This window comes from Fringilla coelebs (assembly GCF_963513975.1).
Source record: "Fringilla coelebs genome assembly, chromosome: 3".
Classification (NCBI taxonomy): domain Eukaryota; kingdom Metazoa; phylum Chordata; class Aves; order Passeriformes; family Fringillidae; genus Fringilla; species Fringilla coelebs.
Genome location: NC_140030.1, coordinates 34,981,212 through 35,125,390, shown reverse-complemented (window position 1 = coordinate 35,125,390; position 144,179 = coordinate 34,981,212). Strand labels below are relative to the sequence as shown.

The window sequence follows — 144,179 nt, the reverse complement described above, 5'->3', positions numbered from 1 at the left end:
CTGGGCTGCTTTCCAGTCAAAACATTTTGTGCCTGTTTGATCACATCACCAGCCAAAAAGCTTAATGACAAGAAAAAAATCTGACTGCCATTTTAACATCAGCATTAAGGCTGGGATAATTCCTAATGCAAGCAGCCAGACCATGAGCATTGCTGCCTCCAAAAAACATTTCCACTTTATTTTAGATGCTTAGCCTGGTGAACATCACTTTAGGAATGTATTATAAAATTTATGACCTGCAACGAGTCTTTCAAGTATTAGAACAATATAAGTAAAACTTAAAAGATCCAGTTCAGACATTTTTAACAAATTGTATCATATCTAGAGTAGCAAGTTGAAGTAATGGCAAATGACTATTTGTTGCTGAGCTACTCACACATTATCAGTAATAACAGATCTATTCAAAACTCCAAACAATATCTGAGGCTTTTAGAAGTATGACAATTAATCCTAAATTACATCTGAAAAATCCTCAAAGTGCCTAAGGTTTTGAGACCCAGTCCTGGGGAAAACACGCAACTCTGCTTATCTCAGCAGAACTTTGAAAAGTGTCCCTTCACTTAACTGCACTATAGATACCAAATTATGACTGCTCTCAACTACAGTCCTCTGAAATAACTTGTGACCTATGGGCAACAACTGACAACCAGATCCTTTTCTAACTTCAAGTCCAATAAACTGACGAGGGGCACTGAAGAGATGACAGTTCAGTTAAGCATAGCTAGTCACTATCAGATAGCAATTTTAGCCTTTTTAAAGGGTACAATTAAGATATTTTTCTTGAATGTATTAATGCCACAACTACAAGTCTTGAGTCTTAGGAGAAAGAAATATCCATTCAACACAACAGGAAGACAAAAACAGTCCTAGATGTCACACAAAACAACACCTACATGTACTAATGACAGCATCTAGAAGGGGAGTAGCTGCTCTGCTGCTTTTTTCTCTCAAATACTATTAGGCTGCAGATTACTGCCTCATAATAACTCATTTTTAAGAATGGAGTGTAAAAAACCACACTGATGGAAATAACCTCACTTAATACTAGTGCAACCTGTCAAATATTTTTAGATATTTCTGTGGTCCCGACCCTGTGCTGTCATGTTTTTATCTTCAGATTGTATCACAACAAAGGATGCCTGACATCAGTCAAATGGTCACATGGGAAGTTGTGTGGGAGTGGGAGATCAAGACTCCATGGCTCTGTTTTGAGTTCTCAGCTGAGTACTAAGCTTGTGAAAACCTTTCTTTATAGCACTTTAATGAAAATACAAAATATTTTGCAGAAATGCATGAAGTCATGTAAAATTATTATTTTTTTATTATTTGATGTAAATTTTATATTTTACCAAAGGTACTTTTCTTCTTTGTTTACAAAGCCAGAAATGTATCTGGATCACTTGCAAGTCAAATAAGAGACATCACATGAAAAGGAAAATTTTTCAATGACCGATTACCTGAGTTACAGTGCAATATTTAATTTCAGACAGTACTGCTCTTTGGATTTTTACAGTAAGAAATAATAAGCTTTATCGAGTCAAAACCTTAATCAGAGCTTGTTGCAAATTTCAGAATTCTCATGAACCAATAACATGAAACACCTGACATTATGTATACTATACTTTTTTGCTTGCCTCTACAATAAATTAATACCCTGGATGACTTAAATATTAGCAAAAATATTTACAAAAAGAAGATAAAACACAGTATAAAACTTCTTTTCCAAGATACGCTTCTTCCAAGAAACAGCTTGGTACCAAGAGTGAAATTTCAAGTCTTACAAAATTGTTTCTCACTTATTTAAATTCATGAAGATAAATAAATTAAATTGAATTATACAAACAAACATTGATATCCTCCTATGGGTTTATGCAGTAAAAGCATGTATCTCTTCTTGGGAGTATCCAAGGTCCTTCAGATACCTGCAAGTCAGAAATCAAGTTGGCAATATTAATATTTGGAACTCAAAAGCCACCATAGACACAGATGAAGCATACCTTTAGCACTACTTCCTTGTTTTTATTCAGACATGCACATTGAACTTTATCTCTGCAAATACCTTTAGAAAACAATCAATGTCCAGGAGCTCAGATATACCTCATAAACTTTTTGGGTAATGAAAACAATTTCTAAAAAGAAATACAGATATCATCTGAATTATCTCAGATTTCTCAAGAGGCAGCGTAATTATTGGCCAATACATGTTGACTTCAGCAGGACTGCAGAAATGCAAATGACATCATATTGGTTCAACATTTTGAAGCTGGGCTTCAATAAATTTCAAGAGAAATTTAGAGGACCTTTTATCTTAAAACATGCATAAAAAACAAGAAAATATTAGGTACAGACACAAATAAATGCATTAATTTAAAAGTAATTGAGAAAAATGCTTCTGATAGAACAACTGCTTTGAACTTCTGTATCTTAATTTATCAAGCTAACACCAAAAAAGAAAACTTATTTCCTATTATTACAACTTTTCTATGAATGTCAAATTAAAAGCAGCATTTAAAACCTTGAGGAAAAAAGGTCACTGTAAAAGAGTTGCTTTTAGAAAGTTCTGGACAACGTACTAAGTAAACTCATGAAACTTATATGTTGCTGATACTTTCTTAGCTACACATAAATATAAATATGCTCCTCAAGTATGGTGCAAGGTGTTTAATTCCTTTTTTTGTTTGTTTTAATTTTGAAAATTTTCCTACAAAGCAGATAAGATAAGGCCATTTTTTAAAGACTACCAAATCAGAAACACTACTGGTGATTAGGTGATCAAATTCTAAAAAATTCTCACTTTCCAGTTCACTATTTAAAATACTCACTGTACTCCTTGTTCTGTAAAAGGTGCTGGACCACAGATGCAGATAAGCACTTTGGAATCTCTTCTGCTTCTTTTCACAAACTCAGAGAGAAGAGATGAAGAAATCTTCCCCTGTTTACCTACCCAGTCTTTTGACGGTTGTGAAAGAATGAATTGAACCTCAAACCTGGTAAGCAGAAGAATATTTCATAAATATTACCTCTGATTAGAAATCTGCTACACAAAATGCTAGTGACCAAGACATTGATGTTTCCTATCATTATCTTCCTGTTCTGCTCAGCTCCCCACTGCAGTATCAGATCTCACAGATATTTAGTCATCCCTACTGATCAAGTCAGTCACATCACGTCCAATATTGCGTATTTATTTAACCAAATCTTTCAATGTTAAAAAATTCCAGCTTTCTATTTCACCCTACAAAAAATCCTAGCTATGAAGCTGGGCACCAATTAAGATACTTAAGCACAGATTTTACTGCTCCATTAGCACTTTTACACAAATATTAGTGTAGCTCAATACACAAGCAGTGAGATAAGAATGCTTGGCCAAACTCATAAAAATGTCAGTACAATTTCAGTAATGAGAAAATACTCGTTACTGAATGCTGGTTCCAAAAACTCACTAACACAATAGCAACTGAGTACAAACCAAGCACTTCTGTATCTGAGGCTCCTATGGAAAGGGAGAGCAGGCTTTTACTGTAAATTTGCACAATGTCTAGACTACAAAGCTTTGAATGTGCCAGACATCACTAGGGTACAAAGTAGTATTGATTTTTCACTTCAATGTTGTGAAGGAACAAGTGGTTTCTACTGAGGAAGAATTCAACTAAGAATTAACCATAAACAAAACATATTTTTATCACATAACATCTAAGCAGTGACAATTTATCTTGTTGTAACAGCAAGAGAACTGAAATTAAAGGGTAACCTGATAATCCTGTGTCTCCTGACAGAACTATGGTGTGATGAATTAATTTAACATTACATGTGCATTACTTGCATTTTAATCTGCAATTACATAGTAATTGAGGGCAAAATGTAACAGTTATTAAGAAAAAATTAAAGTAATGAGCCTATTTAAACTTTTAATTTCTACATAAACATTTTCATAACCAGTGACACCAAAAAGATTTTTAGAAGACTTTTCTAAATTCAGAATGTTTCTCCTGGGGTACATTCTTGTTCTCTCTTCTGTGCTCCTTTTTGCATAACTGTATTTTCTATTGTTTAGGCTAAGGCAAATTTTTTTCTGCATCAAAAAGTTTCTCAGTTCTAAAAATCATCTAATCTAACATATCATCTCCAATAACCATCTACTAAACACTGTAAATCAAATCCCTGGCTTCCCATGGGACCTACAGAACATAACATTGCCTCTGCTATGCATCTGTGGGCAATGGATCTCCTTCCACTCCCTAGGTCTCATCACGTTCTTAGCTAACAGCTTACAGAATCAGAATCTGTCCTTGTGCCAAAGCTGCACAGTTAGTCTAAGACCAGGACTCCTTCTGTACACAGAGATGTTACAAGCTGTTCTCCACAAGACTTTTAATTACCTTTCATCTTTAAGAGCTAATTGCTCTAGCTGGTTTCTCCAGAGTATGTCATCCTCAGTTTTGTTGAAGAAGATCAGCTTCACTGTCCTTAAAAAAACAAAACAAAAATTAAAATTAACTGCAGATTGTTTCTGTAAAGAATCAGAACTTGATGCATCATACAGAAACCTTTTAGTTATATTTTTGTTTCCTCCAGAGGCATTTTAAGTCAAAATGGGGCACACTCAACAAGCTTTGAAAAACTTGCCTGGTTTAGACAGAACAGCCCCAAATCAGCTATGCTCCATCTTTAAATACTAAAATCATCTCATTCAGAAACTAGAATGTGCCAGAACCTTTACATGCTTCCCAGGACCCACTTTTCTGAAAACATGGAAAATAATGCCCACTAGTGCTCTAAATGTGGCATGGTGCACCACAGCATTGAGTGTTACTCAGGTGGGGGAAAGTCAATAAAAAGTGCATAGGAAAGCTATGCATTTTGTTCATGAGCTCAAAAGTAGAAACTGATTCTTTGGAGAATGATGTTTTGAGACACCCTACCCCCAGGGTAGACAAAGGTATTTGCTGCTGTTTGCTCAGTACTCAGCACTATAAAGAACACAAAGTTACAAACTTGGAATAAACTGGTCACAGTCTTGCTGGAAATAAGGGAGAACACAACTAAAATGAAGAACTGGAAATTCAGATATTAATCCCCACCAGTAAAGAAAGCTGGTTGACAGAATGATCACAAAAATTTAGATAACAAGTAAGAAGTTTCATCGGCCCTTTGTAAGGAAAGAGAGCAAATCTAACATACTGGAAAGTACTTCAAATTATTTTAGTACATTTCAATGAACTAAAAACAGTGATATGAAAGGTCATATGGAAGACTGCTCAGAAAGAGGACTTGGAGACCCTTAAAGGATTTTAACATGGAAGAAGAAGAGGAGATGGAAAGTTAAATTACCTTCTGAACAAGACTGATGATGAAAGTGGGACACTATATTAAAAGTAAATATGAGAACAGAGGGGTAATTTAGGAATGAAAGGGTGGAGACAGATACAATGATCAAGGAGAATCAAGAACAGATCACCAGCATCCTATACTTGAGAAGAGCATTAGCCCCCTACCTAGTGTTTAGTGCCTTTGCACTTCAGTCTTCTTTAAGAAATATACCCACGTGACTGCAGTTATACACAACCAGTAAAAGGAGCAAAACATCCTCATCTGAAAAAGCAAAGAGGACTAATATTCTTTTATAGTTAATACTTTGGCCAAATATAATTTGGCCTGTAAGAGAGGAAACAAGGCTGCAGAAAAAGCATCATGACTTGATGCACAAAAGGATAGTGCAGCTATGAAAGGAACAAATTGTTTTGCCCATTCACAGTAGGCAAGAAATAGACTTACAAGATAATAGGCAGACTTTGTCTAGACAGTAAGAATGAAAATCCAATTATCTAAGCCCATTATAGCAAATGCTGCCCAGGAAAGCTGAAGATTCGCAGCATTCACAGTGCAGCCCCAGAGGTTCAGCACCACTAACCTAGCACTCCAGACAGAGGTTACTTTGGCACCCTCAGGAGACAAGTCTGTCATTGTACTGATTATTCCTCAGATTTCTGCAATTTGTGTCCTAGCATATACAATCCAAGCTCATGGCTAGTTACTCTGCAAAGTAAGATCATTCTATGGAAATCATATTTATACTTATCATATATATATACACACATATGTATACAGATAAACATATATACTTAAGACAGTCTGGTAGTACTTTCCCTAGTACTTTCCCAAAAAATGAATTGAGGGTTACAGAGCAAATATAAGGCCAAGAAACCAAATTGCCTAGAAAAGTCAGAAAAACAAAGTCTTAAAGGGTCTACATATAAATAGAACCTGTCTCAGTTCAAGTCACTCCAGCACCTAACCAGCCTCCACAGCAAGAAGGAAAAAACCATTTACTTTGACTAGTAAGGAAACAGATGCTGCTGCACCCTAAACTAACACTGAGTTCCCATATGAAATTGTGCTTCAAAGAGCTAAAAATGTGTTCCCAAGCACTTTGTCAGATGATAGACTCATCCTTTGGCTTCACAAAGCCAGTCAGCCACTTTTTATCTGCTCCTGACAATACAGGACATTTTGGAAGAACCAAACAGTACAGTCTCTCTGCTCACAAAACAGGATTATATGTAACTACTGAAATAAAACAATCTAAGAATAGTGCCTGGATTTAGGGTTTTTTTTTTAGAAACAAACTTTTGCAGTCTATGTCATCCTTTGTAGCTTTAGTATGAAGATCAGTGTACAATTAATCTCTCTGCGTATCAAAAGCAGAAGTGCTAGTTCTGCAAGATATAACAACCTGTTCCCTTGACCAAGAACAAGTAATGCTTTCTTCTGTAGATTTTACAGAGTACAGAATGCATATGCAATACACATCTTTTCATTAATTCGAATATACTTAATGCTGTACTTACATAAGTGACATATAAATCTTCTGTGAAAACTGGAACTCATCTGGGAACAACGTGTTACTGCTGTTTAGCATAGTGAAAGCCACTAGCTAACTATTCTAATGGATCAGAGAGAAGCCATAAGTAAACAGTTGCAGTCCTCCTCAGTCCAAAAACCAATATCTACATTGCAATAGTTCCAAACTAAAAAAAGACACTCAAATATGAAGCTAATAAAAAAAAAACCCTCCTCAAAGTTTCTACTCAGTGAGCTCATTTGTACCACAACTAAAATTCAAAATGCAAATCAGTCCATTACATTGTTGGTAGCCAATAAGCAAATAAGTGGAAGTTGCCTCAGCCTCTGACACTCTTCCCTAAAGCATACCAGTTTTTGGTGTAAGTTGAAGAAAAATGCTTTCATACCGTTTTATTTAATTAACTTTTTTATTAACACTTAAGCTTGTGTGTCAGGAAGTCCACATACCTCAGACAGCTAACTTCAGTCAGAGCAAAATTCAACAGCTTAACCATTGGTGTGAAACCTGTGCCTCCTGCCAATAAAAGGAGATCTTCTGAAGTTTGAACTTGCGACTTCTTGAAGTTGCCTTCAGGATTGCTGACAGAAATATAGTCTCCTTTATTAAAAAAATTAAAAAGTAAACATTAATTTGATGAAAACAGGCTAATTAGCATTCTGATTTTTTAAAGGCCATTTCATATTGCCTTCATATTTGTGATATTAGGGTTTCTTTCAGAAAATATTATACGCTTCACATAAGGATCATTCTTGTTAAAAGAAGAGATGTACAAATAAAATGCTTTGACTCGATGAATTTTACACAATGAGAACACGAACATTTTCGAAGTCAGTATTAAAAATCTCCCTCTGTATCTGAAATGGAAAAGGAAGTGCATCCTAAGTCCCATAAAACAGACCTCCTTTCTTTCTGCAAAAGTACAAGAAGTTGTTCTCAGAGCATATGACATCAAAGCCATCAACTACAATGTGTGATACAGCTCACATACATCACTTAGGAGAGAGCTTTCTGTACTGGACAGCTCCTGTTTACAATGAGGACAAGCCTTTACACTCAGGGAATGGAGAGTAAGACTTAAAAGAAGTTTTAAGTAAGTCCTGATTAAGCAGGTAAACAATCTGAGGATCACAATACTCAGACAGTGAATCTTTAAAAATAATGCAATTCTTGCAAAACCAAACACAACCCCCTAGCAAATACTTACCAATTTGTAGGTGGTCAAGTGCCTGTGTGAACAGTCCATGGGAATAAATTTTAATCATTAAATATATATGCACACCATCATGGCAAGGTGGTTCTTGGAAATCCAGTGGCAAAAAAGGCAACACAGGCGTGTATGGTTTTACTACCTCTGTCCCTAGAGAGCAGAGAGAAATACTACTAAAATAATATGAAAAGTACTCTACATACAGATACTACAAACAATTACCAAAATAAGTCAAGAGTAGATAAATGTAACCTGTATATACCATAAAAATAAAACCATCCCATGCTTTTACACAAGTTATTACTTTCCACTGCACCAGTTTTTATTACAGAATTGAAAGCCTTCTACTTCCAATTAAAAATTTGAGTATGTTAATTCCATGCTGCTTAGCAATTCAGGACACAGGATGAAAAGATCTTGAGTCATCCCCAAAGAATATGAAAATCTAAACATTTTCATTAATTTTCAAGTACCACAGCTTGATTTATTTTAAATTGAAACAGCAGATTTTTAATACTGCACAAATATATTTTGCAGTATCATTTCAAAAAGCTATTGTATAATGACAGTAATATCTCAAGACCTGGACACTACTAAAGAATTAGGAAGGGAGGAGTAGGAGAAGGTCAAAACAGTTCTCAATTAATGGATGTTTAAAAATTCTTCTGAGAAGTCTCTATCATGTATACTGCAATCTAAGTGCAGTGACCAGTATAACTATTAATATGCAAATTTCAAGAAGTACCCTTTAAAATAGTAAATTGACATTTTGTTTTCTAAGCTTTCATAAAATTTTGAAGAATTGTACATTAAAGAAAAGCATGTGATTTTCAAGACACATTCCTCTTATAACCTCACATTATTGTTAATATTACACAACTGGAGCGTAAAGCAGTGTTACCATGACTACTATAAATCCCTCAGAAGAAAAAAAAACCCAAAAAATTGCAACAGCACCTTCCTCATTTCAAAAAAGCTGCAAAGTAAAAGGAAGTGACTAATGATACATATACATACACTACGTACATATACAATAACCTTCCCACACTTCAAATATGAACAGCACTGCTTTGGCTTTTTTTGAAGGGAGAGTTGGCAGTAAAGACAATAAGGTCACCAGTAAATGCCAGCCATCTCAATAATTAGCTTGCCATTAATATTAATCCAGTCAGTTCATTATTAAGTACTGATTGTGATTGTGGAAGCAGAGACTTGCTAACAACAATCAGAGAGTTAGTGGCCATGGACTCGGCATTTTCCCAACACTAGGTAAAGGATTTATGCAACTATATCCATTACTACATTCTCAATTTTTCTCACCTGCAATAACGTGCTTGAGGTAAACATGTTGTCCAGTGGGAACATGGAGATGTGTTCCCTTAGGCAACATTAGGCAGAAGAGTTTGGTGTCATGGGTAACTTCTGTCTTAGAAACCAACTTGCATTTTCTGTAGAACAGTCCTAAAAGCATTTTATTTGTTAGTTAAATCTCAATCTGTCATTCTGCTATTATATATCTTTCAATAAGAGAGACAAATGTGTGTATTTCACTACACACTTACAAAAAGACAATAAATAGATGCTTCTTTTATGATTACTTATAATAATTTTTATTATATTGGACTAAGGACTCATTTATAACATTATTTTAAGAGCCTCTGAGTTATTGACTGGGAATAAGTAGAGAAGCACCAAAAACTATCAGAACCATTTGTACCACACTGCACCTGCACTGAGTTCCCCATACAAGTACAGCATGGGTACACACCTAAGCAGACCAAAAGCAGCTGGTGAGATGCAAATGAAACAGAAGCCAGCACAGCACCCCACCCCTCAGCAACAGACTGCCCACAGCCACCCAGCAGGCTGAGGGAAGTGACTCTGCACCTCTGTTCTGTTCTTGTGAGACCTCACCTGGGGTACCCTGTTCAGCTCTAGGGGCCCCAGCATAAGAAGGATGTGGACCTGCTGGAGCAAGTCCAGAAAAGGGTCACAAAGATGAACAGAGGGCTGGAGCATCCCTCCTGTGAAGACACACTGAGAGAGTTGAGGTTGTTCAACCTGGAGAAAGCTCCAGGGCTTATAGTAGCCTCCAGTAAAAAAGGTGATAATGAGTTATTTTTTCTCCTCTACCTTTAGGAGAACATTTTTCAGCCAGGCCTTTGTTTCAGCACTGAAGTCTTTTAGCTCCAACCTGGAATATCAGTGTGATCACAGCACCACACTGCCTAAACAGGTTTGTAACTCAAGGGAACTTTCATGGGCTATTAGGTACTATATAAGGAAGCTCTGCAAAGAATTAAAAACAAAAAAAAAAAGAAAGAGAGAGCTAACAAGCAACAAAATCCCATGAGAAGCATTATCTAAACTTCATGCATCCAAAACAAGCCAAATAATTAAAGAAAAAAAAAAAGGCAGAGAGAAGAGGCCACTTTCCTACAATAATCCCACCATGTCATTTGCCATTTTTAATGTAGAATTTGTGACTAGTCCCAGTGGATACTTTTATGTAAAGCCTCTCAAAATTTGGCAGGTTCATGTATGAGAATACTTGAACATGACACCCTTCTAACAACACTTTCTACATTGGACCAATTTCAGTGATGCAACAGGGATTTTTCCCCTTTTTTTCCATGGTATTGAAAAACACTCACGTTGCTCACATGAACAGCTGAGCTACTCATGAACAGGATAAGATGCAAAGGAAATTCCAACCAGCCATCACCATGAGGATGGTCTGGTCTAGCACTGGGGCAGCTGCTCAGAGGGAATCTGTCCTTGGAGGACAGACTTTGAATACCTTGGAGGTATTCAAACCTTGACTGAACAGCTTTGAGCAGGAGGTTAGATCAGATGACTTCCAGAACTCCCCTACAACTAAGTCAGTTCACAGCTGCATTTTTCTGCATACACTGGTTTTCTTAAATTATTCAAACAGCTACTAGTCAGTTATCCACTACAAATGCCTGCAGAAACACAACGTAAAGCTGCTGACATGGAATAAATATTTCTTTATTAAGATCTTCTCACATCTTTCATCTAACATCCTACAAACCCCTTATTTTGAATGAACAAACATTTCAGATGAATCAAAAGAATGCCTGAAGCCCTGAAAAAGTGGAAGTCAGTAATTCTACTTGATACCAATCTTGAAGTAAAACAAAACATCAGCATCTCTCCAGCTACATAAATATTATGAAAAGTTTGTGGAAATTTGTTTTCTATCCTTCTTTTGAAAAACAATACACAATAAGATTGCAAAGTACAGTATGCCAAGATTACTGTCAATCATAAATAAATATGATAATAAAGTACAGTATGCCAAGATTACTGTCAATTCTGCAGACTTAAGAATTGCTTAAAAGGATGTGTGAGGTTGGTAATGTAACCCTTACCACTCATCAGCTAATACTCTTACACATATTTGGGCATGGAGAAAGAAGTTAAAAAACTGATTCATCAACTGATTCACGGTTCCCTGACAATTTTTTCACCTTTCCTACCTGACTAATTCCAGCCTTTTCCTCATAAATAACCTTTATCTCCCTCTTTTTAATTGCCACACTTTTGTCCTGATTCATTCAATGTAACTTTTGAAAACTTTCTAAGTAAACCTCTAGTTAAGACTGTAGTCTTCGCTACTTTAACTAAAATTAGTTCATTATCAGTCATTCCTATAGAATCTGAGGCCACAAGCAAAAACAACTGTCAAAGCAGAAAAGCCTTTCAATAAAAGGAGCTAGCCCCTAGTAGCAAGCTAAAGCCAAACAGTTGGTTTTGTCAACCCACAAAGCCATGTTTCTGTCAGATTCCAAAGATTTATAATTTGCTACTATAGAGAGGCAAAAGGTACTGTTCTCTCACCATGATGTCAGTGTCAAGCATCAAATTCTAATTTTTCAAAGTGACCAAAAGAGTTAGTGAGCAGGTTAGGTTGGATTAAACATATTGCAGACATCAAGTGGCAGAACTGCAGCTCCTGATCTAGGAGAAGCAGCCCAGCAGCCCCTCACAAAAAAAAATACAATCATGGGCTACAGACATCACTCTCTAAACTCATCTTCCACCTTTGCTGGATTCAAGAACTATGGTACCTTGATTTATAGGCATACAAATACCTTGATTTATAGGCATACAAGTTTTAGTAACAAAGTTGCTGTACAGATAATGATAGCTTTTGGAGAGTATCATCCTTCTGCATACTGCACGTTCTTCCTTGTCATGAAAGGGAGTTTGAGAATTTTTCTTAAATAATGTTTTTTGCTTTTCTTCAATGATAAAACTTCAGTGACAATTCTTATTTCTTAGTTACTAGTCATAATCCTAGTGATGCTGCAGTGGCAACATTAGCCTGTTGTCTTGGGAAAAAAACAAATAGCTCCACTATATTTCCATCTCAGGTAGAGGAATTCCACCCCGTTCCCAGCACGCATTTACCACCCAAACATGCCCACCAACCAGCTGAATGTTAATCCTCATTTTGTTCAGGTTTCTTGGTTATGGAGCCTCAAGTACTACTACTACTGCCAACATAATAGAGATTAGACCACACAGCTAAAGGAAGGTGGCTTCCTACCACTTCCTGCAGCAGACCAGTCTTAGGAGTTAAGACAACCACAAACCCTCACTGCTGACCATCAAATCATCAGTACCTTCAAATGCTTCAGTTAATTACTAGATTTCACAAGCTATCTCATATTAGTCAAGAAGGCCAGCTGTGCTCATCCTAGATGGCGTCTCTCCTCTCCCAGAGGATAAACTTCCCACTGAATCAACACCTTCTAAACTTTCCCTGGTTACACAGCACCCGGTCACAGCGTCAGTCTTGCTGATACACAGTAAGTGCTGCAGCAGCACTCTGCTCCCTTCTGGTACTTCCAACCAAAAAACCTCTATGATCTTCCACCTGATCTGTACAAAAACCACTGCACAAAACAAGGAAACTGCATCCCACTTCAGCCCCCAGAGGCAGCAGCACCTTGTTTCTTTACTGAACATCTGCCAATAGTTGCACACTCTTTAAAACAGCAGAACTTAGTAATTAGATAACTTTCCAAAACAGGAGTCTCAGTAAAAGTTTAGAATCATTTTCAGAAGGAAGAAGCAGTTTATTCTCCATGGGAAAAAACAGACACACACCCAAATCATCCCTACTAACATGTAATTTTTTAATTGCATATGGCTACTGCATTTATGTGCATGCTCCCTCATGAGTGGGCTTCCACACCTTACTTCCCAGAAAAAGCACCAACAAGAAAATCACATCTTAATACCTGCAGGAAAACCTGCACTCTTATTACTGTGCTGTATGATATTTTGGTTGGTTGGAAGGGGTCAGGTTTTAGGGGTTTGGTTTTTTTGTTTGTTTGTTTTAATGAGAAAGCTGTATCTTAATTTTTATACTGCATTTAAATTTCACAGGATGCCAGCCCTATCACCATAAGCTTTTGTTTACCCTTTTAATGACCAGTTTCATAATAGCTACCCAAAAGTAATGTCACACACTCCCCTACACTGACAATCTAATTATACTGAATTGTGTTTTCTATGCAATACTGTGGGTTAGAAATAATTATTTCTCCAGAAAACGAAGCACTTAATCCTTCTTAAAGAGTAGAAGCAGTATTGAATATTCTTCCAAATCTCCTGACCATCCTAAGACACACTGCAATTGACTGAAATTGAAGTAATTTTGAAAAAAAACAAAAATCCACTTCAACAATTCTGTTTATTCCTTCCAGTTAACTAAAATACACTGGCCAAAATGTTAGTATAAACTCAGTAGGAATTTGAGACTACAAAGCCAATTTTTCTGGGAGTATGACTCTCCCAGCCTATGGAGAAAAAAGTAGGGTCTTATGTTAATTGTTTATTAATATAATAAATCTATCATAGGCTTCCAGTACCATCTTTGCATTATGTTGTTTTTCCTGAAGAAGACTTTTATCACTTTTTTGTAGAATTTAGACATGTCTGCTTCAAAAATAAATATTATATAACTTTATAAAGTATAGATGTTTCTGCACATGTAGTGGTCACACACCTATCCTTCACAAACTCATTCATGAATGCTGTCATACCAAAAAGTAATAAATACAAAGTAATAAAGATATAAAATCAAGTAAACTTTTCAAGTGTCAATTTTGACTGGTTTTCAGTCCTTCTTCCTGTGCTCTGAATACAGTGGAAGCATTTTAACTGGTCGATACATACAGAAATACTAAAAAACTCAAAGACAAGAAAATCCTAATTAATTAAATACCATTGCTCTCATAAGTACTCACTATTCACAGCCTTGCCAGCAAACTGGAATCATTTTGGGTAAAATGATTACTTATATTAGAAAGCACAAGTTACCAAAAGAACTAGTAATACACAAAAATTGAATAAAATAAACTACCAAAAAAAAGTGTAACAAGATAATGTTATCTAGAAAGCATTGGTTATTAATGCTCAATATGTATTTTGTCAATTGCATCTAACCTTCCTCATTTGCAAAGGATCTATAAAGCCACTAGATCCTATATCTCTTATTCTTTTAGATTATCTTCTCTTTCTGTTTTCTATAATCACAAAAAGTGATGAGGGAGTAAATGACCAAGACAGTGGACAACACATTAGAGAAGGCTTTAACCCCTTAGATACAGAGGATTATATTGAAAAATCTAATTTTAACGTGAATGACTCAACAGTTTCTAAAACTCTCAAAAGGAGAATTACATTCCACATAAGCTAAAGGTAGCTAGAGAGATGAGCTTTTCTTCAGTCTTCCTTTTTGTACCACAGTAATCTCTCAACTTTAAAGGCCCACATATCATAACTGAGGGCCGGTAAGAGGTGTACAACACGGTGAACAACATTTCATTAGCTCTTAAAAATGCACAGCTTTGCTTTCACACAGAATAAAGCAGACTATAATCCAACAGACAATTTTTAAGCATTATCAGATAGAAGACCAAGAGGGCTTTTGAGAAACTAAGCAACCTCAATAACATCAGGAGTGTGGTTATATTACACAATGTAATTGTGCAGAAATTTTTAATCTAGCTGAAAAAAACCCAAACCCATACTGATCACTGTACTGATACTTTGGTGCTGCAGCAAGTTCATACTATTCTGTTACCACAAAATGAATCCATATGTAACATTTACTCTTCTTGTAGACACAGCTTATTCAGAGCTGGCTTTAGTACCTACACATGACTTAAGTCCCTTATTTAATCTGAGCTCAAGTTACAAAGATGCAGTGTACAGGAACAACCTTGCAGCACTTACAGATGTTACTGTATCTACAGTAACAATGGCAAGTGAAGGTTTTTGATACTTCACTCCAGTTACTCCCATAATGATTGACACATGTCCATGCACGCTCTCCTCAGGGTCTACTGAGGTTTTCATATGGACAGAGAGGTCACTAAGCACACAGGTAACCATGAGATGGAACAACACTCAGGCAGTATTCCCCTTCTAACCTTCAACTCCACTGTGGGACAAAACAAACTAACTAAAGCAAAACAAAAACCCTCCTCCAAGTCAAACCCTTTCTAGGAAAATTCCTCGATAGCTTTCAAGATCAGACAAATTGTGAAAAAAGTGAAGGTACAGCAACAGAAAAAGAAATTCCTGGAAAAAACAAATATAACTGACAAGCTCCAAGTGTAAGTTGGCCATAAACTTGCTTACCTCTGTCTGTGCGTTTGATAAAAGTATTATGACCCTCACAGGGCTGTCCCAGCATTTTCCAATGAACGTTATCCTTTTTATTTAAGACAATCTCTACTTTCCCTACTTTTTCAGCAATATTTACTAAAAGAGAAAAGATTTCATATTGTTACTTTTAGTTACACTTTGTACAAAAAAATATTTCACATGTAAACTATAATGAAAATCAGAACAATTACTCATTTCTCAAGATACATGTAATTAATTCTTTAAATTAGAATATAAAATTAAAGGTACTTCCAGTTATCTCTCTGTAATGTTTTAGAGTGCAGTTAAAACAAGCACTAGCTGGATATGCATAATTAATACACATTATTTGCTTAACAGATTGTGGAACCAGGACAGCTTCACAGACCATCTGGTCAAGAAAAGTGCTCATGAACCCAGCGTGCTCATGTATTGGAAATTGTTAGTTACCATTACTTACTACTTTCTTTTCAAGGCCATTTGAATAAACAATTGAATCCAAGAAAGTCTCAGTCTAAGCAAAGAACAGTTTACAAATACACAACAGAACTAACTTCTAGCTCTTTTAGCCTTCAGTCACACTCAGAGGGATCAGAGCACTATCAGTTTATTACTTTCACAGGCCCAAATGCCACAATTAAGAAAAAATATTTAATGTTATGGCTTGGTTTGACTGACTCTGTCAGGACCTGGTGGCAAGTAAAACTGTGAAGTATCTGATGAGTCTAAAAAATAAAGTGAAACTCCACATTCTGATATCAGAATCATAGAATATCATGATTTGGAAGAGACCCACAAGGATCATGGAAGTTCAGCTCCTGACTGGACTATCCTAGAAGAGATACAGAAGTGCTGCAAGAGACAGAAATTACCAGCCACATCTTCTGAAACTGCATGATCCAAGTCTGAAATAAACACAAACAAACTCTGTGTTAAGCAATAAGAAAATTCTATTCCAACCATCATATATATACAAAGTATAAGTAAGTCTAGGAATATTGAGTGAATTAATAATACTAAAAAGTTATGCATGTTTATTTGGCCTTTAAATTTGACTTACTTCTACAAGCCTCGTGCATGAAGGCATTATTTTTCCCATTACTTTTAACAATGGCTCATGCAAAGCTACAATCTGCAATTACTGCACTTGCCCTTCTGAATGAGGGCTTTTTAATAATTAGAAAAAACACACTTGAAGAAAACTTTACACAACTTTAAAATTAATTTCTTACTGCATTTTAGTCCATTTGTAAGAAATTTAGTACACACTAAAAAAAATGAAAATGTGAGTTGATAAACAATGTCATTCCTTTACATCAAGGCCCTTTAACCATTTCTAATGAAAAAGGAATAAAATACTAATTGGTGCATGTAAAATCCTAATGGTGTGATGAGAAGGTTTTAATACAGTAGAATGAAAATTCAATACTTTCAACTGCAAAATTACAGTACCTACCAACTTCTACAAGATATGAGTGGTCACCCATGATGATTTCTCCCCTTAATTGTTTGTCTTGACAGTCAACTATCACCAAGTCTGCATTCATGTCCTTTTGGCCAAGGGGAAAAAAAACAAAAAAATTTTTATAAAGTTCTGTCAGAATTCAAGCTAGATCCCAACTGGATCTTATAATTCTTCCTTCATGAAATATACTTACCTTCTGCTTAGTGTATATGACAATCGTGATCAAACTATCTGTTTGGAACCAGTCGTAACTATAAACCAAAAAATACAATAAAGGAAAAAATATTTACTTTCTTTGAGCATGTCAAAACATTTAACCCCAAGCCTTCAAACAGAGCTTGTTTAACAAATTTACAAGCCAAATATATTACTTACTACTTTTGAAGACAAAGTTCAAAGTCAGTAATTCTGACAAAACTACTAAAATAACTATCTAATTATGTATTCTGATTTTCACTGTAGCAAAAATTGCATGGCATTAGTTTTACTTAGAAAGCACATGTATTCTCTTTGTAGTATATGAACCTTGCTTATGGATGATTAAAATCTTAAGTCCAGACAAAAGCATTAAATAGGCAGGGTGGCTTCCAAGAGTTTAAGATTTGATGCACATACCACAAAACCACAATTCCCTTCACCTCCACAAATCAGGTTTTTGCATTCATTTCTATGTTCCCAAGTCCAAACCTTGTAACAAATCCAGTGTAAAGCGAAAAAAGAAAAGAAAGCCTTCAATCGCTAATTATTTCCATGGCCTTACACTTGCCAGGAAGTAACTTCCATCTACTCCTGGACCAGAAAAACAGGGACAAAGGGAGGAGAAAACACTCCTGACAGCCAACACATCTTAGGCTGCACATGCCAGAATATGCCAGATGCACATGGGAAGAAAGGCAGCAAGGTTTGGAGAGCACTTCAGAAAAGAAACCTCATTCCAATTACAAGCCCCAGTATTTTATGACTGCATGTAACTAGCCCAGAGAACACACACTCCCAGGGGATTTTGATGCCAAGTGAGAAACTGGACCTTGAGGACCAAAGGTATCATGGAGTAAAATGATGCATCAGTGACATCAGCAAGCACATCACAGTGAGCTTTCAGGGCCTGCTTTGCTTTACATACTGTAGAAACTTGAATGCAGCTATCAATCTCAATATATCCCAGCTTGAAATTATGCCCCTTTTCAAGGCACAGCAAGTATTTATGGACAAATTCGTTTAAGTCAAGAAAGTAATCAGTCCAATTGGAATCACTTTCCATGAGTTTTCCCCAGAAACAAAGGTGAGGAGCCTGCAAATATATGCCATACATTTGTATACAATTAAGGCAGCACAAGATTTAGGAATCAACAAAACAAGCAAAGAACCATCATCTGCCCATATGACCTCTGGCAAGTTGTTTCAAACCTGAACTTCAACTTTCCTACTTATATAAGGATGTATATATGATGATTATATTAATTTAACTGAAATTTCAAGAGCTACACATGGAAGAACTTGCCTTGTATTTACTAAGAATTACACAGAATTCTTAAATAAAGTGTTCAACAGACAATGGCAGGCAAAGGCTTACCTGGGACTTAAATCTTTAGCAGAAGAAGCCAGTACTTTCTTCTCAGGAAGCACACCTGCAAAGAGCAGAGAGTCATTATAATATTTGCTGGGATGCTTGTTTAATAGAAATAATAGGCATGTTTGGGGTTTGTGGTTTCCGTTTTTTTAATTGAATGTTGTAAGTGTTCTTGAACAATATTTGGTTGCTTTATTTCCACAGGTAGCTAAACTATATACATTTTGTATTTAGTTCTTATTCAGCACTTTCTCTTGGAGAGCAGGGTTCTAGAACATGGAGGCCTACTCCAGAACTTAAGAGTTCCATACTCCACAGTACCTGTGTTGTACTCGATTTCATCTGTTATTAGTTTATGTTTTTCCACTTTGTGATAGCGAAGCACAAAAAGACAAAAAGGTTATCTGAATGACTTTCCTTTAACAGAGCTATTTGTTTATACAATTCAGAATAAATTCAATTTGATATGTCTGATCTAACCTAATTCGCTAGTAAAATTTCATGTCAGTCAATTAAGCAAAGATAGCAGCTCAAATCTTTCTACACAGAACTCTGCTAGGAATTTTCGCAGAATTCAGACATTCTCTTTTAACTATTTAACTGCATGAAACAGTCTGAAACAGCCCTTGCTGGGAAGCAACAGCTGACCAGTCTTTCAAAATGTCAGTTGTACTAATCTCTGGCAGAATAGAAATTGAACATATTTGGCAAAAACTTGAGGACAGAGACAGTAAAAGCAACTGCAATCCTGCATCAGTTTTAACACAAAGAAGCTAAATTGAATGATGATGGAGGAAGCTACAGACTGAACAGCTGGTGAGTGCTGGTTTCAAGCCCATTCAAAGGCAAACCTTGCAAACCTGAAATGGCTATGCATAAAATAATTAGCACATGAATTCTCAGTTACCCAGACTATTATCTTCTAAATGCCAGTAAGTTCTCTAGTATGACTAAAAGCTTAAACATCTAATTGAGTGTCTCCAACACGTGGGAAGCAGATAAAAACAAAAAGAGCAAGATTGGTCTAACCCAATCTGTCAAAACTATTTGATCATCTAGAATTAACCCAAAGCAATTAAAACTCAGTCAAATTACTCATTCTTTGATCCTTAATTACTCCTAAGTACACAACAGCTGCAGCTGCCAAGGAAGCTAAATGTCAGAGCAGTCAGATCACTGCAAAAGAAAACCAATCACCTAATGATAAAAGCCTTCTCAAAAGCTAAGCCTTTCTTGAAGACACACATATGAATTGCTGGGTCTCCAGGGACAACAGGAATCCATGGTCATACATACTCTTATTTGCTTTTGCAGGTCCAGAGAAATATATGAACAGCCACAATAAAAAAGAACATTCTGGCAAGCCAAGTTATTTATGAATTATTTTGAAATACTGTAAAATGCTACATGAAAACAGTGATTCATGCTGCAATAAAAAGACAATGATTCAGGTGATCAGTGAACCAATTAAGCAAAGTGCTCTATTAGTCATGGTGATCACAAATAAAGAAAAGCTGTGGGTGAAGCCAAAGCCTGATGGCAGGCATGAAATGAAGAGTTTAACATGACCAGATGAACAGCACATCACAGGACTGCTTTGCACAATCCTATGGGACAGCAAGGCTAGTGATAAAGGTTCTCACACCATCTTCACAACCACATTGGAAAGAGCTGGGTTTGGTCCGTGGATTGCATTACAGACAGAAAGTGAGTAGAACTGCCAGTCACAAAAGGTGTGATCAGCAAACCAAATCCAGCTGGAGCCTAGCTACTGTTACCACTCCCTAGGGAACAGGGAATGCTGATATTCACACAGTCACTAGCAACCTACAGGGCACACATTCTCCCAGTCAGAGCAATAACAAATCATGCAAACAGGTAAAACATGGAAGGTTAAGGTTATTAAGGGATGCAGAGAGTCTGGAGAAATGGGCTGACAAAAACTTCATGAAGCTCAGAAGGAAATGCAAAATTTTGCACTTTGAAAGAAAACAAACAGATCTGGCAAAACAAGTGGAAGACCTGACTGGATAGAAAAGACTTGGGCAGAAAATGTTCCTGGCATTTCAGACAGAATGACATTGCTTGTCCATCTCATACCTCCCTTATCTACACTATTCTACTGCAGTCTTATAATACTTTCAAACACAGAATTCACAATACTTGGGTAGGATTTTGCCTTTTGAAATTTCCACAGATCACTACAGCCTGACTACTGGATTCAAATGCAAAGAAAGAGAAGTGGGGATAAATACTGCTCATTCATTGATATTCACAAAAGTTTGAGATTCACTCCCAACTTTGCTCCAGGTGAGAACTTACCATTAAGCTGTTTCTTGTCTTCAGACACAGCAGAAGAAATCTCTGCAAGCATTAATAAAAAACAAGCACAACAGTTAAGAAGCTACAGTACTTCCCCACATCATGCTAAATTAGCCAAAATAAGGATCTCCAAGTAAACTTTCCAAAAGTCTCAACAGAACGACCAGGATGCTTCAGACATCAAGAAGCAACAAATAAATGCAGCACTGATTACCATTCCAAAAGAGTATGTCTAATTAAAAAATTGCTACATTACAAGCACCAAAAGCTGCACAGCTCTAAAGGACAGGAAATGCAGGAACTCTGACACTTCAAAAAAAACCATCACAGATTATCTTGTGGAATTATAAACTTCATAGCTAAGAAGCTCACTGAATCTGTTAAGAATTCCAATGATATCTGTCTCACAACATCACATAGCAGACTGCAAATCTGACCAATCGAATCCTTAGAAATATGAACCCAATCCTTGGCAGGAACATAGGAAAAAGGAAATTTTTCTATAAGCTTCTTCTGCCAAATGATTTTATTTTCAAGCTATTATCTGAGTTTTTCATTTATTCTACAGTATGCTACAACTATTTCGAACCAACCAACTCTAGCAGAATATAAAAAAAGGAAAGACCAAGCAGGTGAATTACACAGCATTGATTCATTTATACGGTGCTCAACTTGATGGGAAAGGCACTACACCTCTCAGCCACAGGTCCTTCCATTCACAGTACATCTGTGGGGAAAACAAACCTCTGGATATACCTGGGCCCCTTTCTGCCCTTCTCTACACTGCACATCTCAGAATGTCCTTATATGAGAGGCCCAATTTATATTCTCTCTTAGAGGAGCCAAGTTTGGGAAGTAGGAGAAACAAATCTGTTCTTCCTGCTCCCTTTTATGAAAATCAAAATGGGACTATTTCTTCCCTGTTCTTCCATATCCTTCCCAGTGCTCTGCATCACACCTGCCAGTGTTAGAGAAAAAATGCAAGAGAGAAGTTAAGAAAGGCTCATAGAGCAAACCACCAACCACACAGTATTCCAAAATTACTTGAGAGCTCTTCAAGAACAACCTTCAGCAGAGGCTTTCATGTTGTGCCATTCTAACATAAAAAGAAAATACTCCACACATTTTTAGCTGAGGTAAAAAGAAAATATTTGACAAATTTTTGGTTGAGGTAACATTTGTCTGCATATTCTGTTATACACCACTTTATGGTTTCTGCCAGGATGGGCAAGTTGTTCAAAAAACTTCTTTCTAATGAAAGGTAATTCTCATTTCACTGCATTTTAACACACTGCACAAAAATCAGCACTGCAATTTTAAGGATGACATGAGATACATCAAAGGCAGAACCCCACCTCTCTTCCTCGGATGACATCACAGTTCTCAGTCTAATCTTGTTGAATTAATAATAATACAACATGCATTCTGACCCCCCAGTAACCACTAAAGTAACATAGGAATTATGTTACTACAGACTAATCAGTGTCTCTGGAAACAACAGCAGTATTAAAATATTTCAGACTCTGCTAATGTTTACAGCTGAGCACCTTGAAGGGACAGCAAGCAGTTTCATGCTGAGGGAAATTCTGAAATCATCTTTTACATACCTAGGTATGGCACTGGCCTTCTCAGCAAGTATAAAGACTACATGTTTCAGTGCAAAGATCCACTGTAACACTACAGAAGGGACACTTCAGAATTTCCTATTAGTCACTACCAAAGCATGAAGCAGCATTCCCAAAGTACAAGTTGACAAAACATCAACTATTACCAGCATTTTCAAAAGACTCTTCTTCCTCAAAAATCCCAACCTAGAGTGTACAAGGACAAACTTCAGCTTCCTTAAGCAGTTCAGTAAGCAAATCATTGTACCATCTCCCAAGAAGCCACCACAACACAGGAAAAATACCCGAAGGTAAAGAACCACAGATCTTCCAGCTATGCCCTAACAAACCTACACTTGCCTTCCTTGCTGTGTACTGAGATTGCACCAAATAACAAATACCAACGTTTGTCCTACTGCTGAACACTCATTCTCTGTCACAAAAAGAAAGCAATATAATCCATAATTTGAAGTCCTTTCTTCCTTCTATACTTGTGGCACCCATTTAATCCTCTATTCAAAAATAGGCACCTTAACTTAGTCATTTATTCTTCTATTCTGAAATGCAAACTTTGCAGAATATGGTCTTCTTGAAAGATAAAAGACTAGAATTATTGCTGGCTAATAATAAGTAAGGCAATCACTTTTTGATAATTCAAAGGAGGAGGATATATAACCTCCCAGGAATCAAAGTAAACCTTGAGAATCTTACAGTGAAGGATTTCAGCAAGTCCAGTGCTAGAATGTTCCAGAGAAGGGCCAGAAAGCTGGTGAACAGTCTAGAGGGTAAACCCTGTGAGGAGTGGCTGAGGGAGCTGGGGTTGCTTAGCCTGGAGAAGATGATGCTGAGGGGGGACCTTACTGCTCTCTACAGGTCCCTGAAAGGAGGGTGTAGCCAGGTGGGGGTCGACCTCCTGGCCGCACCAGGGGAGGTTCTGGGTGGAGATCAGGAAGAACTTCCCTGGAAGAGCTGTCAAGTATTGTATCAGGCTGCCCACGGAGGTGGTGGAGTCACCACCCCTCAGAGTGTTCAAGAAATAACTGGATACAGCACTTAGCCATGGCCTAGCTGACAAGGTGGTGGCTGTTCAAAAAATGGACTCGATCTTGGAGGTCTTCTCCAAATTAAATGACTGTCATTCTGTTATCAGTTTGATTCTTTGTTAACAAGATTAAGTTTTTTCACGTCTGAAATGGCTAAAAGCAACACAGGCAACAGAACTGGTTTTATATAGCTGACAACCTTTATCCTGCAAATTTTACTACACCAAAATAGACAGTCCTATTAACAAACAAAGCAGAAAAAGGGAACAGCAGAAAATGGAATGCCAGAGCCAGCAGGGGTAAAGATGTGTTTGTTTTACTGACTGGCTGTGACAAGAACTCCTTCCAGCTGCAGAAAAGTTTGATTAATAAAATCAACAAAATGCATGTTTACTTTTAAACTTCTAACTCAGTTGACAGGGTAGCAGTAATGTCTCTGTAATGCCTCAATTCAGTGAGGCAGCTATGCTGCTGAGGTTTCTCCATACTTTGCAGCACTTACTTAAAAGTTCCACACTAGAATTAGCTACCTAGCATCATGGAGATGTAAAATACTATCCCACTTCACACAAAGACCAAACTCAACCTAACTGCTAAGACAATGTTATCTAAGCATTAAGCAAGCATGCAGTGCACTTCTTCAGGAGCTGAAGAGAGACACAATATCTGAAATTGTGAAGTAAACTATGCCACAGAATTGGAGAAAAATAGTTGTGATCATTAATCCTTTCATGTTTTCACTGCAGTTTAGCTAAGGGTCAATACTGAGTAACAGTGTCTGCTTCCCAGGTATAGGAAATTGTGGCTGTCACCTACAAACCGAAAAACAGACAGAAGATTAAAGTTTCTGGAAATCATCATCTGCATTCTAAGACTATGCTACATTTCTTCCTCTCCTGGCTCAGAGGAGTCTATTGTATCAGCAAAATTTTCTCAAGGTAAATTCAAACTAAAGGACCCCTGGAAAAAAATAATTCAAACTAAAGGACCCCTGGAAAAAATAATTGCCCACAAAATGTATTCAAATAACACATATGTAACTTGCCAAATGTATGTAAGGGGTTGAAATCACCAGATTGAAAATACTGACTTTTATTTCAATACGATGGCTGCCTTTGACAGTTTGCCCTCTGGGATCAGAAGAAAAAAGAAAGATGGCAGGACAGTAAAAGGTCTTTTCTATATACACAAACATACAACACACATGCGCAGCTGTTTTCTAATGACTACAAACAAAAGAAGAAACATAGCAGTACATTACTAAAAGTCTTCAACTATACAACAATTTTATCCTCAGTTATCTGATGTAAAAAAATTAATATATGCAAAAGCCTTCAACTCTAAGCAAGAATAGAGATTCTTCTCATAAATATGAGGTGATTTAGAATTTCTCATAATTTTCAGAAAATTTTGGAATAAAGCATAATAGACAATATTTCATTCTTAAAACAACTCACCTTTTGGAGCAGCAACGGGCTTGACAGCCATTCTCCCAACAAGACATTCCCGCAGCATTGATTCATAATTGACCCAACGATGAACCTACATTAACAAAATATTTTTTCATAAAATTTGGAATTCTTACTATGTTATTCTATGCACTGAAATAGAAAAGTTAATTTTTGTCCATTGACTAATATAATTCATTTAGCAGATTATTTTTTAAACACATTAGAAGTCACTATTACATCAGTCAGTACTTATTTTTACTTTTATTACAGATATCATGGCATTAGGTGAAACAATAGGATTATGAAAAAAGTAACAATAGTTTAATTTACCCATTTATGCTTTGCAATATCTGAACATCATAACCTTAAGCTACAGAATATATTTCAGAACAGCAATTTTTTATGATGCATGCTACACAACTAACAGAACAAAGACCTTGTCATTACCACAATGTTTATTAGTTCGTGTTTAGACAAGTAAAGGGAAAAGGGATGAAGGAAACAAACATAAAGAATAATAGTTAAGACAAACAAACACCTCCTACCAAGCTGGTGTATTTCTGTTTGCTTCTGTCTTACTATCACTGAATCATTTGGAAATTCCCTATTTAAGAAAGTAAAATAAAGTGAAGAAAAAGCAGTATCTTTACAGACCAGAACTGGAGAACTTGTAGAGGAAATGGATGGCAGAAAAGCGAATTCTGATAGGGCATCCAGGATAACATCACAAGAAGAGAAAAGGAAACAAAGTGTTGCATGACAAATTTGAATGGTATCTAGATTTAAAAATAAAAACTTTCAACTGGACTAGCTAAGGAGATGAGATATAGAGTCCCATCAATAAGTTGTAGTTTCCTCATATACAGGTAACAGAAAGAAATGAAGGATTATGAATGACATTTAATTTTTCCAGAAATTTGGGGAACACTAGCAATCTACCAAGCTCTTAAAAAAAACCACTATATGACAGACACAGAATGCTAAAGCAGAGGGGAAAACAAACACCTCCAGTAACAGAAAAGTCATCAGCCAGAAACAATAAAAGTGAAAAGCATATTTTCAGGATCTAACCCTGCTTCCATTCCCATGACAAAAAATTAAAAAGTTGCAAGCATATATCTGAATTTAGCTACAGGGGCTTCCCCAAATACTCCTGATATCAAGACTTCTGTTTTCAAGGACATCATATAATGACCCAGCAACATAATTCCAAGCCCCACCTTGATACTGGGTACTTGATACTACAGATTTCTTGAAATCAAAGAATTATGCCCAAAACCAACACTTCACTTGTGAAAGGACAACCAAGGATAAACTCAACAAAGCTAAAACATTATCCATCTTTATTTACAATGTTAAAAATATTTGCCAATGAAGGCATAACATACTCTGATGCATGACATGTAAAGAGGTAACATACTTCCTTTCCAAAACAGAGATTTCTTTTCTGCTCTTTTGCAGTTTCTCAGATAAACCTAGTGAGTAATGGAGACCCACAGAATATCTGTTTCTAAAAAATAACAACTCAGTGAATCACATTTTACAACACCAAGTTTGCAGTTCCTTGCAGAAAGCACACCCATGCTGCAGAACCTTTATTTTCTGAGTATTTTCAAATCATTTAAAGAAATAGTAAACAAATAAGAGACCAACTGGCATCCTGTGAATTGTTCACCAGTTAAAATTATAGAAGCTCCAGCATTTTTTCTAATAATGCAGCTGCCAACTAAACAGACAAAGAATTCTACAAGCTTTTTTCAAAAAGTGAAAGGTCATAGAAAAATAGGACTCTCCAACAATAGTAGTCATTGAAGCAATTTATTAGGAAGGTGGTATCTCAAATTGTTGCTAGCTTTATTGCTATTTCTCCTAAAAAAAGAAGTCTAATTGAAGAATAATTCTAACAACATAAAGTGACATTTTCATTACTGTCATTTGATACAAAGTTTAAACTACATGTCTCTTCCAGCACATGAAAGTGTCATTCTAAACAGTGACCTGCTGCCTTTCCTTAGGACTGAAAAAGTTCAAATCACCATTTCCACTGAAATGCCCTAAAAATAATCCAAAACATGCATTTTTCAAGTACGGTGAGCAAATGTCAATTGCTGCAAGTTGTTCTCACCTGATCAAAGAGATCTGTACCATCAGTTCCTGCTGCTTTCATTAGTTCATCTTCACCACCTGGATGGTATTCCATGTATGGCGTGACATTATATACAAATCCTGAAGAAAACAGAACATAAAAGCATAAGAGCAGCATTTCCACAACCACTCCTGTCTCCAAAAATAATGGAAAGGTTAGCACAAATTAAAGAGTGAACTAGCAAACAGTAGGCATAATTGGAACAGACAGTAGGACTTCACAAAAACAGAAACATAAGTGACACAATTGTATACAGCACAAGAGGTGTCTTAATACATAGAGGTGCCAATCCTACAGTGCCACACCACTTGCCTTGGGTTAAGACTTCAACCTAGAAATTGAATACGATGTATCCTAGCTAGAGGGTAAAAGTACCACAAGCAGGTTTAAAAAGAGACAAAATTAAACCAGCTAGCGCACAAAATGGTTTGCACTTTCCGTTCCAATTAAGTGATCCCTGAAGCGTTACAGTTCTTCCAGTACCACCCATCACCATCGTGGAATGAAATGCCTACAGGAATGAACTCTCACACACAAGGAAATACAGCAACAAAACTTCCATTCTTCAGATTCACAATATAAGAAACTTAAGACAGCTCGTGCTCATTAAAGGCTTACAACTCTGGTTCTATCTCTCCCAGTAAAAGGGCTCAGCATTGTTTCTACACTTCCAGCAACATCAAACAATGTTTCTTCACATGTCTGAAATGATGAAGGCTAATTATTGTTGCTAGGCAACTGGGTTATTGGGGCCTGAAGAATGCAGCTATTAAAAAAAAAATTACTACAGACATATTGCTGTTAACGTGATAATTGCATCCCTACCTGCCTGAATATTTGACGATATTTAACATTATCAAATCAGGAAGCTACCAAAAACAGAACTGTGCCAGCGCTTGCAGAAAAAGCTTTGAAGGCATTAGGAAGTGTACATTAATTACTTCAGAAGGAAAGAAAGGCGTTCAGCACCGAGCCTGGGGCAGACATACTTGGAGCAATCCTAGTTGGCAAGAACAACCATCCCAGCCAACAACAAAGACCCAGTCAATAACAAAGGATGGATCTTTGCATGCTTTACAGATCTGCTCTTCTGATGGCTGTATTCACTGTGCCATCTTGTGTGCAGCAGTGACTATTGCACACAATAAATTATAAGGTTCTGCATAGCCATGGCCTCCTGAATATTTCTATAATTTACCATCAAACTTGCTGGAGCAAAAGAAATATATCATTTATACATCCTTCATGTATTTTTTAACTCCTCTGAACCCCACTTTATGTACAAATTTGTGCCCTATATGACAGCTTTCTTTGATCACACTGGGGTTTTGAACCAATTTAGTTCCTGTTCTTCTTTTACTTCACATTGCTCTCATGGGTTTCTGCTCTTTCTTTTAGAGACACAGTCTAATTACCAATGCAGAGACTTAATTTAGCTTTTCCATAATTATATTCTTTTACTTCCTGTCCACATATGAGGGCTACTGTGATTTTCAATTATGATGCTTTTTTCACTAGACATCTGAGAACACAGAAAAGGCAGACCTGGAAAAATTTAAGATCCAGAGGCAACTTGATGGAGTTCTTGTAAAAACCAGCCTCAGAGATGCAGTAAAGATAAGATGAGATTAAAAGGAAAACAGAAGTATTTTTAGGAAGTAATTCTGCCTGCAGTAGATGTTCCTTTATCAGAATGAAAAATGAACAGATGAATATAGCAAAGAAGGTTTCTTTAGCTCTCCTCCCAGTGTAGTTTTAGTAGCACATGCAACTGCAGCACAGGGAATTAACAATCCTATTGTTTTGCTCAAAGGCCAGTACTGAATAACATTTTACCTTTACTTTCACTCTCATCCCCTGTAACACCCAAGAATAATACAATCACCACCCCACACAGAAATTATTAAATTTCTTTTGCTGAAGTTCAGACATGACATTTTATTAAATATCAATGCTGTTCCTTATCAGATCAATGTTATCACTAAGAGATTAAGAAGATCAGAGAAGCTAATGGTACATTTTTGTAGAAAGAGTGGTTCTATCTCCTAACAAATTTACAGTGATATTACCGGATCTTAGCCTCTAAATGATTAAACTGCAGAGCAAATGTTTTACTCCTTTCTGTAGGACAATTAGGAACTTCATTTGCAACTCTGAAAATACTCTTCTAGCCTAGCCACAGCTATTGCTCCAGACCACCTTCATACACTGCTAAATGTATCACATATGATGCAACTTCTGAGCTAAAATGTCATTAAAATAATAACAGAAATAGAATTGCATAGTTACCATAGGCATCTGTCATTGTAGTCAGAGATTACATCTGCTCTGTGTGGCAACTGTCACTTGCATTATAAGTTTTATGAAATTGTATGTGTGCTTTCACAATTATTTCCTAAAGATCATTCTCCAGGTTTAAGTAGTATTTTTAATATTTATATGGTTTTGGCTGCTTTAAAGCAATCCTTAAAAATAGTCAACTGCTCAAAATTATAAACTGTCTAAGTTTGAAAAGTGTACATGTCAGCAGTTTCAAAGCCCTATTTTCTTGCTAAGTCCTTTCCACTTGACACATTACCTAAAATCTTGTATTTTTTTATTTTCATAGGCAGCTATAAAATAGGTATAAAATATGCCAATTTGGAAGATTTACTCTGAAAGGCTTGAAAGCAAGGAAAATATTTGTAACACAAAATCTCTTGCTTGAAGTTATGCCAAAGTATGTCAAGATTACACCTGGCCTAAACACAGGAGGTGCATAGTTCCTCTTGGAGTGTGGCTTTTGTTCTTGTTTTTTGAGTTTTGTTGCTTCTTCTTTAAGTACAGAAAAGAGAAGCCAGGCAAAAAACACAGAAGAAACATCACAGCAACCTACCTCTTATACATATCCAGCAGTCCTCCTTTTTGTTGTGTTTAGAGAGCTCATCTTCAGTAACTTCCACCAGCCTCCCTTTCAAACCAGTCAAGTCCTTCCCACTTTTAGTTAACCGAATCCAATCCATAAGACTCCTTCCTGGTTTTAAAGGTACCTGGAAAATAACAAAGATACAAACAACTTCAACCCCTAAAGGAAGAAAAAGCCATTCTAAGAATGCACTTTTCTAAGCCCCATAGGAAGGCTCAGACAAAAACAAAAGAGAAATAACCCAACTCATGTTATTCACTGATATTTGGGAGCCCTACTCAGTACTAAGGGTGCTTAAGCGAGTGTTCTGGGTAGCGATACAGAAATTACTGGACAGCAACAAACATTCAGATGACTCTTCCCAAAGCAAGCTGAAGACACCAAGTCTGCCTGTGGTGGCAAATCATTTGAGATATGGTCTGGAAAACTATGAGCAATAAAGAAAGGAAATTTAAAAATCATAGTCAGGTAAGACAAGTTTCTCCTTCACAGTATTCATTAAGACTTTTCACAAGCCCTACAGCAACTGGAAGCCTGACTCAGAGACAGGTGGGACAGAAGTCAAGTAGCTTTCCAGAGAAGTATTGCCATGGCCTGCCTGTCCTGAAAGGCAGAACAAGATCTTCAGGGTATCTAACACCTTCCTTTTCAATAGCACCTAGTGAGTAATGGAGACCCACAGAACGTCTGTTTCTAAAAAATACCAACTCAGCAAATCACATTTTACAACACCACGTTTGCAATTCCTTGCAGAAAGCACACCCATGCTGCAGAACCTTTATTTTCTGAGCATTTTAAAAGCATTTAAAGAAATAGTAAACAAGTAAGACCACAGTTTGGGAACCCTTTTGATCCAAGCTTTAACAACAGGAAACAGGGTTAAAAAACTGCGGTCTTACAAAACCACAGGAAAAACAAAAGCAAAAACATTAAACCGTACATAAACTAACATTTCTTAATGCTACTTTAGTCCAAGTCTACTTTCCAAGAAAGGTCTCTAGATAACAAGTGTTCTCAAAACGCCTCCAAAGATGAAGATCCAACACATAAAGCATGAACTGCACGCAGTAATTCCAAGGTGAAAGTCTCCATCTCTGCACAGCCGGGGCAGGAAGCGCCGGAAGCGTTATCACCGCCGCCCTCTCAAACGAGAAGTACCAAGTGCTTCCCAGCGGCGCAGCCGGGCCGGGCTCTCGCCCGAGACCCTGCCGCGGCCCCGGGAGCAGCCCTGCCCCAGCTGCAGCCGGGAACCGACCGGCAACCACCGCAGCTCGGCCGGGCGGGGCCGGGCCGGGCCGGGCCGGGCCGGGCAGCCGCCGCAGCGGGAAAAACGCGGGCCCCTTCACCTCCCCCCAAGCGACCAACAGCGGCAGAGCCGCCCGTACCTTGCTGCGGGCACCCGCTGCCGCTCGCTGCTGGGAGCCGGGCGCGGGGAAGGCCGACGGCGGCACGTTCAGCATCGTACCGAGCCGGGCCGCGGCCGGGCCCCGGCGGGCGGGCGGGCGGAGCGCTGGGGCACAGCGCGCAGGCTCCGCCGCGGCGGGCGGGGCCGCGGCCCGGCCGGGAGCGGGGCTGGCGGCTTCGGCTCGGGGGCGGTGCGGGGGAGACCGGCCGGGACCGGACATGCCTGTGTTCAGGGAGCAGCGCGTAGCCCGCCCGCCGTCTTGTCTCTCCCGGGGGCGAGGGGGATGTATGCACTAGGCTTGGTTTTCCGTCCAGGTGTCCCCCTGCGGGTGCTTAGGCCGGAAGGCTGTGGCAGACACAGCTGGGGCACCCCAGGCTCCGAAGGTTAAGTGTGGGACGGCTCTGGGTGGGGACCCGCTTCGATCCTGCTGCAGAGCCCTGGGAGCACAGGGCAAGCACGCCCTGGACGGCGCTGGCACACTGAGCCGGCGCGGCCTGCAGCAGCGCGCCCAAGGCAAAGGCAGGTCAGGTAAGTACACAGCCGCTGCCTGACAGAGGCACTGCCTTTAATTGAAAGCTTTGGATTTGTCTTGGTGTTCTTTTACGGGCCTTGGCCTTCACGATGATTGATGCCCAACTTTGTTCCTATTATTAAAACCAAGCTCACTGTTATAACAATTCAGACCTTTTTCTCATTTCTTGATGCCCGCTTTACAAACAAATGCAGTATGAAACAATCACTTTTATGTATAAGAACGCGAGTGATGTGAGGTAAACTCTTCAACACGAGAAGAACTAGATTAGAACTTGGACTCTTTTCTCCGTTTCAAAAACAGCTATATTGTTTCTCTTCTCCATGTTTGAAACTGTTGTAACAGCAGGCACACACAATTGGAATACTTAATCCAATGATTCCTTGACATGCTTCCATATGGAGCCTACTAAATCACAATGGCAAGCTTTCCTTGTGTCCTCAGACTTTGAGAAAGTCACAACCATAGAGCCCTTCAAAGTAAGGCATCTGTTCTCTGATTCAAAAATTGGTGTTCAACCTATGATCTACAAACTATAGGACCTCAGATAGAAAAATACTGATCAATACCTTCCCCACTTAAACCAGGACAGGAAAAGAACAAAGGAAAAAGGATAAAATTACAAGGCATCTCAGTTTTATTAAGAATAACTTACATAGAAATAAATTATCTTTAAAAATACTATAATACATATTTATATTAAGTTTAAATTAAGTCTTAGAAGTAGCATTAATCTTCCCTGCAGTCAGCAATCTGATTCTGTTCTTGAATCTTGTTCCAGTTGATCTTCATCATCTTCACTATCTGAGTCTTCATAAAAGGAAATTGTAGCCTGAACTGGGAAGTTTTTCAGAAGTGCTTCAGCTTCCTGATACAAGTAATCATAGCACCTTGATTTGGGCCAAAATAGTCTGAAACAAGTATACAAGAGATTTGCTTATTGTTATTACATATCTTACGTAGAGGGACATGCAAAAAAACAAAGTGAAATTCTATTAAAACAAGTATCATACAGAGTTTTTCCTTACATGCTCAATTGCTAAGTTGCTTTCTACATTCAATTAGGGAAGAAAATTTTCTGGATTCTTATTTTCATTTGAAGAGATAAAGATGATTTAGAGTGCTGGTTTTGCAGCAAAGCTACAAAAGCCCAAGACTCTGCATCTGAAATTTCCCACTCCGGTACCTCATTAACTGTACTACCTGGGGATCTGATCCAAGCCGTACTGCCCCTACTGGAACTATTCCAATGGGTGTCAAACAGGATCAAAAATGCATTTGAATCAAATTAGTAGTTTTCTTACTGGAGGTCCCCAGCCTTGGTAGATGTTGATACTTGTTTCACACCATTGTAAAATTCAAAGGAATGATAAAGGTCTAGGGGTGATCAGACCTTGAGATTTCATCTGTCTTTCCAAAAACAATCAACAGACTCCAAAAGGAAGATGTCCCAAGGATGTAGATTTTAAAGCAGTCTGTGTTGTATCCAGAAATAACAAAATATGCAGATAAGATCACAGTTAGCATGGGCGATCAGCTAATGGTAATATATTGTAATGAATATACTCCAAGTTCCTGTTCCTTTTCAACTACTGTCCTCTTTTGCTTACAGTTTGGAAATAGCTAGAAGGAATAGACCATGGAAGTCCCAAGAGCCAAGAGACTAGCACAATACCACATAATGAAATGCTGACTACAGATTGTATAGGATAGAAACGTGTGAAGGAACAGAAGTAGACAGCTTTCTAGCAATTACAAGAAATACTTTTTAGGCTACTGTGTAACAGAACACTGCTTCCTTGGCAGCATTAAGTCGCTGGCCTCAGCTTTGTAAGGGGTCTCCATTCTCAATGTTCCCCGCAACAGCATTCACTCAATCGTAAAGCATTGGAGCAGTCACAGTGAAGTCTGCCTGTACAGTTGCTTAGTTAGTGCATCACTATTTGAAGGATGAGAGCCTAGATTTGAAAGAAAGGCTCTTCTTGTCTGGAAAAACTACCTGTCCAATTATTTTAAGCATCTTGCAACGCCTAGCAGCTTTTCTGAATACAGACTCTCCTACAGATTCAACTGTTGTTATTTTCTTTATTTCCTTTTCACAACTGACAGTGCAGATACTATCATTGCCTTTATCATTAAAGCAGCAAGTATTTTCCTGAGCAATGGTGGCTTAGTCAGTGCATACCTTCTCTTCCTGCCACTCTCTCCCACGCCTCCACCTGCTTTTTTGCTGTGGGAGGGCGCTGGATGTTTGCGCAGCAACACAGCCTAGGAACTACACCCCCGTGCCTTTTTTAATCGTGGGCACGGGAATGAGTAACAGGGTGCTCAGCCAACTCCACTACCACCAAAAAACACCCACATAACTGTGTAATAGGTCTTAAGTCTCACCCCACAGAGGCACATCAACAACTCAAATATATTAAATACACAAGTCCTGGCAATCATTTGCCCAAGGATCTGTCAGTTAACAAAAGCACGTAGACGGCCGATTCATTCCCAAGGCACTTTAATATCTACATAAATATATGGGTGGAAACAAAAGGGGCGGGAGAGCTAATGCTAAAACACTACGCTGGCGAGCGAGGGACTCTCTCCTGGCCGCGCAGTGCCACGGGCCCCTGGTGCCCCAAGGTGCCCCGTGGGAACGGGGAGCGGCCGGGGACTGCCACTTACCTGACGGGGTGCGTGTACTGCGCCAGCTTTCGGGAGGCTTCCGCCAGCCCGCCGGGGCTGTGAGGCTGCGGAGGAGAGAGCAGAGGTCAGCCCGCCGGCACGGCACAGGGCCCTCCCCGAGCATCCCCGCCCCGCCGGGACTCCCCCGCCGAGTGCGCGGCGATGCCGGCGGCAGATGCTCCGCAACGCCGCTCCCCACTCACCGCGGCGGGGCCGGGGCTCCGCCGGGCCGCCTCACCCGGCGCGGGCACCCACGGTCTCCAGAAGGGCGCGGGGCTGCGGGACGAGTGCAGGCCCGTCAGCGCAGGACCGGGCCGCCCGCCGCACCGGGAGGAGGAGAGGGGCGAGTAGCCCTGCGGGGGCAGCGCCGCCGAGAGCGGGCGGGGACAGCCGCCCTCCATCCTCCGCCGGTCTGCGGCCGCTCGCTTATCGCTGCCGCCCGCGGGCCCGGAGGCTTTTATAGCCGGCGGCGGGCGCTGCGCGGCGCGGAGCCCCCACCTCCCCCGGCTCATCTGCCAGCGCCATCCACAGAAAGGCTCCGCGCGAAGGCGCCGCCGTGTAAACACGGGGCGCGGGCGCGTGCATGCCCCAAATGGCCCGGGGAGGGGAAGCGGGCGCGGGGGGGATTTGGCGAGTCGGTGTTAATCGCACTCGAGCAGACACATGGCAGCTGCCGGGGGGCGGGCGGGGACAGCCCTGTGGGAACGGAGCGGGGGGGCGGGCGGCACCGGGGATGTGCCCGGCGCTCTGCGCCCCGGCGGCGGGGTCCGGCCGCCGCGACCGCGGCCTTTTGTTGTTCCAGCCTTGTTTGTTTGTGCTCCGGAACGACGAGAGCACCGCGACCCGCCCGCGGATGGCAGCTCCCCGCGGGAGCAGGCACGGACACAGGGACCCCATCCCGGGCTGGCGGAGGACATGACGCCCTTTGGAGGGGCCCTTACTCAATAACGTCAGCCCCAGTGCGCTCCCTGACGTGTTCCCCCTCAGGCAACGGTGGGGGTTGTTTTCATATATTTATTTCTATATATATGCACACACACACACACACACACACCTTTTTTTAATACGGTATTTTTACCGTGCCTGCCTTAATTATTTTTTATTGTGGTCCCAGTACTTCGTTCTGCTGCCAGCACTAGATGCTGTCACTATACGTGCAAGGTTTTACATGGAGCTCCTGCCGTTTCCATGTTCCCCTGTACCAAGGGAGTTTACTTTCATTTATTATTCTTGTTTCCCCTTTTCTTTCTGAGGTTGCAATAAGTGATGCATGGGAGAGGGGCAGAAACAAGTTACGTAAGAACTGGTAAACAGTAATAATACCAGCCTTAAGGACTGGGAGGGTCGGAGGGATGGAGCTCCCCTAGATGCTGAAGGAGGGCTTAAAGCCCAGATCATTTATTGTCCTGTTAAAGACCCACCTTACTTAGGCACCGTTTGGAATAATATTTTGCCTTCTTGAGTTTGTCTGAGGCATAAGGAGTGTGTCTACCTTAGCATTGCCCGAGAGTAGCTGCAAGTAGCTGCTACTCTAAAAAGAGTAGCTACAGACTTGTGCTGTCTCCACATCATCTTCAGCACAATCCATTTCACTAAATAGTACCAGCAGTACGAGTAGTAAAAAATGTTACGTGTTAGAAGCTGTGTGGGAAATGTAATATGGGTAATCTTTCACATCCTAGAGTCAAAACCAGATGTAGACTGACTTGCCTTTTTGAAGGAAAGCAACCACTTATGTTGAACAAGAAATAGTTGGAAGAGTGCACACATTCAAGCTTCTGTGCGCTGTGATACATTCCAATTTTATCAGTGGACATACTCTGTCATTTTGAAGATTTGTGCCATTTGGCCGCTTGGAAAAATTGATAATTTTGATTTTAAGAGTTAATAAAGGAAAATGTATTTTCCAGTGAAAAGTCAAATTTAGTAGGACGTGATGTTTGTAGCTCTTTGTGTTTTTCCCTGCCTCATTTTCACTCTGGCCTAGAATGAGATTAATTAAAATCAGTGAACAAAAGACTCAAACTACAATACATATTCATCTCGCAGCTAAGAAATAGAAAATAGAGCAAAGTATAGTAACTTGTGCAATAAACCAAATGTGATCATTAGCAAAACTGTTTCTTCTTTTCTCTTTTTCCAAATAGCTACTGTGAAGATTGTCAGGTGAGAGAAAGCATGAAAGAAATATTTAAAAGCTCTCTGGTGGTAGATTATTCTTTGGCTTAAATGAAGTGAAAGTAGTAATTTTTTTATTTCACATTTCCTCTTTTGAAGAGTTTAACGCAGACTATGTAAGAGAAAAAAAAGAGGCGAGATTCATTGTCTAAAGAAGAAAAGCAGAAACATCCTCCATCACATTAGTTGTGACAAAGGGCTAGAAGAACACAAAATCAGCTTTATCTGTTTGCTAAAGCATAAAAATTAGTTTTAATGTCTACAGTAAAAGCCACAAAAGATGGGCTGTCTTTGACCAATGACTCTTAATTGTCTCAGAATTCTTTTTAGTACCTGCCTGAAATGAGAAAATGTCCTAGGGAGAAAGTGTGATTTACCCATTAGAGAGCAAATTGAAAGAGAGGTGTTGAAAGGATAAGGAGAAAATAATGACTAACAGCTGTTGTTCCCCTGCATATTTTCACACTGTATGAGTCTTCTTGGTTTTGCAGTTCGGTGATGCAGTCCTGTTTGTTGAGAGAAATACAGAAGTCTGTTGTTGCAATAATAACTTGTTATCACTGACATCATAAAAAAAAACCCAAAAAACCAACAAAAAACCAAAACGAGGGAAAAAAAAAATCTTAGCATTTTGCTATCTTCCCATTGACCTTGAAATACAGGCTGAAAACTGGTAAATCAGGGATAGAAGATGCTTTGTCATGTTTGTCTCTTCTGCTATTTGTGCACTGAGTAGAAACAGTGCATTGTTCCATCATGCTAAAATCTCTTCAGGTAGGAGCTACATACCACTGCTGAACCAATAGTTGGTGTAATGGGAGTGATGGAACACTCTTTAAATTGGTTCTTTTAATACAGTAGTGGAATCCATAGCTCTGATTCAACATGAAGTCCAATAGAGGCAGTTCCTTCATGCATTCTTGACTGATCTAACTACAGCAATATTCCTCATTCTGTGTCTTAGTTCCTGCTTTTTTTGTATTTCTACTTTTTAAAAAGTAGTCTTGAGTTGAAGGTTGTTCTTGGTTGTGCATGTATAACTACACCGCCTCTAGGAAAGGAAGGCTGCTAATCAGAATCTAGTACACTGTGCTTTATTATACTGGAATGAAAGCTGAAAAATTGTGGTTCATAGTTTAATTTACTCTTGTGCAATAATAAAAATACCTGAGTTTTTAAAAATTTCTCCCAAGGTCATAGATTTAAAAAATTTCCTTATACCTCTTTCCAAGCAGATCATAGCCAGTCATTTACAGGGTTCAATCCTGCTTAGCCATAAGTTGATTTTTATAGGAATTTTTGTACAAAATTGCAATTGAAGAATTTCAAATGCAGTACAAAAATTCTTTTACAGTGATTCTTCTACTCTGATTTTACAATAGTGGAACAAAACCCTGATTTTGTTTTATCAGAATTGTACCAAGTAGTATTTTTCCAGAATGAAAGGAATTTTTTAAAATTTGGTTTAAATTGATTAAAAATGCTTTTGTGGCTTTCCGCAGTGTGACGTCTTGAAATGTAGTGCACTGTTAATAGGATACACAGAAAAGCAAACACAGAGATCTGTGCAGATTTCAGTGTGCTACTATAAACAAAAAGGTGTTCACAAATGGCCTAGAGCTAAATTTGACAAGACAGTGCTAATCACACTGGGACATGGGAATATCTGGACAGAGGACAGTCAGCTGGCTTCATATTCACCTCCCTGAAGGCAGAGATACCTCTCATTTATGAGTAAAGCAGGGACATTGCATGAAAATTATTGCATGAGTTGATATAGGGAGAGAATTGGCTTGATCTTGTCAGGAATTTGTTTTAGTGACAAAAGCAAGGTCAAACACATGAAACTGTTCTGCTTATTGAGACTGAACTGAGAAAACTGATTAACAGACAAAATTTGATCTTGATTATTTTGTAGCCTAGCTTCATCTTGATACTTCCACTTTTAGCAGCACTTTAGGACCAGATTTTGAAATTAAGTCTATGCCTGATATTTGCATATAGGTATTGACTGTACATGCATATATCATTTATTTACATGTTTGGTGTGTTAGCTCATAAATGGATCTCTTTTTTTCCCACTAAAAGCAAAGTTCACATAGGAAATTTGCGAACAACTTCAATAGATAGTTATCTGTGTGCAATAATAATTTACTGACAACTTTACAGTGGTGTCTTATGAGGCCTTAAGCATTTTTTAGCTGTGATATGACACAAAGGGCATTCTTTCTGCTATAGTTTGAAAATAAAATATCAATTTGCAAAGCAAAAAGACTACCACCAGCCTCTACCTTACCACTATTTGGATTGGATACAGTATTTTCAATAGACCTAATGTACCTGAAAGTGGGCTTCATTCAGCATTTCCACAAAATGATTTATTTTTGTCAATAAATAATATGAGATCCAAACTACCTTCCAAGAAATAAAATAAACACAAATTAACTTTTTATTAAAAAAAAAAAAAATACAGAACTAAGTCAGCAGACCAGTCTATTCACATTACCAGTGTTACCAATGGCTATGAAATGATTGCTTGGCTAATGAAAGTGGTGCTTGTCCTAATGATGGTGGGCATTTTTTCCATCCTATTTATATACAAAAATGCAGTCTATAATCAAACAGAGTCACTCCACTCAAACCAAAGTGCCAGGTGATTCCTACAGATGTGTATGTTGGAGGTCTAAAGATGGAATCTTTTTTCATGGACATATCCATCCCGCTACTCATTTCACTAGATTTTGACTAAGTCATATTAGCATTAAATAGCGTTCTTCCATTTTACAGAGAAAATTATTCTTCCTATTGCTCTATTAACTGAAACACCAGAAAGAAAACTTTGTGAAAAGGAGGGATGCAATTCCAAGAAAAGATTTCTTTTCACCCTCTTTTTGCTCTTGGGAAGCAGCTCCTGGTAATTCAGGAGTGAATGTCCTCACTTGAAGGGGCACGGCTCTACATTTCACTCTGTTAATGAGCCTGAAACCCTCTAACTTCCTTAGGTTTATCCCAGAGGTGGTGCTGTTACAAACTTCGTGGTGGGGTGATCGTTGCAGTCTGCGGGGGGATGAGCAATGTGTTGTGTTCGTGGCACACGTGCGGCTCCGTGAGAGCCCCGCACGTCCAAGTGGCAAAGTGTGACTGCACACAGCACCTTGGGCTTCCTCGTTTCCCTCCCCCTCTGCACTCCACTCCCAGGCCCAGGCTGGCAAATGGTAAAGGATAATGTATCCACATGGGAAAGCAGCATATTAAGGGACTGAGAATGTGTAATGCAATCAGCCACCAGTTACAGGGATCTTTCAAAAAAATAGGAGTATCACTTGCTATTGAGTTATGAGCACTTTAAATTCCATGCAGATAAGGAACAGAGACATCAGTGCTGAGCACCAATCTTGTTAACATCTTTTAATAGAATAGGAGTCAGTGAAACACATACATCATTGATGCCAGGGCTCAGCAGAAGTGTCTGGCTGGCTCAGCATAATGCAGCATAATGTCACAGTGTTTGCTGCAGTTGGAGTACAGAGTGCTGCAGTGTGGCACTGGCAGGGTTCGCCCTCTTGCCTCTGGAAATAAGTGAGAGGCAGCCAAATGAAATGAAGTCAACAGCTATTGACAGAAGAGATGAAGAAATTAAGATAATCATTGAAATGTCCTGATCTGACCCCTCTGGTAATACAGTCCCTAGCAATGTCATCTCCTCTCTCACAATGTTCCATTCAATTAACTGTTTCTTCAGATATATTGCTTTCCTGGCTACAAAGATAGCGATGGAGGCAGACTGGTTGTTTTTCAATTTCCCTTGTCTCTCCAAGCTATCAGCACAGCATCAACTCTCCATAAAGATGTATGCCACTAAGCACAATGTATATAATGCAGAATGATGTATATAATGGAGCATTTAACCTCTGTCAGGAGGGAATGAATTGCAAGAAACAGAGCTGTACCTCTGAGAAACAAGCACCTGAGAAAGGCAAAGTGAGTCCTAAAGATAAGCAGTGCCAGCCGGAGGCGCACACTCGGTATCTCGTACTGCACTGCAGGGATGTCAGAGCTCTTACTCAGGTGCCTGCAGATAGGTGCTGACAGAGACCCTCTAAGCCTGCATCTCCTCACTGGCTTTTTGTGACTGATGTTATGAGGCTGCCAATTCCACTGTGTCAGAATTTCAGCACTTCTTTGAGCATGCTCTCATCCCAGGATCCTTAGTGGTAGCACTGAACACAAGGGGTAGGCTGCTAGCCTGTCTGTTATTAATGAAGATGCAGATAAATGCCAAAGGAATCAAAGGTAAAAACCGATATCACATGTTTTTCGGGCTGCTTTTCAGTACCCTTAAAATCACAATTAACATCACTTAGAATTTTCCAAATTTTATTTGAGCAAAATTTTCCTGTGGTAGAGGAATTAGTTGGAGGTGGCAGAGGGAATATGGGAGTGGAGGAGACTGCAATCAAAATAAGACAGCTCAAATCACTGAGCCATTTTCAAGAAACATAGAATGTTTTGGGTTGAAAGGGACCTTAAATATCACTTAGTTCCAACCCCCCTGCCAGGGGCAGCAATGTCACTCATAAGATCAGATTGCTCAGGGCCCCAACCAATCTGGCCTTGAACACTTCTGGGGACTGGGAGATCACCTTGCAATATGAAAAAGTTGTGGTGCCTTTTTTTTGAGAGGAGTAGGCTTTAGTAGATATGTGGAAGGGCAGCTTGAGGATGTGGGAAGCACAGACAATGTTTGAGCAAGGAGACTGGATGCAAGTCCCAGACAGGCAGCAGAGAACAGGGAGAGAGAAGAGGCAGGACAGTCACCAAAGAGCAAGGTTGCAGAAGCAAAGCAAGAGTGACTAGAATAGGGGCTGGCAAAAGAAAGCATTTAGCAGGGGAAGGACAATTTGGACTGGAAAATAATAACTTGGTGATGTCAGAACAGGGTAAGAAGACTGAGGTGAAGGATTGAGGACAGGAAGACCTCCAAGTGCTTACAAATGGGAAAATACTGGGAAAACAATCTCAGTGAAGGATGTTTTGTTCCCAGACATGATCTAAAGACAGTCTGAAGGCTAGAAGCTGGGACTGCTCAATAAAAAGTAAGATGAAAAGTCAAAATTGGGAAGATACATGACTAAAATATTAATACATTGAGGAGAAGGGAGAGAGGAACTGAGTTGGGAATAAAATAGATGTAGGAGTTGTAGCCCCAGTGTACACCTTTCCAAAGCCTGTGTGGACCTCAGGAGACCCTATTCCAGCAAAGCCTGAGAAACCTGCTGCAAAGGTCCCATAGCCTTCTAGAGAGGCTCCAAGTTAGTACCACTAACAGTTACTCTTTTACCTCAAAGAACAAAATCCTGCATCATACGCCTGAATTTTTCTATCCAGGTCCTATTATTGCATGACCTGATGTTTTTTTCCCACCTGTTTTTTCCATTTGTATTTGTATAACATAGCAATTTACCTCTAGACTGTAATGTGGAACAGTTTTAATGCTGCAGTCAGTCTCCCAAAAAACCAGAAACCTAAAAAAAATTCTGTGAGGTTCACATGTGACTTTTAGCTCATCACATAAAAAAGTGTTTAATAGTTATTAATCTAAATCTAACATGATGAATTCAGGCTGCTGTAAAATAGAAACCTTCAGACAACTGATTGAGTCCTAGAAGAAGAGGATGTCTTCTAAAAATGTCCTAAAATGTCAAAAATGCACAGGGCAGGCAAGATGACAAGCTCTCTTCTACAATCTGTGTCTCTAGGGTCTCTGAAAGATGACCAGTTTAACTTAGAAATGCCTAGTTTAGCTTGACAATAGCTTTTAGACAATAGCTTTTAGATGTCTCAAGCTAGGTAATGTGCATCCAAATGACATGTTTTTGTATTTGCTTGTCTGATACAAGAGACTGCAGTAAGATTTGTAAGAGTTTTAAAGTCCATCCCTCACAGGGTTTGCAAGTACATATTCCCTCTTGCATCTTTGTGTCCTAAATAGCTTGAACACTATGGATCTGACGCTCAAGACTGCATTTGAAATTAATGAGAATCATGCCTTTAATGCAGTACTATATAATTCAAGTCTGTGGAAAAATGAAGTTCTCATTATCTCAAACTGGCCAGCCAGGTTTAAAGAGCCTTTTTATCCACTTGGTATAAAATGGCAGCAGTAGTCCCTAAAGGCTCTGTGGAGTCTGTTTAATTCCTGCAGCCACCATGGTTACTGGGAGAATCTTAATACCACAGAACGGTTTGGGATTGAAAGGACCTTAAAAATCATCTAGGTCATATTCCCCTGGCCATCAGAGCAGCATTTTGAAATCTTGTCTTGTTTTTGCCAAGAAAGGAAGCCATCAGAGTGTGGAGGCTGAGCAGAGAACAAATGATTTGCTGAAAAGCCAATCAATACCTTCTCATCACCTATTCTGTGCACTGAGAGAGGGAAGAGACTTGTGAAAATCAGGAGGTGGCGGTGCCATTGCCTGCCATAATGCATATACACATGCAAGCTGAATTTAAGTGGTGTAGACAACCATAATTCTGGCATTTTTTTAACTTTCTGAGGCTCACTCTCACAGTCTTTATAATGTTGTTTTGACACACAATTGTCTGTGCGTTTAAGACATGTCTGTGGTGTATTCCAGCTGGAAATTTTGCCTAAGATCCTTCCGTTTTTAATTTCCCTCAAAAGCCTTAGTGCATGTCTTTATATGCCCAAACGTAATATTCAAGATAGTATTCACTACCAAATTTATCAAAATATTCAATATATTTCATATCAAGCAGAAAACTATGGGATGCAATGTTTGGTTTTGACATGAATGTAGATACTCAGATACAGGTATCATACACAGGTAAAAGTTTCAAAATCGGTGATTGAAAATTTTCTCTGATAGTCATAAATTTGTCATTTTTTAAGACCTTGAAGAACATAATTACAATGTTTTTAAAGCTGCATCCTCAATATTTTAATCACCTTCCTCTGCTCGGATTTTTATTGATTTCTTTCCTGTTTGAGCTACAGCCACAGTCTCATTATGAGACATTGCATTCCTGCACATCCTGGTATTCACAATAAGAAATACAGGATAACAATAAGTGTGATATCACATTATTAAATATTTTTACTTTCTCATATTTTAAATTTTCTCCTGGCATTTTTTTCATTAGTATGCTTTAAGTATTTCACAGATCTCACTTTCCAAGTTCCTGATGTGGCTTTATTCTGTGAAACAGAAGTCTCTGGATAATTAGCATTTTGTTAGTCAGCCAAGTATCTCTCTGGCCTCCAGGCATTACTGCAGCATGAGTATAAAAAAAGAGTCTGACATTTTTCCATTACATTTACCTTCCATCTTCCTAAACTGGTTCTTTCTTCAAAATAGCAGTTCATATCATATCAAATTTGGGGATTTTTTTGTTACTGAACTACTTTGTAGCTATGACAGACATTGTAAATTATTGTTGTTTCTCTGATTTTCACCTTTACAGAATTTATATTTATCTAGAGCTATATTTATACTGTAAAAATGTATTGTATATAAAATATGCATCATATAGGAGAATATACATATATTCTTACCACATTATATATATACACACACCATGAAATATATATGGAATTTTTACATATGTATGAAGTACATATTAAATTAACTTTCATCTAAATATATATGGCCTAGTTGGAAACTGAAAAATGGGAAATCTAAACTTTGTCAGATGTATCTTCCTAAGTAAAAATTTTAAAGAATACATATTTTTTAAATGGTGTTGCTATTAGAGGAAATTTAAACACAAAAAAATTTAAGAGCATTTTCCACCCAAAATGCAGAGCTAATCCTGGAAATTATTTCCTTAGGTATTCATTCTCTCAGCAAGAGGTCTCTCATATTGTTGGCAAATACTCCATAATAAAACATGTTTTCACATGCACACCAAGTACCTTTCTGTTTAAAATAAATACTTTAAATACATTGAAACATGTATATTTAATTGTGGGTTTATTAATTAATTTATTTACTGAGTTACATAGAAAGGATTAAGAGGACATGAATATGGAGTGATAGGCATAATTTTTAAAAATATTAAGTGAATGGTCTGTTAAAGCAACTTTTATGCATAAGCATTCTTAAGCACCTTGTTGAGAGAAAGTTTTGGGTTTTTTTTTGCATTTGAACATATATTAGTATCTATATTAACATATAATTTTCATTATATGAAACCCAGGGCTATGTTTATCTGCAGAATAGCTGAGAGCTTCATTTCCAGGTGCACATTTTGCTTTTATCAGGAAAAACCTTATGTTGATTGGCAGCACACTGGAAATCTAAAAAGGATTCGATGGCCTCAAAAGGAAATTTTAAATCCTACCCTGGCTGCCTCTGGAACCTGCAGTGACTTTACTTTGACCTGCAAGGGAGCTGTATGAATTCTCAGGCCATGTCACAGTGACAATAAACACGTAACATTCAGAGGGAGGGAAAGAAAACCTGTTTTGACACTGCAAGACCTGTTACTGTTCAGTCAGACAAAGAGAAAATCCCAGCTTCTGAGGATCCATCCTTTCATTTCAATTCTTCAAAGAACTGTAGAGCTGAGATGCCTTCATGAATTTGCTTATAACATGAGCAGGGAAAGAGGGGAAGATCCATGCTTGCTTTTTCCCCACACTGAAGCCAGGAAAAAAAGGAAAAAATTTGTTTGAATAAAAACTGATGGTGCTTTTCTAGAGAGGTTACTATTTTTCTTCCCTTTCCTGATGCAGCTTCTGTTCTCTCTCATTGCTCTCTTTCCATGGTAGGAGAGCAGGTGCGAGGCAGACGCTTTGGCAGATAGAAATGTTCCAGTACTATAATTATAATCAACATTTCTGTGTAAAATACCCAAGGGTTTATGCATGCACAACACATACAGGAAGTTCCACATGGAGTTTTCAGTTTTCAGTGCTCTTAGTCATAAATACAAATACCTTTGATTTTCTGTAGAATTCCATTTCTAGGGGAATGAGGGTGTTTGAGGGGGGGTGTGAGGGGTGGGATGCCCCTGAAAGTACTGGCTTGACCAAGCTTAATCCTCCCTTGTATTCAAGGTCCCTTGGTACAGTGGAATGAGAGGAAGCATGGTGAATGTTCTGCCAAGGCTTGGATCTATGAATGGCATCAGCCTCAGTCTCCCCAGCACACTCTTTAAGTATGCATGTAAGGCTGACTGTGGAGAAGGAGCATGTGCAGCACAAGGCTGTGCTATTTCCATGGGCTTTGCATGGACATGGGATTCCCTACAGGCCAAGTAGCAGGACAAACCTGTAATGGAACTCAAGGCTGGAAAGCTTTCTGGGAGCTCTCCCTGGAGGGGGAGGACACAGGTTTTGTGTCTTCCTCCATGCTGTGCATGCAAACCATGGTGACAGTTGGGGTGATGGCTTTCCAAGGCAGGCACAAGAAATTAGCCCAACTGAATAGCATGCCTCAGTGAGCACCTGAGCCAGGAATATAATTTTTGATAAATCATTTACTTCAAAAGATTAATCTGTGTGCAAATGTGTCCATTCTTTTATTTCTATTGTATAACTGTGTGCAGGTGGAGAAATAACTTGAATTTTGTTTGCTTATTTAAAAACACAGATCTTCAATTTTGATAAATTATGCACAAACTGTGTTTGCTGTTCTTTCTAACCAAGCTGATGTGTACCAAGGAACTCTGTCAGCAAGATCAACAGACTCACCACGTCTCTCTGCTGTCTTGTCAAACTAGGCTGATATGATTGAGTGTCCCATGAGGACATTACACAGATTCATATTTATCATTCAAGATTTCTCTTCCCTGAGCATCTCAAGTATTGTGTTTAAGAGTCTTTATTTACATAAACCATCATTCCAGTAAATGTAATAGAGGTAAATGCAAAATGTGTTAAAACCCCAGTGTAAAAGGGAAAGGGTCTGCTAGCATTCAGCATTAAAAGAAAAAAAGAGAATGTAGAAGTGCTTTAAAATGGAGGATTGATGACAAGGTGACAGATGCAGGAGAGCACGCCAGTTGGAGTGACTCATTACTGAAAGGGCAAAATTGAAAACACTCTGCATGCCTGAGAGAAGATGAAAAAATCCAAACAGCACACAACAAGGATTGGTGCAAACACTCAAAAGAAATCAGGCATATGAACAGGGGTTAGATCAGTACTCCACATGAAAGCGCTCTGTGTGACTGCTGGGATGGAGGTTACTGAACAGGAATATTTAATTTTAGATGTTTATAGTAGTAAGAATCTGATAGAAAATAATCAGTGTGATACTGTGCTACAGCGGAGTTCAAATACATCTGAATAACAGAGAAACCTACACCACTAGAGGTGCAGTAGTGTTTATTAAAAGAAAGCTCAGCTTCACATTGGTAACAGAAAGAATATGTGCTGTAAAATCAATTTGGGTTGGAATTTCCTATCTAGGAAGGAGCAATAGTTAAAAACCAGGTATAATTATCTGATTTTTCTTCAGAAACAAAATAATTATTCTGTTTAAATGCTGGGAAATCAGCCTGGGCAATCTAGAGGACAGCTCCACCATCCCAAAGCTGGTAGAACCAACAACACTCTGCGCATGCCTGTCCCTCTCTGTTGATGACAAGCGTGGGAGTCTGCCTGGCAAATTCTGACAAAATATTTACCTGTTCAGTGGGTAAAGTTCAGCATGATAAATCCACCTGATGATCGAGGCTGTGCTTCTGGTGACTCACACAGAGAGTGACAACAGCTGCAAAGCACCCTCAGATTAAAGGCTGCAAGGGTCAGATAGGTGCAAGGGGGGACTGCAGCTGTCCGCAGGGGGATTAGGATGAGCTCAGAGCACGCTATTATTCAGACACAACCAGTTTACATAGTTTCAGCTCTTGGCCCAACTAGTCAGATGATCCACAAGAAGAAAAGCCATTCCAGATTTAATCCTAAACAGTTTAAAGGAAGTATTTCTACCTATGACTATGGAAGAATAACACTGTAGCAGTCTAAGGTATTCAAATACAATATCCCTGCAAAAAATGGAAAAGGCACCAGCATCCCAAGTTCGAGAAAGGAGCTTCTTCCAAATGGTGAAATTAGTAAAAAACAAATGACAAGAGTAATAAAAAATAGATTAAAGGTGAGTTTATATGGCTTTATAAGAGCGGGTGTAAGCATGAGTTGTAAAGGTTGAAGTCACTCTTCACCAAGAACTGAACATTGTTTATCAAATCTCATTAAGTTCAGGTATCAAAATGAAACAGAAACCATGATTATACCACTGGTGAAACTGTATCTTGAGTATTGCATGGACTTTGGCTCCACTGATACAGTATAAGTAAAAAAAGGTACAGATAGGCAGTAAATAGAATCAGGGAATGGGAATAACACCTAGGCAAGGGGAGGAAATATTACTGACCATGTTACTCTTATGTTACTCTTCAGCATAGAAAAAAAAGGCGTCAAAAATAATTTTATTGGATATCTGTAGATCATTATGATATAGAATGTAAATAGATATTTTTACAGAGCTGTGGGGCATCACAGTCTTAAAATTATCAGAAGATGCTTTTTTATGTAACATGTGATTAAAAGTACAAACTCATTGCTAGAGAGTGTCACAGAGACCAAAAGCATGGAGAAGTTTAAAAAGCTACCAGACATAGATAAGGCACATCCATCACATCCTTCTGAGCATCTGGTGTCAGAGGCTGAGCTGGACCAGTGCCCTGCCTATCTGATGGTTGCTGTTCTCACATTCTAACCAAAGTAATTTGAAAATTGCAAGAAAAAAAACCCCAAGATATTCTTTTCCCCACTTCTACCCATCAGATAATAACCTTTGATTTTTGCAAACCAGGCTGGATTCCAAATAAAAATTTCAAGATGAATAGCTCCAGCTAAGTTATCATATCCCAGGGGTTCTCATTTGTAAATGAAAAATAAACATGAATACCAAGTCTTTCTAATTGAATGAAGCACAGCACCTCTCTGCCAGGTTATCTAATGAAGATAAGTATCTTTAATTCATACAAAATATATCTCTTTCAATGCATAATTTGGTTATTTCCACTTCCACATTCTTCTTTCATAATGAGGATTTGGTAAGAAAAACTGTTAATAGAATAGGATCATTTTCAGACTGATGTTTCCACTTGTCACAGTTACTTGAAAAACACAGAAAATAGGGTTGTCCTTATCTGCCTTTCTCCAGTGCTCTGTGTGTGAGACACCACAGGCCAAGAAAGATAAATTTAATTAAGCTCCTTAAGCAACAGCATTCTGTCTCAGTAAACATTAACACTTCCCCTTATGCCTGAGCAAACACAAAGATCTGCTCTCAGCTTGGGAATAGTTCAGAGTGCTAATGCAAACAACACATCTACAGCTATTTCTACAAATGGTCCTGAAATGTTTTCAAGCATATGTTGATCACACTTCTCACTTAGGAGAAGTTATTCTGTATCTTATGAGCAGAATCTTTTGTGTCAATAAGTGAAACTATTTCTTTGGGATCAGGAGGGGAGGATCTGTGCTAAGAAGACTCTAGGTAGTCCTCCCATAGCTAAAAAAAAACCCAAAAAAACCCCAAAACCAAAACCCCAACAAATCCCAAACCCTCAAATTATTAGAATTAGATTTGCAGTTATTCCCCACTGCAAGAAGAAGGTCAGATTTCACAGCTCCATCACCACATTCTGGCGGGGCTAAAGTTACTTTTGTCCAAGTATCATCAGCCTAATCTACATCTTACACAGAGAAGTAAAAGGCACATATATGCAGATGTGCATGGTTATATGTGAGTTTGTACATTGGTCAATAGGGGCCAACACTGGCACATGAGCATTGACTGCATCCCTGTGCCAGACCAGCCACTTCCTCCTGCCCCAGCAGACCTTCCTCTCCATCTGAGGGGCAGTGTAACTCTCCACTCCCCAGAATTCCCTTCATTTGTGTTGTTCTTTCACCTGATGACTGGTGTTTGAGGTGCAGGTGCAGAGGAGCTGTACAGGAATTATCCATCCTCATACTGTGGAAGTGTCCCATGATCTCACATGTTTGGGGCTCCTGGGGAAGAATGGCTCTGCTCGGGCTGAACTCAGAGACGAAAGCATCACAGCCATGCACTCATCCATGAGAAGAGTATTTGGGAACTACCATGTGGTAAAGTGTTGCCTGACCAGTGGCAGCACAGCTGAGGTCCTGGGGGTCTGCTGGAATGTCTGAGGTTCTTACTGAGGGATTTTAGGCCAGGCATCTTTGGAGCTCTGTGGGGATGACTGTATTGCACATTGGCCCGGTGATGCACCAGAAATGCAAGAATTTTTGCTTTTGAATTAATCCACGTTTAAACTCAGCAGTGCACATATGGTAATGTGATTTCTGTTGTTTCTTATGTCGTTGACTAAAATGGAGACAAAAAAAGCTGAATGGGTTTATATATTGTCAGTATTTCTGTAAAAGGAAACCAAAGCACCTGCATTTGTTTGCACTGGAAGACATCAGGCCTTGACCTGGTTACTTGCTGTGATACTTTTTATTATTTCTGTTTCATCTAAACTGGATGCCAAAAAATGCAGATTCACTTGATGAGTTTTTATGCTTGCCATTTTGTGTTCTACGGCTAAGTGCCCAATTTCATTTTGCAAAATCTGAAAACAGGGAGATGTTCGTGTCCAAGGCTATTTTTCATTTGAAACACAGGATAGTTATATTATTTAAACAAGTCTTTGAAATTTTAGGAGCACTGAAGGCTCAATTGACCAAATTAATGTTCCATTCAGGCAGCACATCATCCAGCCCTGACTCTTTCTGGCTCCAAACTACACCTTGTTTACAAACACATACATGTTTAGCAATCAGCCTTTTTGGCCTATGTGAATTTTTTGTCTTTTAAATATTGCAGGAAAGCACCAACTGTTTTAAAGGATCCCTATTATTTCACTATCTTTGTTTGCAACTGTGTTTTGTTTCCTCTTAGGAGCCCCACTCTCATTCATCACATTTCTTTTGTTCCCTTTTATTATCAGGCCGTGTTCTAAGAAAACATGAGCTAAACACCAAACGCCCCTTTGTCCTTATCGTTATCATCAGGATCAGTTCCCTTTACATTTTCACATCTGACCAGCCTTCCTGAAACTCAGAATTATATTACAAGTAGAAATGCTCTAGACATAATGTGCACAGGAACTTCCTATTCATATTCACCGAGTTGTGTATTTTGAACTGAGTAGACAAACAAGTCATTGCTTTTGGAGTGCCAAATTCAGGGACAAGTCAGGGTGGACTGTGATCTGCTCTGGGATATGTTCATTTTATCTGCCACAGTTATCAGTTGATTATTGACCCTTATAAACCATAATGGGAGGTTTCAGCTGTGTTTTGCACCTGGATATATTTGTTTGACTGTTATCTCAGACTGAAAGAACTAAAGCTCAGATTTTCAACTTCCCCAAAAAATGGCCTATCAAGAAGCACCAGGCCAGGCAGGTGGGGAAGGGTTATCCTGGGAGTAGGAAAGTCACACTATTCTCAAGATCCTCATTCCCAGATTAGGTAGTTAAAATGTACTTTGTAACTCAAATATATATGTCTATTTTTCCTTTGCTTTCAAGACTTCCTTGTGCAGATTTATTTCCAACAATGTCTTGCTTCTTCCTGGAGTTCCAATTTTAACTCCACCTGTTGGCATTTCATCAAGATGAGAATGACCTGCCTTTTCTTCAGAGATCAGCAGAGAAAAGAAACTGATGTGTGCTGTCTGCATCTCTTCCCTCATTAACTGTGCTGGTAGTATGAAATCTTTCATTATTTTCCTTCCTTGCTGTAAACCTTGGGAGTGTATTTTGATAACCTTGGAAATCCTCTGAGCAGGTCTTGCTCTACTTTCAATCAACTCAGTGCACAAAATGAGGCAAGCAAAATATAGAGTTTGCAGCTATGATTACTTGTTAGAATAGAGACTTCTTGTCTTCCTGTTGGCCAGAATCTATGGAGAGATTCAAGGTGAGCAGTTCTTTAGATGATGATCTTTATGTTCTGTCCTAATCCATGGAGATTTTGTGTAACATTCTTCATAATCTTCACATTTCCACAATGAAAAATAAAAATAGATTCTAAGTACATTCCTTGTTCCAGGTGCACAAAAAGCTGAATGGGAAATCTGCAGATCATTGTGGTGCATCAAATATCCTATATATTGTTTCTCATATAACCTTTCTTTTCTGAAAAAGATCCTTGTGTCTAATAAAAAAAATCTGTACAGTTATTGATGTTTTTTTTCTTCTTTTCAAATTTTTAACAGATTAAGATTAGATGCAAGCATTCATGAGTCAAATTTCACTTCCTGTGCTAGTATTGATTTAACAAGAGGGAAGTGGAGGAAAACAGCAGCTGGGATTGAAAGAGGTCATGACTTCTTTGTGATGAAATAATACAAAACCTGGAGTCACACCCTAGCAAGAGAACAAATGACACAAGGCTGGTCCTGAGGATTAATTCATTTTCCAGAGGATCCCTTTGCATTGCCAAGAACCATGCTATGCTGAGCAGTGCAGGTGCCCTTCTGACTGAGGGATCCTGCCACCTCCCATCATTGTCTGCAAGACAATTTGCACAGTTTTATGCAGAAAGTGTAGAGCTCAGGATGAAATTTTTGTTCATAACATCTGACCTTGTGTCTCAAGCCTGAGGAGACCTAGGTAAGATATTTGAACACATTGAGACTGGTGCACAAACTAGTTTTCAGTAACTAAGAGGTACCGACACTTTTGAAAAAATTACTTTGAGATTATTTCTCATACACCCAGAACATTCTTCTTTCTAATTCTTTTCCTTATCTCAACACTTTACTCATTACCCATTTGATACGTTAGGGCTGACTCGACTCCATGTCATATAAACTGAGGAAAGAGATTATACAATGAGGTTCCCTGTGCTTCTGAGTCCAAACACAGTTTGCCCTCAGTGAGAACAGCATCATATCATATTCCCACGAAAGACTGTGGTGACAGCAGTCAACAACAGCCACAATCTGTGGCTTAGGATAGGAAAGAAATAGTGGAAGGAAACAAAGTCTTAAGAAACAAAGGTCCTGTTTTCTCCCAGTTACTCTTAACAGCCAAAAAATAAAGCAAAGTCTTGAGAATTTCAATTTGAGGCATACCTGACTGGCATTTTATCCTAGAAGTTTTTTATTTCACATTTTTTGCAATCACTAAAACATCAAAGTTGTGGTTTGCAGGCTGTGCCAATACAACTATATGTGTTACATTTTTATAATTTCTTTTTACATTGTAAGATTTTTTATTATATCAATAAGCAGAAATAAAAAAAATCTGAAAAATGGAAACTTAGTAACTGAATCTAAGACAGAAGTAAAAAAATACAAGTCTTGGACCTGTAATTAAATCTCCTTTATAAATCTCCTCTAGTTAACTTCAGTGGAGGCCAGTACTCACAGGGATATTGGAACATCTAAGGCAACAAAACTGGAGGCTGAAGCTCTGTAATGGCACAAATCAGGAACTATATTTTTACCTTCTCAGCCGTGGGGCAGAAAGTCTCAGAAATGCCCATTCAGTTTGTTCTACTGCAGATTTAGTTACAGATTAGGCACTTGATTTACAAAACTTTTTAGTGATACTGTTTTCCTTGAGCATGTCCTGTTCTTTAATGCTTATTCTATTTTCCTGCTCAACTAGTTTAGACATGTTAGAAGTGAACATCTTTTTTTAAACTTACTAAAACCAAATCATTAATTCAGATTAATTCCTCAACTGCCACTGAGGAGTAATTCCCAAGTCATGGTCTCTCATGGAGGATCAGTAACTGCTCCCAACTTGTGCATGGCTCCAGTGCTGGGGACACTTCTCAGGTTTTGCAGTTTCTTGAAGGGCTGGCTTGGTTCCTTTAGGAAAAAGAATTCACCTTTAATTACATGTTTACATTTATATTGTTCTTCACCTGATTCACATGCTTGGCTCACACATGCCAGCATTTAATCAACCTATTTTAGCATTTCTCATCTGTACTAAGGACACATTTTAATTTATTTTAGTTTTTCCACTTAGTTCTATGTAAGTTCCCTGAGAATGGATTGTCTCAATTAACAGCAATAAGAGATTATACACAAAAGTTCTAACATCACAAGAATGAGTTAAGCTCAGACACAAATGCCTTCAAAGCTCTGTTGTCTTAGAAAGATGTCAATCAACTAAAGTCTAAAATAATATATTGCAATATTTAGGCAAATCTTAGCTGGAGATTAATTTTTCCACATGTCTAGCTCTCGTGGACAATTTTGGTAAAGCATCAGAAGTTTTACAAAACCAACTGACTGTAGGAAGCCTTTAGGATTTATTTCAATACTTCAGTTGAAGCAGCAGGTGCTTAGGTTAGAACAAAACCAAAGCAATTCTGGGAACTTTTATATCATGCCATGAATTTTGTTCATCAGGTTAAGTGAGGCTTTCTCAAACTTCTTGAATAGGCTACCCAGAGAGTTGTGGATACTCCATCCCTGGAAACATTCAAGGTTGAGTTGGACTGGGTTCTGAGAAACCTGATCTAATAGAAGTTTTTCCTGCTCATTGAAGGGGGGTAGGACTAGATGACCCTTAAAAGTCCCTTCCAATGCAAATTGTTACGTGATTCTATGAAGCAGCAAGGTTTTTGTTGTGATTTTTCATTAGTTGTGACAGTTAAGAGGAAAAAAACCTGCTAATTGTCATTGTGCAATGTGACAAGAAACAGCAAAGGTGGTTGTAACTCCTATGGTAAAAGTTGGAGTGCACAGAGCAATCCTGAACCTCCCCAGCAGTCGCCTTCCCAGGGCTACTGTGGCCATACTGTGATATCTTCTCAAACTTCCCTTGAGTGATGAGTTCAAACTAGCTGTTGGAAGCCTATTTCCACACCAAAGGAAAAGTTATTTAAATAATCCGCTAACATCTATGTGGTTTGAAATACAATACGGTAAAAAAGATACCCAGTATTTGGTGCAATCTGAGAGCAAAATGCCCTACAGCAACAGAGGCAAGACTTCTCAAACCACAGTCATCAATAACATCAATATCAATTAAGATATCTGGGGGAAGGCCTCATATAAGTATCATAAGTAATAACTGTGGAGAGAAAAACAGGGCTGCCAATGCAATTAGTGCCAAGATACACAGTAAGTGCTTTGCAATCTGCTGCATTTTGTGGTGCTTAAATACACCCTGAAGATCAGAAATAAGTGTTGGAGAAGAAAAACTGTAGAGCAAAGGAGCAGTAAAAGCACAGTGCATCATTAAACAGTGATTAAAGTACTAAACCCAGAAATGTTGCTTTCTTTGCAGCTCTTTAAATGCTTAGAAAAATCATCTGTTGAACCACATGCGACGAGGATGCAAACACTAAACCTGCCAACCATGTAGCTGAAATGTATTCAGTTTGTGTATTCAGCTTCTCAAGAGGGAGCTGAAGTTGAAATAGCCAGGGGTGTGCTCTGGGCGCTGGTGGGTGTGACAGGCAGCGAGGAGTGGGCAGCCCACCAAGCACTCACCACCACAGTTGGCAGGGAGGGTCCCCAAATCTGGTTCCTAAAGGCCTCTGGGTGAAGCTCTCACATGAAGCTCAGATTTCCTCTGCATACTTAAGTGGTATAAACAGACCAGTTCTCTACTCAGACTGTGTAGGCAAAAAGAAAAATATAAATCACAGCAACAAATTTTCAGTTGGCACAGAAGTTTTCTTTTTCATTTTTACAAAATTAACGTGTGAAAATTCAAAGCAGTGCCTATCAAATTTACACCCTTTTAAATATGACATCCTAGAAATGTCACACCTAGGATTTTAAAGGAAATAAACAAAGAGATTTTTTTATTACTAACACTAATATTTCAGTGTGCTGAACTATTTCATTATATTAATTTGCAACAGTAAAAATATGGAAAAATATATGGAACCTGATAGGCAAAACACTGGAATGGTTTCTATAAGAATGTAGCAGCAAAGAAGTGAGGCTAGAAATGTGTTCAAGATGTGTCTCTATCTGCTGGGTGATGTGATTTAGTGGTTTAGGGGTTACATTGGCATTGCTGGGTGAACAGTTGGACTGGATGATCTTGAAAGTGTCTTCCAACCTCAATAATTTTATGATTCTATGAAAAATGCAGGTAATCAATGTCACAGTTTCATGGCAGATAGATCTTCCTCAATCAAATTTCACTGTCTTTGACTTAACTACAGTTTGGACAATAGTGACAATATGTCAATAGCATCTGCTTGGGTTTTGGCAAAGTATTTATATATATTTAATATATTGATATGTATCTAATAAGATGCATAGATATTTAAGATATTTAGTGTATATTATTTATCCATATGTTTAGATCTAAAAGCTTTTATCTGGTGAAAGAAGGCAAGTGCTAAATCCAGAAATTTACAGACAGGTCCCAAGGTAGATGAGAATGGAAATCTCTAATGAATTGGGCAGGTTTTGATAAGTCTCCCAGTACTCAATTTCTGGTCCAAGACTATTCAGCATTTATGTTGATGGCTCACAGGATGAGTCACAAAGTCTTTGCTGGCAAGATTTTGGATCTCAGAAGATTGCATTGGTGATCTGTACCAGGAATCATCTACTTAGCACTGTGGATCTGCTGCGTACACGGTGCTGATGCAGTAGGCTTTGCTCTAACATCTACAAAAGAAAGATCCAGTTACTGGGGGGAAAAGTGCATTTCTACACATTTTCAGAGTAAGAGAATATGCTGGAAATTAGCAGCTCCAAGGAGAAGAAATGGGAAAATGAGAAAGAAAAATCATGGTGCTGTAAGGAAGGAGAGGTCCTGTCCGGATGGAAGTGGCCTGCAAGTGAGGGGGCAAACCTGTTCCCCACTCAGCCCAGCTGGGAGAGCGCCCACACTGCACCAGCCTTGACAAGTAATCCAGAGATTAGGAAAAACCTTTCACAAAAGAAGGCTGGGAGGTGATTGGAAAACCATGTCTCATATGCAGAAGCCACAGTGGTTCCACTCTTGGAAATAGAAATGAAATATGGTTCAGGAATTTCCCTCTGTGCTGGGCTGAACAGAGAGAGGAGTGAATGCCTGAATGCTTCACCCAGGAGAGAAAGAGATGCTGCTTACATGCTGTCAGGTGAATTAGCTTCCCCCTCCTGCCTGTGGGTGTGGTGGGGAAAGCTGTGTGTGTCTGTGTGTGTGCATTTCAAATCTGAGGGTCACCCTATATACCCACTGGTGGTCTTCTACAGAGAAAAGGAAACTTCTTCCTGCCATGCTCTTGATACTCATAAATTCTCTGCAGCTCTGCGACGGGACAATGATTCTAATCAAATCTCATGCTTCAAGGCTTCAGGGTCAGGAAAAAATAACACCCTCCATGCCACCATCAGTACATGCTCCAAATACCTCTGGGGCCTGACAGGGGAGTCTTTTCTTCTTCTATGAGTTCAGGCATGTTGAGGACATTGGGAACACTCTACCTGCCGGTGCATGTGGAGATGGTTTTGCTGCCTGAGGTCATACAAAACCTGCTCCTAGGTTCTGGAAAGCGGGTAATATTCAGCCTATCTAAAAGACAGCAGTTTGATACTAGATGTCCTGGGATCTGCAGGGGAATTTTTCTGGTACTCTAATTTTGACTTAATTTCTGTGAAGGAATTTATGGAAAATAAATTCCAAGCTGAAGCTGAAAATATTGTCTTCTTAATTGAGAGGGAGTCACTGCTAATACAAAAATTTTGGGCTAAGCCAATTGAACCTTTCTAATATTCTACTTCTGCACTTTGTGTTGCACCTTTACCAAGGCAAAACTCACAATACAATTATAATTGATTCCATAGCTAAAGTGTTCTACAGAATACACACAACCTCCCTGATCTCTGGAACTTGTTATCTATTGTTTAATGATATATCCGAACAAAGTCTTAAAAATCCAAATTTGTGTTTGCAAAATAAATTTGCTTATCCTGTTTCCATATTCATGTAGTACTTTCCCCTTTTTAATCCCAGTAGCAATCATTCAGTCTCAGTCAATATTAATTGACTAAAATGAAATGGACTAAAATGAAAGGAGTCTTCCCAAATATAATAGTGTGCATCCGAGATGAGGATTATGAAAGCAGACATTCATGCCTAGCAATATGCAGTCTTTCTAGCCACAATTCTTAACTAAGGATACACAAAACTTCACTCAATATATGCAATTAAGTTTGCAAAGAGAGTAGTAAAGCTGGACCAAAATATAGCAGCTCTGTGCAAATTGCCCATCTCTGGGTATGTAGTGCAAATGAATCATGTTTTGCCTGCTCCCCAGATTGTTGTCTAATTTTCATCTAACTTTTCTAATTTCAAAATGAATGACCTATTTCAGAGAGGAGAGAAGCCTGACTTCACCCATGCATTGTTTGTAATAAGCCTCCCAAACGCAAAAAGCTGTCAGCACAGCTGTGCAAGGAAGGCACTGTGAGGGGAGTGGCCATAACTTAAGGGAAGGAGAAGAGATGGAGAATAATGGCACGTTGTGCTTGAAGGCAAGCAAATGATTAGGGAGGGTATTGTCACAGTAGGACACAATAGGAAACAGCACACATGCTGGAACCTCCAAGGTAAAAAAGAAGGGAAGTTTCTTCTCAACCTCGATATATATGGAATTCGAAAAGTGACCCTGGATTAGAGGATGTAATTGCCGCCTCTCCAATGGTACTGGTCAAACCAACAGTCCATCAACTTTCTCCTCCTCCAGAAAAGAATGTAAAAACAATCATTATTTACATAAAAGTGTGTGAGAAACTCTGTTACATAAATGTAAACATCAGAAGGCTTAGAAGTACTTAGAAGAGCAGGGTGACAATGTATTCTGAGAAGTAGTAGAGGACCAGACTGGGATCCATTTAGTGGCCAGGTGTGGGGAATGCGTGGGCTCCAAGGTGCACAGAGCCGTGAGGCACCAGCAGGTCAGGGCACCATCAGGCTAGTGAGCTGCAGGAGACTGATGACCCTGGCAAGACTCCAGAAAACAGATAACAGCACCAAGTGAGTTGAGAAAGGCCTTGACCTCACACATGGCCCCAAAATATTTGTTTTCTTGTCTCCCTGGTATGCCTGCAGCAGGCAATGACAGAAGCCTCCAAAGCTAGTCAAGAGAGCCTGCCCCAAGCTATCTGCAGCACTGTTCAACCCCATCACCCCTTCTTTAGAGATCCCGTGCCATCACTTCTTCCCTTTCCTGATGATTCCTTACTCATCCCTCCCCTGACCTTACCTGACTCCTGCCCTCCAGATGGCCTCATCAAGCTGATGTCTTCATAAGCCCTTTGCCCATGATGCTCTGGCCCCAGTGGCAGATGGATGTTTTGTTGGGAGACAGGGAGGGAAAACCTCTGGGCATATCTTCAGGGTGCGGAAGTGAAGGCTAGAAGAGCAAATGTCTTCCTCCTAAGGCTGTGGCTACGTGGCTGCAAGTTACACTGTCTAATGGTGGGAAGCTCTGTTTAGGAGGAAATACTGGGTAGGGAGAAGAGCTATTTAAACTAAAAGACAAAATTGGTACAGAAATGAAAAAGAATAGCATGACTACAAACTAATTTGGGCTGGAATTTATAAACTCTCTAAGTTTCAGAGAGGCACAGGAGAAACACAGCTTTCCAAGTAAGTATTGTTGGAATAAAAACCAGTAATTAGGTTTTAAATACGGTTTCATCATTTTATTAATAGGACTACTTTACCTAATTGCATGAAAATATAAAAATTAGACTTCATGGCATACAACCCTTTGCAAAAACCTATTCAGACTGCTAGATCTCCAAGGTAGCACGGGTCCAGTTCCACATTTTTTCCAAGTGTCAATATTCTCTATCTGTGACTTTAGTAGGACTTTCTATATGCTGCTGTATTTAAAAAGAAATGACCCGAGGGTAGGGAGGAGAATTAAACAGATAAAAATAATTGTGACACTCAGAAAGGTTATTTGATTTTGGGTGATATACAGAATAGTGTCTTGGAAGAAGAAGTTGAGACATTCCTGGCACCTCACGGCAGGCAGTCTGTTTGCCGGGGCTGTCCCGGCTGCAGCCTCAGCCGGCTGCTCCGTCTGCAAGAAGGGATTGCTTTGCTCGTGGTTGTTTGGTGCCACCTATGGCCGGAGACTGGCTCCCACACCCCAGGATCATTTTAGGAAGAGAAGCATGCATATGGATGAGTTAAAGAGACCAGCAATGACGCTGATACACGATGCACCTTTATATCTGTCCATGGATATTAAGGTGTCGCTTTTCTGCCAGCTGTTTGATGCTACATGTGAGCTCCTAAATGCTGTTAGTACCTTCTGGAGTGGCTAAATACTTCTCAGATTGGCCTTTGTATACAAAGCACAGAATATTAATTTGGGGTGTGGAGTTAGGAAGGTTCTTAGGAAGTTAGGAAGTTAGTTTTTTCTTTACTAAAAAATGGAAGCAGAGTGCTAGAGAAGATACAGCATTTGTTTTCTGACACAAATAATATGTTCATGTCAGTTGCTGTGTCATCCCCTTTTCCTCTCGTGCATCCCAAGGACAACCAGCCGTCAGTGCCACAGCCAGAGATCACTGTGTTGTTTTAGGAATGCTGACTGGCCATGCCCACGGCTTTGCAAAGACAGCTCTCAGATGCAGAAACCATGGAGTGGACAAGCCCATGGCCAGCTGTGCTGCAGTGTGTCTGTGGTTTGCATATCCATCTCTTGGCAAGCACTGCTCCCCATCGACTCCTGCCCCAGCAGCAGCTCCTCTGATGGGAGCAGCCAGTGGGGCTGGCAGGGGCAGGTGCACAAACCCAGCACTGCCTGGAGAGCTTGCCCATCCCAAGGCAGAGGTCTGTGTCTTCTCTCTTCTCCCTCTTGGTTCAGTCCCAGGGTCTGACTCTGAATTTGTGGACAGCTGTGAGACCTCCTAAAGTATCTGTGGAGAAATGCGCTCTGTAGAGCACATCAGAGCTAGGACCAGCCCTAGGTATGTCTAAACAAACTCTTGAAATTAATCTCTCTCCCTCAATGGCACACAGGGAAGGAGGCAAACACCTGCAGACAGATGTCTGCATATCAAAGTCTACGTGAGACAATTGTCCAAACTCTCACAGCCCCTGAGAGAGGGCAGGACTGGGATGCAGGACCCACACACCCACCAGCAGCTTTTGCTATTCAAGATGCCCCTGCGCATCTCTCTCATCCAAACAGAGCTGCCACATGCAACAGCGAGACCTGCAGGAGACCCAAACCCTTCTGCAGCTGGAGCTGAGGGCCCAGCAGGATGCCCAAGGGATGTTCAAAAGTCTCGAGATGCCTGTGTGTGGGCAACAATAGGTGCTTGAATTCAGATGTATTGTCCTGAGCTGGACCCCACTGGCTGCATTGCCATCCTCTCTGAGCAACCACAAACAGCTGCTGCAGTCTGCACTAAACAGATTTCAGAATTTCCTCCAGTTACTCATAATATTGCACCAATAATTTCTACTGATATGACTAATGGCTGCAATGATGGTTAGTCAGTTTAGGTTGTGGGAACTGCTACTGAATTTAAAAGAAGGATGTTTTAACTGGTTGCTTAAATGGCCTAATTATTCAAAAATTTTCTACAGATCCGAATCTATAGTTTCAGTCATCTGATGTTTACCCATGCAGCACGTCTCCTGACAACATCAGTGAGGTTTCTGGTGTAATACTCAAGTGAAGGTGTTGTACGTCTGCGTGTATTGTGTATGAACCAGAGAAGGGGCATGGAAGATGCATTCCTGTGTTTTGAGTAGGATCAGCTGTGCCACATTGATAGTTACGCTGCTTTAGACTGCACAAGAGCCAGAATACTACAAGCCAGGGGATTCAAGGTTCAGAATTTGAGAGCCCCTCACTATTTGCAACATTTGCTTTGAGAATAAGCCCTAAATTACTTTTCTGGATTTTAGAAAATGATGATATTTAGCAAAAAGTATGGTTTCCAAGAATTCCAGGATCAGAAGGAACCAAATACAATGAAACAATGCTAGTTGCCAAAACTGTGTAAGAGATATATGTGTAATAGAAAGCAAAAATGTAGCTGAGGAGTGGGAATTAAAAAATTAAAAAAAAAAAAGAAAAAAGAAAAAAAGAAAAGAAAAGGGATGTGCATCCACAACATACCATATAAGAAAAATATATAGAATATTAAAGAGAAATAAAAGCCAACTGTATAAATAATGAAAGCCAATAGCAAAAGTGGGTGCATGGACACTGAAAGTTTCATGTGATGAAGCTGTCAAATGACAAAAAATATTGTACTACTGGGACCTTTTCTTCTCATAGTTGTCGCATGGCCCGGTTAGATGGTGACAATTTGGGAATGACAGTCCCCCTTTTCCGGGGCCCCGCAGAATCCCAGCTACCAATGGAGGCACAGCACAGAACAACAAAAAGGCCACAGCAGCATCACGGGCCTGGGGTGGCATGGGTTACTTTATTTGATGTTACACTCCCCGAGTCTCAGGGTCCCAGGCCATGAGCTGGGGGCAAACAACAGCTTATAAAGGGGGGCAGGTCTCAAGGGAGGATACAATGCAAGAACTGTGGTGGAACACAAGGCAGGGAATACAAGGGAGGAAAACTGCTTGGGACAGAAGGGGTTAACAACTGGATGTGGGAGGAAGGGGTTTGAAACTCGGCAGAAAAGTAGCTAAGTAGCAAAAAGATAAGACACCTGGCTCAACTGAATAACAAAGGCAGTTCTGTAAAACTAGAGGGAGAAAAAACCCAAAAAACTACCAAAGTACAAATCAAACAATAACCTGCAAAATAAAAACACAATGCAACAATAGTGAGTAGATGTAACATTTCAGCAGTACCTATAAAGACTTTGATGGGTTTTGTAATATCAAAAGTATAGAAAATAGGATTGGATATGGTGCTGTCATGTCTGAATTTGGTCAGTGATGGTAAAACTATCCCCTAATAATCTAGTAATCAAAGACATTTCTTAAGAAGAGTTTTACTCAATTATCTTCTTATTTTCCTATTTAGCCCAGAGGCAGAAGTACAGCTGGACCAGATAGACTTCTCTGACATGCTGTCATTCTCATACCACCTGACAGAAAGGAAAAAAAGCAGAAGAGGAAACAGCAAGGTGCAAGGAACTTTAAAAATACAAATATTTCCACTGAAGTGATCCTTAGTATGGCTTAACTGGCATTGTATTTTTGGATAAGGAGATCAAGAAGCACTGAGATTATGTGAATTTTTTAGATCATAGGTCGTGTCAGAAAAGAGCAAGGCAAAATTTGTATGTCCTAGTTCTAACTATCATGAAAAAACAGTGCAACTTCATGCAAATAAAATGTGATAGTGAATCACTGATTCAGTGAAACACTGATTCAGTGGAGCAGTCACAAAATCTTTGTTCCAGAACGAGGTTGTTACAAACTCAGTTTGGAATTTCAGGGAAAGGCATATATCAGGCAGAGTTGATAAACTGGAACCCATTTATTTATGCTTTTCTTTCTCTCCATTTTCAAAGATCTAAAGCATAGCATCAACCATTATTCTTTGACTGTGCTGATGGCCTCACTATATATTCTCACTATCAAAAATAGTTGATGTTGAAATCCTTTTACAGGATACTTCCCAGACATTTTGATCAATTACATGTTTGTGGTTTTTGTCTATAGGTGTGCTACTCACTCTGGATATACATCCATGCTTCACTGGATTAGGTTCAAACCTTAGAGGGACCTCTTGCATTTCATTAACCAGTGCCTCAAAATGCAAATAAAAATGGAAACAGGAAAATCAAAAGTATTCCTTCAGTATCTTCAGTATCATCAGAGTATTTCCTGTATTTGACATTTAATATATTTTTTTTTTAGACCAGACAATATTTTTTTATTACAGAAAGTTTTCTAACTCTTCTTTCCATGGAGAAGGTAAATAACTCATCAACCATTAATGAGCAGAGTATGCTGCTGCCATGGTGCATCACCCCCACCTCCTCAACAGAGACAGAAAGAAATAGGAAATGTGAAGATTTGTAACATTCAAATGTGTCTTATGAACAGAAAGTAGTACACAGCCAGCAGCCTCACTTCTGGCAAGGTGTCTAAATGCAGCTACACAAATAAGCCAGTTTCTGAAGTTGAAGCAATAGTCAACCCCAGTGAAGCAGAAGAAGCTATCTTTTCTCTTGGCTCTTTGACAGAGATGCAGTCATCTCCAGAGTCCAGAATTGTCCATTGCTGTTAATCCTGCTTCTCTTCACTGAGAATGTAGTTGACCTTCAATTTGACCCATCTTTGAAAACCTCCCTTGCCTTCAATTACCAAAATTGCATCCATTCTTTTGGCAAAATCTGTATCACTGGGATCTCCCCCTCTCATCTGCTGCTTTTCAAAGTCGCCGATGCAGCTCTGGTCCCCACTGCAGGCAGGGTTCTGTCCCAGAAGAGCTCTATAATTAGAACTGACCACACAGATGTGCTTCAAGAGACTATGCAGCTGAAATGCAGAAAATACTCACTTAAAAAAAAAAAAAAAAGTTGGTTTCAATTTGCATCATTGCTGCTTCTGTTGGCAGCTTTTCTTCGTGGCACTGCACATCACTCTGACTCCTTTCATTTGAGCAGAGGTAATTAATACCTTTTCTATTATTAAAGCCTCGGGAACAGAAGATGAAATCCTGCCTTCGTTCAAGTCAGCGGCAGAACTCCTGTGAACTTCTGTTCCTGGAGTGTCAGGCCAAAAGGGATCATTAGACTGTCCTGTATATCATTGATATTGATGTTTTTGTCTTGGACTACTGCCTATCCTCCAGATGGCATCCAAACTGTGACTCCTAAAGGACAGAAAATCTACCACTATCCTTGCTGGGGACATATTCCCATGATTAGTTACCAGCCCACTAAAAACCCCCTGAATTTTATCCTGTTAAGCTTACCTGGTTTAAAATTCCAGGTACTGACTTTTTCATAGCATTCTTTCTCAAATTGAAGAGATTTATCCCACCTATCATATTTTCCCCAGAAAGATATCAATTTAGAGGGATTTAATCCCTTTATAAAATTCTAAGATCTACCCAAATTAACAACTGTGATTTCTGACCCTTTGCCAGAAATTTTGTTTCTGTGCTTTTTGCCTGCATTCTCCCCTATGTTCTAAAATGATCAAAGAACTCTGTGGTATTTCAATATCTAACCAGCTCCACCTACAGCACTATCTTCCCACACTTCTGCTGCTTTCAACCCCATTCAAGCACATCCTGTGTGCTGCTGGGTTCTCCTGGAGAGCTGCTTGTCTGCTTGTCCCAAACACATGGCCCTCATAAAGACACAGCTTGAGTACTCTGTTCTCAAGCTTGAGTACTTTTGTCCCTTGTATAAGATTGTTTCGGACTATACCAAAATATATTTTGGTGTAGGTAACCAAGTAGTTCAGATCAATGAGTAGGACAGCCCAGGATGTCCTACAGAGTGTATTTACTTGTTTTTCTGTGTAGTAAAGCTCTGAAGCCAGGCAGTGATGCTGCACATTTTACATTTGCTATCAGGGCCTTGTTACCTAATCACCATGCTAAAGCCAAAGCAAAATAGTGGTATTAATAAAGATATCTTGTACAAACAATTTTTAAGGGCTTATTTCCTAATACAATTATGCCATTATTAGTATTTCATAACAACACTTTGTGTTTGACACTTCTGCTGCAGCATGCTGTTGCACAATACTTCACACTTTCATAGCACCTAAGAATCTGATCCTCTACCAAGAATAATGAGTCAATACCACAAAACTACCCTGAAGCAGCCCTTGTGCTAGTCCAAGCCTCAAGATGATGAAAGGGAATGACAGCAAGGATAAGGAGTGCCCAAGGTCACTAAGAAAGTCTATGGCAGAATTTATTCTGGAAATAAATTTCCTAATTTCTTGCCTTAGGCTTTCACCACACGGCCATTTCTCTCCAGAACAGAGCAGTGATAAGAAAAAAAAAAAAAGATAAAAGGTCATTTTATTAAGAAATTATTCCAATATTTTTCATTAATATAGTCCCATTGATGTATTTGAGAAGGCAGAGTTTGAAAAGTGAGGCTCTTAATCGTTGGGAAATGCATGTGCAACCTGCCCTGTTTTTATTACACTGTTTTTCTGGTGATCATTCTTTCTCTGCACTGAATAAGCTGGGAAAAAATTATCTACAATCAAATAATTAAAGAGGGTTTCAGGGTCATGTATCTGTTCTCATTGTTGTCAGCATGACTCCTGCTTCACGAGCTCCAGAAGTTATAAAATGTGCAGAAAATGAGGCAGGGGACTGCAGGCAATTGAATGTTGCCCTGGAGAGATTGATGCTATCCCTGCCTCTGTCATTTTTCATTTTCTTGTGGCCCAATTGGAGACATCTGGGTCTAAATTAGAAAAAGGCTCAACATTCACAGCTGCACTTAAAATTGCTAGCTGCAACTTGAACAGATAAAAAAAAGTCAGGCTATGAGTTTCTAAAATTGGGCATTCTCAAGTTTAGATAATACTTGATAATTCTGGGTTTCACATCTGTTCTTCAGGTCTCTCTGTCTCAGGTCCCTGGACATAAAATTATGGGAAGAGTACCTCAGAGCAGAGATGTAAAAAAACATTAAATAATGTTGGTAAACAGTGATTCTACTGCAAAGAGATCATCACAGTAAATCTCATGAGGAGATTAATAATTCAATAGAGGATTTGAATAGTTGTGTTAAAAAATATGTAATTAATGCTTGAGCTCACTGAAAGTGGAATATTTGATTGCGTGTCCCTCAGTGAGGTCTGTCCATCCTTCAGACAGACAAGGCAGGAGCACTGAGGGAAACAAATGTGACTGTACCATTCAGTAGGATATTACCAAAAATTGAGCTGAATTCCAGTTGCTCTTTGAAATTTGTCACTCCCCAACTTTTAAGAGCCTGAATAGCTATTTAAAAACATTATTTTATTATATGCCTCTGCAAACTAAATTCTATGTATACTAATTTTTCAGTATGATTTGGCTGTGATTACCATACACCCAATGGCAAATTGCAGCTTCCATGAACTTGCAATTTATGTGACAAGTGCAGGGAATTATGTCTAGAGAAGACAAGGCAGATTGCTGTTGTGAGCAGGCAGAAATACCATGTACAGCTAATAATCAATATCTCCCCTTTATTTTAATTATGTGTATTTTTGCTGCCTTTCTCTGCTCAGGTTCATTTACTATGAAAGACACATTTACTATGAAAGACACTTCTCAGGAGCAGCAGGAACACTTTCCATGTGGAAAAAGCCTTTGGTCTCATGGTGGGAGCACAGGCTGTTGTTAGACACGACACACAAACCACTGCCTTCAATTCCACATGCACTGCCTTGTAACACTGCATTACAGAGCAAGGAATGAAGTGCTGGACATGCCACCAACATGGGGCTTGGTAGACCCCATCCTGGGAGTGCCATAACAGGAAAAACCAGAACCTGCTAATTTAAAATGGATTTTTGCAAAATGATGCATGGATGTTGTATTTCAGAGCGCTCATGGCAGAGGTATGCTGCCAACTGCTCACAGCCCGTGTGCTGCTGCTCCTCCACCCCAGGAAGAGCCCTTGAGAAGCTTTGCCACCACCAGCATGACTTTGCCTCTCCTAGAGTCCCTTCCCACCCCAGAGGGAATTAATTGTTGAAGAAATCCCATCCCACTTTCAGAAAGCACCAGTACGACAAGGTTGGAACTTTTTCACTGACAGTCATCATCTTACCTATCGCACTGCCCTCCAACTGCTGCTGGAAAATCAGGCTGTGCAGACCTCTGGCCACAACAGACCATGGGGTAATATATCAAAGGGATGATGTGCCTTGAGGGAGCACTGCATTTTGGTTTAATCTTCAAATCCATGCTCCATTTGATTCTTCTGGTGCCACCAGCTGTCTCTCTTTAACTGCTTTCAGGTATTGGCAGCCCCAGCTTCAGTCTGGGGTCAGACCTTGCAGACCAACTTCTACATTGCTAGGGAATACTTTTAAGAGTTTACACCTATCCAAATATAATGAGAACTTTTTCTTTCAAAAACCAGTTTTTTATCAATATACAAAATTACACAATCTTAAAAACTAGAAATCTGTTATCTGTTCCAGCACCAAACCAGACAGCTTAATTCTAGTGCCAGCTTGTAATGAAAGAATCTGCTTTATATTACTTCTGGTCCAACTTAATACCTCAGATTTTAATAGTTTGGGATTTTTTTTACGATATGTGTTTTAATTTGGAGAGAAAGGACTTTTTCTTCTAGCTTCAGAGAACTTCTAAGGCAGTCAGCCAATATAGAAGGTGTATTTGGAAAATTTCCCTTTGTTCAATTAAGATAGCTGGGAGCAATCCAGATTCAATGCAATGTTTGCTTTAACCAGCTCTCATCAAATTTATTATTAATTTTTTTAGCCTAGCTTTCAAGTTAAACGGATGAGGATATTAAACTATGAAAAAACCATTGAGATGAAGGGCTGGCTTCCTCTCTCAAAAAAGCAGGAGAGCCAAGGTTAAAACTGTCACTACTAGGAGACCTCTACAATATTAAAGAGACACAATGAGAGCAAGCTAAAAATGGTATTTCAGGATTAACTTGATTTTTTTGTATGTTTGCAGATTTATTACAGAACCAACTCCTACTTATGTTAGGTGACTAATCTCATTGCAATGTAGTAACTCGCATAAGTAGGAAAATAAGACTTGGCCTTTACTGATTGCTAGATTGCTGAATTAAATTATAGCTTATTTTAAAACTCTTTAAATATATTATACCCTTAACTACTGCACTGATTTATATTTTTGATATTTAGTCCTACCAATGACAGAATGAGTTGGACTTTACAGAAAAAAATAGCAACGTGTGAATCATGTTAAACAAGTATTGCCTGGTGTGCTCTGAGCACTGCCATCCCAAGTGAGCAAGAGAACAAGAACATAAAATCAATGTCATATTTAACTGTGTTCCTTGGCCTTACAGATTTTTAATTTAAAAAAAAGGAAAAAAGATTAGCCTCTCCCATTTGTGCACAGATGGGACTGAGTTAAAGGTTTCGAGTGGTGAATTGTTCCATAATTGGTTTTGATAGTAGAATTAGTATTATGTCTAGATGAGGCTTCAAAAACTGTGGCAAGAATGTTGGCTAGTCAGTGATCAAATACCAGTCAGTTTTATTATAGAAACATGGACTGAAATATGTACCTTATTAGTCAATGATTCAAACTTCAAAAAAAAATTTTCAGAAGGCAGAATGCTTATTAAAGTTTATGCCCTGACAGTGAAAACACTCTTTTCTTAAATTGAAGAACTAAATGCAAGAAATATAAGTCTATTTTCCACCAAACAAATGCTCTTGAAGCCACAGAAGGTACTGAACCATAGAGAGAAGCATTAAGTGAAATGACAATTGTTTTCAGTTCTGAAGGATTTTGTATTGGCTCTTGACTGTGAGAGGGCTGGAACAATCTATGCGGTGATCATCTATGTCTGGCACTTCTAGACAAGTCCAAAAACTGGGGATAGGAAATCTAAACATATTCAGGATACTCTCTTAGATTCAAATTCTAAAACTTTTTTTCACATCAAAGAATAGCTTATTACCTTTTTAGCCCTATAGTCAGTGCTCAAATTCACAAGGAGGGACTTGTCAGTAGGTACAAACAATGACCTGCATCTTTCCTACCAGTTGCTTCCCTGGTGCCTACATGCAAGAAAAATCTATTCTATTTTACATCAAGGGAAGATTGATTCATCTAAGCTAAGAAAAAGCACTGAGGGCTACAGTGTGAGCACACCTTCATATACTTCCAGGTTCTGTGGTGCCTTCATGGTTGGTGCAATTGTGACCTCTGAAATTTCCCCCACGTTACATGTGCTTGCCTGTACATTGATGCACATACACAGTCTCCCCCTGTGTCCCTTCTGCCAGCCTTGCCAGCTGACAGGGACAGAGCTGCCACCGGGTCTGTGTCACCAAACTGGGTACAACGGTACAGAGCATCTTCCCTAAATTTTGCAGACAGTTTTTTTCTCCTGAGGTAAAACATCCCTGATTTATGTTGGATGAAGATCTTAGTGTTGCATTTCTAGCAAAAAGATGTCTGCTTGCTGAAGGAATGGGATGGTGATGCTGAAGGAAATCTTTCACGAATCCTGAGGAGCCGTATTTGCAGGGGAGGCATTACCTGTGTGACACAGAGCTGTGTGAGTGGGAAGTCCCTGAAGCAGAAATGCAGACAGTACATCAGAACTTTCTCTGCTCTAGTATTACTGGGTCATGTAAGTAATGAGATAAAAGCACATGGCACAAATAGGTCAGAAACCCTCCTGATGGTCTCGTTCGTGGAAGCAGCTACTACTGCAGCCTGCTGGAGGTGCAGATGTCCTGTTCCTTCTCCATCTGTGCCTGCAAAACAGAAGGAATTTCCTTTCCCTTGTCTTTCCCCACCTCTCCCACTCAGTTTCAAAGAAGAATATTAAAGCCTATTGACTCAGGATTTGTGGAGGGCTCTAAATTCACCCTTCTAAAATCTTTTTTCTCCCCATAAAAGAGGGTTGCAAAAGAGGATGTTCTGGAGTATTTTCAGCAGCTCAGCAGGTCTCAGATATTTTGACCTTTGATACAGCCTGGAGCCTTTATTATAGCTGAAGACCAGGTGTTCACCCTGCACTTGAGAAGCCTTTGAAACTTTCAGCCATAAGGAATTAGTGACACTCTTGAAATCCCTGGTAGGATACAAAAACACAGTACAAAGACACCAGACAGATTCCTACATGTTATGTGTTTTGCAGAGCTAATACTTTTCAAGGGTCCTATTCCATTGTCTCTGCTTTGCAGGATTCATTCAGGGAAAACAGCAGTATTAATGGGGAAGTAAAGGCCACAGAATTTAAATTAAATTGGTGAGGCTAGCACTAACACTCATCTTAGGTCATTTTAGGTGCCCACATCATGGATATTTGTTTGTGAATCCATTACCTGTATTCCCTTCATTGTCAAGGGAGAAATACCTGCAGGATTCATCTGATCTTAATGAAGACATCTATTTTATGGTAAGATGGAGTGTAGCTCAGAATTGCCACTTCTTGGCTGGAAAGCAGATAAAGCTGTGTCCAAATTTCAACAAATGAATGGCATTCCTAGAGGTAAATCTCTATCTCTTCACACTTTTGGCATTGCTAGCACAATGCACTCTCGTAACAGTGACCAGTGTGCAAATGAGAGCTAAAACCACATGCAGCTTTGAAGAAGATTGTAGAATACAGGAAATACAGCCAAAGACAAGGACTTCACCCTTCTGAGTAAGAACTGGAGAGTAATGCTTCTGCAATGATCTTGTGTCTCACCACTTGCAGTAGAACATTTTTTACCTTTTTTTTTTCCCCCAGTGATTATTTTTCTCAGAAAATGTCACACTTTTTACTATTTTAAGACAATACTTACATGTTAGGTACTGTAAAAAGCATCACAGTATTATCTATTTAGGAAACCTCCTCTTAAACTACTATCCCCAAAGCATCTTCAACTGATTTCAAGCTGAGCATATGTCAACACATCATTTTTAGACCATCAAATGTTAAGTGATTGGTTTTTCACTCCCTTGAGTGGGTGCTTAAAGCAGGTTCACTGCAGTTTTCATTATTGTTTTAAGTGGGTGCTTGAAGCAGGTTGACTGCGGTTTTTGTTATTGTTTTAAGAAAATCCTATTTTATCTTCTTTTCTATGAACCTTATGTGATTTAGCCTTGCCCTTTTGGGAAAACAGAAATATAATGCAAGCTGAAATATATCTAAATCCACTCATAAATATTATCTGATTGTTTATTTGCTATGTATGTAACGTGGAGAAAAAAAGTTTAATTATTCATGCTTAAAAACCCAAACGAACCACAATGTGAAGATCCATATGCACCTGAACAAACACATTGGCTGTACAATTTTCCTGTAAAAGACTAAACCAATTTATTGTTCCCTTGAATTGGACATGAGCCAGAAGCAACTTTACAGACTCACAGTGCTGAGACATCATGAAGAATCCACTCATCTAACTGTTTAGAATCAGCAAATCCACTGCAAATTTTCAGTGATTTTCAGAGGAAATTCTTATTTATTTACAGCCTTGTGTGTCAGGATTGACAGCCAAGGTTATGTTAAACCTGACTTCCAGACCTGTGAAGAGAGATATTTCTGAGAATTTCCATAAACCCCTAAGCAATGCAAAGGACAAAACAGTAATAACTCTCCCTGCTCCCAAAATTACTGTATTTGGTTTCTTTAGATTCCTGCACTTATGCTTGATTTTCCTGGAAATTTCTGCATTTCTTAACCCCACTCTGTCTCAGAAGAATCACATCATTCTTACAGAGCCTTTGTGCAAGGTTTTACACTTACTGTAATGAAGCCTGTGAGACCCAGGTTCTTCTTTCACATCCACATCAAACACATAAGGAAACCTGTCAAAAGTTAACAATTTATATTCTGTACTTTTATATACTCTTCTCTTATATTCAATACTCTCATAAAGCATTTATATGAAAACTTTCTACATGAATAGTGGACCAGAACATGGCTGATTTGTAAAATAATACAATCAGATATCAACCCTCCAAGGTAGCTATTGCAGAGAATGTAAGTGTGTGAGGGATGCATGGGTAAGGCTGCCTGTATCTGATTTATTTGGGCAAAAAGGTGTTACCTCATTATCCTTTTCTGCTACTGCACAATGGAAAAAGAAAGTTTAAAGAGTTCTGATTTTGTTTTTCCCAGTTTGTGAGCAGTGATATACAGAAGAAACCTTCTTTTTTTTCCCCTTCAGATTTTTTTTTGAGGCAGTTCAATAATATTTCAAGGATTTCTGAGTGCAGTGAAGAACCAGCACACTAAAAATCAGAACACGCAGGGACATTCCTGCGCTGGCTCATGTAATCCAAACTGTCTAAACACCAAGGTGATCTCTAAAGTTTGAATTAACTCTACAAACTGCTCTAGCATTTCAAATAAAGGCTCACCACTTAATTTAGGCTTAACTTCAACACTACAGTTGAGGTGGGGTCTATTGATGCATTGCAGTCACCAGTAAGATTCTCTCTGCCTGATACAGGTTAGAAAAACCATGATGAAAGGATGTAGCATCTCCACTACTGTTATTTCTGGTTGAGCTCAGCCACCTTTTCTGCTGAGGGGCTGGAAAGAGACAGCATGCTATCCATATGTTGTTTTTATTCCACTAAAAATGCTTGTGGGATGAACCCAGTAGGCTTCCAGTTCATTTATGGAGCAGGAGTGTCATGAAAGGGCATTGGCAGCTCAATTATTCTGCTCAGTTATTTGTTTGCCAATCCAGATCCTCAAAAACTACCTTCAATCTTCAAAAATGGATGATTTAAATTAATTATAATGTTGACAAGATGCAATGTAAATCAGTTATTCCACTTCATTACTTCTATTCCAAAGTCAATATTGGTAATTAGAATGACTGTCAAGCATTCTGGATATTAAACCTTCATAATGGATTTGCTGAACTCTACAATGTCAGTCTTGAGAGAAAAAAATATCCAGTTCACCCCTAGTGAGAAATTAATTTATTTAATGATGAATCTACTATCAATGTACATAAAATACGCACATTACTGGTCTAAATTAAAGGTATGCACATTCTGTCTTTTCACGAGTAATTATCAAATGGCTTTATAATCCAGGTGAGATTTTGGGTAGAGTAAAAAGCAATGTCTTCATGTTATAGAGAAAAATCTGTTTATTCTATGAATGCTTACTAAAGGGACATAAATGCTTATGATCAATTATTTGAAACATGTAAATATGTTAGCATTATGCAGTGAGCTAGCCTCCCTCTACAGTAGTCCCACTCAAACTCATCAAGATGTAACACCCACAAATACTGAGTGTTCTGCCCTGATCTGCCAAGTCTGACACTGAAAACGCAAAAACAAAAAAAAAGATGCAAAGGATGAACTTCCATACTCTCAATTGCTAAGTACAGCAGTAGGACTTAGAGACTGCAAATTACACCTGAAAGCCACTGATGTGCTTATCAATGCTCTTTGTACATCAAAATATAAGTGGAGCATAAGGCAATATACATATTTCCTATATATCACCTTTGCTGCATCTTCTAAATTTTTTTCATTCAGTTGTGTTTTCCTGACCATTTTTAGATGTAGTGCCTAGAGATTTATTATCAGAATTGTTTGATGTTGAACAAAGGTAGTCTTTTACTGGTTCTGCTCCTTATGTGTCCCGTGCTGCAAACAGCTTATTGTGGAAGGTCTCTAGCAACATCAGCAATGTGGTGAGCACTTCCTTGGCACAAAGGGAAGGCAGCCCCTGGGGGTAATAATACTTGTGTTCCATACAGAGAACCTGGGAGGTTAAATTAGCATTTGTGAAGCACTTGGAGTTCTTTGAATTCAAGACACCATAGAAATGAAGGCTAAACCAAATTACATTATGAAGGAAAAGTGTCAACAAATCAATATTAGTCAGTAACGGCCGTAATTTTTTTATTAACAACACACAGAAATGAGGCTCCTGCTAGACTTGGATCTGTTATTATTTTAGATTGACATTTTCAGATAGGTACTTGATTGCATACACAGGGATATAAATAAGGAACCCAGTAGACATAATCTGTTAGGCAATGTCTGTCTACATATTGATCTCAATCCATGTTTGCTTCTAGAGGCTGCTCCTCTCTTTCAAGCATAAAAATTTGTAGCTATCTTTAAACTCCTGCTTTTGCAAGCTCTGCTATTCTTCCTTTTATGCGGCTCCACTCTGGGAGTACTGGATTATCACTCCCTTTATCACACTTCCTGGAGATCATTTTCACCGTTCTGCACACTGGAAGCAGTATTTCTTGACCAAACCATGCAGGCTACATATGCAAGTGTGCATACTAAAAGAGCATTGCATTTTCCTAAGAATAGCCTTGAGTTCTCTAAGTCACCCCAGATTTAGCACAGTATTAACTCTCACACATGTAATTTCTAATCTGAGGTAGGGTCAATAACTTGCTCCTGTCAATCTTTGGATCCTAAAAAACAACACTTTCTAGAGGTGCAAGATACTCAGAGTACCATCACTTTCAAGGAGAGTGCTGGCGCTCAGCGCTTCTAGAAAATTCTCATTAGATAGCTAAATAAAGATTGAAAAATATCAATAATGTTGTGCTTATTCTTCACACAGGATTAACTAAACATGGCTTTGGGAAATATTTGTCCCTTCTTCTGTGCTCAAAGCAATTAACAGGTAATTTGTTTTCCTCCTCTCTGAATATGCCACAGCAGCAGGATAAATGCAGTTTGGCTTTGTTAAGGATGATGCTTAAGCACTTCTTATGGTAATTAGTATTTTTCCACAATGTGTTTACCCAATTACACTAAACTCACGAAGAAATCAACTTTGATGCATATTCTTTAAGTAGTAATTAAGTTCACTAAGGTCAGGTGCTGCACCTCCTGTAGAAATTAGGCTTTCTTGTGAAAACCTAACTGTGAGGTAGTGTGTGAGGAAACGTTCTTACCACAGTCTTAAGAATGAAATGAGCTCATCTCCTCATCTATGACACTGTTTCTTTATAGCCCAAATTTTCAAGAAGTTGAGGATGGCTTTTCTGGATCTTCCTTCATGTATGAGCAGTTTTTATGAAACCAGAGAATCATCTCACAACAAGAAGACACATGGAAAGAGATGAGGAATACCCCATGGGCAAGAAAGAAGGGTCTCATTATCTACTCTAGATAGAAGTGCTGAAGGAAGAGCAGCTATGAGCATCAGGGTTGTATCATTGCTATAACCAATGCCAAATTCTTGCTTGCATGGGGTGTGTGCAGACATAGGAGTGGCCAATTTTCCTCCTGTCCTTAAATATATGTTTTTTCCAATTAGGTGGTCATTATCAGACTGCACATTAAGTTAAAGAATGGGCAGGGGAACTTAACACTGTTTATTACAGTTGTCTGTGTTTGGAAATTGCAGAAACCCTGAGTACAGTCCTGACCCTGTGAGAGCTAGTGGAAAATCTTTTGGCTTGGGTGTAGTTTGACCAACCATTCTCTGCAAAAGGATGAATCTCTCTCTCCACAGGACTAGTAGCAACATCTACATCTGGGCAGGAAAAAAATGTCAAAAATAAAGCAGCTTTTACAGGTGCACCTGACAAAGATTATTTGTTGTCTTCTGCTTCCAGTTTATCAACTAATTTAGCCAATTTAGAGAAGAATTTTTCCCTTTAGGGAAAGCAGCCTGCAGTCATGGTATACAGCTATCATGAGGGTCTGCACGGACCTATCTATAAGGAGGACAGAAAGAGCCTTCTAAAACTTGAATGCATTTTCTCAAAAGTCCATAAAGAGGACATGAAAATAGGAATTTAAGCAGTCTGGTAGTGCCACTGTCATTCCAGTCATATATAGAAATGGAAATGACACCCCAATCCTGTTGGGAGTATCAGATTACAAAGTCTTAAGCCTGACAAGGCTTTCCACACAGCATCACACTGAAAGTTCAAATATGTTGTTTGCCTGCAATGACCCCTAATCCTTTTTCAGAGGAAAAGCTTTCCAGCAAGTAATCTTATAGGATTTGCTTCTAGATATATGCACTTGACTGCATTAAAGTGCTGTTAATGATCCTAGTTTATCAAGCAATCCAAAATCAGAAGGGCTTTGTCTTTTACATAGTTGTGACACAGTCAGTATTGTGCAAGCAAGACCAATTAAATATGAGAGTCATAAAGTCAAGAAGAAGGCGTGAAGGAGTTGATTGACTACATCTCATAACCAAAATGGTTCTTAGGTTGCCACTGGAGGCCAGTACAATCAAAAATGTCCTCCTGTGGGTGTACAGATTCAGTTAAAGAGCAACTTCAAGCCTGGAAGAGTAGGAAGTGAGAACTCACTAAGCTGTACCAGTCACACTACCACTTCAAAAGCATAATAGCTGAAGAATTTGATCTTACATTAGCAGACTGAGTTTTAGGCTCACAGCCCTTAGCAAAATTATGATGTGCCCTGAAAATACCAAAACTATTAAAAGATTAGGAATTAAGTATTGCAAAAAACATTACTGTGATATACGTATTTGCATATGTAGTCTTAGCATATGTTCATATATCTAATTGCATAAATCAGCTTTCTTTTTCAAGTGAGCAGAGGTCGTATTTGGTCATAAGGTATCACAATTCATAATCTCCCTTTCCTATAAATACATCTGTATCTTTTTTTGCTTAAAAGTTATTTTACCCTTAGGGTTGAAAGTTGTACTCTTATTTGACATATATCTGGCATCTATTGAACTTCTGCTGAACAAATCTGTCACTGAAATTATAACTTCAGAAATTTCCTAGAAGACTTTGACTGTCACTTTATTATACAGCTGAGGGTTTTTGAGCCTAAAGCAGCAGCAGACAGGGCAGGCAGTACGTGCTTGAAAGATCAGTCCTGAAGTCCAGGTTGGTACCACACTTCCATGGACCATGAGAAAAACTATTATTGAATCCCTGCAGCCTTCTTCTTCAGCTTAATTCTAAGACACACCAAATTCTTCTCTGGTTAAAAGCTACTTCTAGGATGTCAAAAAGCTCAAGTAAACAGTTTACATCACCTGGAAGAGCTCTTAAAGAGAAGGTGGGTCACCCTTCCTGGACCTGGCTGAAGGCCCACTCTCTAAATAGCTTTTGCTTAACACTCTCTGTCCAGCAGCTCCCGCCAATACTGGACAGCACATAAAATTAAAAAATGCTGTAAATGCACATCATTTGCAAAGGAGAATTCAGCATGTTAACAGTTACTGGTTAAAAGCAGCCCTGCTTTTGCAGAAATCGGGGATTTGCCAACAGCCAGAGAAGCAGGTGAGACCAGGCTTAGACTTCAGGATGGCAGCATTGCTGATTTAGCACAGCAAAGAAATGGTATTTTCTTCTCTTGAAAACCTTTTCTTTTTTGGAAGAATATAGAGAGGCTTCCTCCCTTGAAAATCATTGCTAGCTGCTTCTCAGGTCCAGTTAGTACCAGCTGTGCTCAATGTAAGGTACAGCATTTAATGCTTCCACTGGCAGAGCAGACAGAAGTCAGTGAAGCATCCCTGGTTCTATACATGATGGTCATAGCCAGGATACAGTCACTATTGTATTAAAATACAATTGTTACATGTGTACAATTATTACTATTATTAATACAACAACTCACAATTTACAGCAAAATGCTGCCATGAATGAATACCAAAATCATGAATATCAAAATATGAATACCAAAATAATACATCTTTGCCAAAAAAGTTGGCTTTTCTTGAAAAGGAAAATTGAATGTCCACAAAGCCAAGGTAGCTTAAAAGCCTATCATCTTTCCATGGATCAAAATTTCTGTGGTACATGAAATTTGGATTTTATTTCAGGCAGCATCCTGCCCTCTTTGAGGAAACGAGGCAGTTGGGATCAATGCCTTCAGAGTTACTTTGTATTCAAAGACATGACTGTCAATTAGTCAATGAGTAACAAATTTTAAACGCCAATTAGTATACTCAATTATCTGTTTCTCTATACTCCTGCAAATCTGTTTTTTGATATCTGTGAAGCTCAGTATGACCTCATCTGTTTTTTTTTTGATAAATGTTCTCCTTTCCAATATCAATAGCTTCATTGGAATACAAAATGTTTTTATTGAAGCTGACTTGCAACTTTCTTAAATTAATTCTCCTCTCAGTCTAATATCAAAAGAAAGCTGATATTTCCACATTGACTATATTAGAATACACATTACCTATAGAAGCAGGAAGTTAGGTAGCTTTCTAAAATAAATCAGTAAAAGATTAGTGCTCTGTGTAAAAGAAAAGGTTAAAAAAAAAAACAACAAACGACCTAACAAATTTAAGCCTAGTCTGAATCTGTTGTGTGGAAGTGCAATACACTTCATACCTCCAGACTTTCGCATTGGAAGCTCTACCAGGATTACAAAACCAGTGACCAAAATCAATGCTACATAGTAAGGAATTTCACAGGTACTGACTTTCAGAATTATAGGACTTTAGCTTCATTTCTGATACACATGTCCATCTGTCCCCTTTCTGGTCTATTAACCTCAGCGTTATTGCCAGACATAACCCAAAAAACTACTCCAGCAGCAAAAGCTGTCCTTGTGATGTGGATGATGGGTCCTTTAATGCATCAGTCAACAGAGGTCTCTAAGATAACACAGATTTTAAGGTGGTCCTTGTGGGAAACAGGGTGCTGGGTAAGGGGAAGGAACACACCTTTATCATCTGTACAGAACATGTCAATTACCATCTTTCTGTAATTACCAACTCTGTAATATGCAGGCACTCCATATTCTGCAGAGCATGACCTCACTCTGACATGGCTTAACCAGCAGTAAAAGAGCTCATTAGCTATACTTTGTGTAACTTTTCTCTTCTATTCATTCTCTCTCTTATCTAAATTAACTTCTTAATTTTCAAAGTTCTTCAAAGACACAAAAAAGGCATTTCCTATGGGATGTAGAGTATATACTCATGCCACCAAGCCTGTACCCTTACCACTGTGTATATCTGTTCTCTTAGGTTCCGTGGCTCAAGTAGTTCTCCAAAATGAGATGTATCTTCTGCCTGGGATGTACAAATACATTCAGGCTACATCCTTATCAGACCATCATTCTGACTGGAAAATTGACAAACATCTTTAATTTCTCATTGCTGCTTTATATCGCAGCAACCAAAGGAACTACTGAAACAAATGCCATTAAGGAGGGTGAGTACAGAGGCTGAACAAACAGCTGTGGACAGAACCTACACAAGACCAAGCAATGAGGTTATATTTGACATCAGAAGCACAGAAACTCCTGAGCATTGCATGATTTAAGTCCTTCCTGTTGTTTTGCAACTTCTGTTGCATTGTAGAGAAAGCATAATGCAAATTACCTGGCTCCATCGACATGATATGAAGTCAGGAGGAATCTTCTCCTTTGAAAAGTCTTTTTCCTCCCTCCCCAGAGCTAAACAGATCTGTTCAGGACTGCTGCTATCACTATGGTTACAGCCAGCCTCTCCAGGAGCTCTGTTTGTACCACTGGCCCTAAGAGTAAGAGAGAGAAGCAGAACCACAGCAATGGATCTGATGCAGGCTCATGCACAGATAGGCTGGGGTCTAAATATCTGCCTGTCCTGTGAAGGCAGGAGGAGAGGGCATCGAAGCGGGCTGAAGAACTGGAAGACTTGACAAGAAAAACTGGGAAACAAATGGAAAAAAAGGTATAATTATGGTGAGAAACTCCCAGATTTTCAGGGCACCTCAGGGCACGAAAATGGGGTCTACATGCCTTACATCAGCCAAGAGATAGGCATCTCTGGGGCAGAATTCAGGTGTGAGGTGTGATGAATCAGCCCTTACACATGCCTCCTTCCCTCCACGTGTGCTTGAGTGTGAGGTTAACACAGACCAACTCTATTTTCCTCACTTCAAAGTCAGTTAAGAATTATCTTTGTGCTTCAAAATGGCTATTCAGTTTGTCATTAGTATATCCCCTCTTCTTTAAGGTTTTCATTATTAAGTTGAAAGCACAGTTACAAAGAGTCAAGAAAGACATCACCGATTCTGTGTTATTTTTAACAGCAGGAACCCTCTCCAGCTGCTTATATGGCCCTCATCTAGACCTCCACCAGCCAAGCTGTGAGCCTGGGTTTCACAGAGCCAGCACACCAGGCAACTTCTTGGGACCTTGTCTGAAACTACCCTGGGAAATGGCAACCCCAGCTCCCCATCTACTTAGTTCTGGGCAGCTCCCTCTGCGGTGTATCCTTATTCAAGGTGGTTCCTATTTCCTGTGTGGCTTTCATTACAAACATAAACTCCTGTTTTGTGGGGTTGGGTTATTTTTGGGGGAGTGGTGGTTGGTTTTAAATCCAAAAGCTTCAGTAGATCACATCCTTTCACTCTGAATTTAAAGGTACTAATGTCTTCTTGTCATACCTTCTTAAAGAACCTTAGGTTTTCATTAGGAAACTGCATAAATTTTAAGGCAATAGTACAGATTATCTGACTTATCTTTTGCTTCAATATTTTGACAATATGAAGATACAAAATTAGCTGAGTATTAACAATCACAATTTTTGGTGACACAGGTGAGAATCTCAGTGACAGTAACTGCTGGTAACAATACCGACTAGTTCAGAAAGTATCCAGACCTTCACACTGAAGATGTACACTAGATGTTAATAAAAGTGGCATCAATAATTAAATACTTTGGCTAGCATAAAGTTGAAAACTAGCCTGCTTGCAGGAAATAAAACCATTCTAAATTTCTGCTGTGTGGAGTCAATAAATTCCAAAACAGTTTGTGTAGTTGTTTTCTTTTTTCTTCTGTAATGTACCAGTTAAAAAGGAAGTTTCTCTTTTAAAGTCAAGCCGTCCTAAACTCCTGTCAGTATTACCAAGAAAAGTTCAGAGTCACTCCTAATGCCAGTAATGGAACACGAAGTATTGTTAGATCCCAACTGTTTCTTTCCTCTGAAATCAATTGGGAGTATGACCCCAATAACCGATTGTGACGTACAGAGGAAAAATTGTTTGTGTGCCTCTGCTAAGACATGCTTCTAGCTGCCATAAATCATGTCATTAGTGACAAATTCCTAGGCATTGAAGTTAACACTTCTGTGGTAACAAACAATTTCTAAGTATTACTAAAATTTGTCCATACTTGAACAGTCGACTATAGTAATGCTAAAGAGCGCAGTGTTATCTTGCTGTGCAACTCCATGGTTTATTTATTTGCTACTCAATATGGAACAGAGCTGAGAAGCACTGACACATTCTCACTATTAGAATATGAGAGTCTCTCTTACAGAAATATTCAAAGTTTGCAGACTCTTAATGCTGATTGATAACAGTGATATACACTTTACATCTTTTTTTGAAATTAAATTCCTCTCCATAGTCAAACACTGTATTTGAGAAAAGCTTTGCATCTTGAAACCCAAAAATCTCTATCTGCTTTGCAAAAAAAGGAGATTTAACCAATACTGAAAATGTCCAAATCTGAACCTGTTTTCAGTGGTCCAAGGCACCATTTTACAGCTATTTTGGAAGAGATTTCCCGCAAAAAAGCTACCTTGAACTTTTGAGCATTATTTTAACAGCATTCTCAAGCTTTCAGGCTACCTAGATTTTAAAATCTCCGTGTTGTTGGGTAAAAAAGAAAAAATGAAAGAAAAAAAAAAGAAAGAATGAAGTAGTAAAAAAGCTGCTGTTTCATACTGTCACAGACCACAATCCCTTGTCAGTGTTCTGCTCTTGGTATAACAAATGAAAATGGTGCCGTGTGTCTTTGTATGCAACACAACCCAATTATCACGGTGTGCACAACTCTTCAATCCTGACTGTACGGAGTGTTTTCTCCAGCTAATTAATAACATGCACCGACATCGTCTTCTGAAATTTGTTCTACCGGCAGCTCGAAGTAATTGCTACCAGTGCCATTTCGTTTAGACCCCACCCACTTAAATCACTTTACTCCAAAACTAAGTTCAGCCAATTTATGGTAATATATGTACGCCACATTTCCCAATACTCCACGGATCACTCCGGTAGGCTTCAATTACACACTAAAATTGTAGCAATGTATCCTCCCGAGTGCGGCTGGGTTGTAACCAAGACCCGCAGAGCACCTTAGACAACAGAGAGAAAACCCTTCTGGGGACATATTTCAGATGTTTTTGCTAACAATAACATCATAACAACATTCTGGAGAAATCTAGTCTATGTGCGCTTTTGGGATCCCTCAAGGCACTATTTTAAGCGTTCACGACGGGACCATCATGCAGACCGGGGAAGCATCAGTGGCTTCGGCTCCCCCGAGTCGCGGATCCCCACCGGGACAGCCCCGGCGTGGGAGCAGCGCCGGCCGTGCCCGCCGCCAGCTCCGGGAAGCGGGATGCGGGTGGGGGGACGGGGTCACCTGACTGCGCCGGGCCACCGATCTGCGGCGGCAGCGGCAGCGCCGCTCGGCTCCGCTCCGTCCCGCCCTCTGCACCGGGCTAGGGGGCGGCGCTGCTGCGGCAGTAGCGCGGGGATTAGGCTGCGGGAGGATTAAGCCGCCGGCTGGAAATAGCAGCGTCGGCTCCCGGGCGTGGACGCCCAGCGCATCCCCGGCGGCGGCGGCGGCAGCGGGAGGGGGCAGCCCGCCCGGCACCTGGGGCTACCGGGGCCGGGGGGACGGGGGGGGCTGCTGCGCCGCGGGGCGCCTCGCCAGCGGGCCGGGCCGGGCAGCGGTCGCGGCGGGGGCCGGCAGTGCCCTCCCCGGAGCGGCGGCAGGAGGACGGGAGGGAAGGACGCGCTGACAGGTCGGCCGCTGGCGCTCGGTCCGTCCCGCTGTCCCCTCGCGCCGGGATGCTGCATGGCGCCGGGCGCCGCCGCCGCCGCATCCAGCGGCGCCCCGCTTCCCGGCGCGGGGGGGGTCGGGTCCCTGTCGGGGCCGGGGGTGGCGGTGGGGGAGGCACCGGCAGGGCAGAACATGGCGCAACGGTGCCATAATCTCCCCCGGGGAGGCGGCGGCGCGGGCGCTGCAGCGGGGCCGGGGCGCGGCGGAGGCTCCTCCGCGGGTCGGGCGCTGCCGAGGCAGGTGCGGGAGGGCTGCCTTCCCCCCATCCCGGCGGCTCGCACCGTATTTGTGTGCAGCCTCCTTCAGCTGCCGTCATTATTTCCCCTTCATCTGTTCCTCGCGACGCCTAAAATACCCTCCTTCCTGCCCCGGGCGGCTTCTAGCGAGGCAGAGGCTTACACAACGGGGCGGGGGGGCCGCGCCTCGGGAGGGGCAGGGCTGCCCCAGGGACCATTGTGCGTGTGGCGGGGCTGCGCGAGTGCCCGGGTGCGTGCGCCCCTGCCCGTGCGCCTCCCTGCCGTGCCTCCCCCCGGCCGCAGACCCGGCATCTCCCTTTCCCCTCCCGTGTCTTTCGCCCCTGCAGAGCAGGCAGCAGCCAGCACGCCGTTCGAAGATGTCGGGTCAGACGCTGACAGATCGCATCGCAGCTGCTCAGTACAGCGTTACGGGATCGGCCGTAGCCAGAGCCGTCTGCAAAGCCACCACGCATGAAGTGATGGGGCCCAAGAAGAAGCACCTGGACTGTGAGCATCCCTTTTTGTTTCCCCAGCGAAGGCCCGGGGCTGAGGAGCCTGCCCGCAGGGCACTTTAGTGGGCCTTGAGCCGGCTGGCTGTCACGCTTGCTCTAATCCAGCTTGCAAAGCATGAGGGTGATGGGAAATCTCCAGGAGAGGATGAGTTATTATTGCATTTCTTCTCTTATTGCATAATGCTGCTCTTTCGGCCATTTTTTTCCTCATGACCTCTTGCCTTTTATCCAGGAAGACAGTGGAAAGAGCGCCTTATGGAGCAGGGGCTTGGGCAGAAGGGAGAGAATCCATTTGCAGGGCAAAATGGACACGCGCTTGCCACTGCCTTCTTTGGTCAGGATTAAGCTAGGATGAGATATACATAAATGATATTCCCACTGCTGGCCAAGCACCAGCATGAGCAGGGCCATCTCCACAGCACTGCATCTCCACTTCTGAAGAGGTTTGGATGATGGTGTGCTTAAATGGCAAGGCACTGGGATAATGCCGTGCTGTGGATTGGGACAACCTTAGGAGAGTTTAAGGGCTGTAGCTGAGGTCCCAAATATCGGACAGCAACTTTGTGAGCTGTCCAGTAGTTTGCATCAATGTTTTATTGAAGATGGCTGTCGGCTTTATCTCAGATTTTTGATGTATTCTGGACTGACATTAGCTAATTAAGGCATGAAGCAAGTTGGGGCAAAACCTTTATTGGAAAACAATGAGCTAGTCAGGTTTCATCCTGACAATTTCACTTCAACTGTCAGCCCCTGCTTGGAGACACCAAGCAGTAGAATGGTGAAAGAATTTGGTTGTGTGATGTTAATTGGCCTTGTTTACCAGTAGTATCTCTGTCCAGCGTTGAACTTGGCAGATCAAGAGCAGGTGGTAATATGTAAAACTAAGAGGGTTCCCTATGGTTTTTTGGACATGGTAAGAAGTACATTCAAGTAAAGATCAGCAGGTTTTATACCAGGCAGTCTCTTGGCTGCTAGCCATTACTAAGTAATGCTGGTGCAGGTGTTTGTAAGCACAGTTCTGATCATGCAGTATTTGTTAAAAGGGGGTAGCATTACTTCTGGAAAATAATTCCAGGTTTCACTTCTAATGACTTTGTAGCTTACCCTTCAAGTGACAAATAGTAGGCTGGTCTTTCAGTATATCTAGATGCTCTTGCATATGTGTCCAAGAAATGCTGATGTAAGCAGCATTGATTGAAGACTCACTGGAGTCTAAACTGTTGTTTAAGTAGACAATTGGTCTTGATATCATGTATTCTGTCATGTTTTCTTGTATATTTAAAAAAATCATCTTGGTTATTGATGTCTGTTCTATGTTGTCGTTGTTTGGTAGCTGTCAACACTTTTTAATCTTTTTAAACACTTTTTAGGCTGTGTCTGGACTGTCCTGCACAGACCTTATCTGTTACTAGAAGATTTAGCTTAAAAAAAGCATAGCTCATGTATTTGAAAGCAGGCTGTGTCTATGTGCCTCTGTGTTTCTGTGTTTATACACATATATAAATAAAAGTACTATCTGGAATAGGCAGCATTAAAGTGAGGTAGGAGTGATCTACCAGTGTTATAGTAAGGACTGTAATGAATTTGTGTTTTGATATAGGTGCTAATATTCCTATTTAAGAAAGTGGGTGTACTGGAGACAGAAGCCAGTAGATTTCCACAGAATTTCTTACCTACCCGCATGTCACACATAAAAGAGGAAAAGAAGTTATCATTTCCTGGGAAGGCATATTTTTTTTTTTCTATTTTACAAGCTGTAAATAACAGTTCGGAGTTTATTGGCTGGGTGCATTTCAAGTTGGACAAGTAGAATTTGAAGATGTGAAGAACGAAAGGTAAAACTTGCCAATACCCTACAATAAGTTTTATGTCAAGGTATGAAGGATTTAGACGAATTAAAAATTCAAGTTCCAGAGAGTGATGGTTGCAGTGATGCCTTCTGAAGAGCTGTAATTCTGGTATTGGCGCTGGGGTTCTGTGTCCTTAGGGAACTCCATAATTTTATTTAGTGTCTTAGAGGCCAGGTGTCAAGTCACACAACCTCTCTTCCACTGCCCTACTTAGCAACTGGGCTTTGTAAATTAAATTGAGAGATCAACTATTTAACATGGGTTAAGTAGTCCTTTAAGGATGGGATACAGTGGTGCCTGTTCTCACATGTTTTCTGCAGAAGATAATAATTACAGAGGGTTATAGGGAGATCATAGGTGACAAGGTGAAAGGTGGTGTGTAAGTAAGGAAGAAAATAACAGAATTAATGTCAGTGTAGAAAAGCTGAGCTGCTAAGTGTTTATTTTTGTGTGGTTTTCTGTATTGGCTATAGCTTTCAAATCCAGACTGCAATATAGATGCTGCTGTCTTTTGGCATGGGCTCTCAGTGCTGGACAGGCTGGTCATGTGAAGGAGCACTAAAGTATCATTGGGTTGCTGTCTTATGCTCGTTAACAGGATTTACCATTTTCTTGGACTCCAGATCTCCTACTAGTGAATTTTCAACAACTGCTGGAAGTTGTGCCAGATGGCATTAAATGAGCTTCTCAAGTCCCTGTGGTGGGAAAAGGAATGTAAATCTAGGATGCTCTGATGGTGTGGGACAGTTGAGCTCTGACCATTTTCGTCTTACAAAACTGTTGTCATCCAAAAGTTGTGTAAAAATCACCACAATTATATGGACTCCTCTCCCTCAGCTGATCAATGTTTTTTAGCTAAATTACTATTTCTGTGAAGAAGTGGGGAGTTAGGAACTTTATTTTGATGCAGTGGGAAGGGCCATTACAGTGGGTGAATGAGGCATATGGGCTACATTAAGGATATATAAGCTGATAATTCAAGTGGGAAGGCAATACTTGTGCACAGCATAGGAGTTTGATTCTTAGAACTGTTCTGAAAGATGTGTTAAGGCTTCACTGAGTGTTTAGTTGTGTGGGCCAAGTAAAAGACTGCTTTAAGCCTCAAATGGGAATGACTCTGATGGTATCAACAGTGAAATGCTTTTGGAGAAGGGAAATAACATGGCTTCTGAACGTGAAAACACATGATAGATGAGGGAAAAGTGGGTAGATCTCAATTCAGCTCTTTTTATAGGATCTCACTCAGAAACAGACCTTCAAGCTTTCATTTAGGGAAGTGAATTGGAAACTAGTGAGGTTGTTGCATCTGCAGGTGGTTGTAACAAGTTCCTGTTTGTGAAAATGATAGAAATGTCTGGGATTTTCCTTAACTTATTTTGCTGAGTGAATTGCTTTGCAACAGGAGGAAGTTCTGCAGTGTGTGTTCTGAAAAGACCACATGTGTCTCCTTACTTCTTCAAAATAATTCTCATAAGGTAGAGGACCTTCTCAGAAGCCTGATCAAGAGCTGGGAGATGTTTGTGAAAAGTCAAAACAAAGCAGATGAATATCAGGATTTGATTTTTTGTGGCTGTGGAGATGACCTGTGTATCTGCTGTAATTCTGTATATGCTTATTTTCATCCCAAGCCTAATTTTGCATATTTGCATGTACCTGGCAAGCAGAGGCTCTAAAAAAGAAGTTTATAGTTTAATTCAAGGTGGTAACTGAACTGCAGGGCTGGTTTCAGTATTTTGCTTGTACAGACACTTCTTTCCTGCTGTGTTCTACCTTTCTTCTGCAGTCTCTGGTGTTGACCTAATAAGTTTAGATCACTTTGCTCTTTAGTGTTGAAACAGAAATGTCTGTTGACCAAAAGCTATGAGTTAAACTTTTTTTGCCTAGGCTCAGTAAATATGTTGCTGGGTCCCACAAGTTAGCCTTAGAAACCTCTGTCTTACTCTTGAGGAATATGTCTGTCTCTGCTTTTAGGGAAAAACTGGGGGTCAGTGGAACTACCTTGAGTCCCTAGAGTTCAGTGTCTGTTGACTCTGGGTTAAAGGGCAAGGTTAACTAGGATGTGTATATTTCAGAGGTTGTTTGCTGTTGAAGTGATTTGGGGGTGTTCCAAGACTGTTGGCACTTGTGGCCCTTTCCTAGCCGGAGTAGTGCAGATGTGCTGCATTGCTCTGCAGTCCAGGTGACTCTTGGGCTCTACAGCTGTGGGACTACCTTCAAGAAAATTGCTAAGAACTGAGTCCCTGTACACACTGGGCTTAATCCTTCACATTTTACTAATGAAATTGCTTTTATGTCTCACTGTATCTTGTATTGCAGTAATTTGTCACAGTTTCTGTGTGTCAGAGAACTGACTTTATTTAAATTTTACTACTGACGATCAGCTGGAACACTGTGTCTGTTTTTGTTGTCATAGCTGGTGTGGATTTTACAGTGTGAACTCCACTGTCATCCCAATGAATTGCTCTCACACCTGAAAAGAAAAACATCCAAGCAAGCAGTTATTGTCTTTAATTCTTTATTGGATGTTGGATTAGCACTTTTATTGTGTGTAAGGACTCATCATCAGTTTTTTGTTGAATGGCTGTTTCTCTGGGCTTCTACCATGTCCTTTCCCAAAAGGGTATTGAGGACACTTCATTTGTGTGTCCTCAACATTTGCAGATCTTTGAATAGGAGACAAATAAATGTCTGTCATGGGTAAGGTGCGGTACTAAGAACACTTTTTAGATTAGTTGTTCTTGAGTATTTTAAGTGGCATTAACTTTCAGTTCCCCCCCCCCCCCAGACCCATACTGTTTTTAAGGCGTGTGTAATACCAGGAGAAGGCTGCCCTAATCAAGCTAAGACTTGGCCAATTCTTCAAAATGTATTTGAATCAGGGTAGAAGTTTGAATTCATGTTAAGATCCAAATGTTGAAATATGGGCAGGATCACTTGATCCTGTGCATTTCAGCTGTTCTGTCTGTAAGTTGTCTTACGGTGCAGTGCCTAAGGAAAGGAAGAGGAAAGATGAGGGAACAGGAAAATGAGTAGGCACTGTAATATTGAACTTTTTTTCATGTAAGCAGTGTAACTTGATAAAGATTGACTAGTCCTGAGGCAGGTATTCTTAATCTTTTTCAAGAGTAAGCAAGATCCTTCTGTTAAACATGTTTTGTCAAGGTCATGGATGACAAATTCTGGGACAAGTCAGGTCTTTCTGTTGTACTGACTTCCACTGTAGACCTTGAGAATGGAGTAGCTTTTTATGAGATGGTCAGGATGGCAATGACCAGAGAATGGTTTTAATCACTCCTATTTAGTAGTTGAGTATGTTTCATTATAGTCTCATAGTGTTGCTCCCTTAGATCTTGGCAACAATTGAACATCTTCTAAAAAACAACAACAAAAATCTGCAGGTTTGATTGATTTTCTGTGTTTTGATTTCATCTGTCTGATTTCCCAGCCTCACTCTTAAACCCTTTATCTTGTGTGCACGCTTTACATAGGCCTGTCACATAGTGAGGAATTCTGTGAAGTCTCCAAGAAAATGCTCTGTAGGTATGGTCATTCCATGCTTCTGTGTCTCTGTCATGTGAAGAATCCTCTGAAGTGCTTAAAAGTAGATGATAGCATAACTTTGAAGGGCATAAAGCATTTTGAAGGCTACTCATTTTCTCTGCTTCTTGCTGGACTAAGAAATTGGTAGCCAAAGAGGAGAATTTCCTGCTCTCGCAGCTCTCACTTTTGAAGAAATAGTGTAGTAGAGGCACACTGCTTTTAGCATTTTCCTGCTGCTGCTCAAGATTCTTGAGACTACTTTGCTCTTCCTGCCCTGCTTACCTTCCCCCAGTGCTGGGTGTCCATGACAAGTTGTTGGCTGCAGGGCTGGCCTCCATGAGAAGAGACCAGGACATGCTCTGTGCCAGACACAGCCAGCTCTACAGTGGATCTGCTGCAATACACAGCTGAGCCCATCCACAAAGTTTGTGGCACCTCAAGGAGAACAAACTCAAGAAAAAGCAGAAAATACGGAAAAGGCAAAGGAAGTGGGAGAAGGAAATGGCAGAGAGAACACTGAGGTTAGAGGTGGAGCAGGAGGTACAGAATGCACTCCATGGTGCTGGAGCAGATATGCTCTGCAATATCTAGAAGAGACCCCTGTTCTCAGAAGTCACAGCTGCAGCATTTCCCAGTGCTGCTAAAACCTTGCCATGTACATTGAGTTCACTCCCTGGCACTGAAGAAAACAAAGGGATAGACCTCCCTCAGTCAGCTGTGGACATACAGTATTGCTGAAGGAGCTGGCTCCAGTATTTCTGAGGATGGGGAAAAATGGGGGTTGGAGTGACGACATTACATCCCTTCCCTGAGCTTTACCATAGCCTAAAGGTGAGTCCAAACAGTACCAAACAGTGTCCTTGAGTTACCATGCCCTTTTCCTTTTTTTGCAGCCCAGATTAGGATGCTAGTAAGGGTGGAAAAGCACAAGTTTTGTTGTATGCCTTGGGTAAATACAGGAGCCTCATCAGTGAGTGATAAACCTCGCACCTCCAATCTTCAACACATGGCATGCAGATTAGTAATAGTGCTCTGGCTGGTTGGAAGGAAGGGGTTTCAAATACCATGAAAACAAAAAAGCAAGGAGTAAAGTAAGCCAGGAAATCGGGGTCTGGATCTCATTGCAGGAGATATAAAGAAAAGGATGGGTGATCTGGCACAAGACTGAGCCCTGAACTCAGACTAAATGAGAAGATAGAAGTCATCCTGGTGGCCTTGCAGGCAGTGGTCTGTAGCGCAGGGTTTGCAGCAGTACTTCTGTTCCTCTGAGTCAGCAGTATCAGCAAGATTGCAGTGTGCAGCCTCACTGGTGAGCTGATATTAGAGTATCCCGCCCCATCAGATTCACCAAGGCTGTTTGATTTGCCTTCTGCCCAAAATTTTGCTGGGATCAGAGGTGGTGGCTTAAATTAACCTGAATAAACCAGATGTTGGCAATTGCTGGAAGGCAGTTGGAATACTTGGCAGAGGCTAGCTTGTCACTTTGCAGAGTATGGTAAGGTCTGCTTTTTCTGGAATCTTGCAAACCATATGCTGGACACTTGAAAGCATTTTAATGCTTTTAATCTTGCTATTTTGATCATGTTTTCTTCAGAGCTGGCTGAAAATACTGAAAATCAATACAAAACATATTTTGTTTGTGCTCATAAAGCCCTCTCTTTAGGTTGTGAAACACATTTACTAAAGCAGTTGAGAGTTGTAGTTCACTAAGAGAGGGAATATAGTGTACTATCTATCTGCACTAGCATCACAAGTGATGTTGGACATCAGCCTTGAAATGAATGTAGGTGGAAAATACTAGAACAGTATTTTCTGGCAAATGGGGCATTCACTGGGCATCACGGTTTAGTTGTAGGCACAGGAAATGACAGTGCACAATATTACCACTGACTTCTGGACCAGCCAAGTCTAAATACCTTTCTGTGTCTCTTTGCTGCCCAGGATAATGTGATCTCGTGCTTTGTTGTAGATTATATCTGTATCTTAACTTAGTTTAATGAAAGGGATTGGATGCTAAAAGGCCCTGATGTTATGCTAATGTTGTGTCTTTATGTAATTTTTACTCTGGCCATCTGAGCAGAGGCAGCATGTCAGTCAGTTGCCTTTCCTAGAGTCTGTTTTTTGCTAGCTATTGAAAAAACTCAAATGTGTTCTGATGTTTTTGTAGAGGGGATTTTGTGAGTAGATAGACATGATCATACTTGAAGACCACTGAACCCTTCCTCTCAGGACATGTCTGCAGCTTGAGTCTGACTTGTGGCAATCAAGTCCTTTTGGTTGTAAGCCAATAAGCAAAATCACCAGAGGTAAAAAGCAGATCGGCTTTTTACAAACACTCCCGTGTTGCAATTGGGCCGTAGAGTTCTGACAAAACAGTTGAGCCATGTGCTTTGACAAGGTTGCTTTACTGACTCAAAGAAGGAATAAAAAAAGGAAACAGCCTTCTTTGCTCATTGTTTCTGAGTGTTTAGGAAACTAGGGTATGGCTGGGATGCAAAACACTGGTACAGGTAGATTGGAGAGTTTGATGTCCACTTGAGCTAAGATTGTTCTACCATGCACGTAAAGGACATGTCTTTTCAAGAAAGTGTCTTAAACTTTTCTGTCCTAAGAAGTGATTCAAGGCTGTGGCTTGATTGCTGACAGTACAGTGCATCACTTCAAAGTGACTCTTGGCTTTGCACGAGAGCAGATGACATGATGGCAGCAGGTGCTTCCATAGCAGATGGTCAGGGGTTAGCCTGCAGAGCCTGGCAGGCTCCTGGTGCCTCTGGCACAGTTCTGTTATATATCTTAAATCACTCTGATTCTTTACAGAATGTTCTAAAATGGTCCTCCTAGAAGTGAGAGAAAGACATGACTGCTTGAAGCATGAATAAAAGATGCTGACTTGTCGCCCACATTGTTGAAATGTGTGCAGGTTTACCAGTGTAGGGGAAGGTGCTCAAAGTAAGGCAGTGGTGGGTGATCCTGCCCCTGTGCAGGACGGCACTGCGAGGGCACGTCTCCAACATAACTGGGGAGACGACCTAGATGCACTTCAGGGAGAGTTCAAACTGCTTTTCACAGAACTCTTCCTTTCACTGCTTGCTTCAGGGAGTGTGGGGCTTGTTATGAAGGGGGCAAGCCAGCTGGCCTGTTTCCTGCCTCTGAAGGCTGCTGTTTCTCATTATATGTATAAAGGTCAAATATAGATTAAAACTTTATTTTATCATTGCATCAGTCTTCTAGCAGCTCTGGAGTTTTCAAATCCAACCTTTCCAAATGGAGACTTGGGTTTGGATCCCGTTGTGTGGCTCTGGAATCCAGAGTATGTTATTTGTGCTTGTAGCTCCTTATCTAAGTTTTATAGTTTCATCTAAATGTATTTATAGGAGAATGTACATTCTGCTAAGGGACTGCAAGCCAGAAGCAACTCACCATATTTAGTGTGCCAGTGTTTTGAAAACATGCACATTTTATTAGGAGTGATGTTCTGTTGCTGGCAAGTGGAACAATGGTATTTTCTTATGTGAGCCTTACTGGCAACTTTCTGATCTTTCATTCTATGAAATGACTATGAAAGACTCTACATTAGAGTTTTTCTGGTTTTGAGAAGTTGATTTAAACTTCAGATTGCTTTGTTGGTGGTGAATGGCAAGAATGTTAACAAGCAAGGTTTGCTGTGTTTGTAATACGTGAGTTTAAAGAGCTGCTTCCTGTTCATCAGAAAGCTGGAAATTGCTTAGACAGTATTATGAGAGTAGTTACCTTTCAAATATCATGCTCCATATAATGCTAAAGAGTTAAATTAACACTTCTGGGTGTTCCAGTCTAGAGATCTGACTCTGCACAAAGCTTTGCTGCCTGGATATGAGCCTGTGTGATGGATTCCAAGTTCCTCACTCATCAGTAGCTTGATAGGAGACTTCTACTGCCAGTGGCAAATGCATCATCCAGAGGCATTGGTGACTTCAAATTGTTGACGGCAACTTACTACTGTCAGGTTTTTTTTAATGTTAGTAGTCCTTACTGCATCTTCTGTCTCTCAGGTGGATGTTCCATTTCATTGAATTTAACATTTGGGGTTTTTTGCAACAACAAGAAATCTGCAGTATGTGAAAGGCTCATGTTGAAGAGTCAGGTCTGTTTGAAGTAGACTTCAGTGTTTTCAAGATTTTTGAGATTTTAACTCACCTGTCTGTGTGGCAGAAGAACAGGAATATTGTTTAACTGATGTAGTACAAGGGAATGGACATAAAGGAATTGAGCAGTTTAATATTTTACCTTTCTGTTTTGTTTTGTTTTTCGTAGCAAGGAGAGGGTAAAGCTGCGTCTGTCATTTTGTTAAAAAGACAAGGCATTCACATACGAGGCAGCCATCTGGTTTTATGAACTCTTCTTGCTTTATGGTAGATACACAGATACAAGGAAATGGATTGAAATGGTAGCAGCCATGTTAGAAAGTACTTGCTGCTTGGTTGGAGCTGCTTCAATGTTCTTCCAGGAGGTCATACTGTTGCACTGACTTGTGCAGAGCTTTGCCTTACACTTGGTTTCTTTTTCCTGCAGGTATGTTCATGCTTTCAACAGGGCTGCCTTCATGGTTGTGGGCATTTCACTTCTTGTTAAAAATTTCTGGTTGTGTCATTATGGGGGGCATCCACTGATGATAAAACTGGACTCGGAATAATCTTGCCTAGGGAATAGTAAAAGCATGGACTGTGGTCTGGGTATTGAGTCAGATGTGTCAGCTTCTGAGGCTGCCTGGTCAACTGATCTCTTGCCAGCACAAAGACTGTAGCTAATTACGATGTCACTGAAGTTGTTTGCAGGTTGTCTCATCCCCACACCATTTTTTTTGTTTTGTTTTGTTTTGTTTTTATTCCCAAAATGTAACAGCTAAGTACTGGAGCTGGAACAGGCTTCTTGCAATATATTTTCAGTCTTGTTCAGCTTTTTAGTGGATTACAAATTGCTGTTCTGGGCAGAGTTGATAGTGTAGTGATAGTTCACTTCTACAAGTTTATTAAAAACAGATGGTTTTCTGAGGGAAGGAGATAATTTGGGGATAGAATTCTTCTCAGACTGCAGCAGCAACAGAAAGAGCTCAGGTACCATGCCTCAGCTGATTACCACTTTCTGCCAGATGTGTTTGGAGTATAAGATCAGCCCAGCATGTAAAGGCTGATTAGGATTAGAAATTGCTGTAGTGCAGAGATTACAGCAAATGGCCCAGTGCTGTTGTGGCAAATGTGAAATCCTTGTGTGTCTAGTGTAGCTGTACTCTCTACCTAAAAGCTGCAGTTGATCCTGTTGCTGATATTCCGGTGAGCTCCCAAGTGATAATAGTTATGAATTGATACAGCCAACAGGTAATGTTAGGGGTTGGTCACTTACATTGAAAAGATAATCACAGACCACAGCTGGAATTCTGGTATCAGGCTGTGAATGTGCCTAATGTCAATAGGCAATTGACAACAGTAATTTAAGTAGACTTTATTGACTGTTACCCTTCTAAGCAATAATCTTGCAACTCTGTAATGCCTTTAAAATTGCTTTGTTGTTTGCAGCAAGAGCCAAGATGCAAGGGAACTGTCACTTTAATGCTTGCATGGATGGAGAGAACAATTCCCTTAGAGGAAATTGAATAAACGCTTTGAAGGCTCAGCAGAAGATTGGCTGGTGGTTCCAGTTTTGTCTCTAAATTAATGTGTATTTTGGTTAAGGCTTCCAGGTTGGAAGTGCTGAAGGAGATGTCTTGTAGAATGAGGTCTGAGATTTGTCATGTGGGATAAAAGTTCCTTTTCATGCAAAGTTATTGGTCAAAACCTATTTATAATGTTAGCAGGGTTTTTTCCCTGTCTCTTCTTCCCCTAGAGTTTGGCATTTAAGAAGCCATATTACAACAGGATGGGGAATAGCATTTCTTCAAGACAACTGCTGTTATATTTTAATCTTATAACCATTGGTTGGTGTCCACCAAATGCAAATGGATTTTTTCATATCTTAAACTATGAAGAACTATGCAAAAAAGGCACTGCAATAATGATTTGTGACTCAGCTCTTACTTCCAGTAAATTAATAAAAGAGAGAAGTGGCACATTTAGCTCCAGAATTACGTAGTGTTTCATATCTAGTTAAGCAGAAGTGCTTAATTCTTGTATTTGAGCAGAAAAATGCATGTTTCTGTTGAGCTAGTTGTGGAGCAGAATTTGGAAAGAAGGTTGGAAGTGAGTTCTGTGGGTGAGAGGAAAAGATCATTAAAGCTGTGATTTCTCATCTTTCCTCTACTTTGCTGAACTTGTATTATTGCCTGAGATGGATTCTTTGATATTCAAAGTGAGTGAATCTGTACAAATGAGGTTCAAGACTGAGCTTACAATTTTGGACAGGGAGAAGATTCCATGCTTGATAACTAATACTTTTCCTATAGTGAAGAAGCTTTAAAAAGATGTGGTAGCTGTAGTGGAGAAGAAAGCAGGCAGAATTCTTGGACCATGGGGCCTTCCCTCCTTATTTTGGTGTTCTGGCTTTGTACGTGTGAGGCTAAAAAGGTGTTTCCCATAGTATGTTTCACCAGAATGCTTGTGTAGCCTTATCTTCTTTTATTCCATGTACGTCATTCCTGACTAAAGATGAAACTTTTATTCTTCTGACTGGTTGCATCATGGGTGTCAGCAAGGTCTCCGACTTTGTTCATAAAACAATATATATTTTATATTAACAAATATATTAATATCTATAACCTATATTAATCACTAATTATTTTGCAGTCTTAAAGACTTAAAAACCTCAATGATGGCTCCTTAACACTTCTTTGTGTTAAAGTATTTGTCCTTTGTGTTGAAGTTGTGTTCTAAGTATTTGTCCTCACAAGAGTCTGAGCTTCTGCAGCTGGCCTGAATGTCAGTTCTACTACTCTCCTTGAGAGAACTCCAATGTAAACATTAAAGGTAGTGCACAAAGTACAGAGCTCTAAGTTCTGGGAACTTTCATGTAAAAAATATTCATCGTTCATGAAACTTGAAAGAATTGCTTAAAGCAAGATCAGGTTTTTTTCTTAAGACAGTGTGATCACATTTTCCCCCCATTACTAGTACTTAGAGAGACAGCTGCTGTAGTTGCACACTTTTAGATCCAGTAGAAGACTGGATCTGATGGTTGGCTTTTATTTCCTGTTTCCAAGAGAGCTGAACCTGAACCTCTCAGGAGGAAAAGCCATACATATAAATAATTAAGTGCAACATAACTGATGTAACATTGCTAATGGGCTAGGGTGATTTTTGCAGATGACTTAAAGCCAAATATCTTGCCTTAATATGTTGGTTAAGGAGGGGAATGTCAGAATAAAATCCAGTAGTGTGTATGGGCAGTAGATTTTTCACTTTGTTTCAAAAGAGCTATTTGATAATATAGGAGGTGGTGCACTGTTGTATTTAAAAAGGACTAGTGAGGTAATACGATTAATTAAAATCTAAGGCTAATTAAAATGTCATGTTGAGAAATTGGAGGCTACTTCAAGAGAAATTTGCTAGTAGTCAGTCATTTACCCTGTCTCTCTGCAGACCCTTCATGTGATTGATAGGTTCTGCAAAACAATATTTTGGGTAGTACAATATGCCTGTGAGTAGGCAGAGAGGAAGAAATACTATATAAAGGCTTGTCTTGGTCTGGGCTGCTGTTGTGTGGTTCAAAGACTGATTGTTGTGACCTCTCAAACTTCAGGATCTGCAGCAAGTATTTGTCCTCACAAGAGTCTGAGATTTATTTTGGAAGTAGGAGGTATTTGAAGTTAGGCTGGAGAGAGGGGGTGGCACCCCTGAGAGCTACAGCTGCATTATTGGGAGTGTAAAATACCTGGAGAGCACATGCTCGGTGGAAGATTGTGTTTAGGTTTGTTGAGTTGGCATAGGCATGAAAGTTCCAAGGCAATATCTGAAAGTGCTGGACTTGGATAAAAGGTAGGCTTGCTGGCATCTAGGTGAGATACAGCAACCCTTGAGGAAGACTTTTGGGGAGGAAGGAGGAGACAGCATGCACTGCTGTTGGGGTCATTGTTATAAGCCAGATCAAGATGTGCGTTTGTATAGACAGGGCAAGCTGGAAGTGAAAAGAAAGAATCACAAATTATAACCTCAGAATCGAGTTCCAAACTCTTTTTCCAGGGAGCTGCCTGATAAAAAGACAGCAATATTCAAATTAGTTGATGTTCTTATGAGCAATTGTCACAGAAGCAGAAACTGGTGAGTTTGTTCTGCTTTCTGATACTGCTTTGTGGTCAGGTTTCTGTAGACAGGGAAGTTCAGCTCTTGCATTGGCTAGCACAGTGCTCCAGTAGCTTCCTAATACAGTTCTGTCTTGCAGGGGAGGGACTCTACTCCTACTTGCATACTTAACTTTCTTGGCTGATGCTTGTAAACTCTTACTCTGAGCTGCTTCTTTCTGTTCTTGACTAGCTTGGATTTGGAACCATCCTGTGTTTCCTTTTCAATAGGTTCAAGGCATTATTTAAATACTTTTAAGTGAGAAAAAAAACTCCTGAAGATTACTGTAGCATTTGAGTAGTAGTGAGGAAGGTCTGTAAGGAGGTTACTGCTGGAGAGATTTGGCAAAGTTTAGGAACTGAATGGATGACACAGCTCAGATGCTGAGGCAGCTTGTGTGTTAATTCAGTCTGGAATGACAGCTGCTCTTAAGTTGGCACTGATATTTCTCTGAACAGAGAGGTCTTGTGCTCTGGTGCTGTTTCTCTGCATACTGAAATGTAAATTGTGAATAATTAATCATGAACTGGGAAATCCCAGGTCTGCTTATTAGAGAATTTGGGGGGGAGGGGGCGGGGCAGGAGGGCCGAAACAAAACAAGAAAAAAGCCCTGCCCACATCCAGAATACCGTCTGGAAAGGTAAAGGACTAAGAGTTTCTTTAAAGTATTGTATAATCTCTCTCATTAAGAAAAAAAAAAAGAACTAGAAACTAGTTTTTAATGAGACAGAAAGAATCTGAAATTCTGAAACTTTGAAGTGTTCTTCTTACTGTTCCCTTTTTTTACCTTATGAGCTTAACAAACACTAAAGCTAGTCCCATCCTTTAGTGGGCTCTGAACCCTCTACCATTCTTCCTCTCTTTGGCAGGTTTGTCTTTTTATTAATGGAGGTGTTAATTAGGAAAGAGAAGCAAACCTAGAGTACGATTAAGTTGCAGTTGTCTTAAGCCAGGGTGAAAAAATTGGCCTGTCCAAGAGCTTAAAGACTGCGTTTAGATTTAAGTTATGGTGACAGAGAATTGATAACCATTTATTTCTTCTACTGCATTGATTTTTCATCTCAAAGCTTAACTAGAAAAAGTATATTGAAATAAAATTATATTTTTAAAAAATATCTTTAATTGGAGAAGTCTTTAAAATAGCAACTGTGAAAATGTGAAGAGAAGAAGTAGGAGAAATCACATATTGTGGTTTGGCAATTGTGATTTAGTCCCCCAGTAAACAAATGGGTTCAAATAAAGCATATATAGGTCTTCATTTTCCAGTTACTTCACTTCTGTAAAATTTGTGGTAGAAGCTCTTGCTGCAGTTCAATTCTGATCTCTGACTGTGCTTGTAATTTGTATTTGGGCTTGGTGTCTGGGTTTGGGGATTAGCTGTCAGGGTACTGGGTGCCTGCAGTAGCAGAAACTTCTTCAGGAAGATACCTTTAGTCCTTGTTTGCCTTACTTGTGTGTGCCCCAAATGGAATCAACTTTGCAAGATTGCTTCATATGGTTTCTGTTGGGTTGTTCTTTATCTGTTACTTCTTAAAATTACCTATTTCGTATTAGCAAACGTACCTGTGACTTCCTTGGAAAACTAATGTTTATTGTCTCTTGTCCACCCAGCAAATGTCTGAATCTGTATATTTTGAAAATGTGGTTTCTAGATTTTTTTCCTGCATATGATTTATTTTTCCTTGTATCTGTTTTCCCTTACCACATTAAAGTAAAATTAATTTTTCCAACTGTTATTTTAAAATTTAGCTTTGCCACCAAACTCTGCTGCTCAGTTTTGTAAAGTTAGCTGTGCTGGTGCTTCATTCCAGATGCTGATGGTTGCTGGTTAAGCTGAGACTCTGTGATACTGGGAAAAGAAACCTAGGAAATTTGAATACCTTATCTTTGTGGTGTGACTAAATAGGAAACAGCTCTGCAAGAATTATTCCCCCACCCCCAATCTCATTTTTCTGGCCTCAGATGACAAGTGACATCTTCATGCATGGTTTAATTCTTTTCTGTGCACTGAAAGTAGTAGACTTAATTTTAATCATGCCTCTCTATTTTGCACACTATAATTACTCGTGTCCTAAAACATTCAGAGCTATACTGAGATGCTGTACCCTCCAGCAGTTTGGAGAGGAGGCAGAAATGACTGAGTGATTTCAGAAGCAGTGCTGTGGTATCATATAGCAGTGCCTTGTTGTCTCCAATGCCAGCATTTCTGTGGATGGGCTGCTCTGGGGTTTCACTATCTAAACTGCACCAATACACAATTTGTAGCATTGGTCTTTCACAGAAATCTACATACTGAAGCCCAAGACTGAAAGCTGACAAATTTGATGCATTTCCTTATATGAATAAGACAAATGTTGTCACCTGCAGTAAAATCTCGGAGTGGGGTAAACAGTGAGTAAGCCTCTTGTGACTTGCTTCTAGGCTTTTACAAACCACTGTCTTCTGTAATGCATTAATCAGCAGTACAGAATCATTGGTCTGTTTGTACCACAAGATCAAGGAGAATTCTTGGAGCTCTGTGATCTTGAACTGCTGTCATTCAATAGCATGGCTTTGCTGTTATAATACTTTGTCTGCAGAACTGCCTCCTTCAAGGGTAGTATTACTGAGATTATAGCAGTAAACACATTTCAGAAGGTGTTCTGCAAAAAACTTCCATCTTCCATAACCAAGACAACAAAATGCCATGACAACATACATTTTCAATTCATACTTTGCAAATGGATCACATAATTTTTGTCTCCTGTATCCCAGAAAAATCATTCCCCTGGACTGAAACTGAGGACAGCTTGCAGCTTTTATGCCCATACAATAGACAATTTTGTATGCAGGCAAGCACTATGGTTTTCCCAAGCTTGTGACACTGAGCTAGAGATCTCTTGGATCTCAAATAAACGAAGTCTTTGCAATAGAAGGTAAAAAACCCATAAAGATTACATGCCAGGATTTTTAAAAAGACACCAACCAACCAAAAAAAAAACCCAGAACTTTTGAATGCTTCTGGGACAGCGTTGTGGATTTCTATACACACCAGGTGGGTCCCAGTCGCTGATGTGACTCATTGATCTGTTTAGACAGATTTGTCCTCTTGACTTTTTCTGTCCTGCAAAGGCAGAATCAGTAGTTGAATTCTGAGCCTTGACCTTTCACTCTTAGCAACATTTATGCTCTCCATTGTTTGGGATTATGTAGGGGAGGGAAAGGAAGTTTGTCAAGGGGTGACCCTACTGTCTGAGTGAATTGGAGTCCTGTAGACTCACATAGTTTAGGTGTGCAAGGAGCAGTCACATAATATCCTATCTGCTTTTGAGGTAGAATATCTGTTGTGACTGAATGACTTGAACAGTTGAAGGAAAATTTCTAGTGTGGAGATAGGGGAGAAATTGTTAACAATGATTCCTCTGAGGGAAAATAAAAGATGAGTATTTTAATTTCAGATAATGCTTAGTCTAGTAGTTAAACTTTTAAATTTTTTTGCTTAGGTCTTCCTGTTTTAAGCCTCAGCCCTACAGTTAGATCTGTGTTTTGTGCTCTTTGTGTTGCATGAAGTTGTCTCCTTGAGTCTAGGGCTAGGGCTGTGTCTGGCATCACAGAGGTTTTGGGCATGCAGTTGCAGTGTGCAGTTTCCAGCTGTGTCTCAAAAACAGGTGATAGCTTGTGGAAGGTAACTGCTGGCTGCCTAACTGGAGTTGGTAGGTAACAGGAGATGTAGTAAATCACAGATCCTATGGAATATAGAGGATAGTGGAAAGCTTGCTGCCCCACTGTTTGTGATTTAACTGCTTACCTTAATTTCATGCACTCTTCTGGGCCAGTTTACATATTCTTAATGTACAGGACACCAAGCTATATGCCATTGCTTTTCCCTGAGACAGTCTAATGTCTTATTTCTTCTATGTAAGGTGTAGTTGCTTTGGTATAAACTAATGTCATTCCTTGTGTTCTTTCTCGCTGTTGAGGAGGTCTTAATGCATGCCTGAATGCACTTTCCTGCTTTTTGGGTCTGTAGAAGCTCTAGGAGGTGTGCTGGAGCTTGCTGATTAAAACAACCTCTGGGGACAGAGTATCTGTTTCTGGCGATGCCTCTTTTTGCTGATATGACTGGGTTCAGCGTGCTTGACATGTTACCTGTAATTGAAGAATTCAGTAGTACTTATTTCTCTAACCCAGGGGTAATGAACTGTGACAATTAACTCAAAATCCTGCGAGCAGTAAAGTCACATGATGTTGTGCACCCTAACTTCCTCTGGGATAAAGATGGAGAAAGGTTTTGTCATAGCTCGGGACAGAATTGTTGGAAAACTGTTGTTGTTGGATTAAAGAGTTAGACCACTGTTGCTATCAGCATGTACTAGAATAATCTCAGTTTGGGTTTTTTGTTGTTGTTGTTTTGGTTTCTTTTTTTTTGAATATGGAATATCAGCACTGAACTTCCTGTTTGTCACAACCACGGCCTGCAGCCTGGTGGTCTGAGAACTTGGCCATGCTGCAAGCTTTTTATCATACTTGTAGCACCTAACACCTTCCTTTTGTCTCTCCTACAGACTTGATCCAAGCAACTAATGAAACAAACGTGAATATCCCGCAGATGGCTGATACGCTTTTTGAGCGAGCAACGAATAGTAGCTGGGTGGTCGTATTCAAAGCCTTAGTCACCACACACCATCTCATGGTCCATGGCAATGAGGTAAGTGTGAACAGCTCTCTCAAGGCCACCGAGCTGCCACTGAACACACTCCAAGCCAAAAGTGTTAGTAGTGCAGAGGCATCTTGTCTGAACCAGAAATGACCTGAGAACAAAGGGCGAGAATGAATCTTGATGAAGAGAAAACTTACTGTTAGCAACAGACTTGGACTCTTTATCTGTCTTTCCATTTACCATAAGACCAAGATGCAGCCTGTGCCAGGATGCTGACAATTTGTGCACTGAATCTAAAAACGGCTACACAGGAACTAATACTCCCTGGGAATTTTTGACTAAGGTCAAATGTGATGTTTTGGCATGTGTAAACTGCCATCCAAATAGTTGCCTTCTCTGCACGGGTGTTAAAATCTTCCTCGAGCTGTAAATTTAGCTTGATGGCCTTTTAGATCAAGCTATCCTTATCCTTGCTTTTTATTGACCTGTACAGGCAGGTATGTCTGCATAAAAAGACAGCACATTTAAAGAACTTCAGTATGACTTTGAAACAATTCCTCCCTTGGCTGTATATAAAGTATTTTCATGCAATGAACTTCTCACAGTGTAAATTCTTACTCCTATTTTCCCATTCCAAGTTTTGGTCAATGTTCTAATCTGATTTCTCTAACTGTTTCAGGCTGCTAGTCCTTGTATTTGATGAGGGGCTTTGCTTGTTATTAAAACAGGCCCTCAGCTTGGCTGAAACTGAGGGCTTCTAGATTGAGAAATCTGGGACTAGCCTGGATATGTGCTTTGTAAGCAGATACATTTGAGTTCCCTCAAATCCCTGAGATTTTAACATTTTTTATTGCTCCTTTTGCAATATATTTTGTGTTTTGCACATAATCTATTTTTTATATATACAGTAGAATATTTACTAAAGATCCTGACTAAAAGTAGTTAACCTGAATGGGCAAAACATTTTGGGGAAGGTGTGGCAGGCTAAGAAAAAAAATCAGTGGTTTCATGTTGTATGCTGAAAGTAGACTTGGTAATCTTGCTGCTAGAAGGTACAAAGCCTTCAGATACAGCCTGTGAAAAGAAAAATTACTTTGTGTTTCAGAGATTTATTCAGTACCTGGCATCTAGAAACACATTGTTCAATCTCAGCAATTTTCTGGACAAAAGTGGATCTCATGGTAAGCCAACTTATGTACATAATTTTAACAAGATTTTAAGTAAGATACTCTTGTTCATTTTCTCCTTAATTCATAAGATAAAAATATGCTACTGAAGCCTTTTTATGAGTACTTAATAAATACAGCACCACAAATGGACTGCTGAAAAACTTCAGAACAATATTTCTCATCACTTGCAATATTTTTACTAAAAAGGTGAAACTGTACAAATCCTTTAAGTGCTGGTTGAAATCTGGGCTGGATCAGCTATCTCCTCAACTCCTATGGGTGTTAAAAGTTGAAATTGATAACTTTCCGTTTAGTTTTTTGGGTTTTACTCAGTCTTAAACAGTAATTTGGTTGCTTGGGGACACTTTGGTTTTTAGGCATGATCTATAACTTCTTAATGGCAGGGCTGTTGGCACCAAAAGAACTGGTTGGTTTTGATTTGATTTTAGTAAAGAATTTGGAAAGTCTAGACACTCTTTCCCTCTGAATCTTACAAAGCCTGCTTTTCTACTTTTCCCTCTGGAATTATTAGAGAATTTTCCTGTGCCTTCAATTAACAGAAGAAAAGCTTGTTTCATGGTAGCTCTACCAGAAAAGAGGAAAAATATAATTCTTCAGCTGTCAGAGAATATTTGTAAATTATATGCAGACTACAGACATGCTACAATAATGGGCACGTTCAAAGCAATGCCACATTATTTCATCTCTTGGTGTAGACATGTGACCCCAAAAAAACCTTTAGCATATTTTAGATATGGTGACAGAAGGAACAAAGCTAAACAAATACTGAGTGTGCTCATCTAAGCCAAACATGGTATATGTGTATATATATATATGCTCAAAGACACTGGTGTTTGGCATCAATTAATTCTGTTAAATATATGCATTTGTGTTCTTCACTACTTTCTTTAAAATTAGATTGCCATTTCATAGATAATACACAGTGTATCATGGATAATGAGGCATCAGGTTTGCTAGTGTTATGCTTGAATTGACAGGGGTACTTAATGATGGGAGATATTAAGGAAAAATATAGTCAGTGACTAAACTGAGGGGTGTGGATTGTTAGAAAGGGAGCAAAAAGGGGCCTAAATTGAAGAGGAAAATGAGTTGCCTTCTGCATGCATTTCTGTGGTTTAGAGGAAGAAACTCTGGAGGATAGGCTGTAATACTAACTGCTCAGGTGTCATGGGCTTGAAAGTCACTGAAGTTTGAGGCCCCTTGTACAGTATTATGTACCTTGAGTGTTTCTGGTGTAACAGTTCAAGGAAGGCAGTAATCTCTGTGAATGTCATCACGATTTCTTTGTTCTGGTAAACCAAGTCAGGGGGATTTTCAAGGCCCATGTAAGAGTCAGAGTGGCTAATGTACATGAAACATCAAGAGTGTTTAAGTTGAACTTGAGTTTTGTCCTGGAAGTCATGTACCAAGTTCAAGTTCAGTAAAAACTTTTTGTTAAATTGGTATTTTTCCCCTGTTAATAGAAGGGTAACTTTTTGGCCACCAAGTAATGTTACCCCATAACTATGTGGGGGCCTCTAGCAGGTTTCTCCTGGAACCATGCCACTGGTGCATTGTATGAATCTGTTGGAAACAGAGGGCAGTGGTAGATTGTTTTGGTGTGCCACTACTGATTTTTCTTCAGAAGCTTGAAGATATCTTGTGATACCTGTTCTATTTGTGAAATTGCACAGTGTAAGACAAATAATTTAATCTTGGGGTCTGTTGGCTGTATATTGTAGTTTACTAAAGAGCTTCTGAAAAAGCATGAAAATGAAATGTAAAATGTGAAACTGTTTTTTGCAGGTTATGACATGTCTACATTTATAAGGCGTTATAGTAGATATTTGAATGAAAAAGCATTTTCCTACAGACAAATGGCATTTGACTTTGCAAGAGTGAAGAAAGGGTAAGCAAAGTTTACATATGTAAATTAATAAGGTTGTCTGACCCATGAAATTCTTATTTGGGGCATTACACTTAGTTTTAGTTTGTCAGTGACTTTGTTGTTACATGCTTTGTGTAGCTACAATTAAAAACTTTATTTTTAAAGTACTTGTAATTGGTTAAAAATTGCCCAAAGAGGAGAGGAAAGACTGGGCAGTAAGATGAATATTGAAGACCAAAGTAAGGTGCCTTGTGAAACTGGGAGCTTTTAGTGCTAGGTTTAAATCTTACCCTGATTAAATATTGCTGCAGTGAGACTGTGTTTAGGATTTGGAGAAGGAACACTCTGAAGCTCTGTTTAGGATGTTTCATTATTCTCCAGACACTGAAGTGAACACCTGAAGTTATTAGCAGGCAACAGAGCAAACAGTTATAAACTGAACAGAATAAGCTTGTAAACTGCTGGCTTTATTTCCCACAAGAACTGTGTTAAAAAAAAAAAATTGACCCAGCACAGAGTAGTGTGTTGGTATTTATGAGGACATTTTTCTGATCTCTGACTCCTCTAACTGGGACTTTAAGGGTTCTAGATGCTCTCTTGAAGCACTGTTAACACAGCAAGTGGCTTAACACCCCCTGAAGGTGCAGCTTGATGGAGGACGTACTAAAAATGCTCCTGCTAATCATGAACTGCATACAGGATCCTTCTGGCAGTTCTGGTGTGTTCTGCAGCTTGGCATTCTGACCTGTTAATGCAGGCATCACTACCAGGCTGTTCTCTCCTGCTTCTCAAACAGCCAGGAAGTCTAGGGTCTGCCATGGCAGCTTTGCTGTGTAGCTGGAAGCCATTCCCTTAGTGGGGACCATACAAGTTCACTCTTGAACACTTGATGTTAAATAAAGTTAAGTTTGGGCTGCTGGTGATCCTACTGTTCCTGCCTTGCTCTAAATTTCTGGAAAGGCTTTCTATGCCTGTTATTTCTGGTGCTCAGAACAAGGTGCTGCCTCAGAATATAAAGTATATAAAATAAGTAAGAATAGTGGCATGCATTTCCAGTCTGCATATCTATACCTGTCTGCAGCCAGAACAGGGCAATACATGATGGTTGTGCAGGTTTGTCATAATCAGAGATAAAGATGACCATGCTTGATGACTGCTTTAAGACTATGGATGACATTTAAGGAATGCCACACACCCATGGACATGTCAGCAATGAGCTGTCATTAGTTATTCATAACAAACTTTCTGCACAAAGTGTATCAGTTCTCTGGGTCCTTCTGTGACATTAGTTAGTCATTTAAGCTCCCAGTGTCATCTTTCCATAATGAGATCAATCTCTTGCATTCATCACTCTAACACAAAATCTTTCCTCATTTGCTCTCAGGAAGGGTGGCTGGATAAAGGATTTTTCATACCCGCTCTCACGATGACATGAGAAGCTGGAGAATCAGACTGTGGTTTTGAAATGGTTTGAAATGAGTTATAGGTGTTTCAAGCATAAATTTTAGACACCAGATCAGTTTGGGGGAAGGGAGAGAGGAAACAGCATGGCTTCTAATCTGTATTCCCTCTTGCAGAGCTGAAGGTGTAATGAGAACAATGGCTCCTGAAAAGCTGCTGAAGAGTATGCCAATATTACAGGAACAAATTGATGCACTACTTGAATTTGATGTATGTATTGAAGCTGACACAGTATTAACGCTGGGCAGTGACTTATAAATGACACATATAGTGAACACCTTCCACCTTGTAGGTAATGCTTTACTCATCATCCCTTAGTGAGGGCCAAAAAATCCCCTTTTCAGTGTCCCACTGAGGTATCGTGGCCAAGGATGGCCCTTGCCCATATGCATGAAATGTAAAGATTGCACTTTTGGGGAGAACTTGGAGTGTCATCTTCTGCATCAGTGAGGGGGAAGAAATGGACAAAGCAAGGAGAGTGAGCACAGTTTTCTGTTTCTTGGCAATCAATTTCTTTGGGGGGAGGAAAAACCCCATTAAAATACCACATGTACATTGTTTGGCTTCCTCAAAATCATCATCTGGTTTTCAGCTGTGAACTAAATTGGCTAATGTTTAATCTAGACTCTTCATAGAAATAAGTGTGTATAATATATTTATCATGCTATGAATGCTGGTGGGATTGTTTATCTGACCTAAGGATAAAAATAGGAATCAGTTGTTGTAGAAGGCACAGTGTAACATTTCAAAGAGATTTTTGACAGGATTTGTTCTGTTGTTGGTGGGCAGCAAGATACACTTTGAGGTAGAAGGCAGAGCCCACTACAGCTCTCAGAGGACTCTGAAGTCGTGTGCACGTCTCATTGTGCTTTCCATTCCTTAAATGGCATAGGAATTGTGATAGTACTCTCAGAAGAGGAGATATTTTTAAGAAAAGAAAGACCTTTTAATAAATAAGCACATCGTTTCTTCCCAAGTTAATGTGAGAAAGGATCTTGACATCATTAGTCCAAATACATTATCTCATAGACTATTAAGTTTTTGTTGAGCTCTGCTGTAACATCTTTTGGACATCTTTTGTCCATTTCATTAAAACTGTAAACAGCATCTCTGCCTTCCTCTTTGTCATGATAAGTGAAGGAGACAAAACTAAGATGTTTACTGTTGATGTTTACTGTACTCTGCTATAGTGCATTGTTTTGGAGTGGTGGAGAAAGCAATCCTTGATCTGCTAACCAAAACCTTTGTTCAGTGTCTTAGTGTGAAAACTTCAGTGCTTGATTCTGTCTATAACAGCACCAAATACCTGGTGTAAGCCAAAATATTTGCATTTGACACTTGTTTTGTAAATAACTGATATTTTATTTGTAGGTTCACCCAAATGAACTGACAAATGGTGTCATAAATGCTGCATTCATGCTTCTGTTTAAAGATCTCATCAAACTTTTTGCTTGCTACAATGATGGGGTTATTAACTTACTAGGTAAGTAACCTGGCTTTTATCTCACATACCATACGTGAGTGAAGAATCAGTTTCAGGTCTGCTTCAGTTTTTTTACTTTCATTAAAGCTGCATTTTTCTTGACTCTTCTAGTCTGAAATGAGAGAAAAATTTAAGCTGTACCCTCTTACATTAGTGTTTGTCTGAGGCTGGATGAGCACATGTCCTTAAAGGTGTGTAGATAGATATTTAAAAGACAGTGACCATCGCTGTGCTTAAAGAAATGTACAGTGCTCTGTGAGCATGTGTAACATGTCCTGCAAAGTTAGAAGCTTTTGCATTTTTAAGATGCCCACATTCTTCTGTTATATATGACAGAATCAATTAGGTTTGGAAAGGCCTCTGTTGAGTCCAGCCTGTACACCACGTTATCACCTAGACCATGGCACTGAGTGCCACATCCAGTTTCTCCTTAAACACCTCCAGGGTTGGTGACTCCACCACCTCCCTGGGCGGCCCATTCCAATGTCTGTTCACCCTTTCTGTGAAGAAATTCCTGTAATGTCCAACCTAAGCCTTCCTGGCATAGCTTATGACTGTGTCTTCTTGCTGGTTGCCTGAGAGGAGAGACCTACCCTCACCTGGCTATTACCTCCCTTCAGGTAGTTGTAGAGAGTGATAATGTTATGTGATAGCCTTGTATGAAGCCATATATTCCTGCATAATATTCCTGATCTGCCTGAAGGCATGACTGCCAAAACTGGATCCCCTCCACAGCCCTACCTGCCATCAGCCTACAAAGTGTAAAGGAGGCTGTGAGCATGTTCTGAAGCTCAGGCAGCCTGGTGTGATCCCCAGCATGACACAATGGGTTAGGCATAACAATTCAGTTGGAATTTCACTGTCTACTGCTACTTTAAGTGTAAGTTCGGGTTGAAAAATGTGGCAGCTGTGTTAATAATGGACATAAATGGACTTTAGGGAGTATTTAAGTGAAAAAAGTACAGTTCTTTGGAGTTAAGACAATTTGGAAAGGACATATATTAGTATGTGTTTAGGTATCCTTAATTATTTTGAATTTTAAGTTGGGTAGCTAGTTCACCTGCTCACTTTTCAGTCTTTAAAAAAGTGACATCACATGCAATGCTGTGGCTAACTGAGGTTCAATTTTATGGCCTGTGTAATTCTTCAGCAGCTCAGCAAGCCCAACTTCTAAACTATACTATGCAAAGGATGCCACTAGATTAATGTCCAAGCAGTAAATGTTAATGTAGTGTCATATTCTTGACAGGTGATTTTTGTGAAAACAAGACTTGTTGATATAAAGCCTTATATAAGACATCTTAACTGAAATTTACCACATTATTTCTTTAGAGAAGTTTTTTGAAATGAAAAAGGGACAATGTAAAGATGCTCTTGAAATCTACAAACGATTTCTAACTCGAATGACCAGAGTATCAGAGTTTCTTAAAGTTGCAGAGGTAAGTGGCTTTCGGTCTTACAGAGGCCAGCACTTAAGTATTTTGTGATTACATTTGTTTGTTTGCTTGTTTGTTTGTTTAGCACCAGTGTAAAATATTAATTGCATTTGTTTAGCATCTGTCTCAGAGGATCTTGGATCCATTGGATCTGGATCTTGGATCTGCTCCTTCAGGTCTTGTAGTTAAGCCTGCTTAGGACTTCTACATGTCTATGGTGCAGCCAAACTCAACTTTCCTGGTTAAATTAAAAGATGACATAACTTCATGTGTTCCAATATTTTTGAGAAATGCTGTGGTGAATGCATACTTCTAAGACAGGGTTGAACATTAGAGGAAGATACAGCAATTGGGAATAGAAGCATGCAGATTTTTTAAGTCTGTTCTTTTTAAGTCTGTCTTTGCAGCCAGCCTTAAGTTAACTGTAATGTGAGATTGTCCCGGTTTTGCTCCTTGTTATCATCCTCTTATGTGGATAATAGGAATATTACATGGTTAATTAACTCCATTGCTGGATTCTCATTTGTGGTAGTTGGCTCTTTGGCACAGGGTGCACATTTGCCATGTTTCAAACTTCATTATAATGGACAGTAGTAATGAGCTGAATAAAAAGTTTGTTTCTTTGCTAATTCACTTATCTGTGGAGAAGCCTGATAGACTCCTTAATGGCTTATAATGTCAGATATGAATATTGAACTTGAGAGAGTAAAGTGCTTTAGAGGCACAGGTCAGCTTTTTGGACAGGGGTTGTAGTGACCTCCTCTTCAGGATTACGAGGTGCAGTGGGGCTGCTCTTCTTCTGCAAAAGCTGAACTAGCAGTCACTCTGAAGAACCACAGTGTGAAGCAACAGGGCTGTTAATAAAAGATTGCAGACTTAGACCTTAATTTGCTCTCCTCTGAGACAACAGTATATGACCAGTGTATTTCAGTATAGAGTACGAGGTCCATGTGTGTGAAATCAAGCTCCATTTTCTTCTCCTTTTATTTTAAATGGATATTTAATTTGTGGGGGGGGAAAAAAATTGCTGCAGGTCATTGAAGGTAGCTACTGGAAAGATGGACATGTCCTTTCTAACTTTGTGGTATTTTTCTAAAGATGGGTTGCATTATAGCTTGCAGAGCAGTTCTACTCAAAATAAATGCCTGCTGCAGTGGAATAGTGCCCTTAGATTTTACCTTTTCTCTTTTATCTCCACAGCAAGTTGGAATTGACAAAGGTGATATCCCTGATCTTACGCAGGTAAGCTTCTCTTGTAGTCTTTTTGCATTTGTGTAATAAATAAAAGTTCTGTAATTAGGAAAGCACACCAGGAATGCAAATGTTGGTGAGGTCTTATCACCTAACATGCTGCAGCTGCTGGTCCATTTTAAGTATCACTTGCAAATTGGCCTAAGTGCCTGGCCTTGTGTTTAATGTGAAGAGGATATTTACCTAGAGGAGGAGATCCATGCCAAAGAGTTCACCTGTGGCAGTTTTGATGCCAGTAGAATTGGAAGAGAAGAGCAACCCAAACTACTTAGCAGCTGCAAAGCCCAAGTGTTCACATAGTTTTTGTTCATGCTGTTTTTGATAGCCTCTTGAAAGCCTGGTTTAAATCACCATCAGAATAGTGTCTGTCTCAGTTAAACGCCACTTAACAATTCTGAAAGGGAGACATGGTGGGAAGGTGGGGATTGTTAATATTTGTGGATTTCAGATACAATGGGGCTATAAAGTCTGGCCACCCTTTCAGCAGACAAAAGCAGTGTGTGCAATATCAGACCTAATCTTGAAATAGCTGAATGCAGTGTTTTCCCCTAACTCTGCATCTCAGGGGCTCTTTTTTAACACAGTGGAGTCAGTGATGAACTTAGGCCTTAAACCAGGAGAAATCACCTGGAAACCAGTTGATGAAATATACTTTATAAATTTCTGTGGCATTTGTATCTGATGTTGCACCAGCCTGTTCTGTATCATTAGCCAGTGCTGCACTTGCTCAGCAGCCCCTTAGTTACCGCTACCTTCCACCCCATGAGCCAACACTTTAAAAAGAGCAGTTCTTTTGGAAAGAAGGGGTCTCCAATGATCATCTCATCCAACTTCCTGACCACTGCAGTCTCTACTCTAGTCCCTCACAGCTGTATTCTCCCAAAGGCTGCCTGGGACTCACTTGCTAAGGCTAGCCTGAGACATGCTCTATAGCCTATGCATGAGACCTCAACAGATTTCAGAGAGAAACAAATAAAAGGTGAATAATAAAGCTGAATTTCAGCTAACAATCAGTACATCATTCTATGTAGTATCAATGGTACATCCATATTCCTATAGCAAGCCATGGCAATAGTTGGTAGTGTTCTGCAAGAAGTTGACTGTGTTACACTCCACGTGAATGTATTCTGTAAATCTAGACAAGTGGTCCCAGTAGTGTAATTCAAGCTGGTAGTTGTCATCTTTGGACTTTATAGTTTGGCTGCAGAATTTTGGAGGCTGAGAAGGCATCTTAGCAGCTAAAAATCTTGGCTCACTTTTATTTACTAGCATTTCCTAAAGTATGACAGTTTTGCCCCTAGTAGCTAGTGGGGAACCCATATCTAAGGTTCCAGCACAATGTAGACTTATAGATTATCTAATGTTAAAGCAGTATCTAGAAGAAGTTAAGGGATGTTCAGTGTTGAAAATTGGGTACCAGAGAGTATTTCCTTTCCAAATTGTTGCATCTGAGTAGAAATTTTCTGCATCTTCTTCTCTGAGTTCTGTTTGATAGATAAGTTTTACATTACCTTGCTAGTTTTTAAGAAATATTTGGCTAATGTACTGGAAAGCTATATGAATATAGCTTTGAATATAGCTTAATTTTATATATGTGTATGTATATATATATATATATATATATATGTAGCTTATGAATATACTGGAAAGCTGTCTAAATGTCTAGAGGTAACTGGTAACAGTATGCAATCTTTTTTTTTTTTCATATTTCTTTTTAAACATAGCTTTTACTTACATGTTGAAGTCTTGCAACATGTATCTTACAATATAGCCCTTTTGAATTCATTAAAGTCTGAATCTCTCTGGATTTTTTAGTTTGTTTTACCTTTCTTCTTTTACTTTCTGCTGGAGAATTCTTATAACTAGGTCACTTGTATTTAACCAATTCTTATTATGCCCAAATGAATTCAAAGTTAATAAATATGCCTATAAAAGCAGCAAGGTCAAGATGTCTCTTCATTGCTTATATATGTAGGATGTATTTAAATTCAATCTGTCATTTAAGATTATTTTGAGCGTTTTAAATTTCTGGATGTGTTAAGTTACTGGGTTTAATGCTGAAATCAATATGCAGGCACTGTGCATTGTGCAGCTGTGCATTGGTACTAGCAGGTGCTGTGCATCCTGAAATATCTGTTTCAGCCAGCCAGCTGGTTTTTCAGTATAGGAGCAGAGGATTGGCAGTTTCCAAGCATCACAAACTGACTTGTTTGCTAATTACATCTGCCCTGAAATTAAAGATGTTATTTATAAAAAACATCATAGGTACTGCTGTCAGGAATTGTGGTTGATCTGAAAGAGACTGGTAAAGAGAATTCCCTGTTTAGAGACTGATGAACTGATGAACTTTTAACCCTGATGAAATATTCAATTATTATATGCTACTGTGTTTCTCAAGGGTTTCTTCCCTGCTTGTTGGTCATCTAGGAGTCTACTTATCCAGACTCTTTTTATACTGCAATAGCTAAGCCCAGTGTGCATTTACAACTACTTTTTCTATCTGCCATTGTAACAGCAAGTGCCTGTGGGTATTGGCTGCTGACCACAAAAAGGTTGCTTAAAATAAAATCTAAGATCAGGGATGCCTGAAAAAGCCTAGTTTTTTATAGATGTCTAAAACAGAAATCTTTCTGTGCTTCAAGCTAGCTGCACAGTGACCTCTGCCAGGGTGCCATTTTGAGAACAGCTATAAGGTTTTGTGAAGTTGGAAGTCTTGAGCCAAAGGTAGCTCCTTCTGGGGGCATTGGAAAGGACTATGCTTTGTTTAGGCTTGAAATGCTTTCTAACCCTCTGGTCATGAAAGGGGTGTTGAGGGATCTGACTACAAGCAAAACTAAGTGTGACCTTGAACCCATGAATCTTAAAATCAGCCTGTGCTGTTGTCCATGTTTAACACTGATTTAAAACATGATGAGCAGCAGCACGTCCTGGATTTAGGCTTCAGGTGCTGCATAGTGGAGGGAAACATCTTCTCTCTGCAAATTTGGATCCAGTAAATACATTTTTGAAAACTGGCTTTGCCTGAATACTTCTAGCATGGGAATCCACTGTTTCCACACTGATGTAAATAAAGTAACTGCATGAGCGTGCACATCATGGACTTGGGGGAAGGAGGTGCTGGATTTCAAACTGTGGTTAGATTGCTGCAATACGTTGAGGTGTGTATCTTTGTCTTCACTTTCAAGGCTCCCAGCAGTCTCATGGAGACCCTTGAGCAACATCTAAACTCACTGGAAGGAAAAAAACCTGGCAACAAGTAGGTATATATGTTGTACCATGTATCTAAGCATAATAGAGACAGTGTGGGGTTACTTGATGTTTAGGTTTGTCTCCCCCAACCTTCTTTTGTCACTTAGCTATAAAATAAGACAAGGTTTTCCTTTCCTTTACAAAGTCATCTTAATGGCAGCCTTTTCTTTAATTAATGATGGTGGGGGAAACACACAGAAAAACTAGACACTTTCCAAAATGAGCTAAAATTACTTTAGGAAACTAGAAGAAACTGGGGGTTTGTGGGCTACTAAGGCGTTTATCATCAAAAGCTATTTCTTTTCTAATGATTTTGCATCTTCATACTAGATACTTGCCATGGCTAAGTCTAGGAAGGATTAAGCTAAACCTCTGTTTTCTCTTTTACTGTTGCTATCCTTGCAATTTAGTGAAGGGTAAGTACATATCTTTACACATCACTTGCTTGCAGGCATGGTTATGTATATTTTTGAAAGATTTTCTTGAACACTTAGATACTTCCTTTGAGTTGAACTAAACTGTTCTTTGCTTTTGTATATAGTCATTAAGTTATTTTTTTGTCATTTCTGTGATTAGAAGATCTGGAAATCTTCTAATCTGTTCTACAGCTCTTAGGACTTACCCAATTCAAGTAACTTATGGGATGGATGCTAGTTCAATACTGGTGCAGCTTTATCTTCAGTTCCTCCTTTCATCTCTTAGATCAAAGCAGCTCTAAAAATATGTAGCAGTATTTTCATACCTCATAATGAAAGCAAACAAATGCACTGACGTGCATTTAAAGTTATGATTAAGGCTCTGTCAGTTACTGTTAGTATGATTTTTGTGCATGTGGGAGAACTTTCAGCTTGAACTTTCCAACTCATACTTTTAAATGTAGTTATTTTCAAGTAATTCTGGCTTTCTTTAAAAGAAAGTAGACTTTGAAAATTTGCTGACACATCCTCAGAAGACTTATGTTAGAGAACTGCTTCAGTATTGGTGGTGTTCTGCTGCTGTTGCATGGTTTTCTAATATGGTGACATCTTGCCCTAGTAACTCTTTCCTGCTGGGTCCTGTAGGCCCCAAAGCAAGATATTTGCATGCATCTCTGCATTTCCTACTTTTAGTAGAGCTTATTTAAAAGGCAGAATAATCCTTTGATGCCAGTTACCTTAAAAGATTTATTTAAGATTTGAAGTAAAATTTGCATTTCTTGTCTAAAGTGGCACATGGAAGTTTGAGAAATGTAGAGGGCATGCAATTGAAGAGATCTTCAGAAAGCTTTCATGCTTAGATTTTGGTCTTTTTGCAGGAGTTTTGATGACCAGAAACATAGTTTCAAAGCTGTACTTACCTGAAAACCCCCTTTTTTTTCTAGATCTGGGGCTCCTTCTCCTCTGAGCAAGGTAAATACTGCCAGTTGCTATACTAGATAATTCTTGTTCAGGTGACATGATTTAGAACATTGTAAGGAGTTAAATCTCCATCTCTTAATCTACTTTTTAGGCTTTGCCACCTCATTGACAAAATTACATCTTTTACTGTCTTTGTAAACAGTGGCCCCATAAGAGCATGTCACTGTTCTGAAGGGCAGCAGTGCTTGTGCCAGTCAGGATGCTAAGGAACTTCACCTGGATGTGATGACTGCTCCTTGTGAAAGCATAAAAGATATAAAAAAAGATGCACATATTTTTATCTTTTTTTTTTTTCTTTCATTCCACCTTAATTCTCATGTCACCAAGGAACTTGCTCCAGGGTATTTCTCCTCCAAATCCTTCACTCCTTCCATAGTTTTAAAACCATGTTCATGTGAAAAGCTAGGAAGAAAAGAAGAACATTTTCATCCATTATACCTAGTTTCAGAAATGACCTTCATTAGTGAGACTGCTGACCTTAATTTTAGGCAAGAGTTGCCAGTGAAAATGCCTTGGTTTGAGTGTCAGATAAACTAATGAGCTTTATGGTGTTAGTAATAGTAGCTCCTGGTATCCCTGGAGCATTGCCAGGTGCCATAGCTGTGTTTCATAATGGGTGCTGTGGAGGGAAAACTCATTGAAATCTTCTGAATCTAATGCAGGGGGTTCAATGCTTGATTCTAGAGAAAGCTCTTAAATTTCTTTCTAAAAAGCCCTTTACTAAAAAAACCCACAACAAAACCAAATGAAAAACACAAAACCAAACCCCCAGCTCTGCTGTTTACAAGAGCAGCTGGTGAGAACTACCTGATGGCTCAGAAAGTGTTCTTACAGCTTTAACCACATCTTCCTTGATGCACATGAGGGATTGGCACAATCGATGGACCATTGGGACCATCAAGCCTTACTAAAGCTTTGAGGAGAGTCCAGAAAGCTTACAGCCACATGCTAGAGTTATGATGATGGGATGGCAGTAGAAGAACTCAGGAGAAAATCTCTTCAAATTTGCCATTCTTTTTCCACCTTGGAAGTGGTCAGAATAGCAAACAGTACTAAAATTAGGACTTGTTTTCAGTTGTTAGGTAAAGGATCTCTAGCATGTGAGATGCTGTAGCAAAGCTTACAGTATCTTTTGGAATTAAATTGACACTCTACGAGGTAACTTGAGTCTTCAAGTTCACAGGAGCAATATACTCTCCTGGGTGTCTGTCCTTGCCATACTTGAAGTATCTTTATCCAGAACTGGAGCAGCTGATGAAGCAAATTCATAGGATGAGCTGTCTTTTGTATCTTCCCAAGGACTTAACCCTGAGCACTGTTGATGGCTCTTCAAACTCTCTTTTGAAGGTTTACACAACTAGTTTCTAACCATTTCTCTTCTCTCACCATTTCTGTGGTTAGAGTACTGAGGTGCTGTTGTGGAGAAACAGCTAATTCATTCCATAGACAAAATGAAGAGGCTGACAGTTATAGAGACAACTCCTTTAGAATAAACCTTGTAGAAACTTTTTTCCTTCTTTGAAGACACCTTGGGGTTTCTCAGCTCTCCTACCATCTGAAAACTTAGTCCAGTGTTCCTTAAATTATTTCAGAGGAGAAAACAGCTCACAATAAAAAGACCTTATTTCAAAATTGGGTTCTTAAAGTATGTGCATCTGGACATGAGCTGGTTGGGGAGAAATGCTGGTATATTGAATGTACATTTGAAATGTTTCTCCAGTCTTCTCCAGCCACAACTGTTACATCTCCTAGTTCTACTCCAGCAAAAACTATTGATACATCTCCTCCAGTTGATCTTTTTGCAACTTCATCTACAGCTGCTCCAGTCAGGTAAGTTAAAAAGTGTATTTGAGTTACTGAGCTTGATGTAGGTACCAAAGTCATTTGTTTGTTATTTAAATGTTCTAGATGAACAAAATATGGTTTCCTAAGTAAATAACTGACTGGCTTAACCCATAGAAATTCTGCCAATTCTCTTCCACCTAAAGCCAGTTCATTGCCTGGAAATGCAGGGTTCTTGCTTTCTGACACGGCATGATGAAATATGGAAGTAGAATGGTGCTGGTTTCAGTCACAACAGTTATTTTCTCTGTTTTCAGGCACTGCCTGGCATTTTTTGTTTTCCGTTTTGGGTCTTGTGGTGGGGTTTCTTTTGGTTTGGTTAGTTGGGTTTGGGTTGGGATTTGAGGGGTTTTTTTTTGTTTGGTTATTTGGGGCCTTTTTAAAGAATTTTAAGTCTCCTAGATCTGTCGCAATGCCATTATCAGGAAATGGAAATAAGTTAAGGTTCCCATCCTGGGTTGTAGCATATTCTTGGGACTCACTCTACTAAAGGTGTTTATGGCCACTGCTCTAATCCTAAAGCCTGAAAAAAAGTCTCCATTTCATCCAAACTAAGGTTGATTCCTTAATCCAGTCATGACTTTTTTTTAAAATTGATTGAAATAGACAAATTCCTCCAGTATTTAATGTCTCTCTTCTTTTCTTGGCAGCTCTTCCAAGCCATCCAGTGATCTTTTGGATCTTCAGCCAGATTTTGCCGGTACTGGGCAGGCAGCTCCAGCACCTGCTCCTGCAGGCGCTGCTGCTGCTGCTGCTGCTGGAGGCACTTCATGGGGAGGTAGAGAAACCTCACTGTCAGCATCCCTTCTTGCAGTCTCCATCCTCTTGCCTGGCTGAACTGAAATCTGCCTCTTTCTCTGCTAGTACAGGATGTTCCCAACTCGCTCCCAGGCTTCTGCTGACCTGACAGTCAGGCATCCCTCTGCAGCACAAGGCTGCTGCTTCTTTCCAGGGATATGCATAATAGTATAAGCTGCTTATAAGGGCCTGGCTGCAAAGCTGAGGGAGCCAGGATTATGTGACTAAAAGTGAGCAGGAAGGGGATGGATGAAGGTGAGCAGGTAGGGTAGGCACTTCAAAACAGAAGAACCAGAACTGCTTGCGTGTTTATTGGCAAGCTGGGGGCAGAAACCAGCTCTTCTGTTCATGGAGCAAAGGCCACAGATCAATAGGAGGAGAAACAAAAATAGCTTTTAAAACAAAAATGCACGTAAAGCAAATGGTGGCAGCTTAGTTCTGCTGCAAGTGTGATTACCTCTGACAAGCCTCAACATATTTTAATAAAGTATCTTCTGTGTGTGCTTAGAATACTAATATGGAAATAGAAGTAGAGGGCTAGCTACTTTCAAAAAGGAATAACTAACCAGCTCTCTGAAATCTGATCCTGTTGTTCCAGGCAGCAGTAGCAGCTGGTGATCTGGAGGACCGCAGTAAATGTAGGCAGTGCTCACTCTTGTCCTGCTAAAACAAGGAATTAGGCCAGTAAATGTGATTTAATTTATACAGTTGTAAACCGATTGTGGTGTAATCTTAAGGGATCCTGTGTGGCAGCTTAATGAACTCACCAGCCTGCTCCCGGCAGGAATGCAACACTGAGTCATGCTGACTCTGCTATCAGTGCTCTCACTGCCTACTGGTGCCTTCTGCAGTCCCTATTTCTCTTCTTAGCTGTAGTTCATTAAAGGTGACATTGTACTTCAGCCACTTCATTAAGAGAGAATAGCTAGGGCTGTCATGTAGACACTATATTGCATATTCCAGTTTAATCTGTTGAATTAATTTCTTTTTTTGTCCCTGCAAATGTCAATTTTATTAACAGAAAGATAATCTTACCCAGACAGCAAGACCGGAGAGTCATCTATTCTAGGATGCCTGGGACTAATTATTCTGCAGTATTTTGATTGTGTCCTATTTGTCTTACTTTATCATTGCCAAGCACTGAAATACAAGCTTAGAGATGTTTGAAAGAGCATGAAAGAGCTGACTTTTTTAAGCAGTTGCTCATTCCTGCAATATTAGAAATACAAATAAATAGCCAGTAATATTGTCAAGTATTGATTTGCATGGAAAATGAAAGCTGACTTTTTTTTCTTTTTGGACACAAGACGCATAGTTTTGAACTCAGGTGTTTTATTCTTCTGAAATACTAAAAACTTTAAAATTGACTAATAATGCCCTTAGTCTTACTCCATGACAGAAAATTATTTTCCTATGGCCAGAGCTGTTATTACCCTCATTAAGTATACTTCAGTCTTATCTTTCAGAATAGCATTTTGGTAACTTAGTAAGCTTCAGCTTTGTCTGCTTTACTGCTGGCAGCAGTCCAGGTATGATGACCTGTTACTGCACTGGAATCTTGCTTTTTGTTATTGTTGGTTTTGTTTTGCTTTGTTTTTGTTGGAGTTTTGTTTTGTTTTGTTTTGTTTTGTTTTGTTTTGTTTTGTTTTGTTTTGTTTTGTTTTGTTTTGTTTTGTTTTGCTTGAACTCTCTGACAGAATAAAAATATTTCACCTGGAGGGTAGGGCAGTACTGAGGCAGAGATCTGAGGCAGATCCCTGATGCGAGGTAGTGAGCTCTCCATTCCTGGAGATTTTTCAAGACCTGACTAGTCTGAGCCATGACTGACCTGATCTGGTGTTGGGAGCACGGTTGTTGTGAGCAGGAGGGTGGACAAAATGACCTTCATTCCACCCAGACCTTTTGGGAGGCTGTGTAACCATGCCTCCCTGCTACTCGAGCTGCTTATTCTTCTGGCCTGCAGCAAGTTAATGTGGGAACTCATGAGAAAATAGTACTAGAGGGAGGAAGCTGGAAGAAGTGCTGGAGGAAGCGGTTCAGAATAGCCAGGAAAATGTGAATATCAAATACTTCATGTTGCAGCATTAATATATATCAACAATAAACAGTCCTGCTTTTCTCAGTCTCGCTGGCAGTGTAGATTCTATTTATTTTGGCATATGCTGTATATTCAGTATATTTGGACTATATTTGGGGTTATGTGCAGTACACTGTATATTTTGTTGTATACCTACTATATTTCTGAATACATAATATGTCATTTACCAAGTGAACTATAACTTGTGAAAATATACACTTCTGTGGTATCAGGAGACCATCAAGATAGGATAATATGGTGCCTTGCAGCATGCTGCAAGGAGAATAGATAATCATTTAGCAGGAAGAGTAGATGATAGTATTGCAACACATACAGTAGGTCAAAGTCTGCCCCTTTGTGGGGTTTTACTCTTGGATATAAAAGCAAACTGACTTGGATTTCTGCTCTGAGCTACCTTACAGTGTGCCTTAGAGCATGGATTTGCTGACAGTATTGTTACTTTAATATTACTGTACAAAAAACCATTGTTTTTAATAATTTCCATATTAAGACTAAATGTAGATGGCTGTGCTGGATAATTGTCACTTCGCTGTATTGAGTTCTATAACATAATAATAAAAAGGCATTGAAGGCTAAGCTAATAGAACTTAAAAGTTTGCCAACAGTTGTTTATTTCAAGTCTAGCTGTGAGACATTCACCTGGTGTGCAGTAATGGGATACCAGAGTGCTGCATTTTTAATGTACTGTTCTGCTCTTTTAGAATGGTATTTTGGCTTAGTTCAGCTTGTGCTGGCAGTCTCAAGTAGAGCTCGCCCAAGGAACCAATTATTAAAATTGTAAACAACCTAAATGTAGGGGTTTGCTGCCTTTTTTGCAAGTGTTTTAAAATAAAGACAAATTTGTGAAGGTAGAGCTGTGCCTGCTCAAGTAATTTTGATTCCAAATGCTGACCCACAGCAGAGCATCAGGACTCTGCTTGCTGTTCAGTGTGGGTAAGATGAACCCATGACCCTGTTATGGGTACAAAGAATCTAGGAGCAGCACTGAGATACCAGTTAGTAAATAGGGAGCTGCTGAGCTCAGACTATCCTAACTACAGAATAAAAATTTAATAGGACAAACTCATTAATTTTTGCATGTTTTTATATCTTGTAGTTGATTTTTATGTAGGCAAAACATAACTCTGTGTTTGAGCTCAGTCTGACTGATCTTAGAGGACATCAAATGGTAGGAGAGTCTGTCATTAAAAATGCTTCATTGGCTTTCAGAAACTGTTGGCTAAGGAGCCAGACTTGGAGCAGAGCCAGTCTGCTTATGCTTATGCTGTCAACATTCATACTCCTCATAGCAAGTGTTAACAGAGTTAGTTGTTCCTGCAGAGCATGTTTGCTCTATCATAAATGCAGAAAAGGCTTTTGAAGAGGAGCTGCTCTATTGATTTATTTATTTATTTTGCACTTGACAGTTGTCCCAAGTCCAAGAACCACCACCTGTTTGTCTCTCAGAATGTATTTGGGGACCAGGGATGCCATGTATCAATCCTGAAGTAACAACTATTTCTAAGCTGCTCACTGCTAAAATACCCTTGCTTTAGTGCTTTTAGTTCTGTGAAGGGTTCTAGGGATGTACTGGTTCTGCTGTGAAGAGTTATTAAACAGAATGAGCTTTGTCATGTCAGAATAACTTCCTGAATGTTAGAAAAGCAAGTGTAGAAATTATGTTTCTAGACATAACCTAGACATGTGATTTAGAATGAACATTTGGCTAATGAACATCTTCAGTCTGGCAGTTCTACTAATTACTCTGTTTTTTTATTCTGCTGTCATTTTAATGGACAATTGCTAGACCTCTTGGGAGAGGGTGAGTAGTGTTTTCAATTACTAAGACCTCTGTATGTTAAGACCCCTCACTAAAAGCTCCAGATTTCTGGAGCTGAGCGACTGTGGCCTTTGCCTTTCCCCTTACCTTTCCTGTTTGCTCTTCGTTACATGGTTGCTTATAGATAATCTGGCTGCACTTTCTGGTGTTACCTCGGAGCCACAGATTTCAGATCCATTTGCCCCAGAGCCTACTGCAGCTGCTGCTCCAACTACTGATACTGCAACTACTACAGCTGCTGCCACTACAGCTACCACTGTCCCTGCTGCCACTGCTGAAGTGGATCTCTTTGGAGGTTAGTTGGGTTGCTGCAGTGCTCCACACCAGTTCGTGATGCAGTCAGAGCAATACTGAGCTCAGCTGTGTAGTAAGGCCTCTGGTTTAACCAGCTGCATCTCTGTGGAAAAATATATGGAAAACTGTAAACCTTTAGACTGAGTAACCTTATGATTGAACAGATAAGAGCAGTAGTTCTCAGGTCCACATGGGGGTAAGCAGGAATTGTTTCCACATTACTCAAGAACTGTGCACTTTACTACAATTCTGAGAAAAGCAGCTGTGCTTTTGTAGTTGAAGAGGATGGATGTGGCAGTGTCCTCCCCTTCGTTACGTGTCACGCTTCTGTTGTGTTGTGTTTCTTTTGGGTATTTCCTGCAAATAGGGTATGGAGCCAGCTGAAATTACTGCATTTCAGCAATCTTGAATCTGGGTTTTATTTCACAAGTATTTGCAGTAAATTGAAGGGGTGATGAACTTGAATTAAATGTCAACTATGCAAACAATAATATGTAAAGGAAAAAAAGGAAAAAATATTCTTAGAGTTTAGTCGTGCTCATTCAGTTTCTAATATTATCTGCTATCCACTTGAGTTAGAATACATTTCCTACTGTATGTTGTCAGTTTTCTTGGTACTCCTGTGGAGTAGAAGGTTTCCAAACAGCATGTCAGAAATTAAATTTTTTTTTGAACAATATACCAGTCCAGTAATGCAGAAAACTTCTCATTTACAAACTATGTTTAAGATCACCTGACTACTGTGTTCTAGTTTTCTCTTCTCTCATGGATACTTCCAGCATGACAGGGGATGTTAGGAATAAGTAATAGCTTATTTGCTATCAGGACTGAATTCCAGTATCTTCTCTGTGGGGTGTGTTTATTTATCACTTCTTGACAGGAGTGCCAGAGAGGTCTCATACATAAGCAGTTTGACGACAAAGGTGTTTCCTTAGGCCTGAAAGTTCCCTGTTAGAAGTTTTTATTTAGAAGTGGCTTCAACAGACGGCACCAAAATATGCCTGGGTAAAGTGCTGAAAAGCAAGGAAAAGAAAGGAATACAACTGCTACTTGCTGCTTACCCCTCCCTTTACAAGGACTGGTAATAATCCAAATGCCACAAGATCAGCTAGTTGAGAAGCATCTTCAAAATTGTCATGGGAAAGGTTCTTGATGCCACTAGGAGTGAGTGAGAGTCTGATGTTGGCTGCTCTCAGGAGTGTGTTGCAGAAGCCAGGGCCTGTGCTCATTAATAACCCTGCAGAGGCATGGAGTGTGAAACTTATGGTATGTAAGCGCTGAGGTCGAGCCAGTCTTGGGTACTACACCTTCAAATTGCATTATTAATTTATTACTTTGGTAATTTAGTAATTAATTTAATAATTAATTAATTTAGTAATCGGTATATGACTTTTTTAAAAATGAAAGGATAGTTAAATGGATAGAAATCACTGTAAACTTGAAACAGGATTAGAAAAACAACTACCTGTGCTTGTTTTCCAATCCTACAGCAACAAGATACAATTTTTTTTCTACCTTTTCCGCTACTTTGTGCCTGGAAAAACAGCTACTGCCAAATCATGTGCCTGCTTCCAGGCTTGTCAGGCAAAAACCAGAATGTGTTTAGTTTCTAGAGATTTAACTGATCATTAGATAACTTAGTGACGCATGTTGAGAAGTGGAGCTTTACCCTTCAGTGTGGAAAGAATTTCACTCTTGCAGTATGTGGACTTCTGTGACTTGATCTCTTCCTTTAAAGAGAATGTATTTTGTCACTGAAATGCAATAAATCTCCAGTGGATTATATATTAGATGCATACTGATTTTTTTCCCCTGGAACGCTTCAGAATGAAGCAAGGTTCTATTATTTATGATAGCAGAGAACCTCTTGTTCTCAATAAGAAAAATCTCTAAACACACTCAGCAGTAAAGATACTTTTGCAGTGCCTTCAAGACACCCAGTGGACAAACTTTTAAGATACATGAGTCTGTATTGAACTTCCATCTCTCTGTCCATGGTTTGAATTTTTTTGTTTGTTTGTTTTCCTGAAGGCCGTGCTGTAAGTACATTCTAGCATCATATGCTAACATTCCTTGTTACCTTAAGACTGTGTCCAGTGCAAGAAGAGATTGTTTTTGGGCAGACACTGCTACTCTTTAGTGTTTGTGATGCTAGGCATGCTTACACTTAATCCTGTTAAGTAGGTATTTCACCTTTGAGGTCTACTGGAGATAGAGTCTTCAAGGTCACCTTGACTTCTTGCAGCTTGCTAGGGCTTTGTTGCTTCACGCGATTTCTTGCGGTCAGGTGTGGTAGGAGAAGGTACAGGAGCAGTGATCTCAGGAGAAAGAATGTAAAGAGTCTTCAGGGGAGTGTCTGTGTAGGGAAAGAAGCTGAAAGCTGCAGGGAAAAGGTGGCCAAGGAAGGAAGAAGCAGTAAGGAGGCTTTGGAATAACTGTTGAGTGCACTGTATGGCTGATGCTTCAGCTGATACGAGTCTGCATGCTGCCCAGGGCTGGGCTTTGTCTTTGAGAGATAAGATCTGCATTATGTGTTCATTGCCAATGTGGTATTGGAAAGCAGATGAGAAATGCAGGATTGATCCAGCATAGCTTTTTTAAAGAACTCCATCTCATTTAGAGGCAAACTTTCAATGACCAGGGCCAACTTGAGGAACTCCTGTTTGTGTTTCAAAGACAAACAAGAGGAGGCTCTTTGCAAAGAGCAGCTGGAATCATTCCTGTGAAAGAGAAATGCAAAGGTAGAAGAAAGGCAAAATACCTTGATATGCCCCCCAGGAATAGAGTTTGGGAACAGTATTTTTGGATTTGTGTATTGTGCACTTGAGTTACATTGTATTGTGGGATTACTCCGTAATCAGTGCAAGTAACAAGTCATGGCAGACTCTGTGCAAATGTCAGTTATTAGGCATTAAGGTGACTTGAATTATAAGCAGGCAGAGCTCTGGTCTTCCTGGTAAGAAACTGCAGGCAAAGTGATGGAGACTTTTGGCAGTTAAGGTCTAATGAATGTCCCTTATGCTGGTATAGCAAGCTAGCACTTAGTTAATAAATACCAAACAAACAACAAATACTTTGCATAATTATTATTACTTCATATCTCTGAGCATAATGAAATCTTTCTTAATAACTCAGGTCAGGTGTTCTATGTCAAATAGTAATGAAGGGTGACTGAAGAGGGGAAAAACTCTGGAAACAGTTTCTTGTGTATGCTTCAGTTCTATAATCTTTCCTCTACTTGTGACTTCCACAGGATTGTTTCACGTGTTCCATAATACATTAATGATTATAAGTCAATTGTATCGTTTGTGTGAGTAAATTTGTCATGTATTGATGCCATGGCACCAAATAAAGCCTGAATTTATGAGCTGAAAGAGATCACTCTGCAGGAGCACTTATTTTGCTGCAGACAAGATGTATTGAAGCACTGCTTCAGTGTTTAACAACTTTGAAAGCCCCTTGTTTGCACGTTATTTCAGTAAGAACTGTATTTATGAATTCAAGTGTAATGCAGTGCATAATACATACCTGTCACTCCTGGCAGATGTTCCATGCAGTGTGAACTCGCAAAGGTTTCAGCAACATCTTGTTAAGTTTTCAGGATGTCAGGAAAATCAAGTGAGGACCATATGTTACTTGATTCTAGAAGTCAAAAGCTAAATTCATTTTTTAGACAGGACATGCAAAAATATAAAGAATACAGTAACTGCTTTAAAGGAAGAAAATCTCTTACACTGCTGAATGTGCAAATGTAGCATTACCACAACAATATGGAGGAACAAAAAAGAAAATAAACTGCCCTTTTTTAAAATAATAAAATATGCAGATGTATCTGTTTTTGCATGTTATGCTAGATTTTAGCAGAGGGCAATTGTGCAGGAGCAGCAGAGCCTTTTGAAAAGAACTTAAAAAGCACTAACTTAAGAAAAACCCAATAGCAAGCCCTTGGTTTAAGCTATGAGTTGCAGGGTCACCTGTTCAGGTTGGTGTGTCTCTATTTTCATATAGGTTTCTTGACCTAATCAAAATAACTAATATTAGGAGTTTTTACTATGACATTTTTCGTTTAGATTCCAATCTGAACTTAGGTTTTTATCCCACCTGCCATTTAACCCAAGTCTAATGCTGAAAAAATGTACAGTGCTTGGCAAGAACCTTACTCAGAAGTGTCAGTAAAAAATAAAGAAATAAAGCTGGTGCCCAACTGTTTCCTTGCATCTGTGGGCTGGAAGGAACTTGTGCCCACCTTAATATCTATGACTGTTATATGTGGAACTTCAATAGCCTAAATCTGGATAGGAATAGGGATCACTCTGAGGCTGAAGTGATCCCAACATAGAACTAGTGGATAGCTCTATACATTCTGAATTTCTGCCTTAGATGTGAACTGGAGTCTATCTTTTCATTCTGGGAAGTAATTATAAGTAGGGGTGACCAATGTCTGTGCTATTGGCCTACGAGCTTGTGTGGGCACAAACACATTTCTTTGAAAGAGCCCAGGGTGCCCCTCCATCTGAAAGCTGGCCCTGCAGTGCAAAACTGATCACAGATGATGTCACACAAAACATCCTCTCAAGCAGGGTGATGCAAAACCCTTCAGTTCAGTTCTGTGCTGAATTCCTTCCACACGGTGCACGTCAGTGTCTGGTACACATGCAGCACTGGGATGTTTGACTCATTCTGATGTTTTTACTTGGACAACTGCCATCCAGTTTTGTTGTTGAACAACCCTGTTACTTGAAAAATAGAATTATATTTGAAATGGCTTATTAGCAGGCCTTTTTTGCTACTAACTCATTTTAATTCTATTGTACAAGACTAGTGGGCTTTCTTCTCTTCTGTTGAAGTGTCGATGCATGTTCTTTTGAGCTTTTTAGATTACCTGGCACGGATTTGTTTTTAAAATTGTTGTTTTCATTTTAAAATTGACATTCAAGTTAAAGCATGTTAAGCTTTTTCCTGTGCTAATTTGACAGTGCAATTGCAGTATTCCCCAAAAGATGTTTTTAACTTGCTAATTCTTGTAGCAGTAGAAAAATGTCCTTTACAAGCATCTTGAAGTATTTAATCCTCATTGTGCAGTCCTTTTTTGTGGAGAAAATGCTTGCCTATGAGGATAGTCCAAATGGCACTGTCCATTAGGACTACTTCATAGAATTAAGAGCACAAATGCTGGTTTAAGCCTCGAAATAATGCTGTTCATAGCTTGAAATTTAAGCATGCCACTTAGGAACTGGCGAACAAAAAGAAAAAAGCAGTCAACGAGCAAGCGGCAAACAAAAAAAAAAAAAAATTTAAAAAAACCTAATGAGCGAGTCGTTCCAAACCCCCAAACTAGTCACTTTCTCTAACTTGGCTGGTTGGCCTAGAAGTGATCCTAAAAGGACAGACAGGTTATGGCTAGCCAGCCATTGGTTAAGATGAACAATCTGGATCTGTTTGAAGCAAGCTGAGTAAATATAACCTATGCATCACGTTATGGCTTCAGAAAGATCCAGTTGGAATACTGTTAAGAAACAAGTAAGTTCAAATTTTCAGATGTTGCATGACTGACTTGGCTCAAAGACTAGAAATGGTAGTTGCAAATATCTACCAGAGTAATTGGATTGTTATTCATAACAGTGCAAGGCACTATGCAAGCAAAGTCACAGTTGCAAATTAATCACATGTAATACAGGCTCTGAGCATGCAAGTTGTTAATATCTGCTCTTAAGCTAATTTTGTTAATTAGTTAATTTTGGGTAGTACATGAGCATGCTGCTCTGAACCCTTATACAATGAGAATAATGCCTTCTTTTGCACTCCCTGTGCTTATTGTGGGCAACCCAAGAAGCTCCATCTGCAAACCCTGTCTAGAACCTGCTTGTGTGGGGTTGGGGGAGAGACATAGCGTTTTGCACTGCATGAGTTGTCTTGCTGTTGGAGTAATTACATTCATGTTGTATAAGGGGATCTACCTATGCAATTTAACTTGGTTCTTTTACTATATTTTTCTTCTCTTTATTCCTTTTTTTTTTTAATTTCTGTTCCTAAACTGCACCCAAGATGCCTTTGCAGCTTCTCCTGGGGAAGCCCCTGCAGCAGCTGAAGGGGCAGCAGCACCAGCTACCCCAACCCCTGTAGCAGCAGCTCTTGATGCATGTTCAGGAAATGGTGGGTTTTATGTCATTAGATAGTCTCTTGTTTTGCTGGGTTTTGTTTTGGTTTGGTTTTTTTTTGTTTGTTTGTTTAAACTACATGGCAGTGTGTTTTTCTGAAAATTTTTTGCTGTTTGCAATTGGTAAAAACAAACTTTAGAGTGAAGAGCATGCTTAACAAAACTGCTGTTTACTGAGTCCCAGTGACTTTGTGTTAATTTGGTAGAGCTAATGAACAGTTCTGTCAGTGCTGAGCTGTAAGCAGTAGCCTGGATAGTCCTTTGTCATATTTGGCTTTTTGGCCTCGTCAAAGAACCTTTGAAAGTTTTCCCCTCTAGTAACTAGACTGCTCAGCCTTGTAGAGAGTCTTTATTTTAGAAAAACTTAAGTAACATGTCTGGATAAGTAAGCTTGATGTTAGAGAGACCTCCTCTGCGTGCGTGCGTGTATTTGCAGTATGTGCATTGCCTATAGTTGCTTTGTTCTTGACTTCCTCCCTCACTGATCCTAAGTATGCATACACATATATTTCCCCTCTCCTTTTTACAAGACCCCTTTGCCCCATCCGAAGGTAGTGCAGAGGCTGCTCCTGAGCTGGACCTCTTTGCTATGAAGCCAACAGAGACTGCTGTTCCTGTAGTTACCCCTACAACTAGTGCAGCCACTCCAGTTCCTGCAACAACTCCTTCTCCAGCTGCTGCTGTTGCTGCTGCTGCTACTGCTACTACAGCTACTGCCACTACCACCACTACTGCCACCACTTCTGCTACCGCCACCACCTCCGCTCCTCCTGCTCTAGATATATTTGGTGGTAATTTTGTTTTTAACTCTTTGATTCTGGTGGATTGATCTGTCAGGAGTACCAAATGAACGATTCGTTGTTGCATGCGTGTTGTGTGCTAGGCTTTCAAAGCAGAGAGCCTGTTAATTTCAAATATGATGTGCAAAATTGGAAACTTCTGTTTTCAGTCCTGCCTTTCAAAAATGAGTTAAAGATATGTTGTGTTCTTGGCCTTAGATTTATTTGAGTCTGCTCCTGATGCACCTGCAGCACCTAAACCTGATGCTACTCCTAGCATAGATCTCTTTGGTACAGGTAAAGAGAGAATTCTTCTGACACTCTGCTGCTTTGAGGCTGTGTAGTGGTGTAAACTGATTTGAGTGATACTAACTTCCTGTTCTTTCTTTTATTCCTGGAAGATACATTTTCATCTCCACAACCTGGAGCTTCTCCTGTGCCTGAGAGTTCTCTCACTGGTGATCTTTTATCTGGTGAGTGCTTGTTTTCACAGGCCATTCCACAGACTTCCTGGGTTTGGATTTTTTTTCCAAAAGTTAAAAAAAAAAATCAACTTACTGCCAATTTACATCTTTAAACTGAAATATCAAGAAATATTAAGTTTTGGGTTTGCTGCTTTGGTCATAAGATGTGCACTTGCTGAAGATGCAAATCATGAAGTGGCTGACACTGAAGTTCAGTAAGTAAGTGATGTGGTTGTTGGGAGAGCAAATCCTCCTCTAAGCATAAGAAAATGCTTAATAAGCAATGTTTTCTTTAAAGTACTGTGGTTTTCAGTTGCTGCGTGAGAAATGTAACACTTTCTGTTTGCAGTTCTGGAGACTATTACCCGAATTTACCAAACCTGTGGTACTAACTGTTGGAGCCCACGTGGCTTTGAAATATTTAGCTATCACTGTTGCCTTGCTGATACTAAATATTATTTATCCTATGCTTACTGCAGTGGATGCATTTGCAGCCCCCTCTCCTCTACCCGCTGCCTCTCCAGCAAAGGTGGATTCTTCAGGTGTGATTGACCTATTTGGTGGTGGGTATTTTTGTTTCCTCACCACTTCAGAGTTGAATCACTTCATTTCAATTACCTGTGCTCTTTGCTAAAGCTGCGGGTTTCCCCTTCTCAACTTTTCTGTGTGGCCTTAGGGCTGAGTCTGGCACCCTAACGAACTGCAAATAAGCTGTCGGTGTGGTGTTCTGTTGTCATGACACTTGCCATTCTGTCCCCGGTCAGTGCATGCGTGCCTCTCCCTCAGGAGTCCAGTGAAATTCTGCTCTGTCCTTTTTCTTCGTTGCTAATCTTCATGGTCATGCTGTTTCCTCTCTGTTCCGTTTCTCAAAGCAGCTGAAGTTTTGAGGGTGACTTGTCTCAGACTGGGTGTGTCTGAATCATGGGGTTTGACAAGGTGGAAATTAGGATGGACACAACTAACTCTAGGCATGTTGAAGAACAGAAGTGGCGCTTAGAAGCAGTGAATTTCGAACATGAGTAAGATGTTCCTCTAAAAAGATTTCACGTGAGCAACTGGCTTCTGGCTGGAATGACTCCAGACTTTCGGCCAATGCATTCATCTCCAAAGCCCTGTTGTCTTGAATGCTGTGATTTGTATCTGAGGAGAGGTCCAAATAAAGGAGAAGAGATTTCTTTCAAGTGCTGGTTTGTTGTACATCCTTTTTTCCACCTGAACTTTGCATCCATGGTACTGCTCTGCAATAAGGATGGCCAAGCAGTTTCATTTTCTTCTTCTGATGTATGAAGTGGCTTTTCTTTTGTCATCTTTTGATAAGTGATGAATTGATGCATTTAATATTGAATGTCTCACTTTTTCTTGATGTTTTCTGGAATTCCCTTTAGATGCTTTTGGAAGTAGTGCTTCTGAACCCCAGCCCACTACCCAGGCTGCTTCTAGTTCCTCAGCTTCTGCAGACCTACTTGCTGGTAATGAAGAACTTCTAAAAGCTTGTTACTTTAGAGCAATACTAAGAAATGGTGTTTGAAATCTTTTCTGTTCTTTGGCTGTAGATAGTGAAATAAAATACTTATTCACAAGATTTCTTAGTACTTTAGATGTTTTAATTAAAACTAGAGTGACTTATAATGGAGGCAATATACTGAAGTACTAGCTAACTTCCTAGATTATCTTCTTTCCATGTTCTTTGTTTTCTTACCTCCCACACAGCCTTATTTTTCTGTACTGCTCACTGAGTATGAGTGTCTCCATGAAGTTTCTTTGGCTGTCTGTAGCAGTACCAAAGTTAAGCAATATTTCAGGCTATGTTTCTTGTTCTTTACTGCTAATTAAGCTTCATGTTCATTCAATTTGGTTTCTTTAATTGGATTGAACACCTAAATGTTAGTAGCTTGGAATGACTGACTTCGTAGCAGTGTTGCATTTAGCCAAGGAGAGTGGGATGATGAGAGCATGGTTTTCTGAGCACAGGGACAGAGAAGTGGTAGAGACCCTCTCCTTACACTGGGTGAGATGAGGTCTCTCACCGCTGTGACACCCTATATCAAAGGTTGGATGGCTGTATTATTTTAGTCTACACCCTGCAGATAAGCAGCTTCAGCTGAATTCTTTGTGTATTACTCTCCAAAATTTGTGCTATACTTGTATTGTAGTGGTTGAGCTAGACAGCTGTGACTCCTCCCCATCCCAGTTTGAAGTTTGTAGAGAGCAAAATCCCAACTCATGCATTTCTGGTTTGAAGAAGACTTGTCTTAAATTCTCCCATGTTTCTGAAAGGGGAATTTGTGTCATTATTTAAATTAATGCTACCCCAGCCAAAATCAGCACAATTTGTAGAATTGGTTGGCAGGTTATCACTACATTTTCAAGTATCTTCTCAAAGTCTTGACATTGTCTAGTTGGGCTACAGAAATGAAGGAAGTTGTCTAGATAATAATAAGGCATACATCCATTCTCAGTCAGCAAGCCAGATCCTTAAACTGGGACATAATGTGTAAATGCATGCTAAAGCTTTAGGACAGACTGCTTCAGATTTTAAGGTGGAAGACTACCTTTTCTTCCATATTGCTTCAATAGGTCTTTGCATTAGTTTATAGATGGCTTAAGGCCATAGATCAAGCTTTAACTTATAGATTCTGGAACATGACAGTCTTTTGTAGTTACATGTGCTATCAGGAGACTGGGTGCAGCAAGGTTGTTGGACAGAAGTTAATTCTGCTTATGCAAACATTACAGTACAAAATATTTTATGTCATTATCCATAACTAACCTTAAATGCAAGTAGGAATTGTGCTCCAGATGGCTTTAAACTTCAGCAATGTGCACTCTGAATCTGATGAGTTGCATTAAATCAAAACCTAAATTATAAAAGGGGTGTTCTAAGTCTAAATACTCAAGCAGACCTGAAGCAGTTGGGGCGAGTTGATGATTTTTTAAAATTCATTTTATTTATGTTTTCAATATACATTCCAAAGGGCTTCAAGTAGATTTGATTTTATTTTTTTGGCAGACAGAGGGAGTCTATAAACATTGCAGCATATTGCTAAGCATTTGTTCACTCTAGATAATGGCAGATGTATAGCCTGCAGTGTAATCCAGTTTTAAATTTAAGAGTGTCTGGAGTTCATATCGTGGCTGAAGGCGTGTCCTTCATGGTTTATGAGTGTTTGGTTGTACTGAGTGTTTATATGCATGATGTTATGAGTATACTTTCTATTCATAATTGCCTTGTGTGTTCTGCTGTCAAATGAGTTCCTGCCCCTTCTTGGCTTGCTTAGGAAATTTGGAAGAAATGTTTTCCTACTCTAAGCCTTTCAGCAGACAAAACTAGAACTATGCTGATAAATAAAACAGTCTAGTCATGTTCCCTTCTAGATCTTTCTATCCAATTAAACTGTGTGCTTGTATGTCCTAGCATGTATACAAATAACATGTTCTTATATGAAATCTTACTTGACTTTGTAAAAGCAACCTCAAAATCAGGCAGTTGGGGGTGTCCACGCAACACATCTAACTCAGTTGCTGCTGTTTCTGCAGCCTTTCATGGGGTCTTGTGCAATCTCTGGACAACTAGGAACTTGGTTCTTTAAGGAATTTTTATGGCTTCTGTGCCTGCTGTTCCTCTTAAGTTGTGCAAGGTGAAAGGCCATCAAAGTAAGACCAGTCATCATACAAATCTTCACCAGAAGCTGGGGACTCCTCTCTTCTGTAGCTGGAAAAACAGACACTTTATGGGGCTTTGCAAAAGCTAACAGAACTTTCTAAACAAAATCTTATTTATGGATATTGGCTCATACCTTTCTGGCAGGCTCCTTGTTCTCACTCAGGAGGTGGAAAGGCAGGCTCTTTAGGTGGCTCCCGTGCTTTAGGAATTGCTGCAGTGAATTGCCTTTGTCGTCCCTGGATCTGGTCAACCTGCTTCTGGTCTGGCTCTGCAGAGATCTGTACTTTTGTGCAGATAGTTTAATGCACTGAGCTCTGCCTTGGGCAAGTGGGCAGGTGATGATCTAGTATTTCAGCAGGTATCTGCTGCAGAGCCCCTCCTCAAGAAGAGGCAAGTAGAGGAAGTCTCTTTTAGGCAGCTGGAGAAAACATCACTATCACAAGCTTTGGCACTAGGGCGACTGACACCACCATAGTACGTGCTGGAAGGGAGATGGGGAGAGCAGCTGGGCATGGGTAGTCTGGAATGCGTTAGAGAATCTCTTGATGCGGAGCATACCAGAGTGAGTTCAGTGGAGAGCCACAGAGATGATTGCTTGTGCATATGACACATGCAGAGAGGCTGAACTGGGTTCATTCAGCCTTGAGAAGGCCAGAGATGCTTATAGATGTCTAAACTCACAGGAGCATGCAGAGGAGGTTCTTGCAGGTGCACAAAGATAGTAAGAAAAGGAAATGTGTGTGGGAAACTCATTAAATACTGTAATAGTCTGATATGGCAACAGGCCACCCAGAGAGCCAGTAAGAGCTCCTCTTGAAGGTGCTAAGGCAACTGTCTGGGCAACTTGATTTGATTAGACTGACTTTAAACAGGATGTGTGGCTGGCTGACCTCCAGAGATCCCTTCCAACCTACATTACTCCATGACAGACTTGTGTCAAGAACAGACTGTGGAGAGATGAGGGCAGATCTCTGATGCCAGTGCATTTTTCCATATTCAGGGTTAGCTACTATGAGCATGGGACTTGTTGTGGGCTAGAGTTTGGGTTATGAGGGCCTCTTGGTTCCTTTATACTGAAGTAAGCCTAATAAACATAGGGAAGCTCACATAGGCTGCTGAAATGTTCTTTATTTTAAAATGGCCTAGTAAGAATTGTCTTTATCATTCCACCCTCTATAGACTGAGGTTTTGGTAAACAGTCTAACGAGGCTGACTCTAATGTCCTCACCTCTCTTATGTGTTTTTTAAAGGCTTTGGAGGTTCCTTTATTGCTCCCTCTCCATCACCATCCCCAGTCACTCCAGCTCAAACTGGATTACTACAGCCTAATTTTGATGCAGCTTTTGGGACAACAGCTCCAACAACTGGCAGTTCATTTGATGCATCAGGTGAGCTACAGGGTTTCTTCCTGTGACTTTTCTAATACACTTTGTGTGGTAGATGAGTTAATGACACCATATTTAGGCTCTGAGTACAAGCAATATCAATGATCTTATTTTTCTTTCTTACTGGAAGAACCTCAGGGTGGTGATAAGGATGTTGTGTGCCTAAGAGCTCTCTGTACCCATTTTTTATTCTACCATGTCAGTAAAAGACAAACTAGTGTATACATCATCCTTGCATGTGCTTGATAGCATGAATCAGGAATTACACAAACAAGGAAAACTCTACTCTGTAAATCAATATACAGGCAAGTCATGTTGCCACTGCTTCTGATGGTGCTCTGGAGCCTGCATGGCACCTTAGGGTACACACAACAGAAATTGCCCTAGAGTTCTTTGCCTGACTATAAGCTTAAACTTTTATCACTGCTATCATTTTGTTTGCATCTCTTCCATTCTATATTTTTCATGCTGGGTCCTTGCTACAAACTTAAAATTGGTGAGTTCTACAACCGTACAAGAAAAAAAGATGGAAATAATACTGCTGCTTGGTTATTTGGTTGCTTGCCAGTGCACATGCTACCCCTCCCTGTTGACTTAACATTAGCATGTACCTCAAATACAGATCAGAAGATAGAACTCAGGCATGAGATGTACCAAGCAGTTTGACTTCAAGGGATCTAAAAAATGAACATCTGAGTTAGATGACTCGACTAAGGAGAATAGCACTGTCTGTGTGGATGGTTCTGGTTCCTTCTGATCTCATAAGATGTTAGTAGGTTTTCCCAATTCCCTGCTGCTTGCAAGTGAATAGTAACATCTTGAGACTGCCAATCCTGTCGCTGTGAGATGTCAAGGTATAAGACTGCCTTTGCCACAGTAATTCTGACTGGTGTTTGCAGCAAGATGTTCATTTTAAAAACCTTTAAATGAATATCTCCTGACAAATGTGTGTGTATCTGACATCTCTGTAAGGATGGTTGTAAGAAAAATAGTGTCATGTGGAAGTGGTGCTGTATCTATGTAGATTCAATGCTCCAATTAAATCCCTTTTAGGCATGTCTTCTCGTATTAGTTTTCATTGGTATAGTTTTTTGAGGATTACTGTACATTCAGTGTCTAGTAAAATGACATGCATGCCCTTGTTGGCATTACTTTTAATGTCAAATGGTGTTTCGGTAAGACTTGTGGTGTGGTCGTCTGTGCTGTATTCGTTGAGCAACAGCAGAGTAGCAGGCAGTGCATTTTTGATCACAGCTGCTGTTCTAACTCACTTTCCTTTCACTTCCAGTGTTTGACGGCTTAGGTGATCTTCTTATGCCAACAATGGTTCCTTCTGGTCAACCTGTAGCACCTACAGCCACAGCAACAGTCCCTGCTGCAGCAGCAAGCAAAGGCCTTGGAAGTGATCTTGATTCCTCTCTTGCAAACTTAGTAGGCAGTAAGTGGCAAATTTTGGTTTTAAGTGGTGGGGCGTGCATGTTGCTTTTCCATGGAGCAAACACCTGTCTATTTTAGGTTGCTTCAGTATCCTCCTGTTCTGCTGTGGAAACTGGGGAACCTATCAGCAGGAATAAGGCTTGGTTCAGATAGCTGATTCACTTAGTCTGGGTTTGTCCCTCTTGGAGCCCAGGATCTGAGTCAAATAATGGCATTTGTTTGCTACGTATGATTTGTGATATCTGATCATCCCAGCTACATTTCAGAGGCACAGCAGACTCTTAATGGATGTACCCCTCTGTAATAGATGGAAAGGTGAAAATTGTCCAAAGTGTCTGATGGCGGTTTAAGCAGCAAAGCTGGTGGACAGAAATAGCTGACTTCATGTTTAATGAGACAAAGAGTAGCAGTGGGGTGCTGAGTGCACTCAAGAGCAGGCCTTCTTTCAGGGGCAGAGAACTTATCAAACATGTTCTTAAAATGCTGAACTTCAATATGTACTTTTCTGTAGTAGGAAAAAGGGCTAGACCCTTTTTAATTAGAGATCAGTAGCTGCAACTCCTCCAAAAAAACCTAACAGAGGCCCAGCTAGGCTAAGGTGTAATCCTGCTGAAGTTGTATAAAATGAATACTCCCTTAGTATATGTAAACACACCACAACAAAGATGTAACTGATGTTATGATGCAGACATGGCTGTTAGGTATGGAGGAAAATACTGTGCTTAGAAGTCAACAAGACTCTTAATCCCTTGAAATGTCTTCTGCAAATCATCTGCTATATTCAAGTTTGGAGGAGAAAATCAAACAGCAATTTATGAATTACAAGACTTATAATGGTCCTGTGAGAAGAGTACTCTTTAAAATTTAACTTAAGACTTTTTCCAAAGGGTAATTAAAGAAACTATTTGGAGTTTCCATGTGTGACCAAACAGAAAAAAACAGTGGAAAACTTATAGACAATGTCCACATTTATATGTATGTAGAATACAGCTTTTTATTTCTGTATGTGTAATGAGGAACAGAAACTAATGTTACCATTCATGGTAAATAGTTTGGTGCCCCTAAATAACTTGGCATTTTGTGGGCCTAAATATAGTTACTTTGGCTCACTTTTGAAGCAAAAATTACTTTCTCAAGTGCAAGACATCTGCAGGGTTTCTCAGATGTTTGTCCTGAAGAATAGGTAGATGTGGCCAATCCTCTGATGCTGTCGAAACAAAAACAGCCAAAACTATTTTGCACTTGATATGCCCTGATGCAATGAAATGTAAGCTGCTGCTTTGGCATGCTTCAGTTTTCTAAATGTATGGTTTCTCTTTTATTTCCTTTTTTTCTTACAATTTTCAGATCTTGGAATTTCTGGTACTACTTCTAAAAAGTAAGTTCAACTTTGCTTAAAGATAAAAGGAAGTTTTTTACTCTGCTGTAAAGCGCTACATATGTATCAGTGTTTATTAAGAAACAATGAATTGGTTATATGCTCTGACCTCCCAATCCAGAAAAATTCTGAAGAAAGTATTCTATTCTCTACAGGTTCACTGAATAATTAAGGTTCAGTGTTCCTCATATAGCTTATAAAATTTCTGTCTTTAATCTGAGTGTTAGAAATATTTTTTCCTGTAAATTACTGTCTTCATTTTGGACAGCTGATTTCCAAATAGCTTATAATGAACAAATAGTCCAGATAATATATATTTGTATAGCTCCCCTCAGTAATCTTTGCTAATATGTAATAGTTTTGTTATATTTTTACAGATGCTGGATGTACTTATTGAGTAGGCATTGAAATACTTCCAAAATAAAAAAGAGGTTCATCCTATGCAGCAATAACCCTTTTGCAAAAAGAAATACTTAAAGCATTGCAGTTATTTTTTTTATCTTCCTAATCTAACTGCTTGCTTGTGCCCTGAGCCTTCCTCTGTATGCAAGACTTCAAAATGTTTTGTGCCTCTGTGGAAATGATAGGAGGGATATGTACAAACACATCATGAGGTTTAGCCCCAAAATGTAGCTTCCTTCGATCTACTTTGTTCAAATGGTGTATTTTATTCTGGGTCGAGCAGACTGTAACAAAACCTGCTTTTTCGAAAGCTCTTTTATTCTATGAATGATTTGTTTCTCTTGTATCTATCAACTTTTTGCAGAACTGAATGCTTTCCTTCTTCAGCTGTCTGAGCAAGATTTCCAGCACTGAAATGGCCTTTCAAAGACATCTAGCAGGCAGCTCTCCTGCCTGGCCCCAGTAGAATAGGCAGTAGCAGTCCCTCTTCCTTCTTTGCAAGGGTATACGTGATATGCTACCTTCAGTCAATACTAAGTAAAACTTCTCTTTAATTCTCACCACAAAGGCCATAACCATGTAACTGACTTCAGCTTAGAGTGTTCTGGTGTCTACTGCTAATAACCCTTGAGACTGAGTGTCACTAAAAGTAAATCTTTCTGTTAATAACTGCATACACCATAAGCTAATGTAGCTGCACGCCTAATGCTAATGTATGCTGTAACTGCTTTTCATTTTCACTGTGGAAGTATGCAAATAATAGCCTGCCTCTCTCCCTCTCTGTTAGGGGAGACCTGCAGTGGAATGCTGGAGAGAAAAAGTTAACAGGAGGAGCGAACTGGCAGCCAAAAGTAGCACCTGCAACATGGTCAACTGGTGGTGTCCCAGGTGGTCCTTTGGTAGGTGGTTATTCCAAAGATAGCACTGGTATTGGGCTGACAATATTTCATGAGGCTGTGCAAGCATACCTGTAGGGACTGCTCCACTCTACTGAGGCTAAAGGGTTTGCTTCTGTGTAAATTATATGAGTATTTCAAGTGACATTTTTTTAAGAACCAATTTACAGCTGCTGTAAATAAACCATTGATTAGTAAATGAAAAATACACTAGCTTGTGTATCAAGGTATTGCTCTACCTGTACATTTAATACCTGTGGGCATTTCCAAGTGTGTGATTAGCCATGTAGATCTGGCCAGGATCGGGCCCAGGTCAAATGGCCAAAATAAAACACTATTGATCCAAAGCTGATGTACTATAAGGAGGGAAAATATATAGGTTTTCCTCAAGTTTTACTGAGTGAAGTAGATCAAAAGACTACACAGTATTCATACTGATCAGGTACCTGGTGGTAGATCAGGAGTGGGTAGCTTATTTAGCAGGGTAAAGCAGTTTGAAAAGGTAAGATTACCCTGGAAAAAGTAACAAAAGGCACTAATTTTGAGGGAAGAGTGTCAAATTGAGCTAAAAATCTAAACTTTGAACAAGAGCAACTTGATAATGAATGAGCTACAAAAGTATTCTGAAGAGAAGTAATATCTCATCAAATATCTCCAGCCTCCATTTGAACGAGGTTGGGTTGGCAAAGGAAAGAAAGAACTCTGAAAGGGGACCATGACCAGTTCAGTTCCTTGCTGCCACAGTCAGGTGTTAACATGACTCTGAGCATGTTCCATAACGTTACAGAAGACACAAGAATTCTCTGTACTTCACTTAATGTGTTAGTTGTAACATCAACTTTTTTTCTTGATAGAAAGGCTGGGCAATACTGTACAGTGTAAGTGAATTTTTTTTTTACCTTTTACTGCACTTACTAAACACGAAGATACTAACAGCACCTCACCTGCACTACAGTTACTCCTGCTGGCTTTAAAACTAGCTAGAAGCTTCTAACACAGCTCCTCTTGGGCTGTCTGTCCAACAGACAATTCTCAGCCAGTGGGTTGAATATGGCAGTAATGATTAACCGTTTCTGTGCTGTAAGCTTGAAAATTATCTCTTTACTGCTTTACTTGGATGTGAACTACCTGATGACTTGTACTGCCTGAAATTTTGAGCTTCTGCAGCATCAGTCTGGTCTTGTAGTGATTTTACCATCTGATAAGTAACTGGTCTTTCTGGGAAGCTGGGTAGTTTTGACAGCATTTAATGAAAGATGTCTTGTATATATTTCTTCGAAATCATGCACTTAGGTACTTTTTGAAACCAAGGTCTGCAGGGAAAATAAATATGAATGAAAAAATGAAGCATTTATTCATATCACTCTTGAACCACTTAAGTTTTGGTCACTTCTTTCCTTCCTTGTGACCTTTCAATTCCAGGATTAAAATCAGCTGAATTACATCAAACCCCATTCCCTCGAGTGACCTTGTGCTTAGAGGCAAGAGCAGATTCAGTTTATATGGCCATTTTCTTGGCATCTGCCTGACTGGATGTTGAGCTACAATGTGTTCCTGTAAAAGCAGTCACATCACTGCCTCTGATGTCATTAACCTGTGTGGTTTAGTTTCTTGCTTTACATACCTGAGCGTCCAGATCTTGGTTTTAGTGTGGAGACTCTGCTAGCACAGTACAGTTTTTAACTGAAATGCTCCCCTGAAACTTTCAGACTGGAATAGAGTTCATAAATTCTTTGCCAGAAAATGTAGTGGTTTTGATAAATGAGTCTGGGATAGGTTATCTTGACTTGTCTCCAGCTTCTTAAGAAACTGGCATATTTTAGTCTGGAAGCAAGGATCAACCAAGGGCACTCAAACGCAGTATTCACAGAGGTGGACTGTACAGTTCCAGCATATCTCCAGAGACACACTCTCCCTTGAGCTGTAAGTGTGGTAGCTTCTCTCCAATGGTTATGGAATGCTACTGACTCGAGGTGGGTGGTAAAGATGTGGAGGTGCAGGCACAACCATACAGCTCCTGTAACAGATTGAGAAGTTGTGCCAGTGTGCTTAGGCCATGCAAGAGCAGTAATGAAATCCTACTGCCCTTTTTACATCCCTTCCTTGAATACTTTCTGCCTCTTCTCAGAGTTGTTAATGATTTGGATTGTATATATATCTGTGAAAAGGAAAGGTTTAGATGCCTTCAAGGCTATAAGGAGACACAGCATGGGAGTTACATGGAAGGGAGCCAAAAGGGATGATGTGTAGGCTGTGCTAGATAAGTGGGGTGGCCTTTTTAAAGGTACCCTTGTGCTGTATATCCAGTCAGACTACTAAACTGACAGTTCTCTCTTCCTGAATTGTAGTGGAAGATAACCTTTTTTTTTGCCTTTTATTATTTGAATGAAAATCATAACAAATCAAGCCTATGAATGAAAATCATAACAAGATAAACTAAACTGTCCTTAGTAAAGAATATAATGGTTCTGATTGAGGTTTAAATGTGTGAACTTATCCTTTAACTTCAATGAATCTTGGTGCATAATTATTTTTTCTTCACTTGTAAACTAATTATAGCAGCTATTTCCTTTAGCTTTACAATCTGCTTAAGCTTTTACTAAAATGCAGTGCTACAATAAGTTAGCTGTTATGAAATTGGGATGCTTTCTTACGCTATGTAGAAGCAGAAGGAAACTCTGTGTTTTCTTGGGCCTATTTTGAGTTGTAGTCAGTAAATGGACTCTGTTCATGAAGAGAATGGAGCCTATCACCATTGCTTTCTTATGAAGAAACAAGCTGAGCATAAGGACTCATTCAGCTCTCTCATTCTTTGAAGCATTGTGGTTTTGAGGCTGCATATGTGCTGCATAACAGTCCTACTTTCCAGAACAGCTTTGAGAATGCTGGAGACTCTGTGTGGTTTCCAGATGGTTGCTGTTAGACTTTTGCTTTTTTTTTTCTTTGCTTTCTTTTTTTTAGGCAGGAGCCGTGCCTCCAGCAAGTGCTGTTCCTGCAGCAGGAGGTACTCCACCTGTCCCACAGCCGGGAGCAGCATTTGGGATGGTGAGTTTCTTTTGCTACCCTGCTCTCCTTCCCCCGCCCAGCCCCTGCTGACTCGGTGTTGGTTTGCAGCCCCCAGCAGGTGCAGGGGTGCCCATGATGCCCCAGCAGCCGGTGATGTACGGGCAGCCGATGATGAGGCCCCCGTTTGGAGCCGCCGCTGGCCCTGGTGTACAGGTGAGCATCGCTGCTGCACCAGTGCTTAATTGCTCTTCATGTCTCTAGAAAGTAGCTTGTGTGTGTGCATCAGCTCAACTCTAGTTCTGGGTCTGTAACTGAGATGTCGTCAAGGGTCAGCTGCCTGCCTTGCAGCAAATCACATGAACCGCCTGGATTTTTTTTTTTTCAGTTGCCTTGTATGAGACCAATGGAACAGGTTTGAAAAGTCTCCTACAGCTAACTACATACAAGATGTGGTTTTGGAGGATATCTGAATAAAGCTCTGAGTGGAACTCTCAGGCATTGCTATTCTGTTCACAGCCTACCAAAATTTACTGTAGCTACACTCAGCAGGTGATGCAGCATAAACTGTAACACCTGTCCCAGGCTATTACTTCAAATAGAGTTTGGCTTGTAATAACACTGAAAAGAAAAAAACCTTTCCAGAGAAGATACAGGAAATTATTTAGCTGTAGTATTTTTCTTTTTGTGAGTCAGAAGTCTCCATCTTGCCTTTCAAGTAAGGAGGGAGATGGAAGTTGATGCTGCAGCTGTAAAATCTCACTGGTAACCCTGGAAACCAGGCTACCCTTGTTTTGAAAATACTAAGCAATCAACATATAGCAAACCACACTTTTTATGTAGGGAACTACATTCCCAGTGAAGCTTGTCAAGGTTTTCTGTGTAAAAATAGAAAGAACTTTAAACTGCTCTAAGAATATACATAGACTTGCTTTTCCTCCCGCTTTAAACTATCTCTGCGCTTACCAAGAATATTATGATGGGACACAGAAATTTTTTTCTGAAAGAGTGGTCATCAACATGCCAGGGCTACATATAAAATACTTCTTGTGCCCTGAGTTGAGGTAGGAATGGGGAGGAGCAAGTGGAGAATCATTTGACCACCATAGTCAGAAGTTTTACATGGAACTTCAAAACTGATGTTTTCTATAGAATGATGATTTTTATACCTATCAAAGGAGGAACCTAGTATGATCTAGTCATATTTCCAGTTTGTTTTGAACTCTTATTTACATTACCAATGTCAAGTAATTTGTACTTAACTGCCAATAACAGGGATTTTCAGTCCCCTGCAGGATGCACTCTGCTTGCTCTGAACCTTGGTTTTTAACATCTAACAATTGTGTCTTCTGTCAGCATTGAAGGTTCTAATGCCATTCTGTTTTACAGGGAGTGATCTCAAGCTATGCTAATTAGGATCTGCAGTGCCTATAGCCCTAGCCACTAAACCTGCCAAACATTGTTAACCCTGTAGTAAGGATGGAAACCAAACAATGCTTGAGCAAAACGGCTGGACTTGCAGGCAAATGAGAACTTTTTATGCTCGCAGTGTGCTTGTGTGAGAACTGCCTGTGTCTATCTAATGCTTGTGTATTCTTGTCTGCTTTGTTTTTTTCCTGCCTTCCTGGCTGGCGTCTGTCAGCTTTCTCCAAGCCCAACTCCTGCTACTCAGAGCCCCAAGAAACCTCCAACAAAGGACCCATTAGCGGATCTTAACATCAAGGATTTCTTGTAAACGATAAGGTATTCTGTGGCTGCCTGCTCGAGCATGTCACACTCTGGTACATGTCTGGCACACAGATGTTGTTTAGCTTGAATATGACAGATAAAATCACAGCTGCAGAGCTAGAAACATGCACTGTAATGAAAACCAAATTCTCTGTCCATACTCTTAACTTTAGCCTGAAATCTTGACTCACAGATAAACTTTTCCTGAGTTCTGCTTTTGGCAAAAA

At 39.7% G+C, this 144,179-nt stretch overlaps 3 protein-coding genes across 25 annotated transcripts; 1 reads left to right on the top strand and 2 right to left on the bottom strand.

Annotated features, from left to right (window-relative positions):
- Nucleotides 1–1,336: 1,336 nt before the first annotated feature.
- On the bottom strand, nucleotides 1,337–31,776 carry CYB5R4 (cytochrome b5 reductase 4). The gene is made up of 16 exons (XM_084203019.1): nucleotides 31,653–31,776; nucleotides 30,238–30,391; nucleotides 27,342–27,442; nucleotides 25,223–25,307; nucleotides 21,119–21,160; nucleotides 18,800–18,854; nucleotides 17,420–17,477; nucleotides 17,218–17,311; nucleotides 16,634–16,666; nucleotides 15,756–15,878; nucleotides 9,393–9,533; nucleotides 8,070–8,222; nucleotides 7,312–7,462; nucleotides 4,380–4,466; nucleotides 2,823–2,987; nucleotides 1,337–1,922 (listed from the first exon to the last, which is right to left on the bottom strand). The coding sequence occupies exons 1-16, from the start codon at nucleotides 31,725–31,727 to the stop codon at nucleotides 1,868–1,870; spliced, it is 1,572 nt and encodes a 523-aa protein (XP_084059145.1). The 5' UTR covers nucleotides 31,728–31,776; the 3' UTR covers nucleotides 1,337–1,867.
- A 1,159-nt stretch (nucleotides 31,777–32,935) lies between these two features.
- Nucleotides 32,936–35,392, bottom strand: RIPPLY2 (ripply transcriptional repressor 2; the record flags this gene model as incomplete). The annotated part of the gene is made up of 3 exons (XM_084203060.1): nucleotides 32,936–33,115; nucleotides 34,881–34,945; nucleotides 35,084–35,392. The coding sequence occupies 3 exons, from the start codon at nucleotides 35,390–35,392 to the stop codon at nucleotides 32,950–32,952; spliced, it is 540 nt and encodes a 179-aa protein (XP_084059186.1). The 3' UTR covers nucleotides 32,936–32,949.
- Nucleotides 35,393–84,064: 48,672 nt separating this feature from the next.
- On the top strand, nucleotides 84,065–143,959 carry SNAP91 (synaptosome associated protein 91; the record flags this gene model as incomplete). 23 transcript variants are annotated; one of them, XM_084202891.1, is made up of 28 exons in its annotated part: nucleotides 84,065–84,194; nucleotides 102,380–102,522; nucleotides 103,580–103,655; nucleotides 105,450–105,552; nucleotides 107,109–107,202; nucleotides 108,364–108,475; nucleotides 109,808–109,914; nucleotides 111,112–111,153; nucleotides 114,348–114,418; nucleotides 115,772–115,799; nucleotides 117,529–117,638; nucleotides 118,301–118,428; nucleotides 122,333–122,347; nucleotides 122,490–122,660; nucleotides 128,705–128,812; nucleotides 129,347–129,607; nucleotides 129,815–129,892; nucleotides 129,997–130,068; nucleotides 130,539–130,622; nucleotides 131,445–131,528; nucleotides 134,974–135,111; nucleotides 136,397–136,546; nucleotides 137,893–137,923; nucleotides 139,113–139,224; nucleotides 140,076–140,099; nucleotides 142,183–142,266; nucleotides 142,336–142,440; nucleotides 143,867–143,959. In XM_084202891.1, the coding sequence occupies 28 exons, from the start codon at nucleotides 84,065–84,067 to the stop codon at nucleotides 143,957–143,959; spliced, it is 2,754 nt and encodes a 917-aa protein (XP_084059017.1). The 23 variants fall into 23 exon arrangements, with proteins under 23 accessions (XP_084059017.1, XP_084059034.1, XP_084059036.1 ...); XM_084202908.1 differs by lacking the exon at nucleotides 140,076–140,099 and having other exon boundaries at nucleotides 129,347–129,604; XM_084202910.1 differs by lacking the exon at nucleotides 140,076–140,099 and having other exon boundaries at nucleotides 129,815–129,886.
- Between the last annotated feature and the right edge of the window lie 220 nt (nucleotides 143,960–144,179).

Coding starts and splice junctions, on each gene's coding strand:
- CYB5R4 (XM_084203019.1), bottom strand. CDS start 31,727: ATGCTGAACGTGCCGCCGTCGGCCTTCCCCGCGCCCGGCTCCCAGCAG. Junction 16,667..17,217: donor CTCATATCTTGTAGAAGTTG/GTAGGTACTGTA, acceptor TGTTTATTTCAG/ACTTGGATCATGCAGTTTCA. Junction 1,923..2,822: donor TTTACAGAACAAGGAGTACA/GTGAGTATTTTA, acceptor TCTGACTTGCAG/GTATCTGAAGGACCTTGGAT.